The following is a 144,179-nucleotide window of genomic DNA, read 5'->3' as shown; positions in this document are numbered from 1 at the left end:
GACCCATCATTTAAGTTCGTCTGGCAGGGACCTCAGGTATCGGTCCAACACATTTGGAGGAACACATCGTTCCACAATTTGGAGGCCAGACAACACCTCGGGCTGCAGCCATTTTTTTTACCAGTTGCTCCAGGTCGTGCATTTGGGACCTTGGTGGCCGGTCTGGATAATATTTCCACTGGTGCACACGTTGGGCCCGAACAGCCATAGTTACCCCCAGACGAGCCAGAATTTCTGCCTTTAATTGTTTATAGACTTTCGCTTCATCAGGCGGCAGATCAAAGTAGGCCTTTTGAGGATCTCCGGTGAGGAAAGGAGCAATGAGACTGGACCACTGGTCCTGGGGCCACCCTTCTCTCTCTGCCGTCCTCTCAAACGTAGCAAGAAATGCCTCTACATCATCACTCAGAGACAACTTCTGCAGGAAATGACTGGCCCTCACCGTCACCTGGTTGCTAGGGGTAACCACTGCCTGTTCATGACTCTGGGAAAGGTGATGTACTACCTCTTCTAAGGCATTCACCTGAGTCTGTATAGCTCCTTGCTGGGCTGCCAGCTGGGTTACAAACAGGTGAGTACTTTCTTGTTGCTGAGCCAGAGCCTCTTTGTGGGAGCTTTTTTTTTTTTTTTCTTCTTCTTGTGCCTGTTACTCTGTCCTGCCCCACATCCTGCACCAGTTGCAATGTTTGGGGAATCAGCTGGATCGCAGGACACAGGCGTTGCAACCAAAGAAATGTTTATTAACTTAGACAGGCTTCATAGCAGCAAAAAAAAAAAAAAAACACAACAATGAAAAACAATCTCACTGACTTGAAGAGTTCAGAGCTGTTTTTGCAGTCAAACAGTCCCAACTTTGAAGAGGGTAACTTCCCTTGGCAACAGGTTCCCAGTCAGCACACTGACTTGCACCCTCTCGGATGTACAAAAGTCCACCATTCACCATCTACAGTCTCCTCTATGCTCCACCACACCCAATCTACAACTTCCTGTCCTTCTTAAACCCACTTCCTCTGATCAATGAATTAACCCCTTTTGTTCCCTTAAAGGGACCAGAGCCTAAACAGAGGGGAAATATAGCGTCCTTCACGGACCCACCCTCGACGACCTGTACAGAGGTGAATAGGGTTGAGAAAACCCGGACTGTATTGTTCGGGTTCGTACCGGACTTTTGGGTATTCGGTACCCGGACTCAAGACCGAAGATTTCACTGTATATTCGGGTACTGTCCGTTGTTCGGTAACGTTATTTGATGTTTTGGAGCGCTTTTAATGGCGCGTTTTCAACAGGTGCAAGGCAGCCAATCAGCAAGCGTTTAACTAGTGTGCCCTAGAAGCCATCACAGCCATGCCTACTAATGGCATGGCTGTGATTGGCAAGTGCAGCATGTGACCCAGACTCTATATAAGCTGGAGTCACATAGCGCCGCACGTCACTCTGCTCAAACTATACTAGCGAGAGGTTCCTGACTGCTGCTGCTGAGGGAGAGATAGGAGATTACTGTAGGGTCAGGCTGGAGATAGCTTTGAGGGAAAGCATATTAAGAATCTTCTTTTATCAGACAGCGATCTACATTGATTGTATTGTGTGGGGGTGCAGTGCACGATCTTTATGCCCTGACCTGAGCCCAGTGAGGAGGAGAAAGGAGAAAAAAAAACTTTTATCAGTCTGTTAGGCGGGCGACGTGTGGTGCTGCACATTTAATGCAAGCTCAGTGCATATGTGTCTGCTTAATTTGCATTTAAAAAAGAAAAAAACATTTTTCCTTCATATTTTACTTTGACATACGGTATTTAGACAGACACTGCATTTCAAATCTGCTATTCAACAAGCACCAATTAAGGGGACAATTATTTTTCAGCTTTTCATTCATATGGTAAAGTGTGATACACCCATTGCATACTGTTGTTGTATTCCGCTTTGCAATACAAACCCATTTAGGGGAAAAAAAAGTTAATTGCGGCCCTGTCTGCATATGGTACAGTGAGATACACCATTGCATACTGTTACATAGTTACATAGTTAGTGAGATTGAAAAAAGACATCAGTCCATCCAGTTCAACCTATGATGTGTGTGTGTGTGTGTTTGCTGTTAACCGTACATTGTATACCCCTGTATGTTGTGGTCTTTAAGGTGCCCATCTAATAGTTTTTTGAAACTATCAATGCTCCCTGCTGATACCACTGTTTGTGGAAGAGAATTCCACATCCTTACTGCTCTCACTGTGAAGAACCCCCTGCGTATTTTAAGGTTATACCGCCTTTCCTCTAGTTTTAGTGAGTGGCCACGTGTCTTATTGTATTTCCTTTCTCTGAATAGGTTTTTCCATATGCTAGGGTTGCCAGTACAATATTTGTACATTGATATCCTATCCCCCCTCAATCGTCTCTTCTCCAGAGAGAATAAGTTCAGTGCTTGTAGTCTTTCCTCATAGCTGATGTCCTCCATTCCCCTAATTATTTTTGTTGCCCTTCTCTGGACTTTCTCCAGTTCCAGCACATCCTTCCTGAGGACCTGAGGACCGGTGCCCAGAACTGGACAGCATACTCCAGATGTGGCTGGACCAGAATCTTGTAGAGTGGGAGAATAATCTCTTTATTTCTGGAGTGAATCCCTTTTTTTATACATCCCAGTATTCTGATGGCTTTGCTTGCTGCGGCTTGGCATTGCATGCCACTGCCAAGCCTGTTGTTTGTTGTGTTGCGCATTGCAATAAAAAAACATTTAGGGGAGAAAAAGATTAATTGCGGCCCTGTCCACATATGTTACAGTGAGATACACCCATTGCATACTGTTGTGTTGCGCATTGCAATAAAAACCCATTTAGGGGGGAAAAAAAAGTAAATTGTGGCCCTGTGTGCATATGGTACAGTGAGATACACCCATTGCATACTGTTGTGTTGCTCATTGCAATAAAAACCCATTTAGGGGAAAAAAAAGGTTAATTTCGGCCCTGTGTGCATATGGTACAGTGAGATACACCCATTGCATACTGTTGTGGTGCGCATTGCAATAAAAACCCATTTAGGGGGGGGGGGGCGAAAATTGCAGGCCTGTCTGCATATGTTACAGTGAGATACACCCTTTCTATACTGTTGTTCTATTCCACTATTTAATAAACACCCATTTAGGGGAAAAATATTACATTGCTGCCTAGTCTGCATATGTTACAGCGCAACAAGGCACACAGGTCTCGCATGGAGGCCAGTTACTGGTGGTGAAGTGGTGCTGTTCCGCAGAGCGACTCATGCGTGCGTGCTGCAGCTGAAACTCCACTATGGCCTGCTGCTGCTCGCACAATCTGGCCAGCATGCGCTGATGAAGTCCCCTTATTGGACGATACGCATACGGGAAGTGGAGCCGCTCATCACCCGCCACCATCCTTTGGATCAGCTGCATCTTGAAGCTGTGCTGTATGCATCGGCACCGTGTCTCTCCGGTCTAGAGGCACGGTGACATGAAGAGAACACTATGCTCTAATATGCTTTTATTTCAAGCTGTATGTAAGTGCAATACCTTCTTTTATGTCTATAAATAAAGTGTGTTACAGAGAGCACTTAGAGTATCTCTCTCTTTTATATATGGTATGCACATTGATGAGTCCGGATTTGAGCAGCTGATAGATTCCCTTGCCTGAGCAGTGGTTACTGAGAAGTGTTCCTGGTGATTAAATGAATGCGCTATTCATTTCATTTTCAGGTGAGCGCAGTGTATTCACTGGTGGAGGGGACTGAGTTGTTTCCCTATTTCCTGCACAACCCGAATTGGATTGGGATCTTGCTGTCTATGGACTATCTTTTTATCTTGCGCTGCACTTTATTGTTTATGGAATATTTTATGAGATAACAGTGATTTATCTTTTGTGCTCAGCTGCAATATTTTATTTAATTTTACATCATCTGTCTGCGCTGATTGATTTTTGTATTAGGCAGCATGCGCAAGGTGGAGTTCCACCTTGTGGGCATGTCAAATATGAGGCGGTGAGCGGGAAGGCCGAAGTTATGCTGCAGCGCTGACAGGCGAGCAGCAGCAGGGTGAGAAAGCCGAAAGTGCGCACAGACGGCCCGCACTTTCTGCAGCAGCTCTGACATATTGTGGTAATTTCTAAGGAACCTCTGCACCACCAAATTCAGCACATGCGCCAAGCAAGGGATGTGTGTCAAACCGGCTAGGCCCAGAGCTGCTACTAGATTTCGCCCATTATCGCACACCACCAGGCCAGGCTTGAGGCTCACTGGCTCACTGGCACCAACCACTCATCAGTTTGCTGTTCAATGCCTCTCCACAACTCCTGCACAGTGTGTGTTTTTTCCCCCAAACAGGCAAGTTTTTTTAAAACTGCCTGCTGTCATTTACCCCTGGCTGTGCTGAAGTTGGTGGTGAAGGTGTTACGCTGACCGGATAAGAAGGGAATTGAGGATGAGGAAGCGGAGTAGGAGGAGTTAGGAACAGGAGGCAAACTGAAGCGCACTGCAATCCTCGGTGGTGGAAGGACATGCGCCAAACTGCTATCCGCCTCAGGCCCATCTGCCACTGCATTTACCCAGTGTGCCGTTAGGGAGATATAACGTCCCTGACCGTGCTTACTGGTCCACGTATCCGTAGTTAGGTGGATCTTGCCACAGAGGGCATTGCGCAGTGCACACCTGATTTTGTCACCCACTTGGTTGTGCAGGGAAGGGATGGCTTGCCTGGAAAAGTAGTGGCAGCTGGGCACGACGTACTGTGGGACAGCCACCGCCATAAGGCTTTTGTGGCTGTCCCACTCTGAAACTCTGTGTCTCCACCAGGCGGAATGACAGCATTTCAAAGGCCAGGAATTTTGAAATGCTGGCATTCAGGGCCAGGGATCGCGGGTGGGTGGGGGGGGGGGTACTTCATCTTCCGCTCCAGTGTTTGGGAGTTAGAAAGCTGAACGCTTCCACGGGACATTGTGGAGATGGTTGTTGGTGACCCAGGTGGTGGTGTTGCTGGCAGATCCTCTTTTTATGGGGCGGCAGGTGCAGGTCTCACTACAGAGGTGGATGAAGAGGCTGAGACTGCAGCATAGGAGGAAGCAGGAGGAGCCAGAGACCTTTCTTGGTTTTTGAGGTGTCTACTCCACTGCAGCTCGTGCTTTGCACTTAGATGCCTGATCTTGCAGGTTGTGCTCAGATTGAGAAGGTTTATGCCTCACTTCAGGCCCTGATTGCACAGCGTGCAAACCACTCGTGTCCTGTCATCATCACATTGTTTGAAGAACTGCCACGCTAGGGAACTCCTTTAAGCTGGTTTTGGTGTGCTCGGTCCCTTGCTGCGTTGGGCAGTAGCAGGCATAGTGTCTAGGGCACGGCCGCTCCGCTTTTGCACCCTGCTCCCTCTTCTGCTGTGCTGGTGGCTCTGTGCGACCACCGCCTCTTCCTCCAAACCACTCAGGTCACCTGCACGATGTTCATTCCATGTGGGGTCGAGGACCTCATCGTCCTCCACATCGTCTTCACCCCTGCCCTCCTTGTCGGTCTCCACAATTCGGAATTCCGCAGCAGTTGGCACCTGTGTTTCGTCATCATCGGAGACGTGCTGCAATGGTCCTCCCATGTACTCATCTTGAGACATAAGTGGTTGGGCATCAATGCACTCAATCTCTTCCACTTCTGGGGCAGGGCTAGGTGGATGGCCCTGGGAAACCATGCTAACAGAGTAATCAAAAAGAAGAAGAGACTGCTGCATGACTTGGGGCTCAGACTGCTTGGCTGATTTTCAAGGGGGTGAGGTGAAAGATTGATGGAAATTGGCTGCAGGTGCTAACTCTGACCTTTCAGCAGAAGACTGGGTGGGAGACAATGTGAAGAAACTGGAGGCACTGTCAGCAACCAAATCTACTATCGCCTGTACTTGTTCTGGCCTCAACATTTGTAGAGGCGCATTAGGCCCTGCCAAATACTGCTGTAAGGTTCTGTCGCCTACTCACCGCTGAGAAAGGTGTTTCACTTGTGCGTGTAGCTGGCACAGATTGACCACGTCCTCTCCTTGCAACAGGAGCTCCATCAGCAGCACCACGTCCCAGCACTAACATGGTGGAGCAGTATGTGTGCACACGCCTAGATATACTGAATGACGGGTCTGCCCCCTTTAACTTCTGGGTGTCCAAATCGGGCACATGGCCTGAGCTTGCCCTTTATGCCTTGGAGGTGCTGGCCTGCCCTGCAGCCAGTGTATTATCTGAACGTGTATTTAGCATGGCTGGGGGTGTTATCACAGACAAGCGCAGCTGCCTGTCCAGAGCCAATGTGGACAAGCTCACATTCATTAAAATGAACCAGGCATGGATCCCACAGGACTTGTCCGTACCTTGTGCAGAATGCATACCGGCCTTACCCAGCCATTGTTGTATTTTTGATCTTTCTCACTCTTTTTGGGGTGTACCCAAATTTAAAAAGAAATAAAATTAAAAACAAAAACCAGTGTTGGCTACCTCGTCCTCCTCCACTGCCGCTTTGTAACGCTCCTGCGTTTTATGTATGATGTGGATTTTCAGCTGCAGAAATATTCCACTTCAGTAGTCATGTAGAGAAACGCTGAGACACCTATCCCAACTCTCAATGACTCATCATGTGTGGATGATCTCAATTCAGCAAGTAAATACACACACTCAATAAGATGTTTCCTAGAGTGACTTATGTATATAGTAACACAGTGATGATAGGCTGAAGAGACAGGTTGGGTAGAGATGGTAGATGACAGACACTTGAAAGGAAATGTTCTTGAAAGTAAGATAGTAGCAGATGGGATGCAGATAGGTTTAGCAATCATGTATGGTAGCAGATGACAGAGTAGCAGGTGGACATACAAGAGAGATCAACCCAGTGCAAGAACAGGTGGTAGTAGGCTCAAGAGCTAGCAATCTTAGATAATGCAGATGTAGTAATAGTCCTTAGTATGCAGAGCTAGATAGTGTAAGCTTTAGTATGAAAGTTATAGAGGTTTCCCCTGTGGGGTACTTATCACTAATAGCAATGTAGTAGAGGAGAGGTTCGGCAAGAGCGGATGATCCGGTAGCGGGATACAGGGATCAGCGCAGCGTGGTTCCGACAGCGAGGTATGCTTGCAAGCATGAGAGCTTCAAGACAGGTTAGCATCAAGGCACAAAGCAGTTTGAACGAACACATGTGAGTGAGAGCCGGCGATCTAAATAGCCATCCAGTCCGGCGCTCAGTGATGACAGCATCAGTCTTAAAGGTGTATGCGCACCTTACCAAAAGAGAATGGTGGGGCGCATACACTTATGAAAGAGTAATTAGGGTACCCAAAAGGTACCAGAACATTACACGCTTCCACCTACACTGCCACATCCACCGCCACCTCAACCTACTACTCCATATGGGCCTAGTCCTCCTCCTCCACTGCCGCCGCCGCCACTTCCACCTACACCGCCATATCCACCGCCACCTCAACCTCCTACTCCATATGGGCCTCGCCCTCCTCCTACATCATTCAAGATGATTATTTTTAATTTTTCAGTTTTTTTTATGTAATTTTAAGTTATTTCCCTGTCCACATTTGTTTGCAGAGCACTTGCCATGCTCTTAAGATGGGTTTTCTGCCATTTGCAGCCCTCTAGCTCTTTCCATGTTTGTTTTAGAGGCATTTTAGTGCTCAAAAGTTAGGGTCTCCATTGACTTCAATGGGGTTCGGGAACTGACAGCAGCCGGTAAATACATGTCAAATACATATAGGGTCCATTCAAACATCTGTAAAATGGGTCCGCATCCATTCCACAATTTTGCGGAACGTTTACAGACCCATTGATTTTCAATTCCAGTCTGAAAAATTAGGCATTCACAGGATAAAGAAGTAAGTGTTGGCCAGTACAGGCCCCAAAAATTAGCCCACATGGATTTACCTGACAGCTAAGAATGTTGTATTCTGTGGCTGAAGGTACATTAGGCATTGACAGGATACAGAAGTAAGTGTCAGCCATTCCAGGCCCCAAAAATTAGCCCACATGGGTTTACCTGACAGCTAAGAACGTTGTATTCTGTGGCTGAATGTACATTAGGCATTAAAAGGATAAATAAGTAAATGTCGACCAGTATAGGCCCCAAAAATTAGCCCACATGGGTTTACCTGACAGCTAAGAACGTAGTATTCTGTGGCTGAAGGTTCATTAGACATTCACAGGATACAGAAGTGTCAGCCAGTATAGGCCCCAAAAATGAGCCCACATGGGTTTACCTGCCAGCTAAGAACTTAGTATTCTGTGGCTGAAGGTTCATTAGGCATTCACAGGATACAGAAGTAAGTGTCGGGCTCTATAGGCCCCAAAAATTAGCCCACATGGGTTTACCTGACAGCTAAGAACGTAGTATTCTGTGGCTGGAGGTACATTAGATATTCAGAGGATACAGAAGTAAGTGTCGGCCACTATAGGCCCCAAAAATTAGCCCACATGGGTTTACCTGACAGCTAAGAACATTGTATTCTGTGGCTGGAGGTACATTAGACATTTACAGGATACAAAAATAAGTGTCGGCCATAAAAGGCCCCAAAAATTAGCCCACCTGGGTTTACCTGACAGCTAAGAACGTTGTATTCTGTGGCTGGAGGTACATTAGACATTCACAGGATAAAGAAGTAAGTGTCAGGCCACTATAGGCCACAAAAATTAGCCCACTTAGGTTTACCTGACAGCTAAGAACGTTGTATTCTGTGGCTGAATGTACATTAGGCATTAAAAGGATAAATAAGTAAATGTCGGCCAGTATAGGCCCCAAAAATTAGCCCACATGGGTTTACCTGACAGCTAAGAACGTAGTATTCTGTGGCTGAAGGTTCATTAGGCATTCACAGGATACAGAAGTGTCAGCCAGTATAGGCCCCAAAAATGAGCCCACATGGGTTTACCTGACAACTAAGAACGTAGTATTCTGTGGCTGGAGGTACATTAGATATTCAGAGGATACAGAAGTAAGTGTCGGCCACTATAGGCCCCAAAAATTAGCCCACATGGGTTTACCTGACAGCTAAGAACGTTGTATTCTGTGGCTGGAGGTACATTAGACATTTACAGGATACAAAAATAAGTGTCGGCCATAAAAGGCCCCAAAAATTAGCCCACCTGGGTTTACCTCACAGCTAAGAACGTTGTATTCTGTGGCTGGAGGTACATTAGACATTCACAGGATACAGAAGTAAGTGTCAGCCAGTATAGGCCCCAAAAATTAGCCCTCATGGGTTTACCTGACAGCTAAGAACGTTGTATTCTGTGGCTGGAGGTACATTAGACATTCACAGGATAAAGAAGTAAGTGTCAGGCCACTATAGGCCACAAAAATTAGCCCACTTAGGTTTACCTGACAGCTAAGAACGTTGTATTCTGTGGCTGGAGGTACATTAAACATTCACAGGATACAGAAGTAAGTGTCAGCCATAAAAGGCCCCAAAAATTAGCCCACATGGGTTTACCTGACAGCTAAGAACTTTGTATTTTGTGGCTGGAGGTACATTAGGCATTGACAGAAAAAATAGTTGTCGGCCATGAAAGGCCCCAAAAATTAGGCATTCAACGGACATGAAATGCCTTTTATGCCGCTGTATTTACCGAAGACAAGGACCATGAATTGTTGTGGGCGGATGGCGGTCTGGCGGATATTTGTGGCCTGTCATGAGGAATTTAAATGAAACATGGTCTACTAGTCACTAGTGTTGAGCGAACACGGACTGTATTATTCGGGTTCGTACCGAATAATTGGATTTTTGCTACCCGGACACGGACCCTAAAACTTTACTGTATGTTCGGGTTTAAAATCCGTGTTCGGTAATTTTATTTCCTGTTTTGTATGTAATGGCGCGCTTTTAATGGCGGGCTTTCAACAGCCAATCAACAAGCGTTTAACTGGTGTGCCTTAAGCCATCCCAGCCATGCCTACTAATGTTTTAGTAGCTGTGATTGGCCATCTGAAGCATATGACCCATGTCTTTATAAGTTCGAGAGACCCAGCGCGGTGCGTTGTTCTGCTGTAGTTTAGGGAGAGAGCACACATCATACGTGCTGGCTGCTGATTAGGGACAGACAGTGAAAAATTGTGCCCGAAAAGAATGCAGGGACAGGTCGGAGTGTAGGCAGGGAAAGTTATTTGAGCATTTTAGGGACAGGCTGGAGAGATTAGGCAGGGACAGTCTACATCGATTTTGCTGTGTGGGGGGTGGTGCAGTGAATGATCTTTTTGAGCATTTTAGGGACAGGCTGGAGAGATTAGGCAGGGACAGTCTACATCGATTTTTGCTGTGTGGGGATGGTGCAGTGAACGATCTTTTTGCCCTCACTTAAGCCCACTGAGGAGGAGGAGGGTGAAAAAAATCTATTTTTATCAGTCTGTTGTGTGCAGCGTTCAGCTATATTTTACTACAGATTGCTGTTCTAATCTGCTATTTAAAAATTAAGTTAAAGGGGAATTTTTTTTTTTTCCCTTCATAGCCTGCTTGCTGCTGAGCTGACCGTGACATAAGACACTGCTGTGTTCACATGTGCTATTGAGTGATTTTCAATTTTATACACTTTTTTCTCTTCCACTATTCAATATACACCCTTTTGGGTTAAAAAAAATTAAATTGTGGCATAGTCTGTACTAATCTGCTATTTAAAAATTACAAAGTTAAAGGGGAATTTTTTTTTTCCCTTCATAGCCTGCTACAGAGCTGACCGTGACATAAAACATAAGACACTGCTGTGTTCACATGTGCTATTGAAAAATCACCAATTTTATATCATATTTTCTATTCCGCTATTCAATCTACACCCTTTGGGTTAAAAAAAATTAAATTGCCGCATAGTCTGTATCGGTACGTGTGAGATACACCTTCCAAATTTTTGGGGCGCATCTTCCACCGCCGAGGATTGCAGGGTGCTTCAGTTTGCCTCCTGTTTCGAACTCCTCCTACTCCTCATCCTGCCTTTAGGGTACAAAAAATTGTAATCGGGGCCTAGTCTGGGTTTGTACGTGTGAGATACACTTTTTTATATCATATTTTCTATTCCGCTATTCAATCGACACCCTTTGGGGTAAAAATAATTAAATTGCGGCATAGTCTGTATCGGTACGTGTGAGATACACCTTCCAAATTTTTGGGGCGCATCTTCCACCGCCGAGGATTGCAGGGTGCTTCAGTTTGCCTCCTGTTTCGAACTCCTCCTACTCCTCATCCTGCCTTTAGGGTAGAAAAAATTGTAATCGGGGCCTAGTCTGGGTTTGTACGCGTGAGATACACTTTTTTATATCATATTTTCTATTCCGCTATTCAATCTACACGCTTTTGGGGAAAAAAAATGAAATTGCGGCATAGTCTGTATCGGTACGTGTGAGATACACCTTTCAAATTTTTGGGCGCATCTTACACCGCCGAGGATTGCAGGGTGCTTCAGTTTGCCTCCTGTTCTGAACTCCTCCTACTCCTCTTCCTCATCCTCATCCTCACTTTAGGGTACAAAAAATTGTAATCGGGGCCTAGTCTGTGTTTGTATGTGTGAGATACACCGTTTTATACATTTTTTTCTATTCCGCTATTCAATATACACCCATGCGGGTGACAAATATTAAATTGCGGCATATTCTGTACGTGTGAGATGCACCCTTTTAGATACTATTGTTCTATTCTGCTATTCAATATACACCCATGCGGGTGAAAATAATTAAATTGTGGCCTAGTCTGTACGTGTGGGATACACCCTTTTATATACTTTTGTTCTATTCCGCTATTCAATATACACCTATGCAGGTGAAAAAAATCAAATTGCGGCATAGTCTGTATGTGTACATGTGAGATACACCCTTTCAATTTGTTTGGCGCATCTCCTTCCACCACTGAGGATTGCAGGGCGCTTCAGTTTACATCCTGTTCCTAACTCCTCCTACTCCGCTTCCTCATCCTCTACCGCCTCCTCATCCGGTCAGCGTAACACCTTCACCACTGAATTCAGCAAAGCCAGGGTAAACGACAGCAGGCAGTTTTAAAACTTGCATGTTTGGGGGAAAAATCCCACACCGCGCATGAGTTGTGGAGGAGCATGGAACAGCAGACCGATGAGTTGTTGGTGCCAGCGAGCCTCAAGCCCGGCATGGTGGTGTGCGATAACGGGCGAAATCTCATAGCAGCTCTGGGCCCAGCCGGTTTCACGCACATCCCTTGCCTGGCGCATGTGCTGAATTTGGTGGTGCAGAGGTTCCTTCAAAATTACCCCGATATGTCAGAGCTGCTGCAGAAAGTGCAGGCCACCTGTGTGCACTTTCGGCATTCTCACCCTGCTGCTGCTCGCCAGTCAGTGCTGCAGCGTAACTTCGGCCTTCCCGCTCACCGCCTCATATGTGATGTGCCCACAAGGTGGAACTCCACCTTGCACATGCTGGAAAGACTGTGTGAGCAGCAGCAGGCCATAGTGGAGTCTCAGCTGCAGCACGCACGCGTGAGTCGCTCTGCAGAACAGCACCACTTCACCACCAATAACTGGGCCTCCATGCGAGACCTGTGTGCTTTGTTGCGCTGTTTTGAGTACTCCACCAACATGGCCAGTGCCGATGACGCCGTTGTCAGCTTAACTATCCCAATTCTATGCCTCCTTGAAAAAACGCATCGGGCGATGATGGAAGAGGATGTGGCACAGGAGGAGGAGGAAGAGGGATAATTTCCATGGCTTTTAGGGCAGTCATTCACAAGTGGCTCCGAGGGTGGGTTCCTGCACCCACAAACGCCAGGTACACAATTGTCCAGCAGGGGCACAGTTCTGGAGGAGGAGATGGAGGAGGAGATGGAGGAGGAGATGGAACCATGTTCACAGCAGTGTGGCACCCAGGCCAGCTCATGACCATCACTGGTGCGTGGCTGGGGGAGATACAGAAGACACAGACGATACACCTCCCACAGAGGACAGCCTTTCGTTGCCTCTGGGCAGCCTGGCACACATGAGCGATTACATGCTGGAGTGTCTCCACAACGACCGCCGAGTTGCCCACATTCTAACTTGTGCTGATTACTGGGTGGCCACGCTGCTGGATCCCCGTTACAAGGACAACGTACCGTCCTTAATTCACTAACTGGAGCGTGATCGTAAGATGCGCAAGTACAAGCGCACGCTGGTAGACGCGATGCTGCTGGCATTCCCACATGACAGTGGGGCCACAGTGGAAGCACAAGGCCAAGGCAGAGGAGGAGGAGGAAGAGGTCGCCAACGCAGCCAGGGCACCGCCAGCACCTCAGAAGAACCCTTCAACTTCTAGGTCTCCAAATTGGGCCTGAGCTTGCCCTTTACGCCTTGGAGGTGCTGGCCTGCCCTGCAGCCAGTGTATTATCTGAACGTGTATTTAGCACGGCTGGGGACGTTATCACAGACAAGCGCAGCCGCCTGTCCAGAGACAATGTGGACCAGCTCACGTTCATTACAATGAACCAGGCATGGATCCCACAGGATTTTTCCGTACCTTGTGCAGAATAGAGATGGATACCGACCTTACCCAGCCATTGTTATATTTTTGATCTTTCTCACTCTTTTGGGGTGTACCCTAATTTAAAATGACTGAAAAAAAGCAGTGTTGGCTACCTCGTTCCCCTCCACCGCCGCTTCCACCTACACCTCCACATTTACCGCCACCTCAACCTCCCTCCTACTCCATATGGTCCTCGTCCTTCACAGATGAACAAAATTGTTTTATTTTTCAGTTTTTTTTTTGTTGTTTTAAGTTATTTCCCTATCCACATTTTTTTGGAGAGCACTTGCCATGCTCTTAACTACGTTTTGCTGCCATTTGCAGCACTCTAGCCCTTTCCATTGGTGTTTTAGAGCCATTTTAGTGCCTGAAAGTTCGGGTCCCCATTGACTTCAATGGGGTTCGGTGTCCGGGTAAAGTTTGGAAAAAGTCCGGGACACGGACCCGGAAATTTTTTTTTCAAGTTCTGCCGAACCCGCCGAACACGGACATCCAGGTGTCCGCTCAACTCTACTGGTCACATGTGTTGAAGTCCTCAGAGATCCATCCCTCATTCATTTTTATAATGTATATTATATTTTATTAATTATATGTGAGGTAGTCTACACTGTCATGAGCTAGGCGAGTGCGCTTATCGGTCACGATCCCCCCTGCTTCTCTGAACGTCCTTTCGGACAGGACACTGGACAGGGGGCAAACCAACAGTTCCATTGCAAATTGTGCAAGCTCTGGCCAGAGGTCAAGCCTGCCCACCCAGTAGTCCAGGTGTTCCACATTCCTCAGAGCGTCCAGTATCAGCCGTTAACCCAATGTAGTGTGACACCTTTTGGTCTAGGCGTTCCCTGATGCTGGATCCGGAGTACAGCTGTCGATGGGTCGGCTGAAAGAAGGATTTCATAACTGAAGTGACCAAGACATCTTCAAACTGCATTCTTCCTGCAGGCGCTGTTGGATTGGTACCCGCAACTGTCTCTCTGTGACTGGAAATTCCTCTGCCAGCGCACAGAAAAGCAGAATGCAACATTTCTCGCAGCAAGGCCTGGAAGTGCTGCATTTTGACCGCCCTCTGTGATGGTGGTAACATTTCCGCCATTTTTTGTTTGAACCGGGGGTCTAAGTACGTTGCCACCCAGTAATGGTCCTTGCCTTTTATGCTTTTTAGACTCCTGTTGTTGACTTGTCTCAGATGGAGAAGCACCCCCTTGGAATTCATCCAACATTGCGACTTCTTCATCTTCCTGCTCCTCGACGGCTTGATCAATGACACGACGCAATGCACGCTCCAGAAAGAAGGCGTAAGGTACAATGTCACTGATGGCGCCCTGGCTTTGACTGACCAGTTTGGTGATCTCATCAAATGGCCACAGAAATCTGCATGAGTCGCGCATGAGCAGCCACTGGCGAGGTGAAAAAAACCCAAGCTCCCCAGAACCTGTCCTGCCACAGAGTTCGTACAGGTAGTCGTTAACTGCACGTTTCTGCTGGAGTAGCCTATCAAGCATATGCAACGTTCCATCGCATCGGGCAGTCACAAATAAGACGCCTGACAGGCAGGTTGTGTCGGCGCCGATCCGCTGATACTAATCCACTATAATATGCTTTCTACAAAGTATATTATACTGTGGATTACCCCCTCCCCCCCCCCCTTTTTAGTGCACTGCACAGCAATACAAAAAAATTTGCAGCCCTTTAAATGACTTTTGTGGACATTAACAGAGCGATTTGTGTCACTGCAGATGCCGATCTAACTGCCCCTAAAGCACAGACTGGATACCTGTCCCTATACTGAAGAGACTGTAATAGACCTATAACGACATTGCAGCCCTTTAAATTACTTTTGTGGACATTAACAAAGCGATTTGTGTCACTGCAGATGACGATCTCTAACTGTCCCTAAAGCACAGACAGGATATCTGTCCCTATACTGAAGAGAGACTGGACCTATACCGAAATACCAGCCCTGAAAAGGACTTTTGTGGACATTAACAGAGCGATTTGTGTGACTGCAGTCGATCTCTAACTCCCCCTAAAGCACTGACTGGATACCTGCCTCTAACCTGAAAGATACTAGTAGACCGATAACAAAATACCAGCCCTGAAAAGGACTTTTGTGGATCTTTACAGAGCTATTTGTGTCTGGAAATCTCTCCCTCATGAGCACAGCAGACCTCTCCCTACACTGGCAGAAAGCGGAATGTGAAATGGCCGACAGCTCAGATCTATTTATAGGGTAGGGGGCATGTCCATGTGCTGAAATGTTTTAATTGGCTGTCCCGTTCCCCCTGACGGCTGTGTCATGGGTCAAAGTTCTCCCCAATGTAAACTAATATGGCCGCCGTGAACAACGCCATGTGTTTGCAAAATTGGCAGTTAGCGAACAAGCAAAATTCACCGTGAACCGACCACCGGGCGAACCGCAAGGCCATCTCTAGTCCAGAGTAAGGGACCGCACTTACCAGAGGCACCCCCATGGGGCAGTGCCACTTCTACATGTATTTGCAAATATATGCAACAAAATCCTCTGTTTTTAACCCGAGGAAATGAAATAAATTATTATTTGTATTATTATTTTTATTATTTTTTATTATTATTATTATTAGTAGTAGTATTAGTATTATTATTAGTATTATTGTCACTATTATCGATTTTATTATTATTATTATTTTATTATTATTATTATTATTATTTATTTTTTTATTATTATTTTTATTATTAGTATCAGGGCTTTTTTCTCACAGAATAGATGCATGTACTCCCAACTTCCGAGTCACCCCTTGTCTCCACCCCTTACCCGCCTCCGAGCAGTGTCCCTTAATTCCACTCCCTACCCACCTCTCAGTACTGCCCCTTTTTAGAGAATATGCAACCAAGTATCGTTTTGTGAATGTGTTAATAATAACAAGAAAAACAGTAAATTAGATCCCCTGCAACCAGCAACAATAGACCCCCCTTCCAGCAACAATAAATCCCTACAGCAACAATAGACCCCACCCCCCACCCCCAACAACAATGGAAACCTTCAGTAACAAAAGATTTCCAAGCAACAATAGTTATGAACAGCAAAAATAAATGCCCCCAGCAACAGACCACCCAGCAATAATAGATCCATTTCAGCAAATATAGACCCCCTCAACAGCAATAATAGATCTACCAGCAACAGTACATCCCCCTTCAGGGCCAGGACAAGGGTTGAGCAGGAGGGGAGGCTGCCCTGGGCACTGTGGTATCATGTGAGGTTTGGGGGCACCCGGGGCCAGGACAAGGGGTGAGCAGGAGGGGGCGGGACTGCCCTGGGTGCAATATTTTATTGCAAGGATGGGGGCCCCCTGAAGCTAACCCTAAGGGAAGGGGGGGGCGCAGTTTGGCATCTTTGCCCTGGGCGCTGGATGGCCTTGTCCCAGCACTGACCCCCTCTCTCAGCAACAATATAAACCTTCAGCAACAATAGTTCTGAACAGCAAAATTAAATGCCCCCAGCAACAGACCGCCCAGCAATAATAGATCAATTACAGCAAATATAGACCCCCCAACAGCAACAGTAGATCTACCAGCAATCACAATACACTTCCTCAGCAACAATAGACCCTCCAACAACAATATAGGCCACCAGCAAGAATAGATGAACTCCAGCAACTATAGACCCCCCACCGGCAACAATTGATTAAAAAAAAACTTCTGGCACATATGACCATTGTTCACAATTGTATATATAGAAAACAAAGAAAAGAAAATTGGACTGTACAAGCCACAAGGAGGGATATTCATAATTTAGTAAAATTCATATTTTATTGTATCAAAGATAAAAACAAAAAATACACACAGAAAATACCAATTGTATAAAAACAGTCCCTTAGAGGGAAAAACATATATGGTAACAGGTTTGATAAGCACTGTGTGGTTAAGGGTCTTCAGTGCCGACGCGTTTCACCAATGGCTTCCTCAGGGCTGCAAAGACCCTACAGTACTTATCTAAAGATAAAAACAACATCATTTACTAATAGATCTTAATACATATATTGTACATATTCATATTCAAATACTATATAAGAATGCTGGAATATAGACAAGAACGAACCTCCAGTGGTGCACATGCGAGGGAAAATAATCCCTGGGCGGGCGCCGGGACCATCCTATAGGACAACTATCCTATATATGGTATTAAATTAAGTTATTATACTATTGAAAATACCCAATGATCTATAGGGCCATATTCTATATACACTTACTGATGTTAATCTTTAGCTATCCTATTCCGTGTGTCCAAGCCGACAAATGACACGGTGTAAGACAAACAGTGGCGGCCTGTCCATTGGGGGCCCCACTATCCATGCGTCCGGCCCCCTAATCTACATGCAGGGCGCCCGATGCAAAAAAGGGTGGGCTCGGGGCGCAGAGCACTGAGCCCTGAGCCCACACAGTTGTGACAATAGCGAATTAATATTCACTATTATCACACTGATTCTCCTCCCAGCCAATCAGTCAGCCAGTCCTGAGACCCATTTTCTGATTGGCCGAAAGGAGGAGGAGGAGGGAGGAGAGGCAGGGGAAGCCGCCGCCGCTGCCTGCCCACCATGTCAGTCCAGGGTGAGTGAGCCAGTGATGGGGGGGGGTGGTATGGTGTGCGAGCTGGTGGGGTCCGGGGGGGGGGTACAGTGTGGTCCGTCTGCTGCCCCCCGGCTCATGGAGCACCAGCCGCCACTGAAGACAAAATATCAGCACATAGGAGGCTTACTAAAAAATATTAATGATATATTAAAGATATTTTATATTGCATATATCAGACCAGCAACAAACAGAGAAATGACTCACTTCATAGAGAGTTCCCTTCCAAAAGAGTTCTCACTCCAGGCGGTAGAGAGGGGTAGATAGATAACCCCACTCTCAGTGTACTCCTATCTTAATCAGAATCAATAGGGCTATGTCTCTTTAAAATATATCAGCTGCTCCAAACTTTATATGAAGGAGTCCCATGGGCAGGGGTGTACCAAGGGGCTGGCGAGATTGGCAGCCGCCAGGGGCGCAGGCTGGGGGGGGTGGCAAAAATATTGGCAGTGTTAGCAGTGATTTTTTGCGCCATCCCCTCAGCCTGCGCCCCTGGCGCCACCAGGCAGCGTGTGGCTCCAATCCCTTAGCTCTGTGTCCACTCCAGGCGGCAGTGACGGGCTCTCCGGAGCTCCGTCTCCGCTCACACATGTGGCCAGTCAGCGTTCACATGACCGTGACATCATAAATCGGTTCCAGCTTGGCGGCAGGCTGGGGAGGGGATGATGACTACACTAGGGCTGTCAGAGGAGCTCGTACAGTCGCTCGTCACGGTTAGACTTCCTCAACCTCCTCTCCACTCCCAGGTCCGAAGGACAGGCTGACTGGGGGACCCCCCTCTCTCTCTATGTCTCACCCTCTGTCTCTCTCTGTCAACCCCTCTCTCTCTCTCTGTCTCCCCCCTCTCTCTCTGTCTGTAACCCCTCTCTCTCTCTGTCCCCCCTCTCTCTCCCTCTGTCTGTCACCCCCTCTCTCTCTGTCATCCCCCTCTCTCTCTCTATGTCACTCCCTTCTCTCTCTCTGTCACCCCCTGTCTCTCTCTGTCACCCCCCTCTCTCTCTGTCACCCCCTCTCTCTTTCTCTATCACCCCCTCTCTCTCTGTCACCCCCCTCTCTCTCTCTCTGTCACCCCTTCTCTCTCTCTGTCACCTTCTCTCTGTCACCCTCTCTCTCTCTGTCACCCCCTCTCTCTCTGTCACCCCTCTCTCTCCTTCTCTCTGTCACCCCCTCTCTCTTGCTGTCACCCCCTCTCTCTCTGTCACCCCTCTCTCTCTATCCCTCTCTGTCACCCTTCTCTCTCTCTCTGTCACTCCCTCTCCCTCTGTATCACCTCCCCCTCTCTCTCTCTGTCACACCCCTCTCTATCTCTGTCACCCCCTCTCTCTCTTTCACCCTCCTCTCTCTTTCTCTCTCTCTCTCTTCCCTTCCCCTCTCTCGCTTTCTCTCTCTCTCTCCCCCTCTCTCTCTCTTTCTCTCTCTGTCACCCATCTCTCTCTTTGTCACCCCTCTTTCTCTTTCTTTTTCACCTCTCTCTCTCTCTCTTCCGCCCCCCTCTCTCTCTCTGTTATCCCCCCTCTCCCTCTCTCTCTGTCATCCCCCTCTCTTTCTCTCTGTCACCCCCTCTCTCTCTGTCACCCCCCCTCTCTCTCTGTCACCCCCTCTCTCTCTCTCTGTCACCCCCCCTCTCTCTCTGTCACCCTCTCTCTCTCTCTCTCTGTCACCCCCCCTCTCTCTCTCTGTCACCCCCTCTCTCTTTCTCTGTCACCCCCTCTCTCTGTCACCCTCTCTCTCCCTATATGTCACCCCCTCTCTCTCTCTCCCTGTCATCCCCTCTCTCTTTCTCTGTCACCCCTCTCTCTCCTTCTCTCTGTCACCCCCTCTCTCTCTGTCACCCCCTCTCTCTCTCTCTATCCCTCTCTGTCACCCCCTCTCTCTCTTTCACCCTCCTCTCTCTTTCTCTTTCTCTCTATCCCTCTCCCCCCCTCTCTCTCTCTCTCTCTCTCTGTCACCCCCTCTCTCTCTCTGTCACCCCCTCTCTCTCTCTGTAACCCCCTCTCACTCTGTCACCCTCTCTCTCTGTCACCCTCTCTCTCTCTCTCTGCCACCCCTCTCTCTCTCTCTGTCACCCCCTCTCTCTTTCTCTGTCACCCCCTCTCTGTCTGTCACCCCTCTCTCTGCTTCTCTCTATCACCCCTTTCTCTTTCTGTCACCCCCTCTCTCTCTGTAACCCCCCATTCTCTCTCTGTTACGCCCTCTCTATCTCTGTCACCCCTCCCTCTCTCTGTCTCCCCCTCTATCTCTTTCACCCTCCTCTCTCTTTCTCTCTCTCTCTCTCTCTCTCTCCCTCTCCCCCTCCCCTCCCCTCTCTCTCCCCCATCCCCCTCTCTCCCTCTCTCTGTCACCCCCTCTCTCTCTCTCTCTTTGTCAACCCTCTCTCTCTTTCTTTGTCACCTCTCTCTCTCTCTCCCCCCTCACTCTCTCTCCCCCTCATCTCTCTTTCTCCCCCTCTCTCTCTCTTTCTCCCCCCCTCTCCCCCTCTCTCTCCTCTTCTCCCCCTCTCTTTCCCCCTTCCCCTCTCTTCTCTCTCTCTCCCCATCTCTCTCTCCCCCTCTCTCCCTTCCCCCTCTCTCTCACCCCTCTCTCCCCTCCCTCTCTCCCCCTATCTCTCTCCCCTCTCTTGTTGTTCACACCTGACACAATGTTTGCCCACTAGAGAGTTCTACACTGGGCCAACAAGGGACACCTGAGAAAACTGAAAATTTCCTATCAAATACTTACCGTAATTTTCCTTTCCTGATGGACTCCATGGCAGCCTACGTGTGGGTTAGTCCCGCCACCTCCTACCTCATAGGACCCCACTCCCATAAATTTTGCTCTGCCCCAGAGACCATGTTCCATAAAACGCCTACTCCAGCAGATGGGAGGGGACTCCGGCTGCCATGGAGTCCATCAGGAAAGGAAAATTACGGTAAGTATTTGATAGGAAATTTTCGATTTTCCTGACAGACTCCATGGCAGCCTATGTGTGGGAAATAACTAGCCAAAACACACCAGGGTGGGCAAACTGCTGTTCAAAAAAAAATTGAATTGGCACCATCAACTGATTGTATCCGCAAACCAAAATCAACAAATGATAAAGAAGCTGGCTTGATACAATAATAAGCCATGAAAGTATGAATTGAAGACCATGAGGCCGCTTTGCCTATAACTTCAGGAGCCGCATGACGGAATGCTGCTCACGACGTTGACACGCCTCTCGTAGAATGTTCGGTCACTGCCTCCGGGGGAGCCAACCCCTTAGCTCTATATGCCTATAGAATGGTCTGGACAATCCATGTTGCAATAGTTCTAGACAAAGCACGCAAGCCCTTGTTCTTCCCATAGAACAGGACAAACAAGTAATCTGAATGGCGGAAATGAGATGTGGCTTCCAGATATAGTCTCAAAATTTGCCAGACATCTAGTGGATGAGCAGCAGAATCAGAGGATTTGAATGTTGGTAACACAATTTCCTGATTTTCATGGAAGACAGAGGATACCTTGGGATGTGAATCTAACATGGGAATTAGAACCATTGGGATAGATTTTGGGGGATTGAGTTGGTAAATAAGCACTGGAGAGGTGGTAACTTTATCCTTCAATTAATCAAAAGGGAATGCTTTTGGATCTTTGAGACCAAGGTCCTCGTACCAAGAGGGTTAAATGTAGACTTTGACCTCAACTGCTTTATTAGTGACAGATGATTTTTGATTGGGTTGAGATTGCTATGTTGTATGTTCACATAATTTGTATGGTTTTGTTCGCTCTTCTTTATTATAAAAAGATATAAAACAACTGCGCTATGCACCACTATGTAAGCAATCAAGTGTTACAGATGATTAAATGAATTACATATATTGCATAAAAAAGCAGCTACACAAAGAGATCCTGAAACAATCACATAAATATAAAAATTTAAAATTGTAGCGCTTAAATTGATAAAAAGTCCACATAAATTATTAAAAGGAAATGTCCTTTAAAATCCATATGTCAGTAGATATCCACGTGTGTATTAGCAATGGCATCCACCGACTCTCCCATGTAAGACCAAGTGACATAAAACCACCACCAAGAGAAACATCTTAAACACCCTTACCAGATCTCAAATCTTATAGGCAGTGTGTATCAATCAACAGGCATAAGACATTCTCCCAGTGGATATCCGTAGTCAATCGTGTCCCAAATGCTGGTGTTCCCCTGTGAACAATGTCTCAAAAGACACAAAGGGAGCCTCTCATAGCGTAGTATGTCCAAAGCAATCCTTTATTTACTTAAACATAATACATCACACTCACATTTGGGCAGAGTGGCAGCAGCGTTTAGAGTATCCACATCGGTGTAGCTGTTTCCAACCGAAAAGATGGCCGCCGTCGTCTTCCACTGTGCATGCATCCGCCTCCACCAATGAGGGTCCACCCGATGTACGTTTCATCATACGCAATGACGTCGTCAGGGGCGTGGCCTCATGGTGGACGGACACACTATTTATACAGGCAGGACGAGGCGGATTGGTCAACTAAAAGCCAGAAATAGGAGCTATGCGCTCCATTGACCGGATGTTTAGGGAAAAGATCGGCAATACTATATACTTATCCGAAAACAGTATACCACAAAAACAAAAGATAAATTGCCACAGCAACATCCAATAGGATATATATTGGTAGATCATTTATCTATTGAATCATATAAAACTCTATGCGAGTAAGCATGCAAAGTCTGGGGACGGCGCCATCTTGTGGTCAAACGAAACAGCTACAACCTGCTACCACAAACATTATACATTACATTTAAAACTGACAAAACAATTAAAACACATTAATCATCAACGACGTGGTGCATCAGCCACATTACTTATATTCACATAATTAATGATTGAGACTTCTATAATTCCAAAAAAATTATCAAAAGTGGAGATGGAATAAAAGGTAAAACATAACAAAAAGTAAAGCCACCTACCAACTAAAATATTGTGTAGGAAAAATCATGCATTGTTAATAAACACATTCAAATCCCACTCAACCTTAAGTCCATAAGGGGCATAAGCTTTAATACGATAAATCCAGGAGGTCTCCATCCTGAAAACACCCCGAGTGAGATTACTCCCCCGCCAATTTCCTACATATCTGTTGATCCCCAAAAAAAGGGTACCTGCTGGGTTCCTATTATGGTGTGTGTCATAGTGGCGGGAGACACTATGCTTAGGGAAACCATTACTTATATTTGTAATGTGCTCATTCAAACGAACCCTAAGCATCCTAGTGGTCCGTCCGATATATTCCAATCCACATGGGCATCTAATAAGATACACCACGTGCCTGGAGGCACAAGTAATGAAAGTACTGATTTTATGTAATTCTTTGGTGACCCCCGCCTCAAACTCCTCACATTTTTTCCTTACTCCTGTGTTTTTTTCTACAAACCGCACAGGATCGACAAGGGAAAAATCCCACTTTATCCTGAAAAAAGGAAACCCTCTTTGGGGGATTAATAATATTGGGGGCAACTTGTAACCTCAGGGGCGGTACGCCTCTAAAGATCACCTGTGGTGCTTCTGGCAAGACAGGGCCTAAAACCCCATCGTTCCGCAGCACAGGCCAGTGTTTCCTCAAAATCTTTTTGACAGAATAATGCTGTGTGGAATATGAGGAAAAGAAAGCATGTTGGAACGTATTATCACTTTGTCTACATCTAGGTTGCAATAAATCCTCTCTATCCCTCTGCTCTGCCCTTAAAAGGGCAGAGTCAAGGTCTTTTTCATCGTAACCTTTCTCTAGAAATTTTTTCTTTAAGGAGACAGCCTCTTTAAGGAAATCCTCCTTTTTGGTGCAGTTGCGCCTAAGCCTCAAGAATTGACTGACAGGAACGGATCACAGCCAAGATGGATGGTGACAGCTGGTTTTGTCAATAAATCTGTTCCTGTCAGTCTCCTTGAAGTACGTGGAGGTGACGACTTGATCGTCCATAATTTTGAAATTTAGATCCAAAAAATGAATCTCATTCTTGCTCCACTCGAAGGTCAACACAATCCCCCTATCATTCATGTTTAGCCTAGTCATAAATTGTTCCAAGGAAGCAAAGTCGCCATCCAATAGGAGGAGGATGTCATCAATGTACCTCCGCCAGAGTACCAGCTCCGGCTGTGGGACAGTACCGATGACATCCTCCTCCCATCTGGCCATAAACAAATTGGCCATACTTGGCGCAAACTTTGCTCCCATGGCCACTCCTCTGCTCTGACGGTAATAGGTGTTGTCAAACCAGAAATAGTTGCGACTCATCGCAAAGTCGAGGAGTGACATCAAAAATTCCCTCTGGAATCCCAAGGGCACACCCTGTCTCAAATAATGAGAGACTGCCTCCATTCCATGCTCGTGCGAAATTATAGTGTACAATGAGGAAACATCAGCGGTGGCCAAGATGTAAGTCTCCTTCCAACTGATGTTCCTCAACTCATTTACGACTTGCATAGAATCCCGAGTGGGTTAACTGGATCCTTATGTACCTTTGGTAGGTAATACATTACAGGTGTCCTCGGGGCCAAAGGGATCAAAAAATCTTTCTCTTTCTTTGTCAGAAGCTTATTCTTAAAACCAGTGTCTACCAAAACACCCAATTCATTTTTATATTTGGCAGTCGGGTTACCTGCCAGAACTTCATAGGTCTCCCGATCAGACAATAAACTAAGCATCTCACTGTTATAGGCAGAAGTATCCAAAATAACAATCCCCCCACCTTTATTGGCGGGTCTTACAATGATGTCATCCCTTTCTTTAAGGCTTTTAAGTCCCTTAGCGAATGTAGGATTAATCCTAGGGTTTTTAGATGATAAAGTATCAATATCCCTAGTTACCAAATCCCTAAATACTGTTAGGGAGGGAGCCATTGCTCCTGGGGGATTGAAAGTAGAGGCATTAGCCAAAGTGGTGGTTTTAATGCCCATCACATAATTAGTTCTTGGCTGAATCGGATTTGTAAGCAGATAACGTTTAATACTCATCTTACGAACAAACCTCTGCAAATCGATAAATGTATCAAATTTATTCAAAGGCTTAGGGGGCGCATATTTAAGGCCATGGTTCAAAACATGTTTCTCCTCATTAGAGATGGGTGCTGAACTGAGGTTAAAAAGGCCAATGTCTCTTAGAGTCGCCTCCTTTTTCTTTCGGATCCTCCTCCCCCCTCTCAACCCTCTTTTACATTTTTTAACCTTTTGGGGTCTCCTGAAAAAAAAAAAACATTATTCTGATTATTGCGTCCCCCATGTGCACGAGTTCCGGAGTAGGAACCCTCATAGTCATAATTATTATAATCATGATTATAAAAAGGAGGTCTTTGATAGCCCCTATCTGGTCCTGACTGGGCCCGATCATCATATGGTTTGTAGAATAAACACAGGAGGAAGGAAAAAATGTGAGGAGTTTGAGGTGGGGGTCACCAAAGAAGTACATAAAATCAGTACTTTCATTACTTGTGCCTCCAGGCACGTGGTGTATCTTATTAGATGCCCATGTGGATTGGAATATATCGGACGGACCACTAGGATGCTTAGGGTTCGTTTGAATGAGCACATTACAAATATAAGTAATGGTTTCCCTAAGCATAGTGTCTCCCGCCACTATGACACACACCATAATAGGAACCCAGCAGGTACCCTTTTTTGGGGATCGACAGATATGTAGGAAATTGGCGGGGGAGTAATCTCACTCGGGGTGTTTCCAGGATGGAGACCTCCTGGATTTATCGTATTAAAGCTTATGCCCCTTATGGACTAAATGTTGAGTGGGATTTGAATGCGTTTATTAACAATGCATGATTTTTCCTACACAATATTTTAGTTGGTAGGTGGCTTTACTTTTTGTTATGTTTTACCTTTTATTCCATCTCCATTTTTGATAATTTTTTTTGGAATTATAGAAGTCTCAATCATTAATTATGTGAATATAAGTAATGTGTAACAATCCTACAGGCTCACCTGAGTCAGAGGACTGCTGGCCGGAGGTAGGAGTGGAGCCCAGTGGCAAAGACCGCAGGCAGTTAGTAGGTGCTGGATACTGGATGGACTCTGCGTAGTACTCTGATGAGGACACGGGTTCACCTGAGGTGCGGAAACTAAGTGCTAGCTGGTTTTCACTAGAGCCCCAGATGGTGAGGATAGACTGCGCTGCAAGCTAACACCAGGACGCGGTCCTCAGGATCACCCAGCCAGGCAGAGTGTAGGTTCGGTCCGAAGGCAGAGGAGCAGATAAGGGATAACCAGAGAGAAGTCAGACGAGCCAAAGGTCGGGGCGGGCAGCAGTAAGCGTGGTCAGACAATCCGGATCGGCAACAGAGGTAGCAGTTCAGTAGGTAGGGACAAAGCAGAAGAGTAGTCGGTAGTCAATTCCTGGTTAGCGTTGGATTTGTGGTAGTAGATAAGAGCAGCAGGTGAGGAGCAGCTTGATCAAGGCTCAGGAGCTCAATAATCAGCAAACTGGAGTGCAAGGGGCTGGACTTATATAGGGAAGTACCAGGTGTGGGGAATCAAGGGTGATGAGCAAGGCTTGGCAAGACTAAGGTTGAAATAATAGGCTTCAGGGAAGAATGTTCAGGGAGGAATGTTCAGGGAGGAATGTTCAGAGCGGACGGTAGCCTAGTAAGCAGGGCTACCGCCTGGGATGTGGCTGGTCACAGGTTCGAATCCCAACATAATGTGGCTGATGCACCACATCGTTAATGATTAATGTGTTTTAATTATTTTGTCAGTTTTAAATGTAATGTATATTGTTTGTGGTAGCATGTTGTAGCTGTTTCGTTTGACCACAAGATGGCGCCGTCCCCAGACTTCGCATGCTTACTCGCATAGAGTTTTATATGATTCAATAGATAAATGATCTACCAATATATATCCTATTGGATGTTGCTGTGGGAATTTATCTTTTTTTTTTTGCGGTATACTGTTTTCGGATAAGTATATAGTATTGCCGATCTTTTCCCCAAACATCCGGTCAATGGAGTGCATAGCTCCTATTTCCGGCTTTTAGTTGACCAATCCGCCTCGTCCTGCCTGTATAAATAGTGTGTCCGTCCACCATGAGGCCACGCCCCTGACGACGTCATTGCGTATGACGAAACGTACGTCGGGTGGACCCTCATTGGTGGAGGCGGACGCATGCGCAGTGGAGGACGACTGCGGCCATCTTTTCGGTTGGAAACAGCTACACCGATGTGGATACACTAAACGCTGCTGCCACTCTGCCCAAATGTTAGTGTGATGTATTATGTTTCAGTAAATAAAGGATTGCTTTGGACATACTACGCTATGAGAGGCTCCCTTTGTGTCTTTTGAGACATTGTTCACAGGGGAACACCAGCATTTGGGACACGATTGACTACGGATATCCACTGGGAGAATGTCTTATGCCTGTTGATTGATACACACTGCCTATAAGATTTGAGATCTGGTAAGGGTGTTTAAGATGTTTCTCTTGGTGGTGGTTTTATGTCACTTGGTCTTCCGTGGGAGAGTCGGTGGATGCCATTGCTAATACACACGTGGATATCTACTGTCATATGGATTTTAAAGGACATTTCCTTTTAATAATTTATGTGGACTTTTTATCAATTTAAGCGCTACAATTTTAAATTTTTATCTTCTTTATTATGATTTTTAAATTTTTTTTACATATACAGATACCTTTTTAGTATGCAGTATTTTTTAATAGAACAAAATAGCATTTGGGGCTTGATTTAATATGCCTTTTTAAATGTTTTTATCTATTTAATTAGGATCGATTTTAAAAAGTATATTTTGCCCCAATTCGGTTTATTTTTAATGACACTTCTGTTATTGTATTCACATTGTGTGTGAGAGGAAGTGATGTCAGTCAGCGGGCTCTGCAGACCTGTCCCCAGCTTCATATACCTGGTATTTTTGTTCCCCCAGCCGGAAGTGGCTTATGAGAGGTTACACTGTCTATAGGTTATGTGTACTCCTTCCGGGACTACTTCTCCCAGTATACTGAAGGGGCAGGGATTTTAAATTTCGAGCGAATTGATTGGTCATGTACGCTGTATATATCCAGCCACAAGATGCCGGACTCCACCCCTTGCTGAAGAAGTCACAGCCCTTAGCGCGTACGTAACGCGTACAGGTGGGCGGAGCCGTGCTGCGGACATTACTCGATTTCCTCTCTCGCTTGGAGACTTGTTTGTTTGCCTTGCCTGATTCCATTGAGTGTATTGTGAGTATCCCTTTCTTCAAATAAAAGTTTGCTGATTGATTTATCGACAGAGAGCACTAGATTGTGTTTGTTTTCTGTCCTTATATTCATCCGGTTTTATGGATTTATGGGCTTCATGATCCTGGACTCGCCTGAGATATCGGTTTGTTGGCTTTATATCACCCCTGCAGGGGACTGCTGTTTCTGACTAGTGTTGAGCGAACACGGACTGTATTATTCGTGTTCGTACCGAATAATTGGATTTTTTGTACCCGAACACGGACACGGACACTTTACTGTATGTTCGGGTAAAAATCCGTGTTCGGTCGTTTTATTTCCGGGTTTTGCATGCTTTGGCGCTCTTTTCATGGCGGGCTTTCAACAGCCAATCAACAATCGTTTAACTGGTGTGCCTTAAGCCATCCCAGCCATGCCTGCAAATGTCTCAGTAGCTGTGATTGGCCGTCTGAAGCATGTGACCAAGTCTTTATAAGTTCGAGGCAGCCGCAGCGGCGTCATTATGCTGCTTAGCTCTGGGACAGAGCACACATCAACGTGCTGGCTGCTGATTAGGGAAAGATAGGCAGGAAAAAACCATTTGTGTCCGGATAGAATTGAGGGACAGGTCGGAGTGTTTAGGCAGGGCGAGTTGTAGGCATTTTAGGGATAGAGTCTGCTGAATTATATAGGGTCAGTGTCTTCTACAAACTACAATCGATATTGCTGTGTGGGGGGTGGGGTGAATCTGCACTCAATCCTGATCTACGATCTCTTCTCAATCCTGTTAGGGACAGAGTCTGCTGAATTTTAGGGAAACTGTGTTCTACAAACTACAATCGATATTGCTGTGTGGGGGGTGGGGTGAATCTGCACTCAATCCTGATCTACGATCTCTTCTCAATCCTGTTAGGGACAGAGTCTGCTGAATTTTAGGGAAACTGTGTTCTACAAACTACAATCGATATTGCTGTGTGGGGGGTGGGGTGAATCTGCACTCAATCCTGATCTACGATCTCTTCTCAATCCTGTTAGGGACAGAGTCTGCTGAATTTTAGGGAAACTGTGTTCTACAAACTACAATCGATATTGCTGTGTGGTGTGGGATTGGAGATAGGCAGGTGTCAGTGATCCACATCCATTTTTCTGTGTGTGAGCTGCAGTGAACACAATCTTTTTGGGCTGCAGTGAACACAATCTTTTTGGGCTGCAGTGAACACAATCTTTTTGGGCTGCAGTGAACACAATCTTTTTGGGCTGCAGTGAACACAATCTTTTTGGGGTGCAGTGAACAAAATCTTTTTGGGGTGCAGTGAACACAATCCTTTTTGGTGTGCAGTGAACACAATCTTTGTGGGGTGCAGTGAACAAAATCCTTTGTGGGGTGCAGTGAACACAATCTTTTTGGGGTGCAGTGAACAAAATCCTTTTTGGGGTGCAGTGAACAACATCCTTTTTGGGGTGCAGTGAACACAATCTTTTTGGGGTGCAGTGAACAAAATCCTTTGTGGGGTGCAGTGAACACAATCTTTTTGGGGTGCAGTGAACACAATCTTTTTGGGGTGGAGTGAACAACATCCTTTTTGGGGTGCAGTGAACAAAATCCTTTTTGGGGTGCAGTGAACAAAATCATTTTTGGGGTGCAGTGAACACAATCTTTTTGGGGTGCAGTGAACACAATCTTTGTGGGGTGCAGTGAACACAATCTTTTTGGGGTGGAGTGAACAACATCCTTTTTGGGGTGCAGTGAACAACATCCTTTTTGGGGTGCAGTGAACACAATCTTTTTGGGGTGCAGTGAACACAATCTTTGTGGGGTACAGTGAACAGAATCTTTGTGGGGTGCAGTGAACACAATCTTTGGGGGGTACAGTGAACACAATCTTTGCGAGGTGCAGTGAACACAATCTTTGTGGGGTGCAGTGAACACAATCATTGTGGGGTGCAGTGAACTCAATCTTTGTGGGGTACAGTGAACACAATCTCATACTGAAGGTTTGAGGGTGCTGCCTGTTCCATACTCCCCCTACTCCTAGCCTTTTAGGGGTACAAACAATAGTAATTGGGGCCTAGTGTGGTTGTGTACGTGTGATATACATACACTTTTTTGGGATCATATTTTCTATTCCGCTATTTAATCAAAAACCTTTGGGGATCAGTTAAATTGGGGGATAGTCTGTGTTGGTACGTGTGAGAGAGATCCACCTTTCCAAGTTGTTGGGGTTCATCTCATACTTCTGAAGGTTTGAGGGTGCTGCCTGTTCCATACTCCCCCCTACTCCTAGCCTTTTAGGGGTACAAACAATAGTAATTGGGGCCTAGTGTGGTTGTGTACGTGTGATATACATACACTTTTTTGGGATCATATTTTCTATTCCGCTATTTAATCAAAAACCTCTGGGGATCAGTTAAATTGGGGGATAGTCTGTGTTGGTACGTGTGAGAGAGATCCACCTTTCCAAGTTGTTGGGGTTCATCTCATACTTCTGAAGGTTTGAGGGTGCTGCCTGTTCCATACTCCCCCTACTCCTAGCCTTTTAGGGGTACAAACAATAGTAATTGGGGCCTAGTGTGGTTGTGTACGTGTGATATACATACACTTTTTTGGGATCATATTTTCTATTCCGCTATTTAATCAAAAACCTCTGGGGATCAGTTAAATTGGGGGATAGTCTGTGTTGGTACGTGTGAGAGAGATCCACCTTTCCAAGTTGTTGGGGTTCATCTCATACTTCTGAAGGTTTGAGGGTGCTGCCTGTTCCATACTCCCCCTACTCCTAGCCTTTTAGGGGTACAAACAATAGTAATTGGGGCCTAGTGTGGTTGTGTACGTGTGATATACATACACTTTTTTGGGATCATATTTTCTATTCCGCTATTTAATCAAAAACCTCTGGGGATCAGTTAAATTGGGGGATAGTCTGTGTTGGTACGTGTGAGAGAGATCCACCTTTCCAAGTTGTTGGGGTTCATCTCATACTTCTGAAGGTTTGAGGGTGCTGCCTGTTCCATACTCCCCCCTACTCCTAGCCTTTTAGGGGTACAAACAATAGTAATTGGGGCCTAGTGTGGTTGTGTACGTGTGATATACATACACTTTTTTGGGATCATATTTTCTATTCCGCTATTTAATCAAAAACCTCTGGGGATCAGTTAAATTGGGGGATAGTCTGTGTTGGTACGTGTGAGAGAGATCCACCTTTCCAAGTTGTTGGGGTTCATCTCATACTTCTGAAGGTTTGAGGGTGCTGCCTGTTCCATACTCCCCCTACTCCTAGCCTTTTAGGGGTACAAACAATAGTAATTGGGGCCTAGTGTGGTTGTGTACGTGTGATATACATACACTTTTTTGGGATCATATTTTCTATTCCGCTATTTAATCAAAAACCTCTGGGGATCAGTTAAATTGGGGGATAGTCTGTGTTGGTACGTGTGAGAGAGATCCACCTTTCCAAGTTGTTGGGGTTCATCTCATACTTCTGAAGGTTTGAGGGTGCTGCCTGTTCCATACTCCCCCTACTCCTAGCCTTTTAGGGGTACAAACAATAGTAATTGGGGCCTAGTGTGGTTGTGTACGTGTGATATACATACACTTTTTTGGGATCATATTTTCTATTCCGCTATTTAATCAAAAACCTCTGGGGATCAGTTAAATTGGGGGATAGTCTGTGTTGGTACGTGTGAGAGAGATCCACCTTTCCAAGTTGTTGGGGTTCATCTCATACTTCTGAAGGTTTGAGGGTGCTGCCTGTTCCATACTCCCCCTACTCCTAGCCTTTTAGGGGTACAAACAATAGTAATTGGGGCCTAGTGTGGTTGTGTACGTGTGATATACATACACTTTTTTGGGATCATATTTTCTATTCCGCTATTTAATCAAAAACCTCTGGGGATCAGTTAAATTGGGGGATAGTCTGTGTTGGTACGTGTGAGAGAGATCCACCTTTCCAAGTTGTTGGGGTTCATCTCATACTTCTGAAGGTTTGAGGGTGCTGCCTGTTCCATACTCCCCCCTACTCCTAGCCTTTTAGGGGTACAAACAATAGTAATTGGGGCCTAGTGTGGTTGTGTACGTGTGATATACATACACTTTTTTGGGATCATATTTTCTATTCCGCTATTTAATCAAAAACCTCTGGGGATCAGTTAAATTGGGGGATAGTCTGTGTTGGTACGTGTGAGAGAGATCCACCTTTCCAAGTTGTTGGGGTTCATCTCATACTTCTGAAGGTTTGAGGGTGCTGCCTGTTCCATACTCCCCCCTACTCCTAGCCTTTTAGGGGTACAAACAATAGTAATTGGGGCCTAGTGTGGTTGTGTACGTGTGATATACATACACTTTTTTGGGATCATATTTTCTATTCCGCTATTTAATCAAAAACCTCTGGGGATCAGTTAAATTGGGGGATAGTCTGTGTTGGTACGTGTGAGAGAGATCCACCTTTCCAAGTTGTTGGGGTTCATCTCATACTTCTGAAGGTTTGAGGGTGCTGCCTGTTCCATACTCCCCCTACTCCTAGCCTTTTAGGGGTACAAACAATAGTAATTGGGGCCTAGTGTGGTTGTGTACGTGTGATATACATACACTTTTTTGGGATCATATTTTCTATTCCGCTATTTAATCAAAAACCTCTGGGGATCAGTTAAATTGGGGGATAGTCTGTGTTGGTACGTGTGAGAGAGATCCACCTTTCCAAGTTGTTGGGGTTCATCTCATACTTCTGAAGGTTTGAGGGTGCTGCCTGTTCCATACTCCCCCTACTCCTAGCCTTTTAGGGGTACAAACAATAGTAATTGGGGCCTAGTGTGGTTGTGTACGTGTGATATACATACACTTTTTTGGGATCATATTTTCTATTCCGCTATTTAATCAAAAACCTCTGGGGATCAGTTAAATTGGGGGATAGTCTGTGTTGGTACGTGTGAGAGAGATCCACCTTTCCAAGTTGTTGGGGTTCATCTCATACTTCTGAAGGTTTGAGGGTGCTGCCTGTTCCATACTCCCCCTACTCCTAGCCTTTTAGGGGTACAAACAATAGTAATTGGGGCCTAGTGTGGTTGTGTACGTGTGATATACATACACTTTTTTGGGATCATATTTTCTATTCCGCTATTTAATCAAAAACCTCTGGGGATCAGTTAAATTGGGGGATAGTCTGTGTTGGTACGTGTGAGAGAGATCCACCTTTCCAAGTTGTTGGGGTTCATCTCATACTTCTGAAGGTTTGAGGGTGCTGCCTGTTCCATACCCCCCCTACTCCTCATCTAGCCTTTTAGGGGTACAAACAATAGTAATTGGGGCCTAGTGTGGTTGTGTACGTGCGAGATACATACACTTTTTTTGATCATATTTCCTATTCCGCTATTCAATAAAAACCTTTGAGGATCAATTGAATTGCGGGATAGTCTGTGTCGGTACGTGTGAGAGAGATCCACCTTTCCAAGTTGTTGGGGTTCATCTCATACTTCTGAAGGTTTGAGGGTGCTGCCTGTTCCATACCCCCCCTACTCCTCATCTAGCCTTTTAGGGGTACAAACAATAGTAATTGGGGCCTAGTGTGGTTGTGTACGTGCGAGATACATACACTTTTTTTGATCATATTTCCTATTCCGCTATTCAATAAAAACCTTTGGGGATCAATTAAATTGCGGGATAGTCTGTGTCGGTACGTGTGAGATCCACCTTTCCAAGTTTTTGGGGTTCATCTCATACTTCTGAAGCTTTGAGGGTGCTGCCTGTTCCATACTCCTCCTCCTCCTCATCCATCCTTTTAGGTGTACAAACAATAGTAATTGGGGCCTAGTGTGCTTCTGTACGTGTGAGATACATACACATTTTTTGATCATATTTCCTATTCCGCTATTCAATAAAAACCTTTGGGGATCAATTAAATTGCGGAATAGTCTGTGTCGGTACGTGTGAGATCCACCTTTCCAAGTTTTTGGGGTTCATCTCATACTTCTGAAGGTTTGAGGGTGCTGCCTGTTCCATACTCCTCCTCCTCCTCATCCATCCTTTTAGGTGTACAAACAATAGTAATTGGGGCCTAGTGTGCTTCTGTACGTGTGAGATACATACACATTTTTTGATCATATTTCCTATTCCGCTATTCAATAAAAACCTTTGGGGATCAATTAAATTGCGGAATAGTCTGTGTCGGTACGTGTGAGATCCACCTTTCCAAGTTTTTGGGGTTCATCTCATACTTCTGAAGCTTTGAGGGTGCTGCCTGTTCCATACTCCTCCTCCTCCTCATCCATCCTTTTAGGTGTACAAACAATAGTAATTGGGGCCTAGTGTGCTTCTGTACGTGTGAGATACATACACATTTTTTGATCATATTTCCTATTCCGCTATTCAATAAAAACCTTTGGGGATCAATTAAATTGCGGGATAGTCTGTGTCGGTACGTGTGAGATCCACCTTTCCAAGTTTTTGGGGTTCATCTCATACTTCTGAAGCTTTGAGGGTGCTGCCTGTTCCATACTCCTCCTCCTCCTCATCCATCCTTTTAGGTGTACAAACAATAGTAATTGGGGCCTAGTGTGCTTCTGTACGTGTGAGATACATACACATTTTTTGATCATATTTCCTATTCCGCTATTCAATAAAAACCTTTGGGGATCAATTAAATTGCGGAATAGTCTGTGTCGGTACGTGTGAGATCCACCTTTCCAAGTTTTTGGGGTTCATCTCATACTTCTGAAGCTTTGAGGGTGCTGCCTGTTCCATACTCCTCCTCCTCCTCATCCATCCTTTTAGGTGTACAAACAATAGTAATTGGGGCCTAGTGTGTTTCTGTACGTGTGAGATACATACACTTTTTTTGATCATATTTCCTATTCCGCTATTCAATAAAAACCTTTGGGGATCAATTGAATTGCGGGATAGTCTGTGTCGGTACGTGTGAGAGAGATCCACCTTTCCAAGTTGTTGGGGTTCATCTCATACTTCTGAAGGTTTGAGGGTGCTGCCTGTTCCATACCCCCCCTACTCCTCATCTAGCCTTTTAGGGGTACAAACAATAGTAATTGGGGCCTAGTGTGGTTGTGTACGTGCGAGATACATACACTTTTTTTGATCATATTTCCTATTCCGCTATTCAATAAAAACCTTTGAGGATCAATTGAATTGCGGGATAGTCTGTGTCGGTACGTGTGAGAGAGATCCACCTTTCCAAGTTGTTGGGGTTCATCTCATACTTCTGAAGGTTTGAGGGTGCTGCCTGTTCCATACTCCCCCTACTCCTCATCTAGCCTTTTAGGGGTACAAACAATAGTAATTGGGGCCTAGTGTGGTTGTGTACGTGTGATATACATACACTTTTTTTGGATCATATTTTCTATTCCGCTATTCAATAAAAACCTTTCTAGGGCAAGATCTTAAATTACAGAAATATGAGGAGACCGTCAAATAAGGGCCGTGGCCTGGGTCGTGGTGCTGCTGGTAGAGCTCCTGTTGCAAGGAGAGGACATGGTCGATCTGTGCCAGCTACACGCACAAGTGAAACACCTTCCTCAAGTGTGAGTAGGCGACAGAACCTGCATCAGTATTTGGTAGGGCATCAAACGCCCCTAGAAGTGATGAGGCCAGAACAAGTTGAGGCGATAGTAGATTGGTTTGCTGCTGACAGTGCCTCCAGTTCCTTCACATTGTCTCCCACCCAGTCTACTGCAGAAAGGTCAGAGTTGGCACCTGCAGCCAATGTCCAACCGTCTTTCACCTCACCCCCTTGCAAATCAGGCCAGCAGTCTGAGCCCCAAGCCATACAGCAGTCTCTTATTCTTTTTGAGGACTCTGTCAGCAGGGTTTCCCAGGGCCATCCACCTAGCCCTGCCCCAGAAGTGGAAGAGATTGAGTGCAGCGATGCCCAACCACTTATTCCTCAAGATGAGTACATGCAAGGATCATCGCAGCACGTCTCCGATGATGACGAAACGCAGGTGCCAACTGCTGCGGCGTTCAGCATTGTGGAGACCGACAAGGAGGGCAGGGGTGAAGACTGGGTGGAAGATGATGTGGAGGACGATGAGGTCCTCGACCCCACATGGAATGAACGTCATGCAGGTGAACTGAGTAGTTTGGAGGAAGAGGCGGTGGTCGCACAGAGCCACCAGCACAGCAGAAGAGGGAGCAGGGTGCAGAAGCGGAGCGGCCGTGCCCTAGACACTACGCCCGCTACTGCCCAACGCAGCAAGGGAACGAGCGCACCAAAGTCAGCTCAAAGGAGTTCTCTAGCGTGGAAGTTCTTTAGAAAATGTGCTGATGACAGGACACGAGTGGTTTGCACCCTGTGCAATCAGAGCTTGAAGCGAGGCATGAACCTTCTCAACCTGAGCACAACCTGCATGATCAGGCATCTAAGTGCAAAGCACGAGCTGCAGTGGAGTACACACCTTCAAAACCAAGAAACGTCTCTGGCTCATCCTGCTTCCTCTTCTGCTGCAGTCTCGGCCGCTCCAGCCACATCTGTAGTGATACCGGCACCTGCCACCCCGCAAACAGACGATCTGTCAGCAACACCACCACCTGGGTCACCAACAACCATCTCCACAATGTCCCGTGGAAGCGTTCAGCTTTCCATCTCCCAAACACTTGAGAGGAAGAGGAAGTACCCCCCTACCCACCCGCGATCCCTGGCCCTGAATGCCAGCATTTCAAAATTATTGGCCTTTGAAATGCTGTCATTCCGTCTGGTGGAGACGCACAGTTTTAAAAACCTTATGTCGGTGGCTGTCCCACAGTACGTCGTGCCCAGCCGCCACTACTTTTCCAGGCAAGCCATCCCTTCCCTGCACAACCAAGTGGGGGAAAAAATCAGGTGTGCACTGCGCAACGCCATCTGTGCCAAGGTCCACCTAACTACGGATACGTGGACCAGTAAGCACGGTCAGGGGCGTTATATCTCCCTAACGGCACACTGGGTAAATGCAGTGGCGGATGGGCCTGAGGCGGATAGCAATTTGGCGCATGTCCTTCCACCACCGAGGATTGCAGGGCGCTTCAGTTTGCCTCCTGTTCCTAACTCCTCCTACTCCGCTTCCTCATCCTCTACCGCCTCCTCATCCGGACAGCGTAACACCTTCACCACCAACTTCAGCACGGCCAGGGGTAAACGACAGCAGGCAGTTTTACAACTTGCCTGTTTGGGGGACAAACCACACACCGCGCAGGAGTTGTGGAGGAGCATGGAACAGCAGACAAATGAGTGGTTGCTGCCAGCGAGCCTCAAGCCCGGCCTGGTGGTGTGCGATAACGGGCGAAATCTCATAGCAGCTCTGGGCCTAGCCGGTTTGACGCACATCCCTTGCCTGGCGCATGTGCTGAATTTGGTGGTGCAGAGGTTCCTTAAAAACTACCCCGATATGTCAGAGCTGCTGCAGAAAGTGCGGGCCGTTTGTGCGCACTTTCGGCGTTCTCACCCTGCTGCTGCTCGCCTGGCAGCGCTGCAGCGTAACTTCGGCCTTCCCGCTCACCGCCTCATATGTGACGTGCCCACAAGGTGGAACTCCACCTTGCACATGCTGGAAAGACTGTGCGAGCAGCAGCAGGCCATAGTGGAGTTTCAGCTGCAGCACGCACGCGTGAGTCGCTCTGCGGAACAGCACCACTTCACCACCAATAACTGGGCCTCCATGCGAGACCTGTGTGCCTTGTTGCGCTGTTTTGAGTACTCCACCAACATGGCCAGTGGCAATGACGCCGTTCTCAGCTTAACTATCCCACTTCTATCCCACTTCTACTTCCTTGAAAAAACAATTCGGGCGATGATGGAAGAGGATGTGGCACAGGATGAGGAGGAGGAGGAGGATGAAGAGGTAACATTTCCAAGGCTTTCAGGGCAGTCATTCGCAAGGGGCTCCGAGGGTGGGTTCCTGCACACGCAAACGCCAGGGACGCAATTGTCCAGCAGGGGCACAGTTCTGGAGGATGAGGAGGATGAGGAGGAGGAGGAGCTGGAGGAGGAGATGGAACCATGTTCACAGCAGGGTGGCACCCAGGCCAGCTCATGGCCATCACTGGTGCGTGGCTGGGGGGATACAGAGGACACGGACCATACACCTCCCACAGAGGACAGCCTTTCGTTGCCTCTGGGCAGCCTGGCACACATGAGCGATTACATGCTGCAGTGTCTCCACAACGACCGCCGAGTTGCCCACATTCTAACTTGTGCTGATTACTGGGTGGCCACGCTGCTGGATCCCCGTTACAAGGACAACGTACCGTCCTTAATTCACTCACTGGAGCGCGATCGCAAGATGCGCGAGTACAAGCGCACGCTGGTAGACGCCATGCTGCTGGCATTCCCATCTGACAGCGGGGCCACAGTGGAAGCACAAGGCAGAGGAGGAGGAGGAGGAGGTCGCCAACGCAACCAGGGCACCGCCAGCACCTCAGAAGGCAGGGTTAGCATGGCCGAAATGTGGAAAAGCTTTGTCAGCACGCCACAACAAACAGCAGCACCAGCAGCTCAGATGGAACGTCTTAGCAGGAGGCAGCATTTTACCAACATGGTGGAGCAGTATGTGTGCACACGCCTACATGTAGTGAATGACGGGTCTGCCCCCTTCAACTTCTGGGTCTCCAAATTGGGCACATGGCCTGAGCTTGCCCTTTACGCCTTGGAGGTGCTGGCGTGCCCTGCAGCCAGTGTATTATCTGAACGGGTATTTAGCACGGCTGGGGGCGTTATAACAGACAAGCGCAGCCGCCTGTCCAGAGACAATGTGGACAAGCTCACGTTCATTAAAATGAACCAGGCATGGATCCCACGGGACTTTTCCGTACCTTATGCAGAATAGCAATGGATACCGACCTTACCCACCCATTGTTCCATTTTTGCTCTTTCTCACTCTTTTGGGGTGTACCCTCATTTAAAATTTGCGAAAAGAAGCAGTGTTGGCTACCTCGTCCTCCTCCTCAGGGCCAGATTAATGTAGGGTCTATTGGAGCTGCAGCTCCAGGCCCCTACCTTTTATATAGGCCCCGGGTTGGCCATATTCACTGTTACCGCTCTTCTGTCACTTGTAAACACAGAAGTCTGGCTTCTATGCTCGCTTCCCCAGGCAGCACCCTCAGAACCTCCCCACACAGCGTGAAGGCCGGACAAGGAGGGACAGTTGGCGATGCATGGATGTGTTTATGGGCTTCAGAGACAGCATCCCATGTTGAATTAGGCATGCATGGCTGCACCCTTCCTCCTCTGGGTGCATGGCAAGGCACGGCCCTAAGGCCCTTCAAAATCCTCAGCACCAAGCCCATGATGCTGTTAATCCGGCCCTGGTCCTCCTCCACCGCCGCTTCCACCTACACCGCCCATAGGTGTGCGCAGCCTATTGCATTAAGGTGTGCACCCCAAAGTTGAAATACACATGCATGTGTTTGCCAGCAGGGAGAGTAATGTATCGGGGCCATGTACCTGTAGGCAAGGAGAAATAGAGCAGAGCAGGTCCCAGGGAGATCTTTCCCATCTCCTCACTGGCAATGCTATGTGCCCTAGGTGATTAGGGTGTGCCCAGGCACACCCAGCACACCCTGTGCGCACGCCTATGTCACCGCCACATCCACCACCACCTCAACCTCCCTCCTACTCCATATGGGCCTCGTCCTTCAGAGATGAAGAAGAACATTGTTTTATTTTTCTGTTTTTTTTTGTTGTTTTAAGTTATTTCCCTATCCACATTTGTTTGCAGAGCACTTGCCATGCTCTTAATTACGTTTTGCTGCCATTTGCAGCACTCTAGCCCTTTCCTTTGGTGTTTTAGAGCCATTTTAGTGCCTTAAAGTTCGGGTCCCCATTGACTTCAATGGGGTTCGGTGTCCGGGAAAAGTTCGGTAAAAGTCCGGGACACGGACCCGGACTTTTTTTTAAAGTTCGGCCGAACCCGTCGAACACGGACATCTAGGTGTCCGCTCAACCCTATTTCTGACCCTGGGTGGCTCCTGGGTTAGATACTGAGGTGAGAGGCTTGTATATCTGGTGGCGGATCCTTATAATCACGGAGGTGTCTTTTGGAATGAATTGATCACAGCACCATTATTCGTTTTTACACGTGGACTTTATATAATTTACCCTAAGGGGCTTATCTAGCCATATCTTACCACATATTTGGAATTTATGAACTTTTTTCACATTCTTTATATTGTTGAATTATATTATCACATGTATTTATTCATGATTTAGCACATTCACCTTGGATTTGGAAATTAGAACCACCCGATCCGGGAAAAACGTCAAGAAAGGTTCTTTGCATCCCAGAGCTCCCAGTTCAGAGACCCTCTTTGCCGAGGTGATTGCCACCAGAAACGCTACTATGAGAGACAACTCTTTGATGGAGAGCTGATCCAAGTGTTCTCTTCTGAAGTCTGCAAGGAAATCAAGAACGAGTGGTAGATCCCATTTGGGGAATCTTGGCTTCCTTTGCGGTCTGAGCCTAGAGGCCCCTCTGAAAAATTGCCTCACCAGAGGATATTCCTGTGAAGGCTGAGATAGCTGATACTTGAACTTGAAGAGAGCTGACTGATAAAGGCAGGTCTAGGCCAGACTGTAGAAAGCTCAAGATATGGCGAACTTTTGGAGCACCATGCACATCCATACTCTCAGTGATGTGAGTCATGAACTTCCTCCAGATCCTATCATAGACTCTATTTGTACCCGTTCTTCTTGCGTTTAAGAGTGTGGAGATGGCTCCACTTGGACATCCTAGTGCTTCCAACCTTTCCCTTTCAAAAACTAGGCCATCAGGTGCAGATGGGCCGGCAAGGATGCAGCAATGTTACCTGAGACTGAAGATCCGGCCTGGAGGGCAGTGGGACTGGCTCCCGAAAGCTCAGCCGTAGTAACATTGTATCACGTACCTGGTGGAGACCAAGCTGTAGAGAGGGCTTCTCTTGCACCTCCTGTCCAACACATCTGATAGAGATGACAGGCGGTGTAGGACACAGAGTGGCACGAGGGCCGGTATAGCAGGTGATGTCTTGGCAGAAGACTGATGGCTGTGCATCAATGGATGAACACCTGGAACTGGAACTCGGTGATGCTGGATGAGAAGGCAGGAGCAAAGCCGGAACACAAGCCAAGGAGTTATCAACAGCCGGACAGCACGGGTACAGGAACGGGAGACAGGAGCGGAGTCAGGATACAAGCCGAAGTCGGTACACAGTCTGGCAGCAAGGTACGAAAGCATAAGGCAAAGGCAGGGTCACAGGTAGGCAGGCAGGAATCCAAAGGAGAGTAAGGGCAAGCCGGGTCGGAATAACAGGAAATCCAGAAGCAGGTCAGCGCACAGGTAAACAGGAACAAGCTGAAAGACCACTCAGAAATGTGCTCCTGTCACCGCTCAGTATAAATAGGCCGTTTGGCGCCAATTGCGTGCGCACGTAGCGTGCGCACATTCGCGCGTTCGCGCATTGGTGCATGTGCATTCGCACATCCCTTCCTGTGTGCCTGGGCATGCGCACAAACATCTGTTTGGATCCAACTGAGCGTCTCTTACACATTGGAAACCAGGGCCTGTTCGGCCAGTACGGAGCTACCACAAGGACCTCCACTTCTTCCACACAGAGTCTCATCAGGAATCGAAGGAGGACGTGAACGATGGCAAGATGTTAGGGCATCCACCCCGAAGGCTTGTGGGCATCGGTACCTCGTGTATATTCAACTTGAAGTTGCACGGGGAAGCGAACAGATCCACCTCCGGAAGGAACCCTAGAGATTTGAGCCACTGGAACACATCAGCATGAAGACTCCATTCGCTGTTGTCCATGGAGACTCATGAGAGAAAATCTGCCTGGACGTTCTGTGTCCCTGGCAGATAAACCGCAGTAAGATTGGACAAATATTTCTGAGCCCAGATCATTATTGGCTCAACCTCTTTCAATAGAGAGTGACTGCGAGTTCCCCCTTGCCATTTTATATATGACACTGCCGTCGTGTTGTCCAGCCTCAAGAGGACAGATGTTCCCACTGTAAGGTGGTGAAATGCTCGGAGAGCCTGGAAGGCTGCCCAAAGCTCCAGGATTTTCGAGACCTCCCTGTGTGACCGAGAGTTCCATCTGCCCTGGGCTATCTCTGATAGGCAGTGAGCGCCCCAACCTGTGTTGCTGGCATCCGTGGTTATCGTGACCCAAGAGATGGGAAAGATGGAATGGCAATTAAGCAGATTCTTCTTCTGTAACCACCACAGGAGACTCTCCTGCATCACTGGAGATATCCAAATGAGATGATCCATGTTGCCTGGGCTCCTTTGTCGAAGAAAACCTGTCTGAAACTGACGCATTCTCCATTGAGCCCATTTCACCATAGGTGTCACAGCCACCATGGTACCTATTATCTTGAGGCACTGTGAGGCCCGGAGATGGGATGATGACATGGCCCGCTGTACTCTGTCCCTGATGACCGGGATTTTTTCTAGAGGCAAGGAGATTGTGCCCTTGGCTATATTGAATTGTGCCCCTAGAATGATAAGTGCCTTTGTAGGCTCCAGATGGCTCTTTTGCAAGTTTAGTAACCAGCCGAACTCGAGAAGAGTCGCAGTGACCAGGCCCCTGTGTATCAGGAGATGCTCTCGATCTTGCAACAGAAGGAGTAAGTCATCGAGTTAGTGGTAAAGACGAACTCCCTTGGTTCTGATCAGGGCTAGCACAGTCAATAAGAGTTTTGAAAATACTCGAGGAGATGTTGTAAGCCCGAATGGGAGACATGTAAACTGAAGATGGTTTTGATCTACAGCAAACCGCAGGTATTTCTGGAACTCTGTTGCTATTGGCACGTGGAAGTACGCAACCTTCAGGTCTATCGACACAAGCCAATCTCCTGGCTGAACTGCCTGGCAGATTTTAAATAGCGTCTCCATTTTGAATTTTTCTTTTCTTATAACGGAGTTTAGATGTGTGAGGTCTATGACCGGTCTCCAAGAGCCGTTCTTCTTCATGACTAGGAAGAGTGGAGAATAGAGGCCTTGAATCTTTCCCTCGACCGGTACTGGAACTACTGCGCCCTGAACCACCAGCGCATTTACGTAAGCCAGAAGGATTTATCTTTTTCTTTTGAACGTGGAAGAGATGTGGGAATGAATCTGAGGATAGGTGGACTGCAGAATGTCCAAGTGTAGCCTGAAGAGATTGTCCTGACGACCCAAAAGTCTTTTATCAAGGCTGCCCAGACGTGTCAAAACAGGAGAAGGCGAGCACCGACTTGATCCATCTGAACAGGCCCAATATTGAAAAGACTTAGCCGCTTCCCTGCTTCTGGAAGAGGCCCCTTTGGAAGCCTTTTGGTTTGAAGATAGATTTCTCCTCCATGTTTTCCAAAATTCACGACCAGGTCTGTAACTTTGAGCATCCTTCGCCCGATCCGAAGATTGCCTGACCCAGCAGGCGGCGATCCTGCGGAAGGAACCCCGACTTACTGCCCGAGAAATAGCGCTCTCCAGTATATTTCCAAACACGGAAGACCCCTCAGATGGAATACGGCACCAGGCCTGGTTTGAAGCAGGATCAGCTAGCCTGGGGCGAAGCCACATCGCTCGCTTAGCCATCACTGAAGAGAGCATGACCAGAGTAACCAGACGTATAATATATAGGGAAGTCTCCCCCAGAAAAGAAGCCACCAGCCTAAGATCATTAACTGCTGAAGACCTGGCCACTTCTTCTGAAACATTAGATCCGAATCTACTTCTATCGTCCAGGCCTCCATGGCCTTGGACAAGGCCGCAATGGCTAGGGCTGGCTTACATGCCATTCCTGCAGACACATAGATCTTCTTAAGGTCAGTGTCAATCCTTTTTTCAAGCCCATCTTTAAAAGACACTGTGTCTTCAAGTGGAAGAGTGACATGCCTCGCTAATGTCATGAGGGCGGCGTCCACTAGGGGCGCCGACTCCAGGTGTTTCACATCCTCACTTTTGATACATCCTGGCGATTTTAGATACCAGAGAATTTTTCCTCTCTGCACAGCCCCACTCATGCGGATAATTTTGCCCAGCTCACCCAAAAAGGGAAAATTATGGCGCTCTTTCTTAAGGTGCTTGAAGTACCTTTTCTGTTTAGATGGTGACTCCACTGGCTCCTTCCACTTCAGGGCTTAATTGACTGCCTTAACCAGGGTAGGGACCAAGGCAAAATCAAAGCCTATGCCAGGAGTATCCGATTCTGCCTCACTATCTGAGGAGTTGAAGCCGGAAAGGCTCTGCTGGGAAGGGCCGGTAGCAGAGGGGCTATCTCTATAAGGGATGTCTGCCAGGCCAGCAGAGGGGCTACGGGTGCGGTCAACTTCCAAGTTTTGCAAAGATTCCTGGACCACCCATCTAACCAGGGTTTCTACCTGCTGGTTATCGCCCCCCCCTTTCTTTTGAGGCTTGAGCAAAACAGGAATCGCATAGTGACTTGTAGTCAGGGACACGTGCTCCACATCCCCAGCAGGATCTTCTGTCAGAGCGTCTGTGTACTGACGCAACTCTAGAGCTTTCCCTGTGATGTCTGTGAGAGGACCTGTGGCAACTAGCGCCAGGAGAGGTGTGATGAAGTTGCAACCTGGGAAGGTCCTTATCTTCACGTGCTTTAGGTAGTCTATCAGACCTAGAAGGGCTAAGAGAAAGGGAAGGATTACCCAGACTGCCCCAATACCCAAACCATACAGGAAGAGGAAAAGAGAGCCACTCTTACCTGTAGAGTAAGGGTTGGCCACTGGGGGGGGGGGGGGGTGAAGCATCCATACTGCTAACGGGAAGACTGCAATAAACACAGGTGTAAGGAAGTTCTGCATACATCAAACTGCACAAAGACATCCTGCAAGATGAAAGCTTACAACTAGCAGAGACCAGCCAGACACAGGAAAGCAGCCGCATATGCCCGCAGTACATTCCCAATGTGATCTGCTTTGACAGCAGTTTAAATCTGCCGCCAGATGATAATGTCAACCGCCCCCCCCCCCCCCATGACCGGACAGCACTCGTGCGCATGCGCGAACACCGTTCAGCCATTCTACTGCGCCTCCCCAGATACACATCGGTGACCCGGAAGCTGCGCTGGGACACAGGAAGAGCCAGGGGCCGTGAGATGGAATGCACCAGCGTTCCAAGCACACCCCCCAGCCGCACTAGACCCCCAGGGAGGAAATACAATAAAAAACGGCTGCCATACATTACCAAGCATGCTCAAAGAACCACGGTCAGACCTGGGACACAAAAACCTCCAGCACATCGATTCAGGGTGTATTAATGGGTCTCCTGCTAGTAGCCAGGACGAATGGCCGGATTCAGCTTGCCTGCCAGTGGCCAGACTTTATGCTTCTCCATTGCATGATATTGCACACCCGTGTCCTACCCCGCTAGTAGCCAGGGCGTACTAGACTCTTCAGGAACTCTGCCTGGAATAATTTGTGTAAACCACCAGGATTAGGCCGAAAATCTTCTTGAGGTAAGACTTGATATCCATCCAACAGGAGGAGGACAAAAAAGGAACATGGTCTCTGGGGCAGAGCAAAATTTATGGGAGTGGGGTCCTATGAGGTAGGAGGAGGCAGGACAAACCCACATGTAGGCTGCCATGGAGTCTGTCAGGAAACTCTCAATTCACTTTTATACATTTTTTTTTATGGGACAGGGAGGATTAGGAATCAAAATGTAATGCTACATATGTTTTTTTAGTTTCCCTTTACATGGTGTAGAACTTATATAGGAACATCACCTTTAAAAATGTAAAAAAAGGATTTAAATTGATCTAAACAAGAATAAATCTAATTATTTTACTTTTTCATGGGTGGGGGGCACCGATACAGCTCCTCGCCAAGGGCACTGAAGCCCCTAGGTACGCCTCTGCCCATGGGCTATAATGTGTAAAGATAAGAATAGCCAGTTACATGATTGTACACTTATAGAGCCGCCATTATATGGTTAGTCTGTATCTAGATGATGTCTCACATACCTTCTGTCATGGTGCAATACCATGTGGTTGTCCTAAGATAGTCCGGCACCCAATGCCAGAATTTTATGGCCCCCTCTGCCCCATGATTGCCATTCAAGGAGATGGCTTCCATGACCATGCACCGGTGTCGGGGGGAGGGGGACCCATCCCTGACACATCATTGCCGCTACCACGTCACTTCCGTGTACTGACGTCGAGACGTCATACCCGGAAAAGTGTGGAGCAGAGTGGCTGACACCATTGGATAAAGGATGGGAGCACTGCACGTCATGTCCTTGGCCATAGGCCAGACAGGCAGACAGAGCACAGCGTGTCGGCACAACCCATCTGGTCACCAAGGCGTCCACCAACAGTGCCAGCCAAACGCCCGCCCAGGAAAAAGAGCCCCAACACACGCAACCACAGATGGATCGTTCGTCATACGGCTTGCATGACGAGAATAATTACATATTTACAACAACAAACAAAAACAGGAACTCAAAATCATACATATATCTTATCCTTGTGTAGGTCAGAGAAACAACAAGTATATAGCATCTTATTGATCACCTAATTTATGTCAGATAGACTAGTTTCAGATGGGTGATCAGGCTCCATTCACAAAGGATCTCTTATATGTTGTATCTAGAAGGTTTTTTTTTTACTTAGGTATATTTTGGAAAGCTAACGCTAGATCCCATTACAGAAATGGCTTATAGCTAACCGTATTCTTTCTATTCTATTCTGTTCTATTGTTTTTTTTTATTTTATTTTATTATTTTCCATTCTGTTCTTTTTTTTTTTCTATTCCATTTTGTTCTGTTTTTCTCTACTATATTCTATTCTTATATTTTCTGTTATATTCTTTTCTATTTTATTAAATATATTTTTTTCTATTCTATTTCTTTAACTTCTTTTCTATTTTATTGTCTTTGGAAATTGGAAAACAAATCGAAAACTTTTCTAATTTGAAAACTTTTCGAATTTGAAGTTAAATCGAAAACTATTCTAATTCAGAAAATTTGAATTGATTTGAATACAAAAATCCAAATTAATTCTGAAAACTAATTAAACAGATTAAAAATATTTAACTAAACAAATTTATGCAAATAACAAATCGAAAAGAAATGAAATTAAACAAATGTTTTTGTTCTGCACATGTCTATCCGGTATGCTTGTTGCTCAGTCCTGACGCATAGCGTCACGTCCACGTGACTTCATCAGGAGATGACAATAAGTTGGAAGGTATGTCCTTTTATAATGAATAATGGGGTGTGTAAAGTGGCTGACATTTCTTTGTAGTCCTCTATGCAGGAAAAATAAGTTGGCCATTTTCCATTGGTCTCAAATAGAAAAAACTAGAGCGGCCATATTATCGTAGTCACTATATGGTAAAGGTTGAATGGCCGTAATTAGGAAGCACAATATACTGAGTATGTATAAATGGACCACCAGGGCAAGTGAAACTAGATAGCTAACGACCAATAGCGGACATTCTGGATGTTCTAGAACGAATGCAATATTAACATAAATGCATTGGTATAAATTAGCAAGTTTGCATAAAACAAACAATAAAATATGAATGGAACATAGGGCACAGATTAAAATAAAACCTAAAACATATAGAAATAAAAATTGGATAAAAAATGTATAACATACATGAGAGTAGCGATCACAAAAGGATTTATAGGATCAAAAAAAGAATGTAAAAAGTGCATGAGATCATCAATCATCAACCCCAAACACAATTGGGGATGATAAGTGCACAAATATGTGATCTTCAGACACATAGATATCTTAATGGAAAAAGTGGGACCCCAGACCTCCACCAATGGAATGAGCCAAGAGTAAATGGGGAAGAGAGAGGCTCAGCTACAAGATATATGGATACATTGCTAGAGAATCTGAATGTGCAAATAGAGAGAGAGAGAGAGAGAAATATAAAGCTTCTGGACTGGAATGATTTACCCCCTTCCTGACAAGGCCCTATTTTGCGATTCAGCACTGCGTTACTTTAAAGGACAATTGCGCGGTCATGCAACGCTGTACCCAAACAAAATGTATGTCCTTTTTTTTTTATCACAAACAGAGCTTTCTTTTGGTGGTATTTGAAAGCCACAATTTTGAAAAAGAAACAATATTTTTCACATTCTGCAATTTAACATTCCCCAAAAAAAATTAAAAATTTAAAATATTTTACCATTTTAGGCCAATTTGTTTTCTGCTACACATTTGTGGTAAAAAAAATCGCAATAAGCGTATTTTGATTGGATTGCACAAAAGATATTGCGTCTACTAACTACGGGAAAGATTTATGTCATTTTTATCGTTTTTTTTTTTACTAGTAATGGCAGCGATCTGTCAGATCGAACCCCTGACATTTTTGACAATTTTGGGGGTACCAGTGACATTACTACAGTAATCAGTGCTAAAAAATATGCACTGTCACTGTACTAATGACACTGGCAGGAAAGGGGTTAACACCAGGGGGCGATCAAAGTGTTAAATGTGTCCCTAGGGGGTGCTTTCTAAGTGTTTGGGGGATAAGAGGATCCCTGTGTTCATAACTGACAGAACAGTGGTCTGCCGTATTTACGACAGCAGACCGCCATTTTGTCTCCACGAGAAGCGATTGCGGGTGCCCGTTAGTTTTAAAAACATATTTTTGCATTGATACATGTCCCCCAGGGCAGTACCCGGGTCCCCATACATTTTTTATGGCAATAATTTTCATATAAGTCTTTAAATGAAGACTTTAGATTTTTCTTGTTCATGTCCTATAGACTTTAATAGAGTTTGCATGTTCACTAGAACTTCTCCTCTGTTCGAGATGTTCTTGCGCCAACCGAACAGTGGGGGGGGGGGGGATGTTCTGTCTGCCCATCACTAGTGATCAGTGGACAGATTGGAAAACTTAGAAGGGGGGGGACCTGAGTATATACACCTATCACCCCCAAATGGTCAATAAGCACTAAGCCCTGATGGCATGTGACTTATTCAGGACATTCAGTATGGCCACCCTAACATGCACACGCATCTACAAATCCGTCTCATACATTAGAGCGAGAGGCTTTCTTCTGTGGTGGGCTGGTTCTCATTGGATGGGGGGGATAATAAATTCTCCCTAAATATATTTTGCATGATCTCCCCAATAGACTGTCTCAGCTTTTGCTTCATATCTTTCCCCATGAAGACGTAGAGTATTGGGTTGATGCAACTATTAAACAGGGCCAGAGGCATTGAGACACAGTCCAGGATGTCCAGTACCTCATTGTCAGTGTATAGCACGATTAATCCAAGGATGTGGTAGGGGGCCCAGGTGATGAAAAACACGATAATAATAATTATGGCCATCTTGATGGTTTTTCTTCCTACTTCAGAAAATCTGATATTTTGTACTTTAAAAGCCAGATGAATGTAACAGATACAAATGATAATAAGAGGGATCAGAAATCCAAAAATTGCACATATAAGATAGATTGGCTCCATCATGTGAGGGTCTAAATTACACATGGTCCTGTTATCAGAGGTGTCATATCTTCTGTAGATTAGGTCAGGCAGACACATCACGGAGGACAACATCCAAATAGCCAAGCATATCATCCACGCCATTTTGATTCTTCTGTGATTTCGGGCCCACACGGGACGGACAACCAGAATCCATCGGTCAATGCTGATAGCCACCAGGGTGAAGACACTGGTATACATGTTAAGGTAAACGATGAAGGGTGAAATCTTGCAGAGGACAGGACCGTACAGCCAGTCTTGGTAGAAGGACTGCACTATTAAGAATGGAAGACACAAGCAGCACATGATATCGGCCAGAGCAAGGTTCCCAAACCAAATGGTGGTCACGGTCCGCTCCATCTTCACTCCAGTAACCCAAAGCACCAGAGCATTGCCGGGGACACCCACGAGAGCAGTGATAGATAAAACCAGGAGAAACAAGAAAGGCTCAGGGCTGTAAATCATGGTTGGTTCCATTTCACTGCTGACATTGGACATCTTCTTTACCTGTAAAGACATCAAGAGTTACTTCATCTGTCTGATAATTATTCAATTCCATATCATTGTAAGGAAAATAATGTAACTTCTAGTATAAAAAAAATGTGTATATATATATACAGTATATATATATATATATATATATATATATATATATATATATATATATATATATATATATATATAAACACGCATACACACACTATATTACCAAAAGTATTGGGAGGCCTGCCTTTACACACACATGAACTTTATTGGCATCCTAGTCTTAGTCCGTAGGGTTCAATATTGAGTTGCTCACCCTTTGCAGCTATAACAGCTTCAACTCTTCTGGGAAGGCCATCCACAAGGTTTAGGAGTGTGTCTATGGCATAGTCCCTCTTTCCTCCTCAAGTCCTCATTTGTCCCTCATTTTGGTCTGATCTATATAGTTGTATATAAAATGCACATTTTATCTTCCAAAAAGTGTTTCCCAGTGCTAAACCTTTTATCCAATTTCTAAACTGCTGCATTTGTAAATTTCAAAAACCAATATAAAGGAATAGTAGTGGTAAAAGAAAGCACGTGTGTGCTTAAATAATCTTTTTTTGTATAATTCTCCTTTAACCACTTGCCGACCGCTCACATGGAGCGTACTGCGGCAAAGTGGTTCGTTATCGTCCAGCGACGTAGGTGTACGTTGCTGGACACCTCCCCTTGTGGGCGGCAGGCGTGTGCCGCCAGAGGCTTCCTGCTGTATTCAGACACTGCAGGAGTCGGGCCAGGGGAGGAGAGGTGGTGATCACCGCCGCTCTTCCCCGATCGTCGGGGATCGAGTGAGGAGATCCGCCCGCTTGTGTAAACAAAGCGGGTGGATCTCCTAAGTGACAGGCAGGGATAGATTACAGGATTCAGCATAGCTCAACCTGCGATCTGTGTCTGTGTCACACAGTCACCTCCCCCCACACACGTCAGTAAGCACCAGGCATACATTAACCCCTTGATCACCAATAAAAGTTCACCCCTTCCCTGCCAGTGTCATTTTTAGAGTAACAGTGCATATTTATAGCACTGATTACTGTAGTAATGTCACTGGTACCCCCAAAAGTGTCAAAAATGTCAGTCAAGGGTCCGATCTGTCCGCCGCAATGTCACAGTCCCGCAAAACAAATCGCACATCGCCGCCATTACTAGTTAAAAAAAACAATAAAAACGACATAAATTTCCCGTAGTTAGTAGCTGCGATAACTTTTGCTCAAACCAATCAAAATACGCTTATTGCAATTTTTTTTACCAAAAATATGTAACAGAAAACAAATTGGCCTAAAATGTTAAAAAATTTTGATTTTTACATTTTTTGGGGGGGAATTTCATATAAAAAAATGTGAAAAATATTGCTATTTTTTTCAAAATTGTTGCTCTTTTTTTGTTTATAGCGCAAAAAGTAAACATAAATTTAGTATAAAATTAAATAAAACATAAAGGACATAAATTTAATTTGGGTACAGCATCGCACAACCGTGCAATTGTCAGTTAAAGTAACGCAGTGCCGAATCGCAAAATATGGCCTGGTCTGGGGTAAAATCTTCCGGTCTTAAAGCGGTTAAAAATACGCTCATTGAAATTTTTTTTGTCAAAGACATGTAGCTAAATACATTTTGGCCTAAATATATGACAAAAATTTAATATATTGGATATTTTTTAACTGTCAAAGTAGAAAAATATTGTTATTTTTTCAAAATTGTCGCATTTTTTTATTAATATCGCAAAAAATAAAAAGCGCAGAGGTGATCAAATACCACCAATAGACAGCTCTGTTTGTGGGAAAAAAAGGACGTAAATGTTGTTTTTGTACGGCGTTGCATGACCACGCAATTGTCAGTTAAAGTCGCACAGTGCCGAATTGCAAAAAGTGGCCTAGACGTAAAGCAGGAAAATCCTCCAGTCCTAACCACTTAAGCCCCGGAAGATTTTACACCCTTCCTGACCAGACTCCTTTTTTCAACTTGGCACTTTGTGACTTTAACTGACTAATTGCGCGGTCATGCAAAGCTGTACCCAAACGAAATTTATGTCCTTTTTTTCCCCACAAACAGAGCTTTCTTTTGGTGGTATTTGATCCCCTCTGCCCTTTTTATTTTTTGCGGTATTAATAAAAAAAGAGCGAAAATTTTGAGAAAAAATGACATTTTCAACGTTGTCTTTTAAAAAATATCCAATATACTCAATTTATGTCAATTTTTGGCCAAAATGTATTTAGCTACATGTCTTTGACAAAAAAAATTTCAATGAGCGTATTTTTATTGGTTTGCGCAAAAGTTATAGCGTCTACAAACTATGGTGTAAATACTGAAATTTACGCAGCTTTAATTTCTGATTGCCTATCTCATTTCATGAAGTGCTAAAATGGCAGGGCAGTTCAATCCCCCCCCCAAACTACCACTTTTTGGAAAGTAGACATCCTAAGGAATGTCCTGAGAGGCATGTTGAGCTCATTGAATATTTCATTTTTTTGTCCCAGGTGTTTGAAAAATGACTAAAAGAAAAAAAAACAATTTTTTTACACAAAGTTGTCATTGAAATTATATATTGCTCACACATGCCATGGGTATATGTGTAATTACACCCCAAAATATATTCTGCTGCTTCTCCTGAGTACAGGGATACCACATATGTGAGACTTTTTGGGACCCCGAAACCCAATCCCCACCACCAGAATTTCAAAGGGCGTACATTTTTCATTGCATTTTCTCACTACCTATAACGGTTTAGGAGGCCCTGAAATGTCAAGATACCACAAAACCACCCTAAATGACCCCATTTTGCAAAGAAGACACCCCAAGCTGTTTGCTGAGAGGCATATTGAGTCCATGGAGTATTTTATATTTTGCCACGAGTTTTGGGAAAATTACAATTTTTTTTATAATTTTTTTTAACACAAAGTTGTCACTAAAAGATAAATTTCTCACACATAACATGGGTACATGTGGAATGACACCCCAAAATAGATTCTGCCGCTTCTCCTGAGTATGGGGATACCCCATGTGTGAGACTTTTTGGGAGCCTAGCTGTGTACGGGACCCCGAAAATCAATCACCATCTTTAGGTTTTCTAATGGCGTAAATTTTTGATTTTACTCCTTACTACCCAACACAGTTTCGGAGGCCCTGAAATTTCAAGATAGCACAAAACCCCCCAAATGACCCCATTTTGGAAAGTAGACACCCCAAGCTATTTGCTAAGAGGCATGGTGAGTCCATGGAATATTTTATATTTTGCCACAAGTTTCGGGAAAATTTCATTTTTTTTTATCACAAAGTTGTCACTAAATGATATATTGCTCACACATGCCATGGGTATATGTCAAATGACACCCCGAATGCAAATAGCTTAGGGTGTCTACTTTCCAAAAAGGGGTAATTTGGGGAGGGTTTGTGCTGTCTTGGCATTTCATGGCCTCCGAAACTGTGATAGGTAGTCAGGAGTGAAATCAACAATTTACGCCCTTGAAAAGCCTGAAAGTGGGGACTGGTTTTCGGGGTCCTGTACTCGGCTAGACTGCAAAAAAGTCCCACACATGGGGTATCCCTGTACTCTTGAAATTTCAGGGCCTCTGAAACTGTGACAGGTAGTGCAGTGGTAAAATCAGCAATTTATGCCACTAGAAAACCTGAAGATGGGGATTGGTTTTTGGGGTCCCGAACCCAGATAGGCTCCCAAAAAGTCTCACACATGTGGTATCTATGTACTCAGGAGAAGCAGCAGAATGTATTTCGGGGTGTCATTTGACATATACCCATGGCATGTGTGAGCAATATATCATTTAGTGACAACTTTGTGTAAAATAACAAAAAAAAAAAAAGAAATAATAATTTTCCCGAAACTTGTGGAAAAATATAAAATATTCCATGGACTCACCATGCCTCTCAGCAAATAGCTTAGAGTATATGTCAAAAAGGGAAGTGATTGGCGCTGCCAGGAAAGTAGGTTAATGGGAAATCTGGGTTAGGCTGCTATAGTTCAAGACCAAGTTCAACACATGCAAATGCACATAGAATGTATGTGGGAGTGAGAACTATATAAGTAATAGGATATAAAAACACAATGGGTGTGTAATATGTGTGTGAAATTAACACTAATCAATAAATAAATAATAAATGTGTTCAATACCTAGTCTGCTTATTGAGACTCAACATAAATATGCAAATATATGTAAATGTAGGTATAAAAATATAAAAGCATATAAAGATAGTATTAATAAATTATGGTGATATAGAGAGTTAATGTGCAAAGGTGCTAAAAAATAAATATAGTGCACTAATCAAACTAAATAAGGTGCATTCCGAATAGTCATAACCATCTATTCAATAAAGTGCAACTGCATACTCATAAGCAATGGAAATAAATAAGTAGGTGAACTATGTGCATCCCACACTGGTGACAATATAAACACTAGTAAATAAATAAGTGCAGCCGTGCAAATAACTATATAGATTATGAAAGTGAGAACCATATAAATTCAAAGGCTCAAAAAGCAGGTTCTGTGTATTTTAAAATTGTCCAGAAATAGTGCAATCTGAGCTGGTACAGAAATCATAAAGTTCTATAGTCCATATAAGGATGGAGTAAGGTGCTCTTTTTTTCTATGAAGCCGGGAGTGCAGTGAGTGGTCGGAAGATAGGGTGCTCCCCCTCTCCTGGGGTCCTGTGCTTACCGGATGTCCGTACCCCTACAGGGGTAAATGGCGGGTCGATAACAGGGATCGCTCCCATACACCGGCAATCTGGTTCCATCCTATCCTTCCAATTACCGCTCGTATCCACTCCTTGCTCCGGTACACATAGGGGTTAAAGCATCAGGGAGAGAGCTCCAGTACAATTCCCGGGTATATGAGAAAGGGGAAAAACAGAAGCCTCCGATAGTGCAGGATTGCCTTTAAAACTTTTATTTAGATTCCAAAAAAGACATGTACTCACATAAAATCAACATGCAGCGCATCCGTATGGCATAGGGTCCGCAACTACCTAGTTCGCGGTGCACGCCTGGGATCAGCGTGCGTACCAACCGCCGGATATGCGTTCCTAGCCTCGGGATCGTTCAGACGGAAGTGATGTGGTCACGTTCTCTACGCATTTCGTCAATACATTTTTTTAAATGAATTGCACAAATACACTATATTATACCAAATTGTTTGGTAAGATTTAAAAGATGATCTTATGCCAAGTACATAGATACCACACATGACATGCTTTAAAAATCGCGCACACCTGTGCAGAGGCAACAAACTGCATACATTCTTAAACGCCTTTAAAATTATTTACAGATTACCACTTTAGACTTACAAAGGAGGTCTACTGCAAGAATTACTGTACTCGACCTGGCGTTCGCGGCAATACCTCACATGCATGCTGCAATTGCGGTATACATATGACACTAGACCAACGCTTGCGTACGCCATTGTGCGCAAGCAAGGGGGGACAGGGGTGGCTTGATTTTTTATTTTTTATTTTGCTTTTTTATGTTATTTTGACACCTTTCCTTTCATTTTTTTGTTTAATCATTTTTATTGTTATCACAGTGAATTTAAATATCCCCTATGATAGCAATCTGTAGTGACAGGTTACATAGTTACATAGTTAGTGAGGCTGAAAAAAGACACAAGTCCATCCAGTTCAACCTATGATGTGTGTGTGTGTTTGCTTTTAACCGTACATTGTATACCCCTGTATGTTGTGGTCTTTAAGGTGTCCATCCAATAGTTTTTTGAAACTATCAATGCTCCCCGCTGATACGACTGCTTGCGGAAGAGAATTCCACATCCTTACTGCTCTTACAGTGAAGAACCCCTTACGCACTTTAAGGTTAAACCGCCTTTCCTCAAGTTTTAGTGAGTGGCCACGTGTCTTATTGTATCTCCTTTCTCTGAATAGTTTGTTCCTTATGCTAGGGTCGCCAGTACAGTATTTGTACATTGATATCATATCCCCCCTCAATCGTCTCTTCTCCAGAGAGAATAGGTTCAGTGCTTGTAGTCTTTCCTCATAGCTGATGTCCTCCATTCCCCTAATTATTTTTGTTGCCCTTCTCTGGACTTTCTCCAGTTCCAGCACATCCTTCCTGAGGACCGGTGCCCAGAACTGGACAGCATACTCCAGATGTGGCCGGACCAGAGTCTTATAGAGTGGAAGAATAATCTCTTTATTTCTGGAGTGAATCCCCTTTTTTATACAACCCAGTATTCTGTTGGCTTTGCTTGCAGCGGCTTGGCATTGCATGCCACTTCCAAGCCTGTTGTCTACCAGTACCCCCAGGTCCCTTTCCATCCTAGACTCACCCAGAGGTTCCCCCCCTAGTGAGTAACTTGCTTTCTGGTTTCTGGCCCCCAAGTGCATTACTTTACATTTTTCTACATTAAATCTCATCTGCCATGTAGTTGCCCACCCCGTTATTTTGTTCAGGTCTGCTTGCAAGATTTCCACATCCTGCATAGAAGATATTGGCATGCCTAATTTAGTATCATCTGCAAATACTGAGAATGTACTAGATATCCCCTCCTCTAGATCATTTATGAATAAATTAAACAGGATTGGTCCCAGGACAGAACCCTGGGGGACCCCACTTTCCACACCCGCCCAATCAGAGTACTCCCCATTAATCACCACCCTCTGGACTCTCCCCTGGAGCCAGTTCTCTATCCAGGTACTCACCTTATGGTCCATACCTACCTTCCTTAGTTTGTACAGTAAGCGTTTGTGGGGAACGGTGTCAAAGGCCTTTGCAAAGTCCAGATACACCACATCCACAGGCTTACCTTTATCTAAGTGGCAGCTCACTTCATCATAGAAGGTTAAAAGATTGGTTTGGCATGAACGATTTTTCATGAATCCATGCTGATTACTACTTATAATACCGTTTTCATTACTAAAGTCTTGTATGTGGTCCCTTATCATCCCCTCCAAAATTTTGCAGACTACTGATGTTAGGCTGACCGGCCTATAGTTACCCGGGATATATCTCGGCCCCTTTTTAAATATTGGTACCACGTTGGCTTTTTTCCAATCAGCTGGCACCATACCTGTCTGTAAACTATCCTTAAAGATCAAGAATAATGGTCTGGCAATCACCTGGCTGAGCTCATTAAGAACCCTTGGGTGCAAGCCATCCGGTCCCGGGGATTTATTTATGTTAAGTTTCTCTAGTTTAGCTCTAAGTCTATCCTCTGTTAGCCATGGCGGCACTTCCTGAGGTGTATTATTTAGTTCGGCCTTACAAGCTGGGTTCGTGTAGCCCCCCGATTCCTTTGTGAAGACTGAAGAAAATAATTTATTTAACACTTCCGCCTTTTCTCTGTCCTCAGTGGCCATTTTTCCTTTATCATCTTTTATGGGGCCAATGTGTTCTGGCCTCGCTTTCTTACTGTTTATATACTTAAAGAACTTCTTGGGGTTCTTTCTACTCTCCTCCGCTATATGTCTCTCGTGTTCTATTTTAGCCGCCCTGATTTCGTCTTTACATTTCTTATTACACTCTTTGTAATGCTTAAATGCTGCCAATGACCCCTCAGTCTTGTACTGAGGTACTCTTTTTTTAAAAAATTGGGGTCTTTTAGACTCTTGATCTCTCCTCTGACCTTAACGCATCTGACCACACCAAAATTGGTGTGATAAAATACTTTCCCAATTTCCCAATGGCGCTGTTTATTTCTGGCGAAACAGAAGTCATGAAATGCTCGTAGCTTTCGGTATCTTAGGCCATAGAGATGATTGGAGCCATTCTCATCTCCAATTAGCTCTATGGTTAGATAATTCAACCACCAGCTACACTCTTGGGTTAACCGGTGGTACAGGAGAGCCCGAGAAAAACCACGGAAGGTGGCGGTTGGGGGGGGGGGGGGAGTCCCCTCCCACTGCATGTAAAAGCAGTCTAGCGGCCAATTATCCGCTAGGATTGCTTTTACATGTAAGCCGACCGCTGGCTGTAAAAAATGATACCAAGATGATGCCTAAATCTGCAGGCATCATCCTGGTATAACCACTCAAAGTCCAGAAACGTACCAGTACTTTGCTGGTCCTTGTTTGGCATATAGTGTAGGTTTTTTTTTTTTTCATGCAGCCTGTGGGCTGAACGAAAAAAAAGAGAACCTATCAGAAATCAGCACAGGAATAATGTGTAGTATTTCCCATGATTAACCGCCCAAACATCCACCCACTTAATTTAATGACGGGTATACATGACACTATCCACGTATACCTAAATAGTATTTTAACTGCAGTGCTGAAATCAGAAAATCACCAAAGCGCTGCCAGCAAAGGTATCCATATATGCTGAGCGCAAACGTTGTTTGTGTCAGAATATATAAAATCGATGTGGCAGCCGACGAGTACCTACAAGAGAAACAGGTCACAAAACAATGAAAAACAAACAAAGTACAGTAAAAGTACAGTAGGAAGAGTAGAAGAACATATAAAATGACTGACACAACAACTGTTTTTGGATTCTTTTATTTTTCTAACTGTTTTTTCTCGATTTGCGACTGCGATTTTCCTGCTTGGGTCTCTCAAAATGTCGATAGCCATCCAACATCTTTTGAGACCCTGTGTTTGTGTGCCCTACACTGTGTCGTGCTTTACCCTACACTAAAACTCCACTAGTGTATGGTAGCGCTCAAAACATTCCCCGATGCAGAGACCAGGTTGGTCAGGACATTTGGGACAATAATAGCGGGTGTCACGCCTACATCCGCGCCTGCTACAGACACAACATCTTCTTTGGGGTCGTCTTTGGGTAGGGGTACTCGGGAGGACATGTGGAAAATGTTTCTCATGCGCCTGGCTAACTGAATCTGGAAGGGGAAGTTGGGCAGGCATGCCTCCTGGGTACAGGTAGGCAAGGATGATCGCTTCCTGGAATTCCCGGAAGGATCCAGTTCGTCCTGACGCCCTGTATAGGACAAAGGCGTTAAGCATAGCCAATTGGAATAAATAAACAGACACTTTTTTGTACCAGCGTCTGGCTTTACGGGCAACTAAATACGGCGCCAAAAGCTGGTCGTTAAGGTCCACTCCTCCCATATTAAGGTTATATTCGTGGACACAGAGGGGTTTCTCCATAACGCCAGTTGCCGTAGGAATTTGGATCCTCGTGTCTGCGTGAAGGGAGGACAGAACATAAACATCCCATGTATCCCTCCACTTCACTGCAAGCAATTTGTCCGTTTTCAAGCAGGCTCCCGCCCCGACTAAGGCGGGAATTTACAAGTCGTTGGGGGAAGCCCCAGCGATTAGGTTGCCAATTTGTAATTCAGAAAGATAACTAAATAGTGGCACGCTTGTGTAAAAGTTGTCCACGTACAAATGGTACCCCTTTCAGGATAAGGGTGACACCAAGTCCCAAACTATCTTGCCGCTGCTCCCTATGTAGTCTGTGCAGTTGGGGGGTTCCACACAGCTATCTTTTCCCTTATAGACCCGGAAACTAACTATATAACCTGTGGCCCTGTCACACAGTTTATACAGCTTGACCCCGTACTTGGCACGCTTGCTGGGAAGGTACTGTTTCTTAGCAAGGAGGCCAGTAAATTTAATCAGGGACTCGTCAACGCAGACAACTTGTTCGGGGGTAAACAAGGCTGCAAACCGCTGATTGAAGTGGTCTATGAGGGGCCGAATTTTGTGGAGCCGATCATATGCATGGTCTCCCCGAGGACGACAGATTTCATTGTCGCTGAAATGCATAAATCGCAGAATTTGCTCATATCTCGCCCTGGACATGGAGGCAGAGTACATGTGCTTATGGTGAAGTGGGCTAGTGGACCAATATAGCCGCAATTCACTTTGTTTAGTTATGCCCATGTGGAGGGAAAGGCCCAGAAAGATTTTAAAATCGGAAACCGTTATAGGATTCCAGCCGAATGGTCTGGCAAGGGGCGAATTTGGGTTGGCGGCGATGAATTGTTGTATGTATAAATTTGATTGATCCACAACAGATCCGTAAAGATCTTCCGTGAAGAACAGCTCAAAAAAGTTCAGGGGCGTAAAACCAGCTGTCTCCATGTGGATTCTAGGTTGGGCAGTGAATGGGGGAAGTATGGGCGCTTTAATATCAGAGGGTTTCCAATTGGAATATGCCAGTGCATCAGGGAGGGCACTATGGGCTCTACGGGCCTGTCTTCGAATACGCGGTGGCTGCGGGCCACTACTCGTGCTAGCCACCGCACCAGCTTCAACTGCACTTATGGGACTCGCCACGTCACCAAGTGTTACTGCAGTTCTGGTTGTACAAGGTCCAGGTTGTACTAGGCCGCTGGCACTTGCCAGGTCGCCAGAAGGATGAGCGGCCGTAGTAACGACACTAATAACGAGCACCCTGCGATTTCTGCATCTCAACAACTCCAGAATGGAGTCAGGTATGCCTGGGTCTAAAAGGGACCCATCCATCGTCAGAGCTATCTGTCAGGGAGCCACTGCTGTCATCAGGTTCGTATACTGACACTAATTCTGTCAGTGTAGCTTCCCCATCGCTATCATATGGCACGGCCAGTATATTATAAGCCTCTTCACCACTGTACAAACGTTTGGACATTTTTGTAACTAAATTTACCTGTACAGTGATGTTGACTCACAGGTAATAAAAGCACCTGGTTGTCAAGGACTATTTCAAGCGCTACCAAAAAAACTGCTAATGCTAGCAGGGATCAGGCCTGACTCTGCTAACACAGCAGTTTTGTGTGTTATGTTTTTGTTTTTTTGTAAGTGACAGTAATCTATTGATTACTACACTTGCCTGGGTGGGGTGGGTTGAGCAGAGGGGTTAAACGCAGGCGCTGGCAGGAATCAGTGCTGACCGTGCAAACACCGCGTTTTGGGAACCCTAAACTATGGGGACGCTAGTATAGTTCTGATCAGATCAGATATTGATCTGTTCAAACACTATACTAGTAATAGAAGTGTATGTGCATGTGTGTGTGTGTGGTAATCAAGGGGTTATTTCTAACTATGCGCTGAAATCTGCGCTTTTTTAGACTGACACTAACACTAGCTAATGTCACCTGTGTCACTAATAATAGTGATCAGAAAAAAAACTGTACACTATAAAAGTGACACTGTGACAGGGCACGGAAGGGGTTAACTGGGGGGGATCAGGGGGGCGGGGTCAGGGGGTTAAATCTTCATGGGGACCCTGAACCTCCTTTGGGATAGAAACTAACTTGCTAGCACAACCTCAAGTCATAATCACACTAATACAAAATATAGTAAAAACAGTATATTACGTGTGTATTAGTGTGCAATGTGACAGGGGGGAAGGGATTAACTGGATGTGATCAGGGGGGGATCAGGGGGTTAAATCTTTATTGGGAGGGGGTGGCGGGTATCCTAAGAATAAAAGGAACGACCGCAAGCGCTAAACATGGTCACAAGTCACACTTATACGGGTATATAGAAAATGCTATATACTGTATACAGTGTTTGTTGTGACAGGGGGTGTAGGGGTGATCAGGGGGGATCAGGGGGTTAAATCTTTATTGGGGGGGGGGTTGGCAGGGACTCTTAACCTCCTTGGGACAGAAACTAACTAAAGAAATCCGGCCAACACCAAACCCAATCTGCCCTATCATGCAGGCTCAAAATAAAGCAAAGTGAGAACACAGCCTCCACTGCATTTGGACTACCATAACCAAGACCTTCAACACCAATTGTAAGTGATCAGCACTAACTCCGATAGTGCTTTAAATACAATCACAATAAATATTTTGATCTAATTGGTGTCATACATGTCATATATTCTTCAGGCCATTGAGAAGGACTACCCCCTTCCTCACATTATCAAGCAACTCTTACAACATGTAAGTTTGCTTCACACATTTCTACTCAATTTTACTTATATTCAGTTGGCAACATTCACCATTACCACATATCTTTACAGACAGCCATTCCTCCAGAAATCCTGTTGAACATTCTTGGAGGGCAATGGGAATACCAAATCCTGGGACCTGACCGTTGAATCACATGTATGTGCATATTCTATTATTCACTATTTTTACAAATAGTGTTATACTACAATAAATCTCTAATATATACTCACTATATTTTTCAGATATGGTGACCCCTTCCCACTTCCTTGACAAAGGCAATATACCTATGCCGAAACGCGTCGAAAGTTTGACAAAGATACTCTCTCTCAAGCTCACATTTATGAGCCTTAAATAGACAGAGTTCTTTAAAGTCACCATTTCCACCTTGTCACCTTTCGTTCTATCTTCACCTACTCACATGGGTCTATAACCCATTGGCACTTACTGTGTTTATATTGTTTGTATCATTATTTTGCTACCAGCATATTATTATTATTTTTTAATAAATATAGCATTTTACTAAGCCCGCAAAGTCCCAATCTCTTGACCTGAGGCATCAAACTTGCTCCAAAACGTTTTTCTGGGACGGAGGCTACACCTACTTATCTAGGTATCAGGGATCGACCCTTTTCTCCTGTCTAGTTTTTGGATGGATAACACATCCGCGCCCTCCTAGACCCCTGACCTAACACCTTTATACATTTTTTGTTTTTGCCTAAACAGCAAGGCAAAAACACAATATTTTCTTGTGACTAATATCAATCCCGGCATTCCTTGACTGAGAGTTCTTTCTCTCACAGCCAAGCAGCTGCAGGATAATCACCCCCCTTCCCCTCCAGAAAAATCTCCTTACAAGCTGGAGGCACCTCCAGGAGAAAGGAGGGACACCATGGGTGATCTCATGGGCACTGAGTGGGATTCCCTTATGTCGAACATACAGTCCACTTTCAAGGAGAAAGAACAACTCAATTCAGACATATTTGCACTCTTCGCCACGCTAAAAAAGCACTTGGAAAGGAAAGCATCCCTACACTGGCATGTTCGCACATTTGATAGATATATCAAAGAAAACATAAATCCGGCCGGTTTAAGGGTTCAAATTTTCCCCACAATTGAAAACATCACCTCACAGTTAAAACATGACTGGGAGGAAGTACTCAACCAATGTCCAAAAAATCTCATGTTACTTCTGCAAGAAGAATACCTCAAACAAAGCAAAAATTTAGAAGGAGAAATAAAGAAAATATATGATCAACTCACACCTCTAAAAACAGCTGTCCTATACAGTGATCAGGAAAAAAAACTCAAAGACCATCTTGAAGAATACAGTAAAGAAATCTTAGTCAAAAAAGAAAAAAAGTACTGGCGAGACAAAAACGCGTTCACCCAAGGTCGTGCCTACAAATGGACCAATCAAACTAGAACAAATCACAACAGGAATCGCATTCCAAGAAATCAATACTACCAGCAATCCTCTGACTCATCCTCCTATAACTCCGGCACCGAAATAAACAGGGGAAAAGACAGAAGTCACCCACAGAAAACCCTTGATAGACGCCTACGTGAAACACCGCAAGAACAAGGAGACACATATGTCACCGATATTGAGACACTCGACACCGCAGCATCTCAAAAAAACCTTAAACCTCATGAAATATTTACTAGATCTAAAGTTAAGGGGGTTTTTTTAGGGAAACCCAGCACAAAAAACTCATCAAACCAAGACCTCACGGAGAAGAGACCGGAGTACAAGAAGGATTAAATATTATTAACCTCTCTTCACACATTCTCACAGAAGCACAAAAAGAAGTACTCTCTTTCGGACTCTCATTCTGCCCTAATCAGGGCATGGATAAATTCGAGGCTATAAAAGATATCAACTTATTTGCCCGAAATTTACTATTAAAAACCATGTATAGCAAACAACCCACGACGGAACCTACAACTACACCATTAACTGCGGCTGAATATCGAGCAATTAGAGATCTCAATTTACTGCTAGAGGAAGGAGGATTAGATGATCTCGAGGATACGGAACAATGTATAGACAGTGAAGAAGAAGATATCAACACAGGACCCACCACAGAGACACAATTTAAGAAGAAATCACACATTTTTCCCCCTCTCAACTCAAATCCGGCTATTGCACTTTTCGTATGCCAAACCACAAATGATCTCGAAAACTTGCGTCAAACAACATATCCTACTAACCTCACACGCAATCAAAGACAAGCATTAAAAGAATTACAAGAAAATGATTCCATCACTATCAAACCTTCGGATAAAGGAGGCAACGTTGTCCTAATGGACAACGAAAAATACCAAGAAATGTGTCTTAACATCTTGCAAAATAAAAAATACTATCAACCAATCTCTCCCTTAATGATACACAGCTTCAATGAGGAATTTTACAAACTCGTTGACAGAGCCTACAACAATAAAACCATTACCAAAACCCTTTGGGAATTCATACGCACAAAACACCCGCGAGTACCAACATTCTACGCACTCCCCAAAGTGCACAAAAACCCACTAAACCCGCCCGGACGACCCATAGTTTCCGGTAAGGGATGCATTACTGAAAATATTAGTCAAGTGATTGATGCTCACCTAAAACCTTTTGTCACCAAACTGGCATCATATGTCAAAGATACCGGACATCTACTTCAGATACTTGATAATATCTCTATACCAATAGATGCCTTTCTCGTTACTATTGATGTCGAAACTCTCTATAATAACATCCCCCACTCAAAAGGCCTAAAAACGATAGAAAAAGTACTCCAACAAGAAAGTAGATATGATGCCAATTTTAGCACTTTCATTCTACAGATGTTGAGATTTATACTAAACCACAATGTCTTCTCTTTTTGTGGCACACATTATGCTCAAATATGCGGTGTAGCGATGGGCACAAGCTGTGCGCCCACATACGCTAACATATATTTAGGCGAATGGGAAGAGGATTTCCTATCATCCGAATACCACACCAGATACACGAGCCACATTATCCTGTGGCAAAGATTTCTCGATGACATCTTTCTCATATGGACTGGATCTGAAGCCCTTCTATTGGAATGCCTAAACCAAATGAATCAGAACCACTTCAATATGTACTTCACTATTACATATAACCAAACAAAAGTACCATTTTTGGATACTTACATTTATAAAGATGATGCGGGTAATCTCCTAACAACACTCTTTAGAAAACCAACAGCTGGTAACACAATACTCCACGCCAAGAGCTTCCACCCAGATCCTCTCAAAAACTCGATACCCTACAGCCAGTTCCTCAGACTTAAGAGAAACTGCTCTAAACCCTTGGAATTCCAAAAAGAAGCTAATGCTTTAAGAGACAGATTAATTGACAGAGGATACTCAAAAACATGCCTGAGAAAAGCGTTTAATCGAGTCAACCAATTGGACAGACATGAGATTCTGTACAAACAAACCAAAAAGGACAAAACAACAGATGTACCCCCCACAAGAATTATCATGCGCTTCTCAAACGAGCACAAAAAAATAAGAAATATTATACAAAAGAATTGGCCTATCCTCACTGAGGACCCCACAATCAAAGGACTGGTACCTACTTATCCTCTCATCACTTACAGGAAATCACGATCTGTACAACAGACTCTAGTAAGGAGTGAAATGAAGTCCCAAAAAGACCCATGCAACACCGTGGGAACTTTTCCCTGTGGCTCCTGCGCCCAATGCGCAGTAATACTCAAATCCACACACCTAATCTTACCGAATGGTGAAACCTTCATCCCCCGTCATTTTGCTAATTGCAAAACTAAGGGGGTTGTATATATTATGAATTGCGAATGTGGAGCATTCTACATCGGAAAAACAAAACAAGAATTTGGACTGAGAGTCAATAAACATATCCAAAGCATGACCATCGGCAACTTCCATCTTCCGTTAGGCCGCCATATAACCCAACACCACAAATATAAGATGCCTAAAGTTTCCTTTACTGCATTAGAACGCATCCACATTCCAGCCAGAGGAGGGGACTGGAACAAATCCCTCCTACAGAAAGAACTGCGCTGGATAAAAAAACTTAACGCAACCACACCCCCTGGACTAAACGAAAGTGCGAGTTATCGCCCTTTCCTAGAAGGTTTTGCCTCAGGCAAAACCGATTGATAATACATATTCCTTGACATCATTTATATATTTTTTATTATTATTTTATTTTTTATTTTTTATTTTTATTTTTCTTTATTATTATTATTTATTATTATTTTTTATTAATATATTTTTTTCTCCCTTTTATATTTTATATTTTTTTCTTATTTATTTTTTTCTTATTTTTGTATTTTTATTATCTCCATTATATATTTTCTCTTTCATTTCTTCATTCATAAAATCCTTCTTGTATGTGACATGATTGTTGGCATTGGGCTTTACCCCTCCGTGCCCAAGAGTCACCCTTATTTGGATAGTCCCCTATTCCTCCTGTTGTAATTTATATTGCTGTTAATATTGTTACTTCACTTTATTGTATGATTGTAATTATCCATTATTTACTGTATTTACCATAAAAACTCTTTTTTATATATATGTTACATATGCCCATTACACTGTGATCAATTAGTACAGGTTCCATCACCCAGGTTTGTCATATTCCCCTCTTTGCCCTCCCAGAGTTCACCCGGCACAGGTAACCCCAGAGCATGACACTCTGGGGACTGACAAGGACGATGGGGATCATACCCCTTCAAATCCTTGTCCCATTCCTGTGTCGGCGGCCTCGGAACATCTTCATTATACCCTTCACGTCAAATAGGCAGGGTGCGCGCGCAGCCCATCGGCGCGCGCACCACGGCCCTACGCCGGCCTGAGCCCGGATCGTCCTGAGATATGCGCGCGCAACTCCATCGGCGCGCGCATCAATCTCCCACGTCGACCCGGACTCCCGATCGACGTCATGACGTACGGCGGCGCTACTGCGCATGCGCCGAGGGATATAAAAGGCCGGGGATTTCTAACAGGCCGTCACTTCCCTCCAGCCGAAGGATGATACGGACGCCCCAGGATACGCAGCTCTGGACTCCCATTCTACCACACAGCCCTACCTAAACGTAAGTTCATCATCCAACAATGCTTTACCTTTTGCACTGTTGGATGTACTTTTTACTAGTGCTCACAATGCCTCAAGGCTCATCAGCACTAATTATCTTTACCAGGGAAACACCAGGATCCTTAACCAGGGCTCCCCCTGCTGTTTAGAATCCGGAACTCCCTGCAAATGTAAGTCATTAATATTTTAATATGTATGCATATCAAGCAAAGAAATCCGGCCAACACCAAACCCAATCTGCCCTATCATGCAGGCTCAAAATAAACCAAAGTGAGAACACAGCCTCCACTGCATTTGGACTACCATAACCAAGACCTTCAACACCAATTGTAAGTGATCAGCACTAACTCCGATAGTGCTTTAAATACAATCACAATAAATATTTTGATCTAATTGGTGTCATACATGTCATATATTCTTCAGGCCATTGAGAAGGACTACCCCCTTCCTCACATTATCAAGCAACTCTTACAACATGTAAGTTTGCTTCACACATTTCTACTCAATTTTACTTATATTCAGTTGGCAACATTCACCATTACCACATATCTTTACAGACAGCCATTCCTCCAGAAATCCTGTTGAACATTCTTGGAGGGCAATGGGAATACCAAATCCTGGGACCTGACCGTTGAATCACATGTATGTGCATATTCTATTATTCACTATTTTTACAAATAGTGTTATACTACAATAAATCTCTAATATATACTCACTATATTTTTCAGATATGGTGACCCCTTCCCACTTCCTTGACAAAGGCAATATACCTATGCCGAAACGCGTCGGAAGTTTGACAAAGATACTCTCTCTCAAGCTCACATTTATGAGCCTTAAATAGACAGAGTTCTTTAAAGTCACCATTTCCACCTTGTCACCTTTCGTTCTATCTTCACCTACTCACATGGGTCTATAACCCATTGGCACTTACTGTGTTTATATTGTTTGTATCATTATTTTGCTACCAGCATATTATTATTATTTTTTAATAAATCTAGCATTTTACTAAGCCCGCAAAGTCCCAATCTCTTGACCTGAGGCATCAAACTTGCTCCGAAACTAACTTGCTAGCGCTAATTCAGGTCACAAACACACTAATACAAAATACAGAAAAACAGTATATTACGTTTGTATTAGGGTGTAATGTGACAGGGGTAAGGGGTTAACTGGGGGTGATCAGTGGGTGATCAGGGGGTTAAATCTTTATGGGGGGGTGGCGGGTATTTTAAGTGAAAAAGGGAGGGCCGCAGGCGCTACACCTGGTCACAAATCACACTTATACGGGTATATAGGAAAATGCTATATACTGTATACAGTGTGTGTTGTGACAGGGGGTGTAGGGATGATCAGGGGGGATTAGGGGGTTACATATTTATTGGAGGGGTGGCGGGGACCCTAAACCTCCTTTGGGACAGAAACGAAGTCGCTACCGCTAAGTCAAGTCACAATCACACTAATACAAAATACAGAAATACAGTATATTATGTTTGTATTAGCGTTCAATGTGACAGGGGGAAGGGGTTAACTGGGGGTGATTAGGGGGGATCAGGGGTTTACATCTTTATGGGGGGGTGGCGGGTATTTTTAGTGAAAAAGGGGGGGTCGCAAGCGCTACACCTGGTCACAAATCACAATTATACAGGTATATAGGAAAATGCTATATGCTGTATACAGTGTGTGTTGGGACAGGGGGTGTAGGGGTTAACTGGGGGGGGGGGCGATCGAGGGTTAAATGTGCCTATATAAGTGTACAAAAGTGTGCTTGGTGCAGTACTTACAGTTAGATGTGCTCTCCTCTCACGCTGGATCCAAAAAGGATCATGGGAGGGGAGGGCACCTCTTTTCTGAGCCTGTGTTTACATTTCACAGGCTCAGAACAGGATCTGATTGGGCAAAACCGATCTACAGGTCCAGACCAAAAATGATTGGCCTGGACCTGATGACTGATCGGTTCTGAACCCAATCGAGTCATTGGCGGGACTGCAGGATCGTGCGCCCACGCGCCAGAGCGGCGATGTCTAGTGACGTACTGATACGTCACTCTGCCTGGCCGGGGCTGACCGCCGCAGTATATGTACTTGCGGCGGTCGGCAAGTGGTTAAAGGGCTGCCAATTTTTTGGTATTGCTGTGCTGTGCACTAAAAAGGGGTGAGGGGGGTTGGTGGGGGAGGGGTGTAATCCACAGTATAATATACTTTGTAGAAATTATATTATAGTGGATTAGTACTATTATTGTGCACTGTGCAGCATTGTGACAGGTGTGGTGATTGAGCGTTGCTGCAGCAATACTACAAACAGCGTCAAAAGCACTTATAATTAGGGATGATCAAACTTTTCAAAAGTTCGGTTCGACCAGAACACCAGAACTTCCAGAAAGTTCGGCCCGGATTTCAGAACCCCATTGAAATCAATGGGACCCGAACTTTGGTAATAAAAAAAACCCATTTTGAAGCCCTAAAACCCAAATAAATGCCCCTAAAAAGTGCCTAGGGTTCTGGGTTATGCCCCAGAGACTATTAATCACACAAAAAAAGTTCTTAAAAATTGTCATTTTTGATAGAGAGCCAATTATTGAAAAAATTATTGAAAAAAAAAATGAGATTTCTTTGGATTTAGTGTCTGGGGGGTGTAAAAAGTGTACATGTGAAGTTCCAGCTCTGTAGCATGTCCAGAACCAGAAAAAAAAAAGATTGTTTCTCTTAGGTCACTTATAGAACAGGGATATGGCTCCGCTATTTTCACACCTTGCCGGTTTTGTAGCAAGCGTTTTTTTGGGCATTTTTGGGGGGTTATTGGAGGCAGGCATAACATCAGAACTTATGTGTAGGGGTATATATACACACACACTTATATGTATATATACACATACACATATATAGGTGTGAAAGTAGCAGAACACTATGCTTGCGCTAATGAAATAATTAACACCCATATGGCTTCTCTCCTTTCACACCTATATATGTGTATGTGTATATATACATATAAGTGTGTGTGTGTATATATACCCCTATACAGAAGTTCAGATGTTTTGCCTGCCTCCAAAGACCCCCAAAAAATGGGCATTTTTTGTGGGTCTTTGGAGGCAGGCAAAACATCTGAACTTCTGTATTGGGGTATATATACACACACACACTTATATGTATTTATACACATACACATATATAGGTGTGATAGGAGAGGAGCCATATGCTTGTTAATTATTTCATTAGCGCAAGCATAGTGTTCTGCTATTTCACACCTATATATGTGTAGGTGTATATATACATACATGTGTGTGTATATACCCATATACAGAAGTTCAGATGTTTTGCCTGCCTCCAAAGACCCCAAAAAAATGCCCAAAAAAATGCCTGCGCCCAAAAAAAAAAAAAAAAAAAACGCCCAGGTGTGTTATTACAGGCATTTTTTTGGGCATTTTTTGGGGGTCTTTGGAGTCAGGCATGACATCTGAACTTGTGTATAGGGGTATATATACACACACATGTATGTATATATACACCTACACATATATAGGTGTGAAAAGAGCAGAACACTATGCTTGCGCTAATGAAATAATTAACAGGCATATGGCTCCGCTCCTATCACACCTATATATGTGTATGTGTATATATACATACATGTGTGTGTATATATACCCCTATACAGAAGTTCAGATGTTTTGCCTGCCTCCAAAGACCCCAAAAAATGCCCAAAAAAAACACCTGCAATAACACACCTGGGCGTTTTATTGGGCATTTTTTTGGGGTCTTTGGAGGCAGGCAAAACATCTGAACCTCTGTATAGGGGTATATATACACACACACTTATATGTATTATACACATAGACACATATAGGTGTGATAGGAGCGGAGCCATATGCCTGTTAATTATTTCATTAGCGCAAGCATAGTGTTCTGCTCTTTTTACACCTATATATGTGTAGGAGTATATATACATACATGTGTGTGTATATATACCCCTATACACAAGTTAAGATGTCATGCCTGACTCCAAACATGTCCTCAAAAAAGCCCAATAAACGCCTGCAGCAAAAAGCAGGCTGACCGGCGAGAAGCCATATCGCTGTTCTGTAACCTAAGAGAAACGATCTTTTCTCTATAGCGGTCACCCTGAAATGGAAGGGTTTGGTCACCCTGCCATAGCAGTCACTGCCAGTTAACCCTACACTACACTACGGTCACCCTGGCACTTAACACTTTCCCTACAGAAACTAGATTTTTGAAGCTAACTATAGTGGAAAATAGCACCCTAACTACACTAGATATCCCTTTCCTCACACTAATAATTGTTTAATGACACTTTTGAAGCAGAAGTAACAGAACTGCTTCCACTCTCTTCCACATCCCTGTATTAAAATGCTAGGAATTTGGCAGGGCTATCTTATATACTGGGGGGCGTATTCACTAATGATTGGCCTCTGGACCCCCTAGTAACTCCAATCACATTCCTAGCATTCTCCTGCCCCCTCAATTGGTTCTGGTCCAATCATGGGCTGTTAAAGCCCATTTCCTGTCCCATTGCATTTTGGTCGGTTCTGGTTGCCGAATTCTGAACTTTTTCAGCAAAAAGTTCTAAATTCGGCCGAACCTCGAACAGTCAATGTTCGGGTCGAACCGATGGTCGACCCAAACTGTTCGATCATCCCTACTTATAATGCATTATATCTGGTGTGATAGACCAATGGCCCCCCCAATACCACATATTGAAGTGGGGTGTTATCTGAGTATACTTTTACATGTTTTTTTGTGTCCTGCAACAATATTACCTCTTTTGCTGTGTTAAGTCTGGTACACACAGTGCCAAACTCACTGGCCAATTTTTTGAACAACTGGTGTGATAGACCAGTGGCCCCCCAATACCACATATTGAAGTGGGGTGTTATCTGAGTATACTTTTACATGTTTATTTGTGTCCTGCAACAATATTGCCTCTTTTGCTGTGTTAAGTCTGGTACACACAGTGCCAAACTCACTGGCCAATTTTTTTAACTGGTGTGATAGACCAATGGCCCCCCAATACCACATATTGAAGTGGGGTGTTATCTGAGTAAACTTTTACAAGTGTATTTGTGTTCTGCAACAATATTGCCTCTTTTGCTGTGTTAAGTCTGATATACACAGTGCCAAACTCACTGGCCAATTTTTTGAACAACTGGTGTGATAGACCAGTGGTCCCCCAATACCACAGATTGAAGTGGGGTGTTATTTAACAGTATAATTTTCTCAGATTGTATTTTAGTCCTGCAAAAATGTGGCCTCTTTTGCTGTGTAAACTGTGCTACAAACAGTGACAACAGTTATTGGCCAATTATTTGTAGAACTGGTGGACTGACAGACCGGCAGATAGGGAGGAGAGGCCGGCAGAACTTGCATTGCACAAGAGGTACAAAGCAGACTGCAAATGTATCAGGAGCGAGCCATCAACCATGTACAGTCACATCTGGCGCTCCCAGGACGCCGCCACAAGGCTCCGCAGTGTGGGCTTTTTTTAATGTGTCCATTGCTGACAACAGTGTTGCCATCTGCAGCCTTTGCAGTCAACGCAGAAGTCGCAGTAAGCCCAACACTCACCTAGGGACAACTGTCTTAAGAAGGCACCTGAAATCCCATCACCAAGCCCAGTGGGAGCAACACCGTCAGAACCCACAAAGCCTCTTCTCCTGTCTCCTCACAGTTGTTCAACACTCCACCTTCCATGATGCCGTCGTCACGTTGTTCTGGAAAAAGGCAGGCTTCTGTGGCTCAAATGTTGGAGCGTAAAAAAAAAGGGGTCCGACAGGTGACTGACTACATCGGGTTAACGGCCGATGTGGATGCTCTGAGGAGTGATGAACCCCTGGACTACTGGGTGGGCAGGCTTGACCTCTGGCCAGAGCTTGCACAATTTGCAATGGAACTGTTGGCTTGCCCCCCATCCAGTGTCCTGTCTGAAAGGACGTTCAGCGCAGCAGGGGGGATCGTGACCGATAAGCGCACTCTCCTAGCTCATGACAGTGTTAACTACCTGACATTTATAAAAATGAATGAGGCATGGATCTTTGAGGAATTCAACACATGTGACCAGTAGACCATGTTTCATTGAAATTCCTCATGACAGGCAACAAATATCTGCCAGACCACCATCCACCCACAACAATTCCTGGTCCCTGTCTTCGCTAAATACAGCGGCATAAAAGGCATTTCATGTCCATTGAATGGCTCATTTTTGGGGCCTATATAGGCCGACACTTACTTCTGTATCCTGTGAATGCCTTATGTACCTCTAGCAATCAAATACACAACGTTCTTTGCTGTCAGTAAAACCCATGTGGGCTAATTTTTGGGGCCTATACAGTCCGTCACTTACTTCTGTATACTGTGAATGCCTAATGTACCTTCAGCCATAGAATACTACATTCTTAGCTGTCAGGTAAACGCATGTGGGCTAATTTTTGGGGCCTGGAATGGCCGACACTTACTTCTTTATCCTGTGAATGCCTCATTTTTCAGACTGGAAATGAAAAACAATGGGTCTGTCTGTACAGATGTGTGAATGGACCCTATATGTATTAGACAATGTATTTACTGGCTGCTGTCAGTTCTGGCTGATTTATGAAAAAAAAATAATAATTTTTTGCTGTAAAAAAAAAAAAAAAAAAATTTAGGGCAACCCTTCCAATTGCAATACTTCTGTTATGACATTGTCCATGTGCTGGGACTATTTGTGCACAGCTAGTACATCTTTTCTGGCTGCAAATATGACCTAAAGGTTTTTAAAGTTCGCCTCCCATTAAAGTCAATGGGGCCCGCCGCAAACTTGCGGTTCGCGGACTTTTGAGAAAATTCATGGCTGACGTTTGCGAACCGCCCCGGCCAATGTTCGTCCATCTCTACTTACTGGTAAAAAAATAAATAAATAAAAATGACATAAATCTTTCCCCTAGTATCTAGATGCGATAAACTAATTAATATACACTTATTGGAATTTTCTTTAACCAAAAATATGTAGCATTATACAAATTGGCCTAAAATAATGAAAAAAAAATGTGATTTTTAATTCTTTTTTCTATTGGGAATGTTATATATAAGTAAAAAATATTGTTTTTTTTTTTTCAGAATTGTCGCTTTTTTTTTTTTGTTTATTGCCCACAAAAAAAAAAAACAAATCGCACAGGTGATCAAATACCACCAAAAGAAAAAAAAGGACATCAATTTTATTTGGGTACAGCGTTGCACGACCGCGCAATTGTAACACAGTGCCGAATCTCAAAAAATGGCCTGGTCATTAAGGGGGGGGGGGAATCTTCTGGTCCAGAAGTGGCTAAATCTGCAAAAAAAAAAAAAAGAAGCATAAATTACGCAAAACGCAAATTGCAGTAAATAAAATCGTGGCAAAATCGCTGTAAAAAAAAAAACCTGGAAAGCACAGAAAAAAGCACTACAGAAGCACTCAAAAGCAACATGCAGGGGTGTGATTGGAGCTTTAGGCGTCTATATACTCGGTGTTATTGGAGCATTAGGCGTCTATATACTCGGCGTAACATCATCTTTTAGGTCTGGGTCACACCTATGCAGTTTGTTTTTCATCTATTTTTTCTGTGATTTTTGCGGTGAATTTTGCGGAGTTTTTTTGCACACGTTTAATGCATTTTGCATTTTATATGCTTTATTTTTTGCCTATTTGTTGTTGGGCAGATTAAAAAAAAAAAAAAAAAAAAAACGTAAATCAATGCAAAATTGTGGGAAAATTGCAGGAAAAACACATTACATTCTTTTCTGCAGCTTCTCCATTGAAGCCTATTGAACCAAAATGCACTGTTTTGTATTTACAAAAGTCCCTGACCCTTTCCAAAAACGCAGCGGCTGAAATAAGCATAGATGTGAACGTGTCCAATAGGAAACCATGTTCAGTGGGCTGTAGGGCGTTTCTGCAAAAAGCAGCAAAAATCGCATACGTGTGAACCCGACCTTATATTCTACCAAAACATTGGGTTATGTATTGTGTTTTTCTCTATCGCTCATTGACAGACGTAGTCTTCTTGATTCTCAAGAGCTGGGTTATGTTGTCTCCGCAGGAGTAGGACTAGGCAGAATGACAAAACGTTCTGGCTCCACCCTAGGGGCAGTCCCTGAGGGTATATCCTCCCTCTCTCTGCTACAGGGAATCAGTTTTTTTCTGTCTAGTCAGGAGTAAGGACCTAAGTTCCTTGCTGGGATCTTTTGGTCCTGGCAAGACTTTTTTTCTTTAAGAAAAAGACATTTTTTAGGTAGTTTTTCTCCAGTGTTTTTTCCTGTGAGATCTTCAAGCAAAAATGCCGGACTGGGCGACACTTGTGGTCACCCCAGCCGGCCTACGAGCGCGCGCAGACCATGGCATTGCGCTTGGTCGGCCGCGACATATTCAAGTAAGTATGCGGGGCCGGGCGACGGGCTGGATGTTGAGATCCAGTGGTCACCCCGGTTTCTGCCTAAAAGCGCGTGCAGACCAGTGCGCTGAGTCGGCCGCGACGGAGTCCCAGTAAAGGGACTGACTTTGCGAGTTAAAAGCTTGCTTGGACGCCAGGTACCAGAGAGTCGAGGCGTCCACAAACCCCCACCCCGGTGGAGAGGGTATTGTGAAGAGAGGGTGCCTGTCGGTTCGGTATGGTGAGTAAACGTTCCCTTTTTTCCTCATTATGAGGCAGTATATATTATGGGCCCCTCCATATATGGTCAGTATATATCTGATACTTACAAGTCCCCCTTGTAATACAGCATGTGTTTGTGGGAAGTGGACTTGGTTCAAGAGCTAACACTCTACCCAGCAGACTGTAACATTACAGCAGACATAGGAGGTATAATCCTACCTTATGTGCAGTGTATCTCTGTAGATCCATATGTCACCTCTAGCAGAGTACAGGTGGATGTGTTGGGAAGACGATATCGGCGGTCCGCCGCCATTTTGCCGTAGACCGAATGCATGTATGTCCTCAGGTCACGCCGGCCGCCATGTTTTTGGAGTCTTATGTCTCTTCTATGGGGGCGGCCATGTTTTGTGAGCCCAGCTTCCTCGTGGAGGGCTGGGAACGCCGGAAGGCGTACACAGGGGGCGGAGCCACGCCTTCTGCCCGGGAAAAAGCAAACAGCTCCTTCCAGTCTGTGTAAGACAGACGCTGACTGCAGTTTGTTGGAAACTGCACTACATCGGTTGGTGAGCCTTGGGGGTCCCTCTCTCTCTCTCTGGGATCGAGAAGCAGGTACTCTGAGGGGCGCTATTGCACTAGGGGGAGACACACAAAAAAAAAAAGAAGAAGTTTTTTTGTTTTTGCTGGCAAAGGTGTCCTGTATTAACATGGACCCTGCCACTCATGTATCTCCTCCGGATCCCCTCGAGGGGTCTGCGGGATCCTCCAGCACCCCATTGACAGTTGAATCTTTGTCAGCTATTATGGAAACTTTTGTGTCCCGGGTGGAAGTGGCTTGTCAGGGACAGGGCGCAAGAAAGCGACCCCCGCCTAACCCCTTATTATCTGAAACCTCGGATTCAGACTCTGAGCCTATTTCTGCAGTTGCAGGTACTTCATCTGGTATTGGTGTCTCGGGTCCTGTCTCTTCAGACAGTGAGGAGGATGTTTCGGCATCCGCCATAGCCCGAGAGGAAGCGTTGGTAAACGCACTCATTGTATCTGTTCAAGAGACTTTAAGGTTACAGGGTATTCCATCAGAAATAGCTGAAACTGAGATCCCTTTTGGGACTAAAAAGCGCATCAAAGTGGCAAAGGTTTTTCCATTGCCCAAATGTTTTGGCAATCCAATCGATGAAGAATGGCGTCTGCCAAAACGCACTTTTAATATTTCTAAACGCATTGACAGGCGTTATCCGTTTGAGGAAACCCTTATTAAGAAATGGACAGAACCACCTGTGGTGGATTCACCTATTGCTAGATTGAATAAAGCCACGGTTATTCCTTTAGAAGACGCTCCGTCTTTTAAAGATCCAGTGGATCGCAAGATAGAAGCTATGTCTCGCACCATGTTTTCCTTGATTGGATCAGCTTTCAGGCCAATAATTGCTATTGGTCTGGTTTCGCAGGCTGTAACTGAATGGACCAAGTGGTTACGCCGGGACTTAGAAGAAGTCCCTCAGGCGGTATCAGATTTGTTGGAACAAATGATACAGGGGTTACAGTTTGTATGTGATGCGGCGTTAGACGCCACTCCATTAATGGCGCGAGCATCAGTCTCAGCAGTGGTTCTCAGGCGTACACTGTGGCTAAAAGGTTGGTTAGCCGACCAAGGTTCCAAAAAAGCATTGGCTAATATCCCCTTTTCAGGAGAGCGTCTATTTGGAGCCAACTTAGATGAGATCATTAAGGATCTCACCGGTGGAAAAAGCACCTTTTTACCGCAAAATTTTAAAGGTAGAGGAACTCGTCAAAGACGAGGGCCTTCTTTTTCTGCTCACAAGAGGTTTTTTCGTCCAGCGGGTGAAAAAACTAAGTCCTCCAAAGCTCCTGCAGGAGGCGTCAGGGGTCGTTGGTCGGGCAAGCAAAAGCCCGCCCCCTCCAGACCTGAAGATAAACCATCCAAAGCCTGAAGGTGCGCCCCCACCCATAACTGGGGTGGGGGGACGTCTTCGCCGGTTCCCGGATCCATGGCTTTCCAGAATCCCGGACAAATGGGTTTGCGAAGTCATAAAGTCAGGGTACAAGATCGAGTTTCGATCTCTCCCACCGGCGCGATTCTTCCCTTCCAATATCCGACTATCTCCGGATCGTCTAGAAGATCTGCGGAGAGCAGTCACAGATCTACTACAACAAGGAGTGGTAGTCCACGTTCCTTGGACAGAACGGTTTCAAGGGTTTTATTCAAACCTGTTTACAATACCCAGGAAAGAGGGCAAAGTGCGTCCAATTCTGGACTTAAGAGCACTCAATTCTTTCGTCAACAGAAGAAGATTCAGAATGGAGTCCATTCGCACGGTAGCAGCCTTCCTGCATCCAGGGGATGTCCTAGCGTCCATAGACATCAAGGACGCCTATCTTCACATTCCCATTTTCGCAGGACATCAGCGTTTTCTACGCTTTTCCGTAGAGGAGAACCACTATCAGTTTGTGGCGTTACCTTTCGGTCTCGCCACGGCTCCGCGGGTCTTCACAAAGGTGTTGGCCCCAATGTTGGCACTTCTGCGCCAAAGAGGTATATCGATTCTAGGTTACCTAGACGATCTTCTGCTTCATGCAGAGTCTCCTCAGACCTTGCTACAAAACATAGAAATTACTATGATTTCTTTACAGGAATTCGGGTGGCTGGTGAACCAGCAAAAGTCATTTCTGGTTCCCACCCAGAGGCTCGAATATCTGGGTCTAATTCTAGACACAGTCAGGACAAGAGTTTTCCTTCCGGTAGGGAAACTCCGAAAGATTCAATCAGCAGTCCAGTTGTTACTGTCCAACAGCTGGTCTTCCCTTCGGACTTGCATGAGGGTTCTGGGGTTGATGGTGGCTTCATTCGAAGCAGTCCCATTTGCCCAGTCCCATACCCGAATTCTTCAGCAAGAGATTCTTCTCAGATGGAATCGGAATCCGGAATCCCTGGACAATCAGATACGATTGAGCAAACAGACCAGAGAGTCTCTGGTTTGGTGGCTTCGGTCTCCAATGCTCAGCCAGGGAAAGTCATTTCTGCCAATATATTGGACAATAGTGACCACGGATGCCAGTCTATCCGGATGGGGAGGAATTCTTGGTCAGTTATCTGTCCAGGGACTTTGGTCCCCGGAAGAATCCAGATTACCGATAAATGTATTGGAACTGAGAGCGATCAGACTTTGTCTGATTCACTGGACCGAGCAGCTCCAGGGCAGCCCGGTTCGGATCCAGTCGGACAATGCCACGGCCGTGGCTTATGTCAATCATCAGGGGGGCACCAAGAGTGTCCGAGCGGCCAAAGAAGTGGCTTGCATTCTTCGCTGGGCGGAACGATTTGTTCCAGCAATCTCTGCGGTGTTCATTCCGGGGGTGGAGAATTGGCAGGCAGATTATCTCAGCCGTCAGACCCTGGATCAGGGGGAATGGTCCCTCCATCCAGACGTTTTCCACCAGTTGTGCCTACGGTGGGGCACCCCGGATGTGGATCTGTTGGCATCACGATTCAACAGGAAAGTTCAGAGATTCGTGGCTCGCTCCCGCGATCCTCTAGCAGAAGCCGCAGATGCACTGATCGCCCCGTGGGGGCAATACCAGCTAATATATGCCTTCCCTCCTCTCGCGTTACTGCCAAGACTTCTTCGCAGGGTAGAGGAGGAAGGAATCCCAGTAATCCTGGTAGCTCCGGACTGGCCTCGTCGAGCTTGGTACGCCGACATGGTCAGACTGGTGGCGGACGTCCCATGGAGACTTCCTCTCAGAGAGGATCTACTGTCTCAGGGACCGATCTTCCATCCTGCTTTACGATCGCTGGCTTTAACGGCCTGGCTATTGAGACCCAGGTGCTGAAAGACAAAGGTTTGTCAGCTTCAGTTATTCCTACTCTAGTTGAAGCAAGGAAAGCGACTTCCAGAAAGATTTATCATCGCACATGGAAGTCCTACATTGCATGGTGTGAACCTTTGGGGTTCCGTCCTCGGTCTTATTCGATTAGTCGAATATTGGCTTTTCTGCAACAAGGGGTTGAGCAGAAACTGGCCTTGAGTACTATCAAGGGTCAGGTCTCAGCATTAGCCATCTTCTTTCAGAAGCCTTTGGCTACTCATTCCTTGGTGCGGAATTTCATCCAGGGGGTGCGACATCTGGCTCCGCCAGTGCACGCGCCGTTACCCCCCTGGGATCTTAATTTAGTGTTGTCGGTTCTTCAGAAACCTCCCTTTGAAGATATTAGGGAGATTCCTCTACCCACGTTGTCCCAGAAGGTGGCCTTCTTGGTGGCTATTACTTCTGCACGCAGGGTGTCAGAGCTGGCCGCATTATCTTGTCGTTCACCATATCTGGTGGTTCATAGAGATAAGGTGGTTCTTCGTCCGAATCCATCCTTCCTACCAAAAGTGGTTTCAGAATTTCATCTGAATGAAGAAATTGTATTACCTTCCCTGTGTCCTAAGCCCAGTCATCCTCGGGAATTTGCTTTGCACTCCTTGGATGTGGTCCGGGCGATCAGGGTATACTTGAAAACGACAGACTCGTTTCGCAAGACGGATTCACTTTTTGTGATCCCAGGTGGGCCCAAAAAGGGGTTGCCTGCATCTGCCGCGACCATTTCCAGATGGATCAGACAGACGGTAGTGCAGGCTTATTCTATTAAGGGTCGGGAGCCCCCGTTCCCTGTTAAGGCGCACTCCACTCGGGCACTTAGTGCGTCATGGGCCTTTCGCCATCAGGCGTCAGTGGTCCAGGTGTGCAAGGCGGCTACCTGGTCGTCGGTGCATACCTTCTCTAAACATTATAAAGTTGATGTAATGGCATCGTCTGATGCCTCATTTGGCCGCAAGGTTTTGCAGGCCGCAATTTGAGGAGACCAGTGGTCTACCTCGAGGGTTTTTTTCCGTTGGAAAATTTTTTCTTTAGCCTCATTCTTTGTTTATAATGAGCCTTTAAAACTTCTAGTTTGGCACCGGTTGGGCCTTCTAGATTGGATTTGATTTTGTCAATCCCACCCCTCATTTGTGGCACTGCTTCTGGATGTCCCAGCTCTTGAGAATCAAGAAGACTACATCTGTCAATGAGCGATAGAGAAAAATGGATTTTTGTAAGAACTTACCGTAAAATCCTTTTCTCTTAAGCTCATTGACAGACGTAGTACCCGCCCCTCTATCATTGAGTTGGGTTGGGTTAAATTCTCTGTACTGCTTTAAACAGAACTGATTCCCTGTAGCAGAGAGAGGGAGGATATACCCTCAGGGACTGCCCCTAGGGTGGAGCCAGAACGTTTTGTCATTCTGCCTAGTCCTACTCCTGCGGAGACAACATAACCCAGCTCTTGAGAATCAAGAAGACTACGTCTGTCAATGAGCTTAAGAGAAAAGGATTTTACGGTAAGTTCTTACAAAAATCCATTTTTTGTTTTGTTTTTTTGTTTTTTTGCATTAAAATTCATTAAAGTGTATTTTTTACCAAGAAATTGCATTTGGAAAACTGCTGCGCAAATACCGTGTGACATAAAAAATTGCAACAATCGCCATTTTATTCTCTGGGGTCTCTGCTAAAAATATATATATATATATATATATATATATATATATATATATATATATATATATATATATATAATGTTTGGGGGTTCTAAGTAATTTTCTAGCAAAATACACATTTTTAAAGTGTCAGAATAAGCCTGGTCTTCAAGTGGTTATAAATAAATCGTCTCTCACATTCAACCCCCAATACAAAAAGAATCCTATTAGAATATTCATAAAAACGAATGGATCCGAATCAATTCAGATCATTCGTTATGTTGTTACATTGTTTCAGATGCTCAAAACTATTGCATCCTGTCATCCGAAAGAAACAATTAAATTTGTTGTTTTTGTTATAATTTATTTTGGTTTTCTTGAAATTATTTAATATTGTGATTTGGATACATTCGAATCTCCAAATCATGCAAATTCTGTTCGAGTTTGGATTTGTATCGAAAAAAAAAAAAAAAATAGCACACATAGGTGTGCACAGCCTATCGCATTAGGGTGTGCAACCCAAAGCTCAAACACATCTGAACGCCACCTGCTGTCACAGGGAGGAGGCTCTGGTGGTGGGAGGCAGAAGATAGGAGCATATTACGTTACACACTAAATACGGGTGTAACATGTTCCTAGGGTTGAACCTAGTCTTTAATATAATGGGGGCATTTACACTGACCACTAGCACCCCCAACCACCCACCTGGTGCTGCCCCAGGATAATGCTAATGCAAATGGGTTGATTAGGGTGTTCCCAGGCACACTCAACACACCCTGTGCGCACGCCTATGATTGCACATGTCTATTTTTCATACATGTCAGCAGCTTAAGGTCATCTTCTGTATTTCTTGCACTAGAAGATCTGTGCACCTCACATTCCCAACCCTGTCCACCTCTTCTGCCCATAACAAAGAAGAATTCTCTCTCTATTGGATTTTTACATTGCAGCAGGAGAAGGAAGACTCCACTTAGTGGAAATGTACAGCTGGCTAGCTCTGTGGAGACTCCCTACCACTGAGATCAGGCAGAGATTTAGAAGCCACAAGATGATTCTACCAACCGACGTTCAACCATCAATCCAGATATCATTTGTGGTCGGCTTGGCCTATTAAGCAGCAAGTCTTACCTCTCTGTCCCGGGGGTGGTCGTGGTGGCCCCAGGGGTGGTGGTGGTGCCAGGGGTGGTGGTGGTCCCAGGGGTGGTGGAGGTGCCAGGGGTGGTGGTGGTCCTGGGGGTGGTGGTGGTCCTCGGGGTGGTGGTGGTGGTCCCGGGGGTGGTGGTGGTCCTGGGGTGGTGGTGATGCTGGGGGTGGTGGTGGCTGTAGAGGAGATTTCCAGAAGAGGCACCGTATCAGAGATTCAGAGGACGACTGTCAATGACTCAATAACACTTCAGGGAATCTTGTACCAACTTCCTTCCTGTTTTACTTTTAATAACTACAGCAAAATCTTTCTCACATAGGGAAGCTCTCCATCCTGACCGGAGGTCAACATTAAAAGCCAGCAAAGAAGATTTCATAAATTCTGCTTGTATTTAATAATAATAATAATAATAATAATAATAATAATAATAATAATAATAAGTACATTAATCAAAAATCTTCAAATATAATAAAACTATATATAAATATACAGTATCTCACAAAAGTAAGTACACCCTCAGATTTTTGTAAATATTTTATTCTATCTTTTCATGTGACAACACTGAAGAAATGACACTTTGCTACAATGTAAAGTAGTGAGTGTACAGCTTGTATAACAGTGTAAATGTGCTGTCCCCTCAAAATAACTCAACACACAGCCATTAATGTCTAAACCGCTGGCAACAAAAGTGAGTACACCCCTAAGTGAAAATGTCCAAATGGGGCCCAAAGTGTCAATATTTTGTGTGGCCACCATTATTTTCCAACACTGCCTTAACCCTCTTGTGCATGGAGTTCACCAGAGCTTCACAGGTTGGCACTGGAGTCCTCTTCCCCTCCTCCATGATGACATCACGGTGCTGGTGGATGTTAGAGACTTTGCGCTCCTCCACCTTCTGTTTGAGGATGCCCCACAGATGCTCAATAGTGATGAGCTGAACACCCCCTGGTTCGGTTTGCACCAGAACACCGCAAACAGAGGAAAAGTTTGTTCGAACAAATGAACCCCATTAATGTCTATAAGACTCAAACCTCGAAAATCAAACAGCCTCATTTTGAAGGCTTAAATGCAAGTTATTGCCCCAAAAAAGTGTATGGGGGTCTGGGTCCTGACCTCCTGACCTGGGGAACATGTAGCAATAAAAAAAGTTTTTAAAAACGATTGTTTTTAAAGGAGCAATGATTTACTGATTTCATTGAGGCTTAAAGTGAAAAAAATGAAAAATCCCTTCAAATATGGTGCCTGGGGAGACCTCTGAATGTGCCTGTAAAGTAGTGCATCTTTACGATGTATGTAGCCTGCTGCAGCTATACTGACATTTCTAAAGCAAAAAATGTAATATACAAATATAGATACAAATTTCAAATGCATGTACTTCTCATACGGGTGCAGAAAAATTGAGCCTTGGTTGTTGATAGTGCCTGAACACCATAACCCCTCGCAGTTACTCTTGTTTGGTGCAGGAACGGGACCTGCTAGTAAGAATTGCATACAAATTTGAAATCGCATGTGCTATACAAGTGCCAAAAATTGGGCCTTTGCTGTATGTGGTGCCTGAACACCGTAACCAAGGCCTTGCAGTTACTCTTGCTGGGTCCAGGAATGGGACCTGCTGGTAAGAATTACATAGAAATATAAAATTGCATGTGCTATACAAGTGCCAAAAATTGGGCATTTGCCGTAGGTGGTGCATGAACACTGTAAGCAAGGCCTCGCAGTTACTCTAGCTGGGTGCAGGAATGGGACCTGCTGGTAAGAATTTCATGCAAATTTGAAATTGCATGTGCTATACAAGTGCCAAAAATTGGGCCTTTGGTGTTGGTGGTGCCTGAACACCATAACCCCTCACAGTTTGCAGGACACAGGGGGCCTGCTGTTAAAAATGACATGCGACATTTCAATTTATGCACCTGTCATACAAGTGCAGAAAAATTAGGCCTTGGTGGTTGGTAGTGACCTAAACCAAATACATTGTTGGAAGCTAGCAGAATCAAGGTAGAGGAATAGGATAGGCAGCATATGCACATCAGCATCAGGGGCCTGATAGCTCTTGTTGATCCAGGACTGGTTCATTTTGATAAAAGTCAGCTGGTCAACAGAGTCTGTGGACAGATGCACTCTTTTGTCCGTCACAAAACCTCCAGCAGCACTGAACGTCCATTCGGAAAGAACGCTGGAAGCAGGACAGGCCAGTAGCTCCATTTCATATTGAGCAAGTTCTGGCCAGTGGTCCACCCTCAAGACCCAGTAAGCCAGTGGATGCTCAGCTGGAAAGGTCTCCAGTAGTGATGGACAATCATCGGCCAGGGCGGTTCGTGAACGTTATTCGCAAACTCACTCAAATGTTCGCAAACCGCAAGTTCACGGTGGGCCCCATTCATTTTAATGGCAGGTGAACATTAAAAACCTCCAGGTCATATTTGCAGCCACAAAATACTTTCTAGCTGTGCACGCATAGTCCCACAACATGGACACTGACATAACAGAAGTATTAAGCAAGTCTGCGACCGACTAATAATGTAATAGCTCTGCCTAAATCAGCCAGAACTGAAAGCAGCAGGTAAATACATGTCAAATACATAAAGGGTCCATTCACATGTCTGTAAAATGGGTCCACACCCGTTCCACAATTTAGCAGAACATTTACAGACCCATTGATTTTCAAATCCAGTCTGACAAATTACAGTAGGCATTCACAGGATAAAGAAGTAAGTGTCGGCCAGTACAGGCCCCAAAAATTAGCCAACAGGCGTACATCTGACAGCAAATAAAGTTGTATTCTGTGACTGGAGGTACATTAGGCATTGACAGGATACAGAAGTAGGTGTCGCCGGTCCATTACAGGCCCCGAAAAATTAGCCCACATGCGTTCACCTGACAGCAAAGAACGTTGTATTCTGTGGCCCGAGGTACATTAGGCATTGACAGGATACAAAAGTAAGTGTCGCCCGGCCATTCCAGGCCCCAAAAATTAGCCCACATGCGTTCACCTGACAGCAAAGAACATTTTATTCTGTGGCTGGAGGTACATTAGGCATTGACAGGATACAGAAGTAAGCGTCGCCCATTACAGGCCCCAAAAAGTAGCCCACATGCGTTCACCTGACAGCAAAGAAAGTTTGTATTCTGTGGCTGGAGGTACATTAGGCATTGACAGGATACAGAAGTAAATATAGCCCATTACAGGCCCCAAAAATTGGCCCACATGTGTTCACCTGACAGCAAAGAACTTTGTATTCTGTGGCTGGAGGTACATTAGGCATTCACAGGATAAATAAGTGTCAGCCATTAAAGGCCCCAAAAATTAGGCATTCAACGTACATAAAAGGCCTTTTATGCCGCTGTATTTACCGAAGACAGGTACCATGAATTGTTATGGGTGGTGGTGGATATTTGTGGCCTGTCATGAGGAATTTGAATCAAACATGGTCTACTGGTCACATGTGTGGAATTCCTCCGAGATCAATGCCTCATTCATTTTTAGAAATGTGAGGTAGTCAACACTGTCGTGAGCTAGTTGAGTGTGCTTATTGGTCACGACCCCCCTGCTGCGCTGAACATCCTTTCAGACAGGACACTGGATGAAGGGTAAGCCAACAGTTCCATATCAGAAGTGACCAACACATCTTCAAACCGCCCTCTTCTTGCAGGCGCTGTTGGCAACGTACCCGCAACTGTTTCTCTGTAAGTGGAAATTCCTCTGCCAGTGCACGCAAAAGCAGAATGCAGCATTTCTCGAAGCAAGGCCTAGAAGTGCTACATTCTGACAGCCCTCTGTGATGGTGCTAACATTTCCGCCATTTTTTGTTTGTACCGGGGGTCTAAGTACGTTGCCATCCAGTACTAGTCCTTGCCCTTTATGCTTTTTATGTGGGGGTCCCTCTTAAAACACTGGAGCATGAAGGCCCCAATTTGCACTAAACTGGAAGCGGTGAGGTGGCCTGGCTCCTGCTCATCATCCAGGATAATGTCATCCTCATTCTCCTCCCCCCCCCCCTGCATGGACAACACCAGGGATCCCAGAAAGGTTTAAAGCACGCTCTTATTACTCCTCCCCAATCCGCCCAGGCACCATGCTCCTCTGACTCCTCTTCAGATTCCTGTTGTTGACTTGTCTCAGATGGAGTAGCCCCCCCTTTGAATTCATCCAGCATTGCGACTTCCTCATCTTCCTGCTCCTGCTTCTTGACGGCTTGATCAATGACACAACGCAATGCACGCTCCAGAAAGAAGGAGTAAGGTACGATGTCACTGATGGCACTCTGGCCGTGACTGACCAGTTTGGTTATCTCATCGAATGGCCGCAGAAGTCTGCATGCGTCGCGCATGAGCAGCCACTGGCGGGGTGAATAAAAACCAAGCTCCCCAGAACCTGTCCTGCCGCAGAGTTCGTACAGGTAGTCGTTAACTGCATGTTTCTTCTGGAGCAGCCTATCAAGCATATACAAGGTTGAGTTCCATTGCGTCGGGCAGTCACAAATAAGACATCCGACGGGCAGGTTGTGTCGCCGCTGAATGTCAGCAAGACGAGCAATGGCTGTGTAAGATCTTCTGAAATTGGGGGCGTGGCCTGGAGCGGCATGTGAGAGGACGCATCTCACCGAGCTCCCGCTAGTATCCTGCATATTGATCCTTTCCCCGGTCTCCACAGTCACTTACCGGGTCACCGCCGCATCCTCACACATCAGGGCGCACGCCGGGACTCTCCTTTCATTGTGTCCGGGTGATGCTCCGCCGTCAGACACGCGGGTACACGAGGATGCCTGGAACCCAAGATGGCGCCGTTCCCGGCCTCCCGCAGCGTCCTTCCAAGGGCTCCGAGAGGCCAGCCTCCTCCTCAAGCAAGCCGCCCAAGCACCCGAAGCACCCGCCGAAGGAGCCACAGCGCGACATGCGCTTCTATGCCCAAAAATCCCCTGGCCCTGCAGGGAAGGAGAAGGACTTGAGCGCTGCTGCCAGCTCGGCTGACCCGGGGCCGCCCATCCCGGCAGGGATCGAGCCTGGAGCTGAGGCCTCTGCAGATGAGCTCCCGGATGGCATTGAGGAGGGTGCTGGGGATGAGGATGTGCAGCCCACACTTGCGGACATACTGCGGGCCATAAACCGCTGCAATGCCTCGGTGGACCATCTTAAAAAGCAGTTTGGGGGCCTGACTGAAGCGGTGTCCCTTCTTCGGCAGGACCTCCAGAAGGTGAGAGAGCGCACCACTGCCGTGGAGGGGAGAGTCAGCGACATGGAGGATCAGCTTCCCCCCCTGTCCAGGGAGTCCAGACAGACGGCAGGTCTGGCCAGAGCCCTGGAGCAGAGGGCTGAGGATGTGGAGAACCGGCTCCGGTGGAACAATGTTAGAATTGTTGGTCTCCCGGAGAAGGTGGAGGGTAGAGACCCCACGGAGTTTGTGGAATCCTGGCTGAAAGACATTTTTGGCGGGGACGCCTTTTCCGCTCTGTATGCGGTGGAACGAGCCCATAGAGTTCCCCCCCGACCCCTGCAACCGGGACGCCCGCCGAGAACCATGCTGGCCCGCCTGCTTAACTACCGTGACAAGGAGACTATCCTGAGGCTGGCACGGGAGCGGCGAGATGTTCAATATAACGGGGTGCGTGTCTCGTTTTATCCGGACTTTTCCGCAGAGGTGCAGAGGAGCAGGGCGAAATTCTTCGCTGTCAAGCAACGATTGCAGAAACTAAAGGCCTCGTACGCCATGCTGTACCCGGCGAAACTTCGTGTCATTGCTGGAGGTCAACACCACTTTTTTGAGGATCCGTCCGAGGCATCATCCTGGATCGACCGCAATGAGCACCTTCTACGCCCACGTCAACCACCTCCGAATGATGGTGCGGATTGAGCTTGGGGCCTGCGCCCTGGTTCCTGTTGTTTTGTGGGGCGGTGACCCCCTAATTCCTTATAGTACTTTTATCCTGGAGATCTGTTGGGATGGTGATTCTTCCTATGGTCTGTTTTTGGAGCTTCAAGGATCTGTCCATACCGCAGAACTTTGGTTCCACTGCCTGATTGTTCTTGTCCCTTCCCCCGCTCCCCCTCCCCCCCCCTTTATGCTTTTTTTTCCCTCTTCCCCTGTTTTTTCTTTTATATCTGCACAGCAGCGGAAGGTCTGCTTTTTTCTTGGTACTGCTGGGACCTGTTGTTCTGGACGAGGGTGGGGAGGAAGATGTGGAGGTCTTTTCGGGGACACTGACTACTGCTCTGGTGACTGTGGACCCAGTTCCTGGAAGCGTGTGTACTGGGTCGGGGTCCTCACGGCCCGGAGTACTGTTATCTTGTTTTTTTTTCTACCAGTTGGAGGGTCATGTTGGCCTTCCTGTTTTGGAGTCTGGAGCCGGCTTGCACATCCCGCTGTACTGCATCGGCCGGGAGTGCCTCTGCCGCTGCCCCTTGTTTTGGATGCTGTGGCCCCTCGGGGCCTGCCCTGATATGTATCCTGCTATATTGATGTACTGCCACCCACCATGACTGCGGTTCCTATTGTCTCCTGGAATGTCCGGGGGTTGAGGGACCCTCTTAAGAGGTCTATGGTTTCCACGGTCCTGCGCGGGCATTTTCCAGCCATTTTCTGCTTACAGGAGACACACTTGGATGTGGACTCACGATCCTGGCTGCATTATGTCTGGGCGGGCTGGGAATACCATTCTACCCACACCTCATACTCCCGAGGGGTGAGTGTGTTGGTCCATCGGTCCCTTGACTTTCAGGAGCTTCATAGCCTGATTGACAGTGAGGGGCGATTCGTATTTATTCATTGTAGACTGTATACTGTGCACTGTGTTTTGGCCTTTGTCTATATACCGCCACCGTTCCACTGCGAGGTTCTGAGAAAACTGGTGGTATATCTGGTGAACCGCCCGGAAGTCCCGGTATATATTGTGGGTGACTTTAAGATCTTCTGAAATGGCCTGAGATTTTCCTGGCCTGCCACAAGACGTCCTGGACCCCAGGGTATTTGACAACGAATCGCTGCACGACCAAGATCAAGACGTGTGCCATGCATGGCACGTGCTTAATTTTGCCCTGTTTCAGCTCGCTCAGCAGATTGGCACCATTGTCGCACACCACTTTACCAAACTGTCAAATGGAGCGATGTCAGTCACTGATCTGCCTGTGAAAGCAAAGCTGAAAAGAGTGCAGGACCATTGTGGCTCTTGGCTTCCAGGCACAACAGACGCAGCACAGCATGGCAACGTCTCACCTGGCATGTGGAATAGGTTCTGGGGATCTTGGGTGGCGCAGTGGAAGAAAAAGTAGCAGCGGAAATAGAGGAGTCAGCCCAGGAGGAGAAGGAGGATGGAGTAGGAGGAGGAGAAGAAGAGGCAGGCCTGCATGCAATCCGTAGCGGTAAAACCAAATCTACACTAATATTTAAAAAAGATCTGAGATATATCCCGGGTAACTATAGACTGGTCAGCCTAACATCAGTAGTCTGCAAGATTTTGGAGGGGATGTTAAGGGATCACATACAAGACTTTAGTAATGAAAACGGGATTATTAGTAGTAATCAGCAGAATCATTCTTGCCAAACCAATCTATTAACTTTCTATGATGAAGTGAGCTGCCACCTAGATAAAGGAAAGCCTGTGGATGTGGTGTATCTGGACTTTGCAAAGGCCTTTGACACCGTTCCCCACAAACGCTTACTGCACAAACTAAGGAAGGTAGGTATGGACCATAGGGTGAGTATCTGGATGGAGAACTGGCTCCAGGGGAGAGTTCAGAGGGTGGTGATAAATGGGGAGTACTCGGATTGGGCGTGATGTGGGTAGTCTGGAATCTCTTCTGGCCTATTTAAATTCTAATGATAAAAATCTGTCATTCACAGGCTTTATGGATAATCATCAGGTCTGCTTTCTGGATGTTCTTCTTACCTCCACTACAGATCGGGTCATTACTAGCCTCTATAGAAAACCCTTAGCTGGCAATACTCTCCTTATTGCCCAATCTGATCACCCGACACACACGATCAGAGGCATACCAGTTGGCCAATTTATTCGGTTGCGCTGTATATTAGGTGAAGAAGTTGAATTTCTAAGGGAGTCAGAGGCACTTTTTTGAGGTTCAGACAAAGAGGATATCCTGTCTGGATGCTCAAACGTGCCCTCAATATCGCTAAAAATAAAAACAGGGGGGAGCTTCTTTCTAAACAATATAAATGCCAGAACAAACGGATTGATAAACCTACATTGGTTACCACCTTCAGTCAAGATTTCCATAGAGTAAGGGATGTGGTTAATAAATATTTACCTATCTTGTTTGAGGATGAGCTGCAAATGAAAATTTTGGAGAATGGCATTAATTTTATCCCCAGACGGGTGCGTTCCTTAGGCACCTCCCTCTCACCTAGTCTCTTTTGTTCAACTACTAAACAACAAATCACATGGCTACATTGTATGGGAAATTACAAGTGTGGCACTAAAGATTGTTCTAGCTGCCCACACATTCTTGGGGGGTTAAACCGTTACCACTACTTCAAATGGTAAGATTGTTTTTTAAAAAAAATTCTTCAATTGCAATACCAGCAATATAATATATATCATCACTTGTAAAATATGCGGTATGCAATACGTGGGACGCACAACCCGCAAATTGCAGGAGAGGTTCCGCGAACATCTGAGTGCAATTAGAACTAAAAAATCCACCAACATAGCAAGACATTTCAATAGTTTACACAATGGGGATATTAGTCTATTGCAGGTCCAGGTAGTGGAGAAAGTGAACATTTCAATTAGGGGAGGTGATTTATTCACACGTTTGTGTAGAAGGGAAGTATATTTAATATTCCATTGGGACACCCGCATCCCGCAAGGTATGAATTATGAATGGGATGTATCTCATTATTTTGAATAAATTCACTAGAGTATTCATCCATAGTTACATAGTTACATAGTTACATAGTTAGTGAGGTTGAAAAAAGACACCAGTCCATACAGTTCAACCTATGATGTGTGTGTGTTTGCTGTTAACCGTACATTGTATACCCCTGTATGTTGTGGTCTTTAAGGTGCCCATCTAATAGTTTTTTGAAACTATCAATGCTCCCTGCTGGTACGACTGTTTGCGGAAGAGAATTCCACATCCTTACTGCTCTCACAGTGAAGAACCCTTTACGTATTTTAAGGTAAACCGTTTTTCCTCTAGTTTTAGTGAGTGGCCACGTGTCTTATTGTATTTCCTTTCTCTGAATAGTTTGTTCCTTATGCTAGGGTCGCCAGTACAGTATTTGTACATTGATATCATATCCCCCCTCAATCGTCTCTTCTCCAGAGAGAATAAGTTCAGTGCTTGTAGTCTTTCCTCATAGCTGATGTCCTCCATTCCCCTAAGTATTTTTGTTGCCCTTCTCTGGACTTTCTCCAGTTCCAGCAAATCCTTCCTGAAGACCGGTGCCCAGAACTGGACAGCATACTCCAGATGTGGCCGGACCAGAGTCTTGTAGAGTGGGAGAATAATCTCTTTATTTCTGGAGTGAATCCCCTTTTTATACATCCCAATATTCTGTTGGCTTTGCTTGCAGCGGCTTGGCATTGCATGCCACTGCCAAGCCTGTTGTCTACCAGTACCCCCAGGTCCTTTTCCATCCTAGACTCACCCAGAGGTTCCCCCCCTCAGTGAGTAGCTTGCTTTCTGGTTTCTGGCCCCCAAGTGCATTACTTTACATTTTTCAACATTAAACCTCATCTGACATGTAGTTGCCCACCCCATTATTTTGTTCAGGTCCGTTTGTAAGGTTTCCACATCCTGCATAGAAGATATTGGCATGTTTAGTTTAGTATCATCTGCAAATACTGAGATTGTACTAGATATCCCCTCCTCTAGATCGTTTATGAATAAATTAAACAGGATGCGTGTGTTTGTGCCCATATATACACACATCTCTTTGTTAGGTTTTTTCCTTCTCCCCCCCCCCCTTTTTTCTTCTTTTTTTTTTTGACTTGTGTGTATATATGTGTGTATCGCATAATATACACACTATCATCTTCAGTGATATGTGTCTGATACGTTATCATTTATCAATATCTTATATGTATATATAATTGGTTGTCTTAAAGGTAATAGGGATATCGCTGTACTACATTTTGATTGATTTTCTACATTATATACTCATAATCGTAGGTACAATCAACAACAGATTTTCTTCATCCATAGATGTAACCTTTTGGTTCTTGCTTCTTTGGTTTTTGGATATTATGATGTTTTTTCTTAACCATAGAATCTCCAAAAAACTTTTTTCTATGATGAACCAGGGTGTTTACCATGTACTTTTGACATTTGTACACATATATATATATTTTTTATATGTTGTTGTTTGTTCTTAATACTACAATATATGTTCAGTTGGTTTTCAATATTTATGGTGTGCATATACTCTAGTCATCTAGTTTATATGCGCATTATATATTTTTACACTTGTTGTATTATGCACTTTCCATATATGCACCTTTTATATGTCTTGGTTTTTTTCGGAATATATGGTTTTTATATGTCTTTTTTTTTGTTTTTTCATTTTTCAATTTTTACTTTTACATCTGAACGATATGTATACCAGATTACACATATATTTTATATGCTGTTTGTATAGACAATGTTTAAACTGTTAGACTTTCAGTACGAAATAGAAATACATTTTTATTATTACAGGTCAAGAATTGTGAACTTTGAGGCCTCCATTGACCTTGTTACAGTTTAAGCAAAACCCATTCATTTTGAAGCACACAGTGCGTCCATTGTTGAGATGGTTGTATTTACATGTACTTGAGATGAGAAGCTATGTCATCTGCCCCAAGAGGTAATTGTGTTTGACAAACTTTTGAATACAATGCTCAGGAAGACAGGCAACTAAATTGCTTATCCCAGGTGGAACGGCCTTTGGGGGGAAGGTGTACATAAGACATTCTTCCCCTAGTCATGAAACAAGAAAAGCCAGAGAGATCATAAAACTATGTTCGGGCCATGAGACGTTTGTATCACACAATGGGCGAAACTCAAATTCAGGATAACACCTGTGTTCAACCATCCACCAGCAGATAAGCTATTGTCTAAATCATGAGAGGACAAACAAACGGAAACGGACAAAGACTAGAATCTATCATTCATTTACCTACACACCAACAGGGGGGTAGAGTTGTTGGAATCTACATGGTGTCAAATAAACATTGTCACTTAGACTGATGAGAACTGCAAATCTCAAATGAATTTCATATAATCATAAACTGATACAACATCTTTGCCCCATCATATACAAAAGGTGTTGTGGAACTATGATGTTATGACAATCTCCTATTGAGAAGTACATTATATTTATCATATAGTAGTGTCAAATGGTCAGAAATTTCGCCCATATTTTATAATCCAGTCCCAAATCATGAATGTACTGTTGTTAACATAATAACCCCTTAAGGGATAATATTCTGTTCAGAAATAACCCATGTGTAGAAAAGTTTACATATACAAGCTGTTGTGTATCAATATATATAACTGTATATGTATCTATATAATTCTTACTGCTACTAAATGTAAAGTGTATGGGTAAATCAGTAATTTCCAATCAGTATATATATATATATATTGTATTAGTAATATTCTTAATTCAATGGTATTACCAGGTCCAATTACCAGGTCCAATCTTTACTTCATGGTGGATATGAAATGGACATGTCATAGATGAGAACATGGTTACATTTTATGTTGTTTTATAATAGTCTTAAATTGAGAAATCTTTATTTAATTTTAATATACTGGTTGACCAAGAGGTGTCACCCTATGACATCACCAGTTAATGAATAAGATGTTCCAACCAATGATGATCATGTTACTCCCTCTGGGTTTAACTTATGGTAATTTTAATAGTCCTTTGTTCTATACCATATAAAAGCCCAGATGAGAGAGACACAGGACACATCACATTTTGCCCAATATACATCACACTTACAACATACACACTACTACAACCATGCATAGACTACTCTACACAGACTCCATCTTGGTCCACCATGTATCTGAACCTTGGAGGGACGCCAACGAAACTCCTCCCTAATTGGCCACCATCTTGGAAATGCAGCCATCTTAAGGAACCTGGTAACAACCATTCTAAGCTAGGGGCCATTTTAAATATGGCAATTATGCCCTGCTGTTATTTGATTATTATTTAATATTGTTTATGTACTTCCTTAAATGTTTTACATTTCATATTTAAAGGGTAAGGAAAGTACAATCCCAGCCGTATAAACCATATGTAGATTTTTCTCTAAAGAGATGATTTTTGTTTTTATAACATTTTTTAATATCAGATTAAGCGCATTATTTGCGACTTTACGTCTTCCGTTTTGCATGGCTTATTCTCACTTCATCTGCAGTGGAATGACTTTCAGCCGTGTGATTCGCAGACAGTTGTGGTCTGATTATATAGAACATTCATTTATGGTTCATACTACATCTGGGAAAAACGTAATCTTGTTTTATTTTACTTTCATCGTTTAGCTAAATATCACATTGCATTTATTAAGTTTGTATTTTATTAAGGTTACCTCTATGTGTCACTCAAGTATGATCATTTATGGTGAAAATATGTCTTGCGAATAAATATTCTTATATATATATATTCCCTACTGTAGACAATTTCACTAAGATTGGTATATGCTTTTAAAAAGAAATTAATCGATCAAAAAGAACTCGGGGAAAATTGCGTGGTATACTATGAGTGTCTGAACAAAATTGATTGGGTTTTTCTTAGTTATTAAATTATTTGCCGTAATCGGCTGGGGGCACTGCGTCATAATTCTATTGATAGTTCAGACATCGCCTTTTAGTAATAAATTAAAAATAGTCAAATTTTATACCACACTGCACAACAAAACACATTCATTTGTTTGTATGTGTTTATTGAAGATCTTTCACGCATGTATATGTTGGTGCCATGACCAGGTGTGAGTGGTTTTCTCAATGGATCTGGGTGTGAATGACGTTTTAATCTCACTAATTGGTTTACCGTTGAATTGAGTGATCCACCCCGGTCCATAAAAGAACACTCACATCTGATCACAATCAGCAATGATTAAGCACATCGTGTGAAACGCGTCTGCTGACTTAGTGTTGTCCTGTATGTCGGGTGTTGGACCCATGATTTTGCAATAAATCTTTTCGTTTTCCTATTGCTGTAAGTGCCGCTTTCTTTCTCTCATTTGTATACACTTATAGAGCCGCCATTATATGGTTAGTCTGTATCTAGATGATGTCTCACATACCTTCTGTCATGATGCAATACCAGGTGATTGTTCTAAGATAGTCCACACCCAATGCCAGAATTTTATGGCCCCCTCTGCCCTATGATTGGCATCCGAGGAGATGGCTTCCATGGCCGCGCGCCCCCGGAGGGGGGGCCATCCCTGACACATCATTGCCACTACCACGTCACTTCCGTGTACTGACCTCGAGATGTCATAACCCGGAAAGTGTGGGGCAGAGTGGCTGACACCATTGGCTAAAGGATGGGAGCACTGCATGTCATGTCCTTGGCCATAGGCCAGACAGGCAGACAGAGCACAGCGCGTCGGCACAACCCATCTGGTCACCAGGGCGACCACCAACAGTGCCAGCCAAACGCCCGCCCAGGAAAAAGAGCCCCAACACACGCAACCACAGATGGATCGTTGGTCATACGGCCAGCACTATACACAAAAATCAGCTGATTGCTTGATAACAGAGAATAATTACATATTTACAACAACAAACAAAAACAGCAACTCAAAATCATACATATATCCAGACTTGTATAAAGTACTCGAAATTTCTACTTGAGTAAAAGTACAAGTGCTCGATCAAAAAATTACTTGAGTAGAAGTGGAAGTGCTCGCAGAAAAAGTTACTTAAGTAGAAGTACTAAAGTATTCAACATTTTTTTTACTTAAGTATTGCAAGTAGTTTTTTCAAAAAATTTGCTACTTAAGTACTAAAAGTAAAAAGTACCAGTAGTTTTGAAAAAAAAATTTCTACTCAAGTACTGAAAGTAGAAGTACAAGTACTGTGTTATGTAGTTATTAAAGAAATAAGTCAAAAGTTTGAACATCATATTGTTTTTATTATTTCAAATGATTTATTCAAATGATTAACCTGTGTTTGTTAGTAGTTTCTTGATGCACTTTAAGCGCTGTAGCACCATTTATTTGTTTGTTTCATATTTTCTTTTTATTGGAAAGATTTGGTATAGCAGCTTTTATTATACACAGCCTTTATTTTCGTATGATTTACAAATGACATTATACACATTTTTTTGAGCTTTATGCAACCAGCCATCTACTGTTCTGGCAGTGGTAATTTTTTTAAAAGTAACGAGTAACTATGCAGCACAAAAAATAAATACTTGAGTAGAAGTATCGAAATCATCGAAAAAATGTAGTGAAGTAAAAGTAGAAGTAGGAGAAAAAAATTCTACTCTAGGAAAGTACAGATACCGCATTTCGGTACTTAAGTACAGTACTTAAGTAGTTCTACTTCGTTACTATACATCTCTGCATATATCTTATCCTTGTGTAGGTCAGAGAAACAACAAGTATATAGCATTTTATTGATCACCTAATTTATGTCAGATAGACTAGTTCCAGAGGGGTGATCAGGCTCCATTCACAAAGGATATACATCTCTTATATGTATCTAGAATTTTTTTTTTTTTACTTAGGTATATGTTGGAAAGCTAAAGCTAGATCCCATTACAGAAATGGCTTATGGCTAACCGTATTCTTTCTATTCTATTCTGTTCTATTGTTTTTATTTTTAAAATTGTATTATTTTCCATTCTGTTTTTTTTTTTTTTCTATTCCATTTTGTTCTGTTTTTCTCTGCTATATTCTACTCTTTTATTTTCTGTTATATTCTTTTCTATTTTATCATATATATTTTTTTCTATTCTATTTCTTTATCTTCTTTTCTATTTTATTGTCTTTGGAAATTGGAAAACAAATCGAAAACGCTTCGAATTCGAAAAACTTTTCGAATTTGAAAACTTCGAATTCGAAGTTAAATCGAAAACTATTCTAATTCAGAAAATTTGAATTGATTTGAATACAAAAATCAAAATGAATTCTGAAAATTAATTAAACAGATTAAACAAATTTAACTAAACACATTTATGCAAATAACAAATCGAAAAGAAATGAAATGAAACAATTTTTTTTGTTCTGCACATGTCTATCCGGTATGCCTGTTGCTCAGTCCCGAAGCGTAGCGTCATGCCCACGTGACTTCATCAGGGGATGACGATAGGTTGGAAGGTATGTCCTTTTACAATGAAGAATGGGGTGTGTAAAGTGGCGGCCATTTCTTTGTAGTCCTTTATGCAGGAAAAATACGTCGGCCATTTTCCATTGGTCTCAAATAGAAAAAGCAAGATCGGCCATGTTATCGTAGTCACTATATGGTAAAGGTTGAGTGGGTGTAATTATGAAGCACAATATACTGAGTATGTACCAACAGGGCACGCAAGGGAAACTAGATAGCTAACGACCAATAGCGGACATTCTGGATGTCCCAGAATGAATGCAATATTAACATAAATGTATTGGTATATATTAGCAAGTTTGCATAAAACAAACAATAAAATATGAATGGAACATAGGGCACAGATTACAATAAAACCTAAAACATATAAAAATCTAAATTGGATAAACAATGTATAACATACATAAGAGTAGCGATCACAAAAGGATATCACAAAAGGTTCAAAAGAAGAATGTAAAAAGTGCATGAGATCATCAATCATCAACCCCAAACACAATTGGGGATGATAAGTGCACAAATATGTGATCTTCAGACACATAGATATCTGGATGGAAAAAGTGGGACCCCAGACCCCCACCAATGGAATGAGCCAAGAGTAAATGGGGAAGAGAGAGACTCATCCACAAGATATATGGATAAATTGCTAGAGATGTGCAAATAGAGAGAGATGAATATAAAGCTTCTGGACCGGAAGGATTTACCCCCTTCCTGACCAGGCCCTATTTTGCAATTGGGCACTGCGTTACTTTAACAAACAATTGCACGGTCATGCAATGCTGTACCCAAACAAATTTCACGTCCTTTTTTTCTCACAAACAGAGCTTTCCTTTGGTGGTATTTGTTCGCCTGTGCGATTTTTATTTCTTGCGCTATAAACAACAAAAGAGCCACAATTTTGAAAAAGAAGTAATATTTTTCACATTCTGCCATTTAACATTCCCCAAAAAAAAAAAAAAATTAAAATCAAAATTCTTTACCATTTTAGGCCAATTTGTTTTCTGCTACACATTTGTGGTAAAAAAAAAAAATTGCAATAAGCGTATTTTGATTGGTTTGCACAAAAGTTATTGCGTCTACTAACTACTGGAAATATTTACGTCCTTTTTATTGTTTTTTTTTTTTTACTAGCAATGGCAGCGATCTGTCAGATCGGACCCCTGACTGACATTTTTGACACTTTTGGGGGTACCAGTGACATTACTACAGTAATCAATGCTAAAAATATGCACTGTCACTGTACTAATGCCACTGGCAGGAAAGGGGTTAACACCAGGGGGCGATCAAAGTGTTAAATGTGTCCCTAGGGGGTGCTTTCTAAGTGTGTGGGGGATAAGAGGATCCCTGTGTTCATAACTGACAGAACAGTGGTCTGCTGTATTTACGACAGCAGACCGCAATTTTGTCTCCACGAGAAGCGATTGTGGGTGCCCGTTAGTTTTAAAAACATATTTTTGCATTGATACATGTCCCCCAGGGCAGTACCCGGGTCCCCATACACTTTTTATGGCAATAATTTTCATATAAGTCTTTAACCACTTTACCACTATAGCATTTTGCTGTCTTACGTCTGGGCCACTTTTTGTGATTCGGCGCTGTGCGACTTTAACTGACAATTGCACGATCGTGCGATGCCGTACCCAAAACTAAATTTACGTCCTTTTTTTCCCACAAACAGAGCTTTCTTTTGGTGGTATTTGATCACCTGTGCGATTTTTACTTTTTGCGCTATAAACAAAAAAAGAGCGTTTATTTTGAAAAAATAACAATATTTTTAACATTTTTTTATATGAAATTCCCCCCAAAAAATGTAAAAATCAAATTTTTTTTAAATTTTTTACCAATTTGTTTTCTGCTACCTATGTTTGGTAAAAAAAAAAACCACAATAAGCGTATTTTGATTGGTTTGCGCAAAAGTTATTGCGTTTACTAACTAAGGGAAAGATTTCTGTCATTTTTGGTGTTTTTTTTTTTTACGCGTAATGGCGGTGATCTGCGATTTTTTTGCGGGACTGTGACATTGCGGCGGACAGATCGGACCCTTGACTGACATTTTTGACACTTTTGGGGGGACCAGTGACATTACTGCAGTAATCAGTGCTATACATATGCACTGTTACTGTAAAAATGACACTGGCAGGGAAGGGGTTAATTTTATTGGAGAGGGAGGGGTTAATGTATGCCTGGTGCTTACTGACGTGTGGGGGGGGAGGTGACTGAGTGACACAAGGACAGATCCAGGGTTCAGCTATGCTGAACCCTGCAATCTGACTCTGCCTGTCACTTGGGAGATCCGACCGCTTGTGTTTACACAGGCGGGCCGATCTCCTCACTAGATCCCCGACGATCGGGGAAGAGCGGCGGGGATCGCCGCTGCTCCTCCCCTGGCCCGACTCCCGCTGTGACTGAAAACAGCGGGAGCGAGCCTCCGGCGGCGCGCGCGTGCCGCCGAGAAGGGGGAGTGTCTGACAACGTAGTACTACGGTACTCAGTGGTAAAGTGGTTAAATGAAGACTTTAGATTTTTCTTGTTCGTGTCCCATAGACTTTAATAGAGTTTCCATGTTCACTAGAACTTCTCCTCTGTGCGAGATGTTCTTGCGCCAACCGAACAGGGGGGTGTTCTGCCCATCACTAGTGATCAGTGGACAGATTGGAAAACTTGGAAGGGGGGGGGGGGCTGCATATATACTGCTAACACCTATCACCCCAAATGGTCAATAAGCACTAAGCCCTGATGACATGTGACTTATTCAGGACATTCAGTATGGCCCCCCTAACACGCACTGATAAGATTTTCTGCAGGCAATAAAGCAAAAACCTCTAAAACATCTAAAAATCTGTCTCATACATTAGAGCGGGAGGCTTTCTTCAGTGGTGGGCTGGTTCTCATTGGATGGGGGGGATAATAAATTCTCCCTAAATATATTTTGCATGATCTCCCCAATAGACTGTCTCAGCTTTTGCTTCATATCTTTCCCCATGAAGACGTAGAGTATTGGGTTGATGCAACTATTGAACAGTGCCAGAGACTCTGAGAGAAGGTACAGGATGTACAGTACCTTAGTTTTAGTGTATAGCACAGTTACTCCTAGGATGTGGAGGGGGGCCCAGGAGATGAAAAACACAATAATAATACTTATTGCCATCTTGATGGTTTTTCTTCCTACTTCAGAAAATCTGATATTTTGTACTTTAAAAGCCAGATGAATGTAACAGATACAAATGATAATAAGAGGGATCAGAAATCCAAAAATTGCATATGTAAGAATGATTGGCTCTATCGTGTGAGATTCTAAATAACACCTGGTCCTGTTATCAGAGGTGTCATATCTTCTGTAGATGGGGGCAGGCAGACACATCACGAAGGACAACATCCAAATAGCCAAGCATATCATCCACGCCATTTTGATTCTTCTGTGATTTTGGGCCCACGCGTGATGGACAACCAGAATCCATCGGTCGATGCTGATAGCCACCAGGGTGAAGACACTGGCAAACATGTTAAGGATAATGATGAAGTATAACATCTTGCAGAGGACAGGACCGTACAGCCAGTCTGAGTAGAAGGACTGCACTATAAAGAATGGAAGACACAAGCAGCACATGATATCGGCCAGAGCAAGGTTCCCAAACCAAACAGTGGTCACGGTCCGCTCCATCTTCACTCCAGTAACCCAAAGCACCAGAGCGTTGCCGGGGACACCCACGAGAGCAGTGATAGAATAAACCAGGACATAGAACAAGTGCAGATGGCTGTAAATCATGGTTGGTTCCATTTCACTGCTGACATTAAACGTGGTTGGTTCCATTTCACTGCTGACATTGGACATCTTGTTTACCTGTAAAGACATCAAGAGTTACTTCATCTGTCTGATAATTATTCAATTCCATATTATTGTAAGGAAAATAATGTAACTTCTAGTATAAAAAAAGCGTGTGTGTGTGTGTGTGTGTATATATTATACACACACACACACACACACACACTATATTACCAAAAGTATTGGGACGCCTGCCTTTACACACACATGAACTTTAATGGCATCCCAGTCTTAGTCCGTAGGGTTCAATATTGAGTTGGCTCCACCCTTTGCAGCTATAACAGCTTCAACTCTTCTGGGAAGGCTGCCCACAAGGTTTAGTAGTGTGCCTATGGCATAGCTCCCAACTGTCCCTGATTTGGAACAAAGTCCCTCTGTCCCTCTTTTCCTCCTCATTTGTCCCTCATTTTGGTCTGATCTATATAGTTGTATATAAAATGCACTTTTTATCTTCCAAAAAGTGTTTCCCAGTGCTAAACCTTTTATCCAATTTCTAAACTGCTGCATTTGTAAATTTCAAAAGCCAATATAAAGGAATAGTAGTGGTAAAAGAAAGCACTTGTGTGCTTAAATAATCTTTTTTTGTATAATTCTCCTTTAAGGGGGCGTGGCAGGGTGTGTGTCCTATGCCCACATACTTTTTCTAATATGTGTCCCTCATTCCCATGTCAAAAAGTTGGGAGGTATGTCTGTGGGAATGTCTGACCATTGTTCCAGAAGGGCATTTGTGAGGTTAGGCACTGGTGTTGGATGAGAAGGCCTGGCTCCAATCTCTGCTATAATTCATCCTAAAGGTGTTCTATGAGGTTGAGGTCAAGACTCTTTGCAGGCCAGTCAAGTTTAGTGATGGACGAACATCGGCCAGGGTGGTTTGCGAACGCCAGCCGCAAATTTTCTCAAAAGTCCGCGAACCGCGAGTTCGCGGCGGGCCCCATTGACTTTAATGGGAGGCAAACTTTAAAAACTTTTATTTTGAAGTGGGCTGCAGTAAAATCTTTTCATTATATACACATCTCCCTAGTTCTGTTTTATCTATCCTAAGCGCAGAATTTTTAGCTTTTATGAACCTTAAAAACCTTTAGGTCATATTTGCAGCCACAAAAGACGTATTAGCTGTGCACAAATAGTCCCAGCACATGGACAATGTCATAACAGAAGTATTGCAATTGAAAAAGTTGCCCTAAATTGTTTTATTTATTTATTTTTTTCACAGCAAAAAATATATATATTTTTTTCATAAATCAGCCAGAACTGACAGCAGCCGGTAAATACATTGTCTAATACATATAGGGTCCATTCACACATCTGTAAAATGGGTCCGCATCCATTCCACAATTTAGCGGAACCTTTACAGACCCATTGTTTTTCATTTCCAGTCTGAAAAATTAGGCATTCACAGGATACAGAAGTAGGTGTCGGCCATTCCAGGCCCCAAAAATTAACCCACTTGCGTTTACCTGACAGCTAAGAACGTTGTATTCTGTGGCTGAAGGTACATTAGGCATTCACAGGATACAGAAGTAAGTGTCGCCCATTTCAGGCCCCAAACATTAGCCCACATGGGTTTACCTGACAGCTAAGTATGTAGTATTCTGTGGCTGAAGGTACATTAGGCATTCACACAGTATACAGAAGTAAGTGTCAGCCTGTATAGGCTGCAAAAATTAGCTCACATGGTTTGAACGGACAGCAAAGAACTTCGTTTTTGATGGCTAGAGGTACAGTAGGCGTTCACAGTACACAGAACCGTAAGTGTCGGCCTGTATAGACTCCAAAAATTAGCTCACATGGTTTGAACTGACAGCAAAAAACTTAGTTTTTGATGGCTGGAGGTATGGTAGGCGTTCACAGTACACAGAACCGTAAGTGTCGGCTTGTATAGCCTCCAAATATTAGCTCACATGGTTTGAACTGACAGCAAAAAACTTAGTTTTTGATGGCTAGAGGTATGGTAGGCGTTCACAGTACACAGAACTGTAAGTGTCGGCCTGTATAGGCTCCAAAAATTAGCTCACATGGTTTGAACAGACATCAAAGAACTTAGTATTTGGTGGCTGGATGTACATTAGGCATTCACAGAAAAAATAATTGTCTGCCCTGAAAGGCCCCAAAAATTTGCCATTCAATGGACAGGAAATGCCTTTGTTGCCGCTGTATGTAGCGAAGCCAAGGACCAGGAATTGTTGTGGGTGGAGGAATTTTGATGAAACCTGGTCTACTGGTCACACGTGTTAAATTCCTCAGAGATCCATGCCTCATTCATTTTTATAAATGTGAGGTAGTCTACACTGTCATGAGCTAGGCAAGTGCGCTTATCGGTCACGATCCCCCCTGCTGCACTGAACGTCCTTTCGGACAGGACACTGGATGGGGGGCAACCCAACATTTCCATTGCAAATTGTGCAAGCTCTGGCCAGAGGTCAAGCCTGCCCACCCAGTAGTCCAGGGGTTCATCACTCCTCAGAGAGTCCACATCAGCCGTTAACCCGATGTAGTCAGACACCTGTCAGTCTAGGCGTTCCCTCATGCTGCATCGGGAGTACAGCTGTCGATGGTTCGGCTGAAAGAAGGATCTCATATCTGAAGTGACCAAGACATCTTCCAACCGCCCTCTTCTTGCAGACGCTGTTTGATTGCTACCCGCAACTTTCTCTCTGTGACTGGAAATTCCTCAGCCAGCGCACGCAAAAGCAGAATGCAGCATTTCCCGCAGCAAGGCCTGGAAGTGCTGCATTCTGACCGCCCTCTGTGATTGTGGTAACATTTCCGCCATTTTGTGTTTGTACCGGGGGTCTAAGTACGTTGCCACCCAGTACATGGTCCTTGGCCTTTATGAGTTTTATACGGGGGTCCCCCTTAAAACACTGCAGCATGTAGGCCCCCATTTCCACTAAACCTGAAGCGGTATAATGGCCTGCTTCCAGCTCTTCATCCAGGATAATGTCGTCCTCATTCTCCTCCCCCCATCCACGGATAACACCAGGGATCCCAGAAAGGTTTAAAGCATGCTCTTCTTGCTCCTCCTCATCCCCCTCAGCACCATCCTCCTCCTCTGACTCCTCTTCAGACTCCTGCTGTAGATTTGTCTCAGATGGAGTAGCACCCCCTGGGAATTCTTTCAACATTGCGACTTCCTGATCTTCCTGCTCCTGCTCCTCGACAGCTTGATCAATGACACGATGCAATGCACGCTCCAGAACAAAGGCATAAGGTATGATGTCACTGATGGTGCCCTGGCCGTGACTGATCAGTTTGGTGATCTCATTGAATGGCTGCAGAAGTCTGCATGCACCCCGCATGAGCAGCCACTGGCGAGGTGAAAAAAACCCAAGCTCCCCAGAACCTGTCCTGCTGCTGAGTTTGAACAGGTAGTCATTAACTGCACGTTTCTGCTGGAGCAGCATATGCAACATTGAGTTCCATCGTGTCGGGCAGTCACAAATAAGACGCCTGAGGGGCAGGTTGTGTCGCCGCTGAATATCAGCAAGGCGAGCCATGGTTGTGTAAGATCTTCGGAAATGGCCCGAGATTTTCCTGGCCTGCCGCAAGAGGTCCTGGACCCCAGGGTATTTGCTAACGAATCGCTGCACCACCAAGTTCAGGATGTGTGCCATGCATGGCACGTGTGTTATTTTGCCCTGTTTCAGTGCGCTCAGCAGATTGGCACCGTTGTCGCACACCACGTTACCAACTGACAAATTCAGCGGTCTCAGCCACTGATCTGCCTGTGAACGCAAAGCTGAAAGGAGTGCAGGACCAGTGTGGCTCTTGGCTTCCAGGCACAACAGACACAGCACAGCATGGCAACGTCTCACCTGGCATGTGGAATAGGTTCTGGGTGGCGCAGGAGAAGTAACGGTAGCAGCGGAAGAGGAGGAGTCAGCCGAGGATGAGAGGGAGGATGGAGGAGGAGGCGAAGAAGAGGAAGGCCAGCTTGCAATCAGTGGCGGTACAACTAAATCTACATGGGTGCCACGGGTTGCATGCTTAACAGCCGTCAGAAGGTACACCCAGTGGGCAGTAAAAGTGATATACCTTCCCTGCCCGTGTTTGCTAGACCATGTGTCTGTGTAGATAACACCCCGCTTCAATCTGTGGTATTGGGGGGGCCATAGGTTTATCACACCAGTTCTACAAATAATTGGCCAGTATCTGTTGTCAATGTGTGTAGCACAGTTAACACAGCAAAAGAGGCCAAATTTTTGCAGGACTAAAATACAATCTTAGAAAAGTATACTGTTAAATAACACCCCGCTTCAATATGTGCTATTGGGAGGCCACTGGTCTATCACACCAGTTGTTCAAAAAATTGGCCAGTGAGTTTGGCACTGTGTGTATCAGACTTAACTCATTAAAAGAGGCAATATTGTTGCAGGACACAAATACACTTATGAAAGTATACTCACATAACACCCCACTTCAATATGTGGTATTGGGGGGTCACTGGTTTATCACACCAGTTGTTCAAAAAATTGGCCAGTGAGTTTGGCACTGTGTGTATCAGACTTCACTCAGCAAAAGAGGCAATATTGTTGCAGGACACAAATACACTTGTAAAAGTATACTCAGATCGGCTCTAAAAATTAGCTCACATGGTTTGAACTGACAGCAAAGAACGCAGTATATGATTGCTAGAGGTACAGTAGGCTTTCACTGTACACACAAGTTGGTGGCGGGCTGTTTAGGCCACAAACATGAGCTCACATGGGTTGAACTGACAGCAAAGAACGTAGTATATGATGGCTAGAGGTACAGTAGGTGTTCACAGTATACACAAGTAGGTGGCGGCCTCTATAGGCCGCAAAAATGAGCTCACATGGGTTGAACTGACAGTAAAGAACGTAGTATATGATGGCTAGAGGTACAGTAGGCATTCACAGTATACACAAGTAGGTGGCGGCCTCTATAGGCCGCAAACATGAGCTCACATGGGTTGAACTGACAGCAAAGAACGTAGTATATGATGGCTAGAGGTAAAGTAGGCATTCACAGTATACACAAGTTGGTGGCGGGCTGTTTAGGCCACAAACATGAGCTCACATGGGTTGAACTGACAGCAAAGAACGTAGTATATGATGGCTAGAGGTACAGTAGGCGTTCACAGTATACACAAGTAGGTGGCGGCCTCTATAGGCTGCAAAAATGAGCTCACATGGGTTGAACTGACAGTAAAGAACGTAGTATATGATGGCTAGAGGTACAGTAGGCGTTCACAGTATACACAAGTAGGTGGCGGCCTCTATAGGCCGCAAACATGAGCTCACATGGGTTGAACTGACAGCAAAGAACGTAGTATATGATGGCTAGAGGTAAAGTAGGCATTCACAGTATACACAAGTTGGTGGCGGGCTGTTTAGGCCACAAACATGAGCTCACATGGGTTGAACTGACAGCAAAGAACGTAGTATATGATGGCTAGAGGTACAGTAGGCGTTCACAGTATACACAAGTAGGTGGCGGCCTCTATAGGCCGCAAACATGAGCTCACATGGGTTGAACTGACAGCAAAGAACGTAGTATATGATGGCTAGAGGTACAGTAGGCATTCACAGTATACACAAGTTGGTGGCGGGCTGTTTAGGCCGCAAACATGAGCTCACATGGGTTGAACTGACACCTTTTTTACGCTCCAACATTTGAGCCACAGAAGCCTGCCTTTTTCCAGAAAAACGTGACAACGGCATCATGGAAGGTGGAGTGTTGGACAACTGTGAGGAGACAGGAGAAGGAAAAGGGGAAGGAGAAGGAGAAGGAGAAGAGGCTGGACGGTGAGAGCATAGAGTGTGGCTTTGTGGGTTCTGACAGTTTTGCTCCCACTGGGCTTGGTGTTGGGATTTCAGGTGCCTTATTAAGGCGGTTGTCCCTAGGTGAGTGCTGGGCTTAACGCGACTTATGCGTTGACTGCAAAGGCTGCAGATGGCAACACTGGTGTCAGCAACGTACACATTAATAAAAGCCCACACTGCAGAGCCATGTGCCGGCATCCTGGGAGCGCCAGATGTGACTGTACATGGTTGATGGCTTGCTCCTGATACATTTGCAGTCTGCTTTCTACCTCTTGTGCAATGCAAGTTCTGCCTGCCTCTCCTCCCTATCTGCCGGTCCGTCAGTTCGCCAGTTCTACAAATAATTGGCCAGTAACTGTTGTCACTGTGTGTAGCAGAGTTAACACAGCAAAAGAGGCCAAATGTTTGCAGGACTAAAATACAATCCTAGAAAAGTATACTGTTAAATAATACCTCAATTCAATATGTGGCATTGGGGGGGGGGGGGGCACAGGTTTATTACACCAGTTCTACAAATAATTGGCCAGTAACTGTTGTCACTGTGTGTAGCACTGTTTACACAGCGAGAGGCCAAATTTTTGCAAGACTAAAATACACTCTTAGAAATTTATACTGTTAAATAACACCCCACTTCAATATGTGGCATTGGGGGGGAGCATTGGTGTAGCACACCAGTTCAAAAAATTGGCCAGTGAGTTAGGCGCTGTGTGTACCAGACTTCACTCAGCAAACTAGGCAATATTGTTGCATGACACAAATACACTTGAAAAAGATTACTTAGATAACACCCCACTTAAATATGTGGCATTGAGGGGGGGGGGGGGCACAGGTTTATTACACCAGTTCTACAAATAATTGGCCAGTAACTGTTGTCACTGTGTGTAGCACTGTTTACACAGCAAGAGGCCACATTTTTGCAGGACTAAAATACACTCTTAGAAAATTATACTATTAAATAACACCCCACTTCAATATGTGGCATTGGTGTAGCACACCAGATCAAAAAATTGGCCAGTGAGATTGGCGCTGTGTGTACCAGACTTCACTCAGCAAACTAGGCAATATTGTTGCATGACACAAATACACTTGAAAAAGTTTACTCAGATAACACCCCACTTCAATATGTGGCATTGGGGGGGGGGGGCAATTGGTCTATCACACCAGTTATAATACATTATAAGTGCTTTTGTCACTGTGTGTAGTGTTGCTGCAGAAACGCTCAGTCTCACCACCACACCTGTCACAATGCTGCACAGTGCACAGTAATAGTACTAACCCACTATAATATGCTTTCTACAAAGTATATTATACTGTGGATTACCCCCCTCCCCTACCCCCCCCCCCCTTTTTAGTGCACTGCACAGCAATACCAAAAATTTTGCAGCCCTTTACATGACATTAACAGAGCAATTTGTGTGTGACTGCAGCCGATCTCCAACTGCCCCTAAAGCAACCACAGGATACCTGACCCTATAGTAAAGAGACTATAATAGACCCTAAAACGACATTGGAGCATTTTAAATGACTTTGGTGGACATTGACAAAGCAATTTGTATGTGACTGCAGCCGATCTCTAACTGCCCCTACAGCAACTACAGGATACCTCTCCCTAAGCTCAAAAGATACTAGACCTATACAAAAATACCAGCCCTGGAAAGGACTTTTGTGGACATTGACAGAGCGATTTGTGACTGCAGCCAATCTCTAACTGCCCCTAAAGCAACCACTGGATACCTGCCCCTAAGCTCAAAAGATACTAGTAGACCTATACCGAAAAATACCAGCCCTGGAAAGGACTTTTGTGGATCTTCACAGTGCTATATGTGTCTAGCAAACTCTCCCTGATGAGCACAGCAGACCTCTCCCTACACTGGCAGAAAGCGGAATTTGAAATGGCTGCCAGATCGGGTCTATTTCTAGGGTAGGGGGACTGTCCATGTGCTGGAATGTTTCAATTGGCTGTCCCATTCCACCTGACAGCTGTGTGACGGGTTAAAGTTCTCCCCAATGTAAACAAATATGGCCGCCGCGAACAACGCCATGTGTTCACAAATTTGGCGGGTAGCGAACAAGCAAAATTTGCCACGAACCGACCGCCGAGCGAATCGCAAGGCCACCTCTAGTCAAGTTCCTCCAACCCAAACTCGCTCATCCATGTCTTTATGGACCTTGCTTTGTGCACTGGTGGGCAGTCATGTTGGAACAGGAAGGGGCCGTCCCCAAACTCTTCCCACAAAGTTAGGAGCATGAAATTCTCCAAAATGTCTTGGTATGCTGAAACCTTATGAGTTCCCTTCACTGGAACTAAGGGGCCAAACCCAACCCCTGAAAAACAACCCCACACTATAATAACCCCTCCACAAAGCAAGGTCCATAAAGACATGGATGAGGAAGTTTGGGGTGGAGGAACTTGACTGGTCTGCACAGAGTCCTGACTTCAACCTGACAGAACACCTTTGGGATGAATTATACCAGAGACTGCGAGCCAGGCCTTCTCATCCAGCATCAGTGCCTGACATCACAAATGCGCTTCTGGAACAATGGTCAAACACTCCCATAGACACACTCCTAAACTTTGTGGACAGCCTTCCCAGAAGAGTTGAAGCTGTTATAGCTGCAAAGGGTGGGCCAACTCAATATTGAACCCTACGGACTAAGACTGGGATGCCATTAAAGTTTATGTGTGTGTAAAGGCAGGCGTCCCAATACTTTTGGTAATATAGAGTATATATACTATTGTATATACAGTATGAGTACAGTACTGTGCAAACATTTTAGACTCTTATGTAGAAATTCTGTAAAGTGAGGATTCCTTCATAAATAATGACATGAGAAGTTTTAAATGACCAATTAACAACCTACAAAGAAACCCCTAAAGGTGGGCACTCACTATAAGAGAATGAGGTGAACCGGTTTTTCTCGATGTTTCACAGAAAGTCGGAACCGAGGATGGAAATAATGGATGAAAATTCTCCTACAACAAAGGCTTTATTTGTTGTTATTTATTATTTCTGATCATGCGCCGTTTTTCGTATCTGATTTTTCCCGTAGGAAAACAGTACACATTAAACAAAAATCGTTTGTTCTGTTTACATTTGTCCCTTCGGAATTATTTGTTTGCAAAGTCAGAATCAGATGCGGAAAGTTGTGTACACAGTATAGGAAAAGCGAACGATCGCGCCTCGTACGGAATTTTTCTTCCTATTCTCTCTTAGTGTGTACCCCCTTAAGGCTGCGTTCACACATAGGCGTTCTGAGCCGTGGGTGAAATTGCCACCATTCAGCCCACAATTTAAAAATGCGCTATTAAATGTTAAATCGCACATCAGCGTGTTCAGGTACCAATTTTTTTAAAACGCAGTGCAATTCTGCCGCAATTGTTGCACAACAAACCACGCTGCAATCGCACTACTATTACACAAACCAAATCGCAAGACTCATGGGGAAACACGCCACACGCGATTTGTTTTGCCTAATTGCAGCGTGATTTGTCTCATGACAATCGCAGCAGAATCGCTCTGCGTTTTTGGGTGCCATTGAAATGAATGGAAACTGAACACGCTGATGTGGGATTTGATATTTTAACACCCTTGTGACGGTTCGCACCGTCACTGACAATGAAAAAACTATGTGATGGATAAATTGATGGTTTGGACTGCTTCAGTTGGTCAGACTTGTAACAGATGCATGTCCTCAGCTCAGACACCTGTCTTCCATGCATTGTAAATTATGCTGATTTGCTCACCTATTGTTTACGGTGGGTTCTCAGTATTTACACTATGATATGTGTATTTGTATCTTGTTTTAGCTTTGGTGCCGGCAGTCAGTTCTTCCAGGCTGGCTTAAGTGTAATGAGTTAATTAGCATGTTAATTGGGATTAGCCATGAGTCAGCTGTACCTCGTTAGCTATTCATTGTGTGATGTTTTGGGTAAATATTCATGTAGTGACCGACCTACTTCTAAAGTGTATAAAAGTCTGTTTCTTTTTTAATAAAGCAGTTAGTTGTTTCCAGTATACAAACTGTAAGGCTAGTTTTGTATGACGGCGGCTGGGATTTGATATCTATGTTCATGACTGCGAGGAAGCCGTATACTGACGGAAGACCACAAGTACAGTGTGGGTCTGAGGTTCCGTTACATTGGTGGCAAGTGGTGAAATGCTTCCTGCAGTCTGGGACATCCAAACCTCCACCAGGATCCAAGGTCCGGGGAGCAGAAGAGGAGAGGTACAGATATCAGCCACCATGGAAGAGGAATTCGGAAGGAGGTTGCGAGAGATGCAGATACAGTACAGGGGGCCAGTGTCAGAGAAGGTCCTGCTAGGATGGCATGATGTGATCCGCTGGGAACTCTGGAAGGAAGCGCTAGCTCGTGAGCAGCGACACCAGGGAAAAACCCTCCTCTCCTTCCAGGAAAGGTACTGGTCGCAGTACGAAGTGCGAATGGTGTTTTTGGGGAGATAACCGCATAATGAATGGAAAGCTGAGTTAAGCAGGCTGGTCCAGGTGGAGATGCGGTTGGATGAGAGCTATAGAGCCCTCCGCTGGTATGTAACCCAAGTGTGGACAGCAGACGACAGTCCAACGGAAGGCTTTTGCTACGGCGGCCTGGGGCTGTTATTAGAGAGGCTGTCTGAGGACCCCAACTTTGGGAGCGATTTGGAGTGGCGTTTGGAGGAAATATTGTAATACAGAGAACAGATGCTGAATGTCTTGGACGTGCACTGGGCACTGGAAGATTTGGAATTTCTAGCCAATCAGGAATGGGAGCTGGAGATCGCCTACAGACAGCTGCTAGACTCTGCTCAGCGCCGGCCTGGACTCCCCTTGCCTGGGAATATCCAGAAGTACCAGCTGACAGTCCAGAAATCCTGACTGAAGAGTCGGCAATGTGGCACAGTTATAGTGTGCTTTGCTCACCTGCACCCACGGTTTTGGATGCGGAGGTCTTATGGCAGATGCAGCAAGTGCTGACTCACCTTGACAAACCTGTTATTGCACAGGATGAGCTTTGATGGAGGAATGCATCTGATCAACCGCTGGATAAAGGTATGGAAGAAGAGGAAGCCATCTTTATTCCCCAAACACAGATCACAGATTTAATTAACTTTCCATCGGAGGATGATATGGAAGATAAATCACCCGCCAAAGTGTTGGCACTGGGCCCAAGGGCCACCAGCCCCTGCCCTGAACTTTCAGCAATTCCAGAGGCTGGGGATTTAATAGACTTTTCTGCTGAGGTGAAACATCCCAGTGAGTCTACAGCAGAAGAAAGGGCATCCAGGCACAGCGTGGCTGACCTCTGCCTGCAACAATTGGTGACTCAGGAAGATGTGTGCAAGGCCACTGACTTTACCGTTTACTTTCCTGCAGAACAGCTGGCATCAGGGCCTAACATCACTGAGCTCTACCCAACACCAACAGCAGCTTCAACATTCCTGAGAGAAGAGGCAGCTGACATTTCTGCTACACCACTGACAGGGACATATGATTTCCTGCAAGCAGCATCTGTGGAGTTACAAGAAATTTCTCCAGCTGAAGCGCTGACAACTGGACAGAGAGTCCAAGACCTCTGCCCCACACCTGTGGCAGTTTCAGAGGCCCAGGGTGAGAAAGTGGTGATCACCCCCCAGCAGCAGATCAGGATCCAGGGTGGGAAGAGAGAGGAGGTTGTTGTCCTCCCTCCCCAACAGTTAGCCGGAGCGGATTACATGGAGTCCCAGCAGAAGTGCTGGCAACAGAGCAGAGTGTGGCTGGCCTCTGCCCTCAATGTACAAAAGATGGAGTTTCTGTGATAGTGGATGGGACTGCGGTCTCCACCTCTACATCCCAGGGATGCTGGGCAGTTGGCCCAGGTCCCCAACAGCATGAGGGAGTGAACCCAGCCACCCTGTCTTCTCTTCAGCAGCTGAAAGAACTCCCGGGAGAAGGGCCAGTCCAGGTTTATCCACAGCAGCGGGTATGTTCTACGAGAGAGGCAGCGGTTGGCTGGGTGAGTAATGCTCCCTTTGGGACAATTTGCTTGGGATACTGTGTGGCTATAGACATTGGGGGGCTGGAACTACAGACTACCATCAAAGTCAACCCATTTGGGGTCCCCTCCTGTGTTAGTCTCCATCCAGAAGGGGAGAGATGTGACGGGAGTCACTTTGGTTGGGGGGGCCGTGGAACACAGCTTACCTTAGAGAGGTTGGGAAATAACTCTCTTAACCCCCTAGGAACTTCTTATGTGTAAGTCACCCTGTGCCTATTAGGGACACAGGGTGACCAAGAAGCCCAGTCTGGCTTGCACAAACCAGACTTTCACAGACTAATGGGATACGAGAGCTCCATGCGCCTTGCCAGGACAAACTTACAAGCTATGTGGAACTTTGTCAAGGAAGCTGCCATGATGGATTGACACTTTGGGATTTGTTACCCTACGAACTCAGGCACAGACCAGTTGGGGGTCTGGTACCTGGTTCGTCTACCTTTGGGGGGAAGATATGTGATGGTTCGCACCGTCACTGACAGTGAAAAAACGATGTGACAGATAAATTGATGGTTTGGACTGCTTCAGTTGGTCAGACTTGTAACAGATGCATGTCATCAGCTCAAACACCTGTCTTCCATGCATTGTAAATTATGCTGATTTGCTCACCTATTGTTTACGGTGGGTTCTCAGTATTTACACTATGATATGTGTATTTGTATCTTGTTTTAGCTTTGGTGGCGGCAGTCTGTTCTTCCAGGCTGGCTTAAGTGTAATGAGTTAATTAGCATGTTAATTGGGATTAGCCATGAGTCAGCTGTACCTCGTTAGCTATTCATTGTGTGATGCTTTGGGTAAATATTCATGTAGTGACCGACCTACTTCTAAAGTGTATAAAAGGCTGTTTCTTTTTTAATAAAGCAGTTAGTTGTTTCCAGTATACAAACTGTAAGGCTAGTTTTGTATGACGGCGGCTGGGATTTGATAGCTATGTTCATGACTGCGAGGAAGCCGTATACTGACGGAAGACCACAAGTACAGTGTGGGTCTGAGGTTCCGTTACAATCCTGTTTTGAAATCGCCGGCAGAATCGCAACAATTCCCCCCACAATTCAAAACTCCTATCTGTGAATGAAGCCTCAATCAATCATGAATTGATAAGTCCACCCTTTGCCTTTCAGCATCAATTTTTCCCAGTACATTTGCAGACAGTTAAGGATTTTGCAGGCATACGGTGCAATGCACGATTAAATAATTACAGAGCATCCGGAAAGTATTCACAGCGCTTCACTTTTTCCACATTTTGTTATGTTACAGCTTTATTCCAAAATGGATTCAATTCCTTATTTTCCTCAAAATTCTACAAACAATCCCCCATAATGACAATGTGAAAGAAAATTGTTTTAAGGCACATTTTCAAATTTATTAAAAATAAAAAAATCTTTCTTTTTTGTCTTTTTTTTTTTTTCTTTCTTACTTTAGAAAATCAAGGAGGAGACTAAATAAATATCGTAGTCTCGGTGGCAACCTAATCCTGTTGAACATTGCTTGCAAGCGTCTTATGGGATCTGGCCCCAGCCGTGGCTGCTGCCTAGTTCTGATCTGTATGTTTTGGTACACTGTTATTAGGGCACCCATATAGGTGCACATTACTAATATTGGTTTATTACTGATGTAAGTTGTATTTATTTGACCTTGTTCGCTCTTTTCTTGGCATAAATAAAATATTTGAAAAAAATAAAAAATAAAAAAGGAAAAAATCCCATGTACATAAGTATTCACACCCTTTGTTCAATACTTTGGTGAAGCTCCTTTGGCACCAATTACAGCCTCCAGTATTTTTGAGTATGATGCTACAAGCTTGGCACTCCTATTTTTGGTCAGTTTCTCCCATTCTTCTTTGCAGGACCTCTCAAGCTCCATCAGGTTGGATGTGGAGCGTCGGTGCACAGCCATTTTCAGATCTCTCCAGAGATGTTCAATCAGGTTCAAGTCTGGGCTCTGGCTGGGCCACTCAAGAACATTCACAGAGTTGTCCCGTAGATACTATTTTGTTATATTGGCTGTGTGCTTAGGGTCGTTGTCCTGCTGGCAGATGAACCTTCACCCCAGTCTGAGGTCCAGAGCGCTCTGGAGCAGGTTTTCATCAAGGATGTCTCTGTACATTGCTGCATTCATCTTTCCCTCCATCCTGACTAGTCTCCCAGTTCCTGCTGCTGAAAAACATCCCCACAGCATTATGCTGCCACCACCATGCTGCACTGTAGGGATGGTGATGGGTAGGTGATGAACGGTGCCTGGTTTCCTCCAGACATGACGCTTGCCATTCAGGCCACAGAGTTCAATCCTTGTTTCATCAGGCCAGAGAATTTTGTTTCTCATGGTCTGAGAGTCCTTCAGGTGCCTTTTGGCAAACTCCAGGCCTGCTGTCATGTGCCTTTTACTGAGGAGTGGCTTCTGCCTGGCAACTCTACCATACAGGCCTGATTGGTGGAGTGCTGCAGAGATGGTTGTTCTTCTGGAAGGTTCTCCTCTCTCCATAGAGAAACGCTGGAGCTCTGTCAGAGAGACCATCGGGTTCTTGGCCACCTCCCTGACTAAGGCCCTTCTCCCCCGATCGCTCAGTTTGGCCGGGCGGCCCGATCACGAAGAGTCCTGGTGGTTCCAAACTTCTTCTATTTATAGATGTTGGAGGCCATTGTGCTCATTGAGATCCTTAATGCTGCAGACATCTTTCTGTACCCTTTCCCAAATCTGTGCCTCCATACAGTCCTGTCTCAGGGGGTCTACAGACAGTTCCTTGGACTTCATGGCTTGGTTTGTGCTCTGACATGCACTGTTAACTGTGGGACCTTAAATAGACAGGTGTGTGCCTTTCCAAATCATGTCCAATCACCTGAATTTATCACAGGTGGACTCCAATCAAGTTGTAGAAACATCTCAAGGGTGATCAGTGGAAACAGGATGCACCTAGGCCCTATTCTAAGTGTCATAGCAAAGGTTGTGAATACTTATGTACATGGGATTTTTTCATTTTTTTATTTTTAACCACTTTAAGACCGGAAGATTTTGCTGCTTATTGACCAGGCCACTTTTTTCAACTTGGCACTGCGTGATTTTAACTGACAATTGCACAGTCATGCAATGCTGTACCCAAACAAAATTTACGTACTTTCTTTCCCACAAACATAGCTTTCTTTTGGTGATATTCGAGCACCTCTGCGCTTTTTATTATTTGTGATAATAATTAAAAAAGAGAGAACATTTTGAGAAAAAAAATGACATTTTCTACTTTGTCTTTAAAAAAAATCCAATATACTCAATTTTTGTCATATATTTTGGCCAAAATGTATTTAGCTATATGTCTTTGACAAAAAAATTGCAATAAACATATTTTTATTGGTTTGCGCAAAAGTTATAGCTTCTACAAACTAGGGTGTAAATACTGGAATTTATGCAGCTTGTACTTTCTGATTGCCTATCTCATTTCATGAAGTGCTAAAATGGCAGGGCAGTACAAACCCCCCCCCCCAAATTACCACTTTCTTGAAAGTAGACTTCCTAAGGAATGTTTTGAGAGGCATGTTGAGCTCATTGAATATTTAATATTTTTGTAACAGGTGTTTGAAAAATGACAAAAAAAAAAAAATAATAATTTTTTTACACAAAGTTGTCATTGAAATGATATATTGCTCAGCCATTCCATGGGTATATGTGTAATTACACCCCAAAATATATTCTGACACTTCTAAGTACAGGGATACCACATATGTGAGACTTTTTGGGAGCCTAGCTGTGTACGGGACCCCGAAAACCAATCACCACCTTCAGAATTTCAAAGGGAGTAAATTTCTCATTGCACTTTCTCATTACCTATCACAGTATTGGAGGCCCTGAAATGTCCATGGAATATTTAATATTTTGACACAAGTTTTGGGAAAATTAAATTTTTTATTTTATAGAGCTGCAAAATACTCATCATGCATCTTAGCAAATACCCTGGGGTGTCTACTTTTCGAAAAGGGGTCATTTGGGGGGGGGGGGGTGTTTGTGCCATCTTGGCATTTCATGGCCTTCAAAACTGTGATAGCTCGTGAGGTGTGAAATCAACAATTTACGCCCTTAGAAAGCCTGAAGGTGGGGATTGGTTTTCGGGGTCCTGTACGTGGCTAGACTGCCAAAAAGTCTCACACATGGGGTATCCCCATACTAAGGAGAAGCAGCAGAATGTATTTTGGGGTGTCATTTCACATATAGCCATGGCATGTGCGAGCAATATATCATTTAGTGACAACTTTGTGTAAAAAAACAAATAAATAAAAAAAAATAATAATTTTCCCGAAACTTGTGGCAAAATATAAAATATTCCATGGACTCACCATGCCTCTCTGCTAATAGCTTGGAGTGTCTACTTTGCAAAATGGGGTCGTTTGGGGGGTTTTGTGCTATCTTGAAATTTCAGGGCCTCCGAAACTGTGACAGGTAGTGAGGAAGTAAAATGTGCAATTTACGCCATTAGAAAACCTGAAGGTGGTGATTGGTTTTCGGGATCCCGTACACAACTAGGCTCCCAAAAAGTCTCACACATGTGGTATCCCTGTACTCATGAGAAGCATCAGAATGTATTTTTTGTCATTTCACATATACCCATGGCATGTGTGACCAATATATCATTTAGTGACAACTTTGTGTAAAAAAACAAAAAAAAAAAAAAACAAATTGTCATTTTCCTGAAACTTAGGGCAAAATATAAAATATTCCATGGACTCAATATGCCTCTCAGCAAATAGCTTTGGGTGTCTACTTTCCAAAAAGGGGTCATTTGGGGGGTGTTTGAACTGTCCTGGAATTTTATGCTCAATCTTAGCCACACATCACCCACTCTTCTAACCACTTGAAAACCAAGCCTTTTCTGTGACTTTTGTTTATATGAAAAAATATATATTTTTTTTACTAGAAAATTACTTTGAACCCCCAAACATTCTATATTTTTTTTAAAGCAGAGGCCCTACAGAACAAAATGGTGGCTGTTGCAATTTTTTCGTCACACGGTATTTGCGCACAGATTTTCCAAACGCAATTTTTGTGGAAAAAAAACACTTTTTTTTAAATTTAATGCACAAATACACTATATAATTCCTAACTGTTTGGTAAACTTTAAAAGACTATCTTATGCCGAGTACATAGATACCAAACATGACATGCTTTAAAATTGCACACGCCTGTGCAGTGGCAAAAAAATACGTACATTTTTAAAAGTCTTTAAAAGTCTTTACGGGTTATTACTTTGGACTTACAGAGGAGGTCTACTGCAAGAATTACTGCCCTCGACCTGGCGTTCACGGCGATACCTCACATGCATGCTGCAATTGTGGTTTACATATGACACTAGACCAACGCTTGTGTGCACCTTTGTGCACAAGCACGGGGGGACAGGGGTGCTTGAATTTTTATTTTATCTTTTTTTATTATTTATTTTGCTTTTTTATGTTATTTTGACACCTTCCCTTTCATTTTTTTTAAATCATTTTTATTGTTATCACAGTGAATTTACATATCCCCTATGATAGCAATCTGTAGTGACAGGTACTCTTTTTTTAAAAGAATTGGGGTCTTTTAGACTTCAGATCTCTCCTCTGACCTTAACGCATCTGACCAGTGACCACACCAAAATTGGTGAGATAAAATGCTTTCCCAATTTCTCAATGGCGCTGTTTATTTCTGGCAAAACAGAAGTCATGAAAAGCTCGTAGCTTCCGGTATCTTAGGCCACGGAGAGGATTGGAGCCATTCTCATATCCAATCAGCTCTATGGTCAGATAATGGAACCACCGGCTGCACTCTCGGGTTAACCGGTGGGACAGGAGAGCCCGAGAAAAAACGCAGAAGGCGGTGGGGGGGGGGGGGTGTTGGGGAGTCCCACTGCTTGTAAAAGCAGTCTAGTGGCCAATTATCTGCTAGGATCACTTTTACATGTAAGCCGACTGCTGGCTGTAAAAAACAATACCAAGATGATGCCTAAATCTGCAGGCATCATCCTGGTATAACCACTCAAAGTCCAGCAACGTACCAGTACCTTGCTGGTCCTTGCTTGGCATGTATTGTAGTTTTTTTTTTCATGCAGCCTGTGGGCTGAATAAAAAAAAGAGAACCTAACATAAATCTCCGCAGGAAAATTGTGTAGTATTACACACCATTAACCACCCAAACATCCAAACCCACTTTCTAATGATGGGTATAAGTGACCAAAACCATGTACTAACACTAATTTTTTTTTTTAACTGCGGTGGTGAAATCACCTACCACAGCGCTGCCATCAGAGATTTCTATATATGCTGAGCGCAAACACTGTTTGTGTCAGAATAAGAAAATGAACTCAAATGACAACTATTTTGGCTTTTTTATTTTATATTTTTTTTGTAATTTTTTTGTAACTTTTTTTGTCATTTTTTTTGTAACTTTTTTTATACTTTATTATTTCTTCAACTTAACTGTAACATTCCAGGTTAGGGTCTCTCAAAATGACAATAGCCATCAAACATCTTTCGAGACCCTGTGTTAGTGTGCCCCAATACTATGTTGTGCCGTACCCTACACTAAAACTCCACTAGTGTGTGGTAGCGACGAAAACATTCCGCGATGCAGAGACCAGGTTGGTCAGCACAGTCGGGACAATAATAACGGGTGTCATGCCTAAATCCGCGCCTGCTACAGACACAACATCTTCTTTGGGGTCGTCTTTGGGTAGGGGTACGCGGGAGGACTTGTGGAAAATGGCTCTCATGCAGCCGGCTCACTGCATCTGGAAGGGGAAGTTGGGCAGGAACACCTCCTGGGTACAGGTAGGCATTGATGATCTCCTTCTGGAATTCTCGGAAGGATCCGGTTCCTCCTGACGCCCTGTATAGGACAAAGGGGTTCAGCATAGCCAATTGGAATAAATAAACAGACACTTTTTTGTACCAGCGTCTGGCTTTACGGGCAACTAAATACGGTGCCAAAAGCTGGTGGTTAAGGTCCACCCCTCCCATATTAAGGTTGTAGTCGTGGACACAGAGGGGTTTCTCCATAACGCCAGTTGCCGTAGGGATTTGGATCGTCGTGTCTGGGTGAATGGAGGACAGAACGAAAACATTCCGTGTATCCCTCCACTTCACTGCAAGCAATTTGTCCGTTTTCAAGCAGGCACTCTACCCCCGACTAAGATGGGAATTTACAAGCCATTGGGGGAAGCCCCAGTGATTAGGTCGCATGGTGCTACATGCGCCAGATTGTAATTCAAGAAGGTGACTAAATAGTGGCATGCTTGTGTAAAAGTTGTCCACGTACAAATGGTACCCCTTTCCGGATAAGGGTGACACCAAGTCCCAAACTATCTTGCCGCTGCTCCCTATGTAGTCTGGGCAGTTGGGGGGCTCCACAGAGCTATCTTTTCCCTCGTAGACCAAGAGACTAACTGTATAGCCTGTGGCCCTGTCACACAGCTTGTAGAACTTGACCTCGTATCTGGCACGCTTGCTGGGGAAGTACTGTTTCATAGCAAGGCGGCCAGTAAACTTAATCAGGGACACCAACAACTTATACTTAGTTTGATTGTGCTCTGGTTTGTATTGTTACCATAGATGATACCTACATCCCAAATTATACTGATTAAGTATTACCAATTCCTCCTAGAGGAAATTGGTGATGTGTGGTATCGTATTCAAAGGTGTACGACTGCACATGTATTTTATATAAAAGTTAAATTTTAATTATGTTGTTAAAACACATTCAAAATTTTCACAATGACATTACAGACATACAAAAAATGTGCATGAAAAAGATATATATACACACATAACCAATAAATCATTGGTGACAATTCAAAAGTTGTTTGACAAGTAAGATCCTCTTTAGATTGAAGTGGGGCTAATCATGCCACCACTTATATCCTGGCCCGACATGTTTCACTATACAAAGCTTCTTCAGGGGCGGATTAACTTGATAAAGCTATCGTTCTCCCATTCTCAGTCGAAGCCCTATTGGAGGAAACGCGTCAGAAGGGAGGCGTGCCGTCATTGCGTCACACGGAGTCCGTGCTGCAGCCGAACACGAGTCACATACAGAGATCCTCTGCTTATAGAATTACCATCTTGCCTGTACCAACTTGAACCATGTAAGTGCAATCTTTTTTTGTGAAGTTTCGTGTGAGCTGTTAGCCATCTACCCTTATTGAGAGAGACAGCAGGATTTTTCACAAGTCACAGCCGTTGAATAGAAAGCTGTTTTTTTCCTTTGTCCGGTAAGAGGCTCATATTGGTGTTCACACTGGTGGTTCTGTGCATGTGTGGAGGTGTTCAAGTTGAGATTTATACAGTCAAAATACGAAAAGATATTCTAAGGCACTTATCTTATATCCGCCGGGTAAGGAGGAATTTCACAAGGTGGAGGGATTCAACCAGTTGTTTATCACTACACTGATTACGTTTTGGACTCTCTATCACTGTATACATTTTTCATCACAGAAGTCTAAGAAGAATTTTATTCCTTTTTCGTTTGTGAATTTTTGCACATAATAACTGTGGACTGTTTATTACACATTGTGATATACTTTGATTCAATTTTGTTTTGTTTCATCCTATTTTATATCACTACTTTATGTCACTTAGGGGTTTTTACACCACTTTTTGATTTTTTATGTTAAGTTTATAACACTATATATATTTTTGAAATGCGCACCATTCACATTACACAAAGATATCGTTACTGTCTATAAAACATCAATATAAATAATTATTAATGAGTTACACAGACATACATACTTTCAGAGTGTTTATAAAATTGGAGAGCCGGTCCCTCCCGCCTACATACTCCGCATGCAGTATACCCAATGCCGCACACCCCTGTCTCTATCCATCTAGCTATTGGGTATACTGCATGCGGAGTATGTAGGGGGGAGGGACCGGCTCTCCAATTTTATAAACACTCTGAAAGTATGTATGTCTATGTAACTCATTAATAATTAAATTAAATTATTTATATTGATGTTTTATAGACATGTGTAGTCGTACACCTTTGAATACGAAACCAGTAAAGTCCCCCTAAGCCCACACATCAACAATTTCCTCTAGGAGGAATTGGTAATACTCAATCAACGCCAACAACTTGTTTGGGGGTAAGCAAGGCTGCAAACCGCTGATTGAAGTGGTCTACGAGGGGCCGAATTTTGTGGAGCCGGTCATATTCAGGGTCTCCCCGAGGATGACAGATTTCATTGTCGTTGAAATGCATAAATCGCAGAATTTGCTTGTATCTCGCCCTGGACATGAAGGCAGAGTACACGCACATATGGTGAATTGGGCTAGTGGACCAATATAGCCGCAATTCACTCTTTTTGGTTATGCCCATGTTGAGGGAAAGGCCCAGAAAGATTTTAAAATCGGGAACCGTTAAAGGTTTCCAGGCGAATGGTCTAGCAAGGGGCCAAATTGGGTTGGCGGCGAAGAATTGTTGTGCATATAAATTTGATTGATCCACAATAGATCTGAAAAGATCTTCCGTGAAGAACAGCTCATAAAAATACAGGGGCGTAAAACCAGTTATTTCCGCTTGGATTCCAGGTTGGGCAGTGAATGGGGGATGTACGGGCGCTGTAGTATCAGTGGGTTGCCAATTGAGATATGCCAGCGCATCAGGGAGGGCACTATGGGCTCTACTGGCCTGTCTTCGAATACGCGGTGGCTGTGGGCCACTACTTGTGCTAGCCACCGCACCAGCTTCAACTGCACTTATGAGATTCGCCACGTCACCAAGTGTTACTGAAGTGCTGGTTGTACTAGGTCCAGGGTGTACTAGGCCGCTGGCGCTTGCCAGGCCACCAGAAGGATGAGTGGCACTAGTACCGACACTCCATACGAGCACCCTGCGATTCCTGCATCTCAGCAACTCCAGAATGGGGTCGGAAACGCCTGGGTCTAACAGGGACCCATCCGTCATCAGAGCTGTCTGTCAGGGAGATGCTGCTCTCTTCAGGTTCGTATACTGACCCTGATTCTGCCAGGGAGGCTTCCCCATCGCTCTCATCTGACATGGTCAGTATACTGCAAGCTATTAGTTATTTTAAAGGGGACAGCAATTTTACACTGTTATACAAGCTGTACACTCACTACTTTACATTGTAGCAAAGTGTCATTTCTTCAGTGTTGTCACATGAAAAGATAGAATAAAATATTTACAAAAATGTGAGGGGTGTACTTACTTTTGTGAGATACTGTGTGTGTGTGTGTGTATGTATGTGTGTGTACGTACTGTATATGTGTGTGTGTGTGTGTGTGTGTATATGTGTGTCTATATATGCATGTGTACATATGCATGTACATGTGTGTATGTGTACATGTGTGTCTGTACATGTGTGTGTGTGTGCACATGTGTTTGTGTGTGTATATGTGTGTGTGTGTGTGTATGTTTAATCCTGACCCCCCTATTCCTGTACCATCAGAACCGCTTTTGTAGGGCTTGTTTGTGATAGCAGCAAGGACTGCTGCTACTCTCAAAAGCAATCCATGCTCAGATTGCTTTTTAACAGTAGGTAAAGAGGCAATATGTTGCCACCTCACCACCTGTTTTAAGCCCGCATATGCAGCATTTCCACACCGCAACCATGCAATGTACACAGTTGCAGGGTGGTTGCAGTGCAGCCCCATTCACCCTGGGTATACCTCAAGCTGCAGCCACAGCATATCTACACCCCCAGCTGCTGCCTTTGCAGCTAAAGGGGGAGAAGTTGAGGGGTGGTAAAAACAGCTCAACCATGTGGTTTTACAGCCCCTCCAACCTGACATGTGAACAAGCCCTTGTTCACATCTGTGTGGCTGCTTGCTGTGTGTAGGGTAGCCCATTCATTTCAATGGGCTTCCCTACCGGCAGAAATACAGGGAAAGAAGTCCTTGATCTCTTTTTTTTTTTTTAAATTGAGCTGCATTAAAAGCACCCCATGTTTTCCAATGTGTGGGGTACCATTAATAATTCATGGCACCCCTAAAGAGCAGAGCGTTTGTCTGTAGTTCGGGAACGAGCGCGATTTTGCGTGTGTTCCGTGACACACAGTAACGTGAACCAAGCCTTTTCAAGGGCGACCAGATGGAAAAAAGGTTGAGAGACACTGGTTTAGAGGCATGCAAGTACGTGTCCCCTGCTGATCTGTGCTGTGATTGGACACAGTGCGAGTTTTTCAGCACGTTACAGCCAATAATTTTGGCTATATACCTGCTGATCGGCTAGGACCAATCACAGTTAACCCATTGATTACCCTCCTGATAACTCCTATCACCCAGCCATTGTACAGTATTATCAGGCTCTCCTTCCTGCATCTGGTGACCCCTCTAGTGATATAAAGATCTATATAGAGGAATCAGGACCTCCTTCCTCCTGCTGGTGACTACTCTAGTGATATAAATATCTATAAAGAGGAATTGAGACCTCATTCCTCCTGCTGGTGACCCCCCTAGTGATGTAAAGATCTATATAGATATATAGAGGAATCCAAACTTCCTTCCTTCTGCTGGTGACCCCTCTAGTGATGTAAAGATCTATATAGAAGAATCATGACCTCCTTCCTGCTGCTGGTGACCCCTCTAGTGATATAAAGATCTATATATATAGAGAAATCTGGACCGCCTTCCTCCTGCTGATAATCCCTCTAGTAATATAAAGATCTATATTGAGTATTCAGGTCCTCCTTCCTCCTGCTGGTGTGATTACGCAACAATTCTATTAGCTGTCCCCACTGCCTACTCACACTGTTTTCTCATTTGGCAATCATCTGAAATTACCCCCCCCCAAATTTTTTTTTTCTGTAGTTCTGGTTAACATTGGATCCCCAATAATTTACTTTATCAGAGGATTCTTGTCACCTAAGTGCTTTATTTTCACATTCAGAAGCATTGACCTGCAGTTTCCTCTTTTTTAAACAATCTTCTAGCAATGCCAAATTCCATGTTCCTCCAGCAACATCATCCCGATTCCCTACTACAAACCTTTTTGGATTAAGCAAAGAGACATACCTTACCCACCAAGCCTTGCACTTAGACACAGATTGAATAGAACAGGACCTAGCACAGAGCCTTGTGGCACACCACTAGTGACTGGTCTCTCTCCTGAATGTAATCCATATACAACCAAACTCTGATATCTGGTCTTCACCCAACCACGCATCCACTGACCTGTTGGTAGAGTCTTACCTCCTGTCTGCAGCAGATCAGAAGAATCTTCTTGAATGGTATCAAGTAATCTGGAGCTTAGTAACCAAATGGCAGCAGTATTTGCTTAAACAGAAAATCCAGATATTATCAATAGTGGAAAAGCTTCATCCCCATGGATCTAGAAAATAGTAGAAGGTAGCAGCACGCAGGGAACTCCGAGAATGTCACAAACACAATTCTACTCACATCCTCAAACTAGTAAAGAGAAATAACAGATGAGACAGCTGAACAAATTGTAGTAAAAATGGAAAGATCTATAAGTCTTTGAATTCGCTAAACTTACCTTTCGCAACTTCCTTTCTGAGATATAGACACTTATAAAGAAAAAAATGCATCACTATAAGTGGTTTTTAGGTGGAAATAACACACACAGTCCCAGTACAATGAAATAACTTGTAATGAAATAATGCAGTCAGTTCACAAACGTCTGGTGGGAAGGCAGTCAAACCGAGAACGCTCACATTTCCATCAGCCTGCAGAAAGTGACAGCGTCTGTAGAGACGGACAGAACGCGGCCTAGCAGTCTTGAGCACAAGCATAGTTACGTAGTTAGTCAGGTTGATAAAAGACACAAGTCCATCTGGCTCAACCAATAAAAAACAAAAAACAGTAAAGAAAACCCAACCATACAATCCCATATACACAATCCTATACCCAGAGTTTATCCAGAGGAAGGCAAAAAAACCCCAGCAAAGCATGATCCAATTTACTACAGCAGGGGAAAAAATTCCTCCCTGATCCCCCGAGAGGCGATCAGATATTTCCTGGATCAACTTTACCTATAAATATTAGTACCCAGTTATATTATGTACACCTAGGAAAGAATTCAGGCCTTTTTTAAAGAAATCTACTGAGCTGACCAGAACCACCTCTGGAGGGAGTCTATTCCACATTTTCACAGCTCTTACGGTGAAGAAACCTTTCTGAAACCTTTCCTCTAGATGTAAAGAGCGCCCCCTTGTCCGCTGTGATGACCTTAAAGTGAATATCTCAACACCAAATTCACTATATGGACCCCTTATGTATTTATAGATGGAGATCATATCCCCCCTTAATCTCCTCTTCTCAAGAGAGAATAAATTCAGTTCCTCTAATCTTTCCTCATAGTTGATGTGATCCTGGCGACAAACGATTTGATCAGTCCTTCTGATTATAGAATCCCCTATTACCACCAACTGTCTAGGCCTACCTGCACTACTCTCACCACCCCTACTAGACGGGCTGCTCTCCCGGCTGCTAGGGATATCAGTGACATCTAGGTCTGCCACCTCTGAGCTTGCCACCCCCAAATCTTCACCCAACATGGCAAATCTGTTAGGGTGTTTAAACCCAGGGCTTGCCTTCCTTTTTTGTGAGCCCCTACCACTCCCTCTGATTGTATTAACCCATCTTCCTATCTGATAATCCTGACTTAACCCTCAACCCTCCCTATTAACCCCACTAGCCACCTGCTCAGTGAGCAGAGAAACCCTTTCAAGGTTGTCAGTTCTGCCCAGTGTTGCAATTTGCTTCTCCAGATCTCTAAGGCGAGCTTCCAGAAGGGCAACCCACTCACATCTGTCCCAGCGGTATCTGTCCTGGAGCGGTTGCTCTGTTATTTTATACATGCGGCACACTGTGCCCTGCATAAAACCTTGAATCTTGCTAGCACACATTTTCCAGCTTACAACAATAATACAACTAATAGAAAATTTCAGATGTTACTTACTGGTCTTAAGAATCCTGGTATAATCAGGAGTCTGTTATAAGCAGGCAGATGTCCAGAGAAGTTGCGAACCCCATGCTTTCCCTCCTCATCAGGAACCTTTTCCTGTCTCTAGTTCTGTCCTGCCAGACAGGGTACCTGTCCCTACTCTAACCTCACAAATGAGTGCCAAACCTGGGATCCAGGGCCTTAAATAGGCTCTGCCTGACCCAAGGTGGCCACCCCAGTGACACAAGAAACCACAAAAGAACCATTTTCCTCCTGACTTCATCTCCAACTGCAGTGCCGGAATAATGCCACCCGTGGTTCGAGAAAGTAGACTGCACCGTCCTGTACTCCCCACCTCTTTAACAGATGCGGTCCTCATCATCACAGCAATATGGAAACAATAATGCTGGTAAAAAAAAAACGCAGGGAGTAATGGTAGAACAATAGTTAAGGCAGAACAAATAATTCAAACAACATAATCAGAATGTCTTGCTGTGAGCTGCCCGCAGTTAGACCGCAGAGGATGCCGCTTCTCTTGATTATCTGTAGTCAGTTGGTAAAGGTGCAGTTGCAGACAGTGACTCGGAGGCCTCAGGTGGCAGGGAATCAGTCTTCTATTTTCTCCTCACCTGAGCCCAAGGTTGACTCCTCAGATAGATCAGTACAGTCAGTGGTACTGGTTTGAGTGGATGGGCCTTCCAACTTTAACCTCACCCATCTTGTGACTGTGGTAGACAGGAGACTCGAGCAGGAGAAGCGGCAGGAACTAGACCATTGGACTTTCACACCCTGGGGGAAGATCTGCAGTATCAAACAGCTCCTGCTCATTGGTAGGTTTCCTGGAGCAATCCCCACCAGCAGCACACAAGGTCTCAGCATATTTCAATGTAGACAGTTCTTCACAGGGTCAGGACGCTCTGAGACCAAATCATAGACAGGGGTAGGTGGGAAAAGCTGTCCAGAGGGAGCAAGCTGGAGCCCGAAGGGAACGCCACATCCTAGCTAGGTTTGTCAGCACGGTTTGCATGGCAGACAGGGGTAAAGGTGCCAGGGCCTCCTCTTTATAGTATGAAGGTTCCAATTTCTTTGTCACTACCGTCACATCTGTTTCCTCGTGTTCCTATGCAGCCGCATCCACCACCGCATTATGGAAAGAGGTGGCAGGCTGCGCCTTCATTTTCTCTTGCAAGGCCCCGTGGACTGGGCTAGCCTTCAGGCCCTCTATGAGCTGGTCCCTTAATATGTGGTCTGCATCAGTGATGTCAATGCAGCTGTGCACATCCCTCTTTTCCAGAAGCCTCCACAGGTTTTGCATGGCTACTGCATAATGAGTGAGATTCTCATCTTCCTGCTGCTTCTTTAGAAAGAACGTTCGTCTGAGCTCTGGAAGTGGTATCTCCTCTTGAAACAGGTCCTCCAGATGTGATATGATTTGTTCTAAGGTAGCTCGCTTGTGATACAGGCACACACCACTCCAGTCTCTCCTCCCACTCTGCCAAGGGAATCATAGAGCCATTGAACTTTAGTTTTAGGACTAAGTCCAATCCCAGCAGAGCCATGCTGGAGCCCAATTCTTCTTCCGCATCAGCTGCAACAGACCTATCCTGCCGACTGCCGCCAAGTGGGGTGCAGTGTCAATAACTCACACAGTCCCAGGGCGATGAAATAACTTGTACTGAAAAAATGTGAAGACAGTTCACAAACACCAGGTGGGAAGGGAGCCAAGCTGGGAACAATCACAGTGGGAACAATCACAGTTCCAACAGCGTGCAGAAAGCAGGTTTCAGCTGAACTGACAGTGTCTGTAGAAAGGGGCAGAATGTGGCCTGGCCGTCTTGAGCCCAAGCAAGCAGATGTCCAGTAAGCTTGCGAACCCTACGCATTCACTCCTCCTCAGGAACCTTTCCCTGACTCTAGTTCTGTCCCTGCCAGAGAGGGTACCTGTCTCTACTCTACCCACTTGCAAATGTGCACCAAATCCGGGAGCCAGGGCCTTAAAAAGGCTTTGCCTCAGGTGCGCATGTGCGGGAGCTCAGAGATGGCGGCTTAGTCCCGGAGCTCCGCGCCTCTCCACTCAGCATTGGGCCCCTGCTCCCGCGTTAACAGCTGCCTCGCCCCGCCACTGCCACCACCAACCTAGTGGCACTTAGTGATCTGGCCCTACATGTCGGTGAGCCCCCGGAGAGAGGTCTCCTGCTGGCTTCAATTCACATCCCCACAGTGGGATCCGGCTGTATAGTCGTATTTGAATGACTTATCTTTGAAGTACCGACAGTAGGATAATAAGAAAAGGAAGAAGGAATTGTGGAAACCAAATCACCAGAGTTTACGTGCTGAGGAGGAGCTGAGTGAGAATTTGGAGGACGAGAAGAGTGGCATCCTTGTGATACACCAGGAGTGCATTTGGAGAGTGAGATTTGGGAACTTTCTCCCTCATTTTTGCGTTTTTGGGCTCCCTTACCCTTGGAGCTATATTGTTAGGTCACCTGTGAAGAAGATGTGGAGGATAAAGATGAGACATCAGAATCATTGGTATCAACATTAGATAATGAAGAATGAACCATATTTTGGTTAAAATTTCTAATTCGCCTAGAGCTTTTATCTCGTGTCCCATTGTAAGCCTCATTTGATTCAAAAGCTGATTTATCTCTAACATACTATTTCTCTTTAACTTTCAGTAGTTCACCTACAAAGGATTCAAGATGTTTTTTCATAACCGATTCCTTTTGGGCAAAAGTTGAATCGGATAATAAGTTGGAGTTGCCGGTATAACGTTTAACCCCTCTATTTCTTTCTCAACTATTACCAAATCCTTGGAGTATTGCTGGCAAAGTAGATCCATCATTTTGAGTGAGCATACTTGTAAGTTGTTTTCCCATTCCATTCTTAATTCCGTGTTCACTTTTTTAATAAGAGAAAAAATGTGTATGCGCAAACCCCATGGGACTATTTTACCTTCAATATACTTAACAAAGTATTTTTTATTCCAGAAATTTTGGATTTTCTTTCGAGCAATTTTCGCAACCTCAGAAAAAATCAGTCCAAAGTAATTCCTCCAATGGAGGAACTTTGGGCCTGGTGGAACTGGTCCATCATCCCTTCAAAGGCCTGCCCACAATAACCAGCCATGCCAGGTTTTATTGCGATTTGTTAGCTAAAGAGAAATAATAGCAATCAGTATTTATGAGAAAAAGAAAAAAATGAATTGCTCTCATTCCGACAGTGACGTCAGACGCCGCGGGAATGGAGGGGGATTTAAAACCCAGCCTCAATCACCATCATTCAGAGACTGTCCTCTGAATGAAAACATCGGGTGTGAGTCCCAGCGGATTCCAGGTATTTTTTGGACCTTCACAAGTCTTCTTTTTTAACATTCTCTGTGTCCCCTGATATTTACAGTGGGTACAGAAAGTATTCAGACCCCCTTACATTTTTCACTCTTTGTTATATTGCAGCCATTTGCTAAAATCATTTTAAGTTCATTCTTCGGTGGTATCGGCTCTACATGTATCTGGTGGTATCGGCTCTACATGTTTCGCCATGATAACATAGCTTCTTCGGGAGACTTACGAACCCCTTAGTTACAAGTGAATATAATGAGAAAAAAAACATATGAGAATTTTATATTTAATTATACAAAAATGCAAAGAGATTTTTAACAACAATTTTGTCAAATACACAACACAAGAAAAAAAGAGGAAATGCATTCCTCAGAAAATTCAATATTGTGCTCTGTGTCAGTGGAAGGCTGCAAGATGGAGAGGGTCTCATAAAGCAGGGCAGTCAAAAAAAAACCCAAATCAAGAGCTTTGGTGAATCATAGAGGGGGAAGACACCAGCTGATGATAAGAAGGCCTAAATGTTGGCAAGGCAACACAGAAAAAGAAAGAAAGAAATCAGGTTTAATTTTAGGTGACACTCTTTTGTAAGGATGAATCTGGGCTTATCTATGTAAAATCTTTTACCCTTTAAAGGAGTGTTCCCACACTTAATGATAAAGAATAGTTTTCACTATATTCTCCTCACAAAGGGAGAATTTTCTAGACTGTTCAGCACACTCAAGAAGGAAGTTTGGGGTCCACCACTTAATGTTGAAACAGGCTGCTTACTGCAAAGATAAGGCAATTCTATGTCACTAATGAATATATAATTGAAGCAAAGAAAGGAAAAGAGAAAAATGACCTTTCTAATACCTTTTATGGTAGCTGCCTTTACAAAGTAGCTGTCTCTGAGGATGGTGCCTCAATTTGCAGCTCAGTCAGACTGTCAGGGTAAATACATAGAATATACAGTGGGTACGGAAAGTATTCAGACCCCCTTAAATTTTTCACTCTTTGTTATATTGCAGCCATTTGCTAAAATCATTTAAGTTCATTCTTCTTCCTCATGAATGTACACATAGCACCCCATACTGACAGAAAAACACAGAATTGTTGACATTGTTGCAGATTTATTAAAAAAGAAAAACTGAAATATCACATGGTCCTAAGTATTCAGACCCTTTGCTGTGACTCTCATATATTTAACTCAGGTGCTTTCCATTTCTTCTGATCATCCTAGAGATGGTTCTACACCTTCATTTGAGTCCAGCTGTGTTTGATTATACTGATTGGACTTTATTAGGAAAGCCACACACCTGTCTAGATCACAATGCATGTCAGAGCAAATGAGAATCATGAGGTCAAAGGAACTGCCTGAAGAGCTCAGAGACAGAATTGTGGCAAGGCACAGATCTGGCCAAGGTTACAAAAAGATTTCTGCTGCACTTAAGGTTCCTAAGAGCACAGTGGCCTCCATAATCCTCAAATGGAAGACGTTTGGGGCGACCAGAACCCTTCCTAGAGCTGGCCGTCCGGCCAAACTGAGCTATCGGGGGAGAAGAGCCTTGGTGAGAGAGGTAAAGAAGAACCCAAAGATCACTGTGGCTGAGCTCCAGAGATGCAGTCAGGAGATGGGAGAAAGTTGTAGAAAGTCAACCATCGCTGCAGCCCTCCACCAGTCGGGGCTTTATGGTAGAGTGGCCCGACGGAAGCCTCTCCTCAGTGTAAGACACATGAAAGCCCGCATGGAGTTTGCTAAAAAACACCTGAAGGACTCCAAGATGGTGAGAAATAAGATTCTCTGGTCTGATGAGACCAAAATAGAACTTTTTGGCCTTAATTCTAAGCTGTATGTGTGGAGAAAACCAGGCACTGCTCATCACCTGTAGGGATGATCGAACGGTTCGGGTCCACCAACGGTTTGGCCCGAACATTGGGTGTTCGAGGTTCGGCCGAATTTAGAACTTTTTGCCCAAAAAGTTCGGAATTCGGCAACCAGAACCGACCAAAATGCAATGGTTCAGGAAATGGGCTTTAAAAGCCCGTGATTGGACCAGAACCATTAGCATAAACCAATTGAGGGGGCAGAAGAATGCTAGGAATGTGATTGGAGTGACTAGGGGGTCCCTAGACCAATCATTAGTGAATACGCCCCCCAGTATATAAGATCGCCCCCGCCATATTCCTAGCATTGTTATACTGGACATGGAAGAGAGTGGAAGCAGTTCTGTTAATTTTACTTTAAAAGTGTCATTTAGCATTTATTAGTGTCAGGAAAGGGATATCTAGTGTAGTTAGAGTGCTGCTTTACACTTTATTTAGCTTCAAAAATTTAGTTTCTGTAGGGAAAGTGTTAAGTGTCAGGGGACCGTAGTGTAGTCAGATATAAAGTACTCACAATTTCTACTTGAGTAAAAGTACAAGTGCTCGATCAAAAAGTGACTTGAGTAGAAGTGGAAGTGCTCGCAGAAAAAGTTACTTAAGTAGAAGTACTAAAGTATTCAACATTTTTTTTACTTAACCACTTGCCTTCTGTGCACTTAAACACCCTTCCCATCCAGGCCAATTTTCAGCTTTCAGCGCTGTCACACTTTGAATGACAATTGCGCGGTCATGCTACACTGTACCCATTTGAAATTTTTATCATTTTTTTCACACAAATAGAGCTTTCTTTTGGTGGTATTTAATCATCTCTGGGTTTTTTATTTTTTACAAAAAAAAAAGAATAAAGACAAAAAATTTTGAAAAAAAAAAAAAGTTTTTCTTATTTTCTGCGAATAAATTTTGAAAATAAATTTTTCTCCTTCACTGATGTGCGCTGATGAGGCGGCACTGATGGGCACTGATAGGCTGCACTGATGGGCACTGATGAGGTGGCACTTATGGGCACTGATGAGGAGGTACTAATATGCCGCACTGATGAGCACTGATAGGCGGCACTGATAGGCAGCACTGATAGGCGGCACTGAGAGGCGGCACTGATGAGCACTGATAGGCAGCACTGCTGGGCACTGATAGGCGGCACTGCTGGGCACTGATAGGCGGCACTGCTGGGCACTGAGAGGTGGCACTGCTGGGCACTGACAGGTGGCACTGCTGGGCACTGAGAGGTGGCACTGAGAGGCGGCACTGACGGGCGGCACTGATGGGCACTGGCGGATGGCACTGGACACTGACGGGTGGCACTGATGAGCGGCACTGATGGGCAGCACCATCAGTGCCCACACTCAGTGCCCATAGTGCTGCCAGTCAGTGCTCATCAGTGCCTAGATGAGCAGGCACTGATGGGCACTGACTAGCAGGACTATGGGCACTGATTGTGGGCATTGATGGGGGGCACTGATGGCGGGCACTGTGGGCACTGATGGGGGGCACTGTGTGTGTGTTTTTACCTTGTGTAATCAGGGCACTGGTGATCGGTGCCCTGATTACATTCTCCTGTGTCCCCGGCGCTGTGAGGCTCCCCTCCTTCCTCACACTGCAGGCTCCGTGTGAGGAAGGAGCGCCGGCGATGAGAGATGATCTCATATGTTTACATATGAGATCATCGCTCATTGGACGGCCAGATCACGTGGTGAATGGCCGCTGTGATTGGCCATTCACCACGATCTGTGACACAGATTTTCCCCGCAGCGCACTCGCGGGAGCGCGCTGGGGCGTGTCACTGGGAGGCCGTTTAAAAACGGCCTCCCGAAAATTTGAGTCCGCGCTGCAGCCGTATATAGGCTGTAGCGCGGATGGGGGGTGGTTAAGTATTGCAAGTAGTTTTTTCAAAAAATTTGCTACTTAATTACTAAAAGTAAAAAGTACCAGTAGTTTTGAAAAAAAATTTCTACTCAAGTACTGAAAGTAGAAGTACAAGTACTGAGTTATGTAGTTATTAAAGAAAGAAGTCAAAAGTTTGAACATCATATTGTTTTTTATTATTTCAAATGATTTATTCAAATGATTAACCTGTGTTTGTTAGTAGTTTCTTGATGCACTTTAAGCGCTGTAGCACCATTTATTTGTTTGTTTCATATTTTCTTTTTATTGGAAAGATTTGGTATAGCAGCTTTTATTATACACAGCCTTTATTTTCGTATGCGCTGATTTACAAATGACATTATACATATTTTTTTTTGAGCTTTATGCAACCTGCCATCTACTGTTCTGGCAGTGGTAATTTTTTTAAAAGTAACGAGTAACTATGCAGCACAAAAAAAAAATATCGGAGTAGAAGTATCGAAATCATCGAAAAAATGTAGTGAAGTAAAAGTGGAAGTAGGAGAAAAAATTATACTCCAGGAAAGTACAGATACCGCCTTTCGGTACTTAAGTACAGTACTTAAGTAGTTCTACTTAGTTACTATACATCTCTGAGTGTAGTGTAGGGTTAACTGGCAGTGACTGCTATGGCAGGGTGACAAAACCCTTCCATAGCAGGGTGACCGCTATAGAGAAATGATCATTTCTCTGAATAGCTTCGGGACAGGCATATGGCTTCTCACCAGCCAAGCATTTTTTATGCTGCAGGGGCTGCCACTGCCAGTGCTTTTTTGAGGACATGTTTGATGTCAGACATGACATCTGAACATGTGTATAGGGGGTATATATAGACATATATGTCTGAATATATACCCCTAGACATATATAGGTGTGATAGTAGCAGAAATAAATGCTTGCGCTAATGAAATCATTTACAGTAATATATTTCTGCTACTATCACACCTATATATGTCTAGGGGTATATATTCAGACATATATGTCTATATATACCCCCTATACACATGTTCAGATGTTTTGCCTGTCTCAAAAGAACCCAAAAAAATGCCAAAAAAACGATAGCGTCAAAAAAAAAAATGCCCAGGTGTGTTTTTGCTGGCATTTTTTGGGGGGTTTTGGAGGCAGGCAAAACATCTGAACTTGTGCACAGTACCACTATACACAAGTTCAGATGTTTTTCCTGACTGCAAAGAACCCAAAAAAATGCCTTCTATTAAACCGGCAAGGTGTTACAGCAGAGAAGCCAACATCCTGTGCTTAAAGTTTTCTAATACAAACAATCTTTTTTTTTTCTGGTTCTGGACATGCTACAGAGCTGAAACTTCACAGGTACACCTTTTAGACCCCCCAGACACAAAATCACACAAAAAAAGTTCTTAAAAATTGTCATTTTTGATAAAAAAGACAATTATTGAAAAATTAAAAAAATAAAAAAAAAAAAGAGATTTTTTGATTTTTATCTGGGGGGTCTAAAAGGTGTGCATGTGAAGTTTCAGCTCTGTAGCATGTCCAGAACCAGAAAAAAAAAAGATTGTTTGTATTAGAAAACTTTCTGACAGGAGTATGGCTTCGCTGCTGTAACACCTTGCCGGTTTAATAGAAGGCATTTTTTTGGGATCTTTGCAGTCAGGAAAAACATCTGAACTTGTGTATAGTGGTACTGTGCACAAGTTCTGATGTTTTGCCTGCCTCCAAAAACCCCCAAAAAATGCCAGCAAAAACACACCTGGGCATTTTTTTTTTTAGTGCTAGCGTTTTTTTTGGCATTTTTTTGGTTCTTTTGAGGCAGGCAAAACATCTGAACTTGTGTATAGTGGTATATATACACACATACATATATTTATATACACACCTAGACATATATAGGTGTGATAGTAGCAGAAATATATTACTGTAAATGATTTCATTAGCGCAAGTATATATTTCTGCTGCTATCACACCTATATATGTCTAGGTGTGTATATAAATATATGTATGTGTGTATATACACCACTATACAGATGTTTTGCCTGCCTCAAAAGAACCCCAAAAAATGCCCAAAAAAACGCTAGCGTCAAAAAAAAATGCCCAGGTGTGTTTTTGCTGGCATTTTTTGGGGGTTTTTGGAGGCAGGCAAAACATCAGAACTTGTGCACAGTACCACTATACACAAGTTCAGATGTTTTTCCTGACTGCAAAGAACCCAAAAAAATTCCTGCTTTGAAACCGGCAAGGTGTGAAAACCGAGAGGAGAAGCCAACCCCCTGAGCTGAAAGTATTCTAATACAAACAATCTTTTTTTTATGGTTCTGGACATGCTACAGAGCTGAAACTTCACATGTACACATTTTAGACCCCCTAGATCTGAAATCCAAAGTAAAAATCAAAAAATCTCTTTTTTTTTTTAATTTTTCAATAATTGGCTTTTTTTTATCAAAAATGACAATTTTTAAGAACTTTTTTTTGTGTGATTTTGTGTCTGGGGGGTCTAAAAAGTGTACCTGTGAAGTTTCAGCTCTGTAGCATGTCCAGAACCAGAAAAAAAGATCATATAGGTGTTAAAGTTAAAGGAGGCTCCCGACCCACATCCCTGTTCTACTGAAAAATTATCTTTTTTTATTCTGGTTCTGGACATGCTACAGAGCTGAAACTTCACATGCACACCATTTAGACCCCCCAGATACTAAGTCCAAAGTAAAAATCAAAAAATCTCATTTTTTTTTTTTTAATTTTTCAATAATTGGCTTTTTTTTTATCAAAAATGACAATTTTTAAGAACTTTTTTTTGTGTGATTAATAGTTAATGGGGCATGACCCAGAACCCTAGGCACTTTTTAGGGGCATTTATTGGGTTTTAGGGCTTAAAAATTGTGTTTTTTGATTACCGAAGTTTGGGTCCCATTGATTTCAATGGGGTTCTGAAATCCGGGCCGAACTTTCGGGAAGTTCAGATGTTCTGGCCGAACCGAACTTTTCAAAAGTTCGATTATCCTTAATCACCTGTCCAATACAGTCCCAACAGTGAAGCATGGTGGTGGCAGCATCATGCTGTGGGGGTGTTTTTCAGCTGCAGGGACAGGACGACTGGTTGCAATCGAGGGAAAGATGAATGCGGCCAAGTACAGGGTTATCCTGGACAAAAACCTTCTCCAGAGTGCTCTGGACCTCAGACTGGGCCGAAGGTTTACCTTCCAACAAGACAATGACCCTAAGCACACAGCTAAAATAACGAAGGAGTGGCTTCACAACAACTCCATGACTGTTCTTGAATGGCCCAGCCAGAGCCCTGACCCAATTGAGCATCTCTGGAGAGACCAAAAAATGTCTGTCCACCAACGTTTACCATCCAACCTGACAGAACTGGAGAGGATCTGCAAGGAGGAATGGCAGAGGATCCCCAAATCCAGGTGTGAAAGACTTGTTGCATCTTTCCCAAAAAGACTCCTGGCTGTATTAGATCAAAAGGGGGCTTCTACTAAATACTGAGCAAAGGGTCTGAATACTTAGGACCATGTGATATTTCAGTTTTTCTTTTTTAATAAATCTGCAACAATGTCAACAATTCTGTGTTTTTCTGTCAGTATGGGGTGCTATGTGTACATTCATGAGGAAGAAGAATGAACTTAAAGCGGAGTTCCACCCAAAAGTGGAACTTCCGCTTTAGGGAGTCCTGACCCCCCGACATGCCACATTTGGCATGTCATTTTTTGGGGGGGGGGAGCGGGTACCTAGTTTTGACAGGTACCCGCTCCCACTTCCGCTCAGAGCGCCGCGGCGCCCTGAGCGGAAGTTCTCCTCTCCCCCTCCCTCCCTGCAATCTTCTGGGACACGTCAGAGGTCCCAGAAGATTGCCGGCCAATCACGGTGCGCAGCACGACTCGCGCATGCGCAGTGGGTACCCGGCTGTGAAGCCGCGAACTGTAACAGCCGGGTGCCCACAGCAGTGATGCCGGCGCCGAGGGAGAGGATCGAGGCTTCCGGCGGCCGCATCGCTGGACCATTGGACAGGTGAGTAAATGGCTGGAACTCCGCTTTAAATGATTTTAGCAAATGGCTGCAATATAACAAAGAGTGAAAAATTTAAGGGGGTCTGAATACTTTCCGTACCCACTGTATATTCTATGTATTTACCCTGACAGTCTGACTGAGCTGCAAATTGAGGCACCATCCTCAGAGACAGCTACTTTGTAAAGGCAGCTACCATAAAAGGTATTAGAAAGGTCATTTTTCTCTTTTCCTTTCTTTGCTTCAATTATATATTCATTCGTGACATAGAATTGCCTTATCTTTGCAGTAAGCAGCCTGTTTCAACATTATACTAAGTGGCGGACCCCAAACTTCCTTCTTGAGTGTGCTGAACAGTCTAGAAAATTCTCCCTTTGTGAGACGAGAATATAGTGAAAACTATTCTTTATCATTAAGTGTGGGAACACTCCTTTAAAGGGTAAAAGATTTTATATAGATAAGCCAATAATTATCCTTACAAAAGAGTGTCACCTAAAAGTAAGCCTGATTTCTTTCTTTCTTATTCTGTGTTGCCTTGCCAACATTTAGGCCTTCTTATCATCAGCCGGTGTCTTCCCCCTCTAGGATTCACCAAAGGTCTTGATTTGTTTTTTTTTTTTTTTTACTGCCCTGCTTTGTGAGACCCTCTCCATCTTGCAGCCTTCCACTGACACAGAGCACAATGTTAAATTTTCTGAGGTATGCATTTCCTCTTTTTTTCTTGCGTTGTGTATTTGACAAAATTGTTGTTGAAAATCTCTTTGCATTTTTGTATAATTGAATATAAAATTCCCATATGTTTTTTTTCTCATTATATTCAGAATATCACTTGTAACTAAGGGGTTCGTAAGTCTCCCGAAGAAGCTATGTTATCATGGCGAAACATGTACAGCCGATACCACCACAAGTGTTTCCTTGATTGTTTTTATATGCTTTTAAATGTTTGTTACATTGTTTCAATAAAAAGAGTCATGTTTTTTACATATATAAAATTATGAGTTTTTCTCCATCAATTGGTTCCACCCTTATTGTTTGCACCTTAAAAGTCCCAAAAATCCCTATTGATACTTTCTATATCTACCTATAGGGGATGTGGTGCTTTTTTTACCCTCTGGGAAAAGAAAATTTTAAACTTAACCTATAAACGGTTTCTTTAATTACTTTTCTGTATTGATGACAAAAATGCTGGGATACCCCTGTAATGGAATCCGGACACCCCGACTGGGTATCTCTGCCAAGAAGCTGCTTCCTAAGCTCTGGAACACAGGATCCGTGAATCCGGCTATAGTTACCCCAAGAACTCAACAGTGCAAGTTTTGGAGTCAACCAGAAACAAACTATTTATTGAAGCACAGGCACAAAGAGATATACACTGTGGGACAACCCCTCCCCCTTAGCAGCCAATCCACATACACATATACATCCCATAATAAGTTTATCTTAAGGCTGTCAGAAACAATAGAAGAACAATGGGATGCAGGTACTTAACAATAACAAACCCCACCATTAGCAAGGGTCTATGAGACACTCCTGCAATATTCTAGCAATCTGTTAAGTCAAACCATTTATCTTTATATACTTCCTGAGGGACATTGTCCAGAAATATTGTTGTCCCCAGTGAAAGAGCCTCTCACACTTTCAACACAAACCACACATATAGAACCCAGGATAACCGGAGTAAATGCTGAGTAGGGATGATCGAACGGCTCGGGTCAACCATCGGTTCGACCCGAACATTGACTGTTCGAGGTTCGGCCGAATTTAGAACTTGTTGCTGAAAAAGTTCGGAATTCGGCAACCAGAACCGACCAAAATGCAATGGGCCAGGAAATGGGCTTTAAAAGCCTGTGATTGAACCAGAACCATTAGTAAAAGCCAATTGAGGGGGCAGGAGAATGCTAGGAATGTGATTGGAGTGACTAAGGGGTCCCTAGGCCAATCATTAATGAATACGCCCCCCAGTATATAAGATAGCCCCCGCCAAATTCCTAGCATTGTAATACAGGGACATGGAAGAGAGTGGAAGCAGTTCTGTTAATTTTACTTTAAAAGTGTCATTTAGCATTTATTAGTGTGAGGAAAGGGATATCTAGTGTAGTTAGGGTGCTATTTTCCACTTTAGTTAGATGCAAAAATTTAGTTTCTGTAGGGAAAGTGTTAAGTGCCAGGGTGACCGTAGTGTAGTGTAGGGTTAACTGACTCTGACTGCTTTGGCAGGGTGACCAAACCCTTCCATATCAGGGTGACCGCTATAGAGAAAAGATAGTTTCTCTTAAGTCACATTCAGTGCACTAATATGGCTTCTCACCGGTCAGCCTGCTTTTTGGCTGCAGGCGTTTATAGGGATTTTTTGAGGACAAGTTTGAAGTCAGGCATGACATCTAAACTTGTGTATTGGGGTATATATACACACACATGTCTGTATATATACACCTGCACATATATAGGTGTGAAAGGAGCAGAAAACACTACTTAATTAACTAAATAATTAACACCAATATAGTTACGCTCCTATCACACCTATATATGTGTAAGTGTAAAAAACATATAAGTGTGTGTATATATATATACCCCTATACAGAAGTTCAGATGTTTTGCCTGCCTCCAAAGAACCCAAAAAAATGCCCAAAAAAACACTAGCGCCAAAAAAAAAAAAAACGCCCAGGTGTGTTGTTGCAGGCTTTTTTTTGGGGTTTTTGGAGGCAGGCAAAACATCTGAACATGTGTATAGTGGTATATATACACACATACTTATATGTATTTTACACTTACACATATATAGGTGTTATAGGAGCGGAGCCATATTAGTGTTAATTATTTAATTAGCGCAAGCATATATTTCTGCTACTATCACACCTATATATGTCTAGGTGTATATATACATATAAGTATGTGTGTATATATACCCGTATACACAAGTTCAGATGTTTTGCCTGCCTCCAAAGAATCCCAAAAAATGCCCAAAAAACGGCTAGCGCCCAAAAAAAAAAAAACGCCCAGGTGTGTTGTTGCAGGCATTTTTTTGGGTTTTTTGGAGGCAGGCAAATTATCTGAACTTGTGTATAGTGGTATATATACACACACACTTAAATGTATTTTACACTTACACATATATAGGGGTGATAGGAGATTAAACCATATTAGTGTTAATTATTTCATTAGCGCAAGCATATATTTCTGCCACTATCACACCTATGTATGTCTAGGTGTATATATACATATAAGTATCTGTGTATATATACCCGTATACACAAGTTCAGATGTTTTGCCTGCCTCAAAAGACCCCAAAAAATGCCCAAAAAAACGCCTGCTACTAAACCGGCAAGGTGTGAAAATAGCGAAGCCATATCCCTGTTCTATAAGTGACATAATACAAACAATCTTTTTTTTCTGGTTCTGAACATGCTACAGAGCTGAAACTTCACAGGTACACGTTTTAGACCCCCCCCCCCCCCCCAGATACTAACTCCAAAGACATTTTTTTTTTTTTTAATTTTTTCAATAATTGGTTCTCTATCAAAAATGACAATTTTTAAGAACTTTTTTTTGTGTGATTAATAGTCCCTGGGGTATGACCCAGAACCCTAGGCACTTTTTAGGGGCATTTATTGGGTTTTAGGGCTTCAAAATTGTGTTTTTTGATTCCCGAAGTTCGGGTCCCATTGATTTCAATGGGGTTCTGAAATCCGGGCCGAACTTTCGGGAAGTTCGGATGTTCTGGCCGAACCGAACTTTTGAAAAGTTCGATCATCCCTAATGCTGAGTCCAGTGTGGTTGTACAGCGAGTCTGATTAGTGCAGACCCGACTGGGGTTCTTGGGCACCCTTTGCACCTAATAGACACAGGGTGACTTACACATAGGAGGGTCGGGGAAGCTGGACAAGGAGTCCAACTTCTCCCAACTTCCCTAAACCAATCTGGGTTCCACAAGCCCCCCAACCAAAGTGACTCACGTCACATATCTCCCCTTTCGGCAGGAGACTAACACAGAAGGAGACCCCAAACGGGTTGACTTCGAAGTTAGTCCGTAGTTCCAGTCCCCCAATGTCTGCACCCACACAGTACCCCAAACAAATTGTCCAGAACAGATCGTTACTTAACCAGCCAACCTCTGCCTCTCTCGTAGAACATAACCCCTGCTGGGAAGATTTGTGGACTTTTCCTTCTCCCTGGAGTCCATTCAGCCACTGGAGAGAAGACAGGGTGGCTGACTGCCCAGAATCCCTGGGGTATCCAGGGTGAGACCGTAGTCTCATACACTTTTTCTCAATGAAAATCCCCCAGTGATTGTACAACAGGGCTGACATTCTCCTGTCCCAATGCCAGACTGTTTTCTGGGGTTATGTTAGTGGAAACTGAAGTCCCATCCACTACCACAAGAAATCAATCTTCTATTAGTTGGGGGCAGAGGCCAGCAGCACTCTGCCCTGTTGCCTGATCTTCTGCTGGATTGCTGTCAGTGAATACCGAAGTCCCATCCACTGATATCAACTCAAGCCGCAGTTGTGAGGTGCCGATTGCATTCTCACCTGGGGCTCCTGAGGAGTTGATTGTTGTGGGCAGAGGCCAGTAGCGTTCTGCCCAGCTGCCAGCTGTTCCACTGGGAAGTAAAGTGAAACATCAGTGACCTTGCACAAATCCTTCAGGGCCACCGATTGTTGTATGCAGGGGTCCACAGCGCCATGCTCTGAAGTCAGCTCTTCTGCAGGAGACTCACCGGGTTGTTCATCCTCAACAGAAACGTCTATTAAATCCTCAGTCTCTGGTGGAGTCTGGGGATTGAGATTCACCATCTCCTGTCTGTGGAATCCAGAAGATATTACTGGTGCTGGGCAGAGGCTAGCAGAGCTCTGCCCTGTTGTCAGCACTTCAGCTTTGGGAACAGCAATCTCCAGAATTTCCACTGCTGACTCTAAGGCATGCTGCTGAATATGTTCTAGCAGTTTCCTGTATGCACTTTCCAAATTCTGTTCTTTCCTTAGCAAGTGTTTTAGATCAGGTTTAAGCTCTGAGACCCCTGTGAGACCGAGCATAGCCTCTCTGTATTCTCACAGGTCTCAAGGGTAGGTTCCCCTTCATCACCAAACACAAACACATCTGTAAGGCTCTCCCACAGCAATCCAGGGCCACCAAAGTATTATCCCTCCGGAGAGCATTCTGATGTCTCTCCTAAATATTTCTGCTCTACGTGCCATTGCAGAGCCCGATACTGATTGTCCAGCTCTATCTCCTGCTGAACCAGCCTGTCCAACTCAGATACCCATTGCTCCTGGGGCCGCTCTCCCAGGAATGCCATCTGCAACTTCTGTTGGTAACTGGCCCATTGCTCTGGGGTTGGAAAGCACTTGCCCTGGTATATACCAGCAAGCTGGAGGGCTCCAAGCCAGAGCTCCACCCGAATGTGCTGCCTGAGCTCCACATATTGATCCGCAGATACCTTCCTGGGGTATACGGAAATGGCATTCCACAGCACCCCCTCAAACTCTGATGCCAGGTCCATATTTCCGTTGGGTCGACCAAACGCTGCTCTCCCAATCTTGGATCCCGGTGGAGCTTTGGATGTCCCAGACTGTAGGAAGCATCCCACTGCTTGCCACCAATGTGACAGAATCTGGACACCCCGACTGGGCATCTCCGCCAAGAAGCTGCTTCCTTAGCTCTGGAACACAAGATCCATGAATCTGGCTATAGTTACCCTAAGAACTCAACAGTACAAATTTTGGAGTGAACCAGAATCAAACTGTTTATTGAACCAACTTACAGACTTTTATACACTTGAGAAGTATGTCAGTGACCAGTCCAATATTTACCCAAAACATCACACAATGGTTAGATAACGAGGTAGGGCTGACTCATAAAATCATTAACATGCCAATTAACTGAGCACTTAAATCAGCCTAGGCAGAATGCACAGAATGCTATCAGGCAAACAATAGATGACAGCCACCTGAACAATCAGGGATCTCATTCTAGGTTAGACCCATCAG

At 44.3% G+C, this 144,179-nt stretch overlaps 2 protein-coding genes across 3 annotated transcripts; both read right to left on the bottom strand.

Annotated features, from left to right (window-relative positions):
* Positions 1–49,194: 49,194 nt before the first annotated feature.
* On the bottom strand, positions 49,195–125,568 carry LOC309563248 (C3a anaphylatoxin chemotactic receptor-like; the record flags this gene model as incomplete). Of its 2 annotated transcripts, none has more annotated exons than XM_082267648.1 (2): positions 125,392–125,568; positions 49,195–50,151 (listed from the first exon to the last, which is right to left on the bottom strand). In XM_082267648.1, exon 2 carries the CDS (start codon positions 50,140–50,142, stop codon positions 49,195–49,197), a length of 948 nt encoding a protein of 315 aa, XP_082123774.1. In that variant the 5' UTR covers positions 50,143–50,151; positions 125,392–125,568. The 2 variants fall into 2 exon arrangements, 1 of the variants encoding a protein (XP_082123774.1); XR_014225714.1 differs by lacking the exon at positions 49,195–50,151 and adding an exon at positions 101,409–101,452.
* LOC309564153 (C3a anaphylatoxin chemotactic receptor-like) lies at positions 100,463–101,377 on the bottom strand (the record flags this gene model as incomplete). Its single annotated transcript, XM_082268782.1, has 1 exon — positions 100,463–101,377. The coding sequence occupies one exon, from the start codon at positions 101,375–101,377 to the stop codon at positions 100,463–100,465; it is 915 nt and encodes a 304-aa protein (XP_082124908.1).
* Positions 125,569–144,179: the final 18,611 nt, after the last annotated feature.

This window comes from Pelophylax lessonae, assembly GCF_965119305.1.
Source record: "Pelophylax lessonae genome assembly, chromosome: 9".
Classification (NCBI taxonomy): Eukaryota; Metazoa; Chordata; class Amphibia; order Anura; family Ranidae; genus Pelophylax; species Pelophylax lessonae.
The sequence above is the reverse complement of the archived record's forward strand: the minus strand, read 5'-3'. Positions and strand labels throughout refer to the sequence as shown.